This window comes from Mytilus californianus, unplaced genomic scaffold (genome assembly GCF_021869535.1).
Source record: "Mytilus californianus isolate M0D057914Y unplaced genomic scaffold, xbMytCali1.0.p SCAF_4, whole genome shotgun sequence".
Classification (NCBI taxonomy): Eukaryota; Metazoa; Mollusca; class Bivalvia; order Mytilida; family Mytilidae; genus Mytilus; species Mytilus californianus.
This window is the reverse complement of record NW_026262690.1, coordinates 64232201-64345022: the sequence shown is the minus strand read 5'-3', so window position 1 is coordinate 64345022 and position 112822 is coordinate 64232201. Positions and strand designations below refer to the sequence as shown.

General features: G+C 31.8%; 7 protein-coding genes and 3 long non-coding RNA genes across 11 annotated transcripts; 3 read left to right on the top strand and 7 right to left on the bottom strand.

Annotated features, from left to right (window-relative positions):
- The first annotated feature begins 25655 nt into the window (after positions 1 to 25655).
- Positions 25656 to 34664, top strand: LOC127738347 (uncharacterized). The gene is made up of 2 exons (XR_008000017.1): positions 25656 to 26648; positions 34477 to 34664. It is a non-coding gene; the product is annotated as an uncharacterized LOC127738347 (long non-coding RNA).
- A 1199-nt stretch (positions 34665 to 35863) lies between these two features.
- On the bottom strand, positions 35864 to 37202 carry LOC127738322 (cdc42 homolog). The gene is made up of 2 exons (XM_052249523.1): positions 36837 to 37202; positions 35864 to 36522 (listed from the first exon to the last, which is right to left on the bottom strand). The coding sequence occupies exons 1-2, from the start codon at positions 37035 to 37037 to the stop codon at positions 36142 to 36144; spliced, it is 582 nt and encodes a 193-aa protein (XP_052105483.1). The 5' UTR covers positions 37038 to 37202; the 3' UTR covers positions 35864 to 36141.
- An 8358-nt stretch (positions 37203 to 45560) lies between these two features.
- Positions 45561 to 48905, bottom strand: LOC127738324 (cell division control protein 42 homolog). The gene is made up of 2 exons (XM_052249527.1): positions 48512 to 48905; positions 45561 to 46180 (listed from the first exon to the last, which is right to left on the bottom strand). The coding sequence occupies exons 1-2, from the start codon at positions 48710 to 48712 to the stop codon at positions 45809 to 45811; spliced, it is 573 nt and encodes a 190-aa protein (XP_052105487.1). The 5' UTR covers positions 48713 to 48905; the 3' UTR covers positions 45561 to 45808.
- Positions 48906 to 55937: 7032 nt separating this feature from the next.
- LOC127738327 (cdc42 homolog) lies at positions 55938 to 57271 on the top strand. The gene is made up of 2 exons (XM_052249529.1): positions 55938 to 56176; positions 56585 to 57271. The coding sequence occupies exons 1-2, from the start codon at positions 55982 to 55984 to the stop codon at positions 56954 to 56956; spliced, it is 567 nt and encodes a 188-aa protein (XP_052105489.1). The 5' UTR covers positions 55938 to 55981; the 3' UTR covers positions 56957 to 57271.
- Positions 57272 to 66038: 8767 nt separating this feature from the next.
- On the bottom strand, positions 66039 to 67229 carry LOC127738340 (uncharacterized). Its single transcript, XR_008000011.1, has 2 exons — positions 67008 to 67229; positions 66039 to 66856 (listed from the first exon to the last, which is right to left on the bottom strand). It is a non-coding gene; the product is annotated as an uncharacterized LOC127738340 (long non-coding RNA).
- Positions 67230 to 71643: 4414 nt separating this feature from the next.
- On the top strand, positions 71644 to 77124 carry LOC127738339 (uncharacterized). Of its 2 annotated transcripts, XR_008000010.1 has the most exons (3): positions 71685 to 72204; positions 75832 to 76150; positions 76318 to 77124. It is a non-coding gene; the product is annotated as an uncharacterized LOC127738339 (long non-coding RNA). The 2 variants fall into 2 exon arrangements; XR_008000009.1 differs by having other exon boundaries at positions 71644 to 76150.
- A 1810-nt stretch (positions 77125 to 78934) lies between these two features.
- LOC127738331 (cdc42 homolog) lies at positions 78935 to 80150 on the bottom strand. The gene is made up of 2 exons (XM_052249534.1): positions 79929 to 80150; positions 78935 to 79686 (listed from the first exon to the last, which is right to left on the bottom strand). The coding sequence occupies exons 1-2, from the start codon at positions 80109 to 80111 to the stop codon at positions 79315 to 79317; spliced, it is 555 nt and encodes a 184-aa protein (XP_052105494.1). The 5' UTR covers positions 80112 to 80150; the 3' UTR covers positions 78935 to 79314.
- A 5664-nt stretch (positions 80151 to 85814) lies between these two features.
- Positions 85815 to 86978, bottom strand: LOC127738330 (cdc42 homolog). Its single transcript, XM_052249533.1, has 2 exons — positions 86725 to 86978; positions 85815 to 86561 (listed from the first exon to the last, which is right to left on the bottom strand). The coding sequence occupies exons 1-2, from the start codon at positions 86905 to 86907 to the stop codon at positions 86190 to 86192; spliced, it is 555 nt and encodes a 184-aa protein (XP_052105493.1). The 5' UTR covers positions 86908 to 86978; the 3' UTR covers positions 85815 to 86189.
- An 8614-nt stretch (positions 86979 to 95592) lies between these two features.
- Positions 95593 to 96760, bottom strand: LOC127738329 (cdc42 homolog). The gene is made up of 2 exons (XM_052249531.1): positions 96505 to 96760; positions 95593 to 96340 (listed from the first exon to the last, which is right to left on the bottom strand). The coding sequence occupies exons 1-2, from the start codon at positions 96685 to 96687 to the stop codon at positions 95969 to 95971; spliced, it is 555 nt and encodes a 184-aa protein (XP_052105491.1). The 5' UTR covers positions 96688 to 96760; the 3' UTR covers positions 95593 to 95968.
- A 6054-nt stretch (positions 96761 to 102814) lies between these two features.
- On the bottom strand, positions 102815 to 104038 carry LOC127738328 (cell division control protein 42 homolog). Its single transcript, XM_052249530.1, has 2 exons — positions 103815 to 104038; positions 102815 to 103561 (listed from the first exon to the last, which is right to left on the bottom strand). The coding sequence occupies exons 1-2, from the start codon at positions 103995 to 103997 to the stop codon at positions 103190 to 103192; spliced, it is 555 nt and encodes a 184-aa protein (XP_052105490.1). The 5' UTR covers positions 103998 to 104038; the 3' UTR covers positions 102815 to 103189.
- Between the last annotated feature and the right edge of the window lie 8784 nt (positions 104039 to 112822).

Here is a 112822-nt window from a genome sequence, read left to right as displayed (position 1 = left end):
GTCGTATAGTAAGCCATAAAAGACCCATCAAAATATGCAACAATACAACACAGAAATCCAACACTCTGATTCATGTAAAAAACATCAGACAAAAACAACCATCACAAAAGGCAAACAAAGAAAATCACTGGAAAGGCACATAAATAAAAAGCAACAGTAATTTACCGACGTTCTAATACCATAAGCCCATTCAGAACAAACAAATCAAGGTGAAAAACCCCGAAGGAATAACGTGAGCTTTAAAAGGAGCGAGACAGTTGCCTCCACTGGGTAAACGTCTCCTGCTGTGCACAAATCACCCACCAAGGTGATTTCTAAAGAATAAGGCAGTGTTAAATAATGTTTGAGAGCGTTCAACCTTCCCAAAATCTGAAACAATCGGGTACGACAGGTCAACATAAATATATATATATATATATATATGTATATATATTAAACAACTAACAAAAACACTGAAAGAATTTAATGAAAAGGTAACAAGATCCCTGGTATTAATTCACAAGTTATACCTAGCTTACATATGCAAATACATTCGTAAAAGAAGAAGTTACGGGTATTGACGGTTCATAATTTTGCTATATTCTGGAAATTTTGTTCCACTGTACGTGTTTATTGTAATTTATTTTGTTATTACTATGCCATTGACAGTTGGTACTAATCCTGTTATGCTACTACGTTAAACAAACTTTTTACCTTGGCTAGTATGATTGAGAAGGGAAAAACAAGACAAAGTGTGAATTTTACAAAATATTTAATCATTTCAAGGAAACCCTCTCCATGAAACGACGGTTTTGCAACATTGCAAACAATTTCTTCTGTTACTGTTTTTCAGTTTGTAACCTTGACTTGTTATTCAAGGCGATATCTTATAATTGAAGGACAAATCTCTGATAACATCCATTATAGAAACACCCATAAAGGAAGTGAATGAAGAAATTCTACACCTTATACAAACATTATCTTATAATTAGCATGTTTTTATTACATGTACAGTGTTCCCAAATGCAGACATTGCACATCGATACAATTCATATATGTACATTTGTATATAATAGATATTTCATATTTAATGAATCACCAATGCAGTGATAATTAAAAAATAATAATGAATCATTATGATTATATCAGAGTGTCAATCGTTATATCTAAATGAGCAGTTATTGAAAATTACATTCATCTGCAGTCCAATCTACACACGGGTATAGCCGAAAGACAAACAGAGAAAGAAATGAAACATGCATATAATTATCAATGGTACATAACAAGAAACTTGCAGATAAAGAATTTTAAATTAGTATTCATTTAATATAAAAATTTCTACAGTACTGATTAGCTTTAAGTCTAGCGTCAAATATTTCATGAACACTCAGAACAAACAAAAACAGTGGAATTTGAAAATGGGTAAACAGGATGCTACTAAAATAATGGTTCAAGATTTCCCTTTCATTTCTTAAATATTGTTGCTTAGTATAAACTATTTAAAATATACTCCAAAACGTTTAAAATGCAGGTTATCCTCTGTTATCAAATTATCAGAAGGAGTAGAGGAATATCCCAATCATACTATATATGTAATGCCGACAGCAACTTTTCTTTCTCGTATTTTTGTAATGCGTTATTTGTACGCACTTTCTATAGTTCAGTCAATAATATGATTAATTTATCAGCAAATATGACCGACTTCCTAAAACTGAACTGCACTATCGTAAAAATGCTTTATTTGTTTTCAATTGTTTCCTGATTGGCTGTCTTCAAATATGGTATGAAATTCCGTCATGAAAACTGATGTTACATTACTAAATTATGAGTTTACACCATCATTTCATCAAAGAAGTCCGGGAAATATTGTCACATTATATTTCATCTTGATTCTCTGTAATTCTATTGGATAATTCTGGCACATCGATACGAGTTCATCAACAGTTATTTATCATTGTATGCAATGTTAAATATAGGTGACAAAGATGAAGTACAGAAACCATATTTTAGGATTTTTATCACAGAGAAAGCGGAAGCAATATATTTAGAAGCAATATTTATATAAAAGATATCTGTATATATAGGTCTCAATTACTCACTTACTTATCGTCACCATCCCGAGTGGGACATAAGGCTACCACGAGATATAGGTCTTTATTTCAAACATATTGACGGGTGACGATCAGAAGTGTATGCGTCTTTAAAGGAAACTCTATTCTTCGAAAGGAGCTGTTTGAATCATTTTTGTTCTGGACTATTCTAGCCGTTATAGTGTAAAATATAATAAGTGGCAAACTATACTGACATGAAAATAAAACAATATATTAAACCAAACCACTTTTACAGAGAACAGTAAAAACGTATTTCCCATGTTTCCATTACCTTGCTCACATAATTGAAGTTTACTCAAATCATGTAATTTTATATGTAAAAAGACAATTATCAAACCAAAGGTATCCGATATCCGATAAAATAATTATAAAAAGAACAAGTCTGAAAGTATACGATTCACCCCCTCCCTCTGTTTACATGAGTTTTTTAAAACATTTTTAATTTTGAGGACAATTAATCGGGCGGGGGAAAAGAATACAAATCAAATGCTGTCAAGAAAATAAGACCTGTATAGAAGTTTGATTATAAGGCACTGTTAGATTTGTGAAATTGTCTAAATAGTTTCTTGTGAGTGATCGCAAGCCTTTCTAATATTCACATAATAAGAGTAGTTATTGCATACTGAGCTTGCATGCTGAGGTATCAAATATACTTGTATACAAACAATTATACAATAATTATACTTTTTCCATCCGTCAACTGTAGTTTTAAAGTTTTTCATTTTTATTAGTAAATTTCTGCAATAACTCTTACAATAAAGAAAGGAAAAAGTTGACACTCCTTCGGTCATCGTACTGATTCTATGCTACCACACGTCAATGTCTTCATTAAAAAGCTGCAAATCATCACGTAGCCAGACAGGAAATACATTTTCAAAACGAATGTAGAATTTGATATTTACAATTTGTGCAATCGATTTATGGGAACTGCAGTTCAATGCATGTCATGTGATAAATACCGACTTTGAGTGTAGTAGACGCATTGATAGTAATGAGTGCTTGAATTTACACCATTGAATAGCGAAAGCAATATGTATATTTATACTTTTATATATAACCCATATAATATATGGTTAAAGGTTATCTTTTTTTTCTGTGCGAGTTGTGATTTTCTATGTTGTTGGTATTTGATTTTTACAGTTGTATAAATTCATGGTATCGATTGTTCGAAGTCGTTTTAGTACCAATTTTTACTCAGAACTAATAAATGACACCCTTGTACCAGTACAACAGATTACATCATTCAAACACCAAACCCGACTCCTAGGAAAAAATAACGTATAGCCTATCTTGGTACAGTACAGCATAATACCAATTGCTGATAGCAATTAATTCCTGTACTTGATATACATCTGTTGATAGATTTCAAATAATTATTAAGTTTTTCCATGTTTCCTTTACCTGGCTCACTAAGCTGCGTTTTATACCGAAATCATGTCATTTTAAGTGTAAAAAAGATAATGACGAAACCCAAGGTATGCGATAAGATAATTATAAAAAATTTAAATGAGTTTTCCACATTTTATAATTGATTGGACAATTAATCGGGCGAGGAAAATAAAATAAATTAAATACTGTCAAAAAAGCAAGACCTGAAGTTTATAACAAGGCATTGTCATCGGTGTAAGATTTGTGAAATTGTCTGAATAGTTTCTTGTGAGTGAATGGTAGCCTTTTTGACTTCATAAGAGCTGTTAGCTGCATGATGGTGTACCAATTATAATTGCACACAAACAATTATACAATAATTATTCTGTTTCCATCGGTCAACTGTTTTCATGTTCATTTTCATTTGTCAATATTTGCGATATCTCTTACACGTACAATATAGATAGGAACAAGTTGCCACAGTTGCTTCTGATTCTTTTTTACCGTTAACCACGTCTTTATTACAGAGTTGCAAATCATCACGTAGCCAGCCAGGAAACATATTCTCAAAGTGAATGTAGAATTTGATATGTACAATTTATGCAATCAATTTATAAGAACTGCAATATATACCGATTTTAAGTGTAGTAAACAAACTTAATTTGTAATGAGTGCTTGAATTTCCATCATTGAATAGAACAAGGCATATATATAAATATGATACTTTAATATATCACCCATGCTATAATCAAGAGTTGAAACAACTATATTACAAGTACATATGATCAAAGGCATTGTCATAGATGTTTAAACTTTTTAAACATCACTTTTTACTGACGAGTTATAATATATGTTATCTTCCTTTTTTCTGTGCGAGTTGTGATATTCTATATTGTTGTATATAATGTTTACAGTTGTATCAATTCATGCTATCAATTGTTTGAAGTCGTTTTAGTAGCAATTTTTACTTAGAACTAATAAATATCACCTCTGGACTTATGAAATGTATTTACACAATAATACATAAAAGGGATACAAGGTTAGAATTGCCAGTACAACTGATCACAACTGGCTACATCATTCAACCACCGAAACCCGACTCCTACGAAAACATAACGTAAAAAAAAACCCCACACCCTACCCTCAGCATTTTAACAAAAGGAAAAATGTACTGACATGAGGATTACACAGTATATTAAGCCTATTATCATTAAACAGTGGGCATATTGATCAGAGAAACAGTTAGAACGTCTTTTCAACGTTTCCATTACCTTCTTAACTAAACTTTGGTTTATACCCGAATCATGTCATATCATGTGTAAACAAGACAATGATGAAACCCAAGGTCTCCGGTAAAATAATTATAGCAAGAAAAAGTCTGAAAGAACATACTTTATATTTTGACTTCAGTCTTTTGCCAATTCCTAAATGAACGCATGATACTCGCCCCCGTCCACATGAGTTTTTCCCCGTTTTAATATTTAAGACAATCCATCGGGTGAGGAAAAGAAAAAGAGTACCATACTGTTTAGAAAAAGGGTCAGGTATTATAGGTGTTTATGATTTGATATAAAAGAGTTGCACTGTCATCGGTGTTAGATTCGTGAAATCATCTGAATCATTTCTTGTGAGTGATCGGTCACCTTTCTGTAAGACCTTCATAATAAGAGCAATTGAATGCATGACAAGGAACCAATGGTACTTGACCACAAACAATTATACAATAATTTCTGTTTTCATTGGTCAACTGCATTTTTCAAGTTTTCATTTTTATTAGTCAATATCTGTCTTAAATTCTTACAAGTATAATATGGACAGGAACAAGTTGCCACTCCTTTGGTCAGCATACTGATTCTATTTTACCGTCAATCACTGTCTTTATTGCAAAGCTGCTAATAATCACGTAGCCAGACAAGAACTACAATAACTAATGTAGAATTTGATATGTACAATTTGTGCAATCAATTTATAGGAATTGCAGTTCAATATCATGCAATAGGCACTGACTTTAAGTGTAGTAGACAAATGAATATGTAATTCATACTTGAATTTACACCACTGAATATTTAAAGCCAAATGTTATATATACTTTTATATATATAACCCATGCTATAATCAAGAGTTTGAACCACTATAATACAAGTATATATGATCGAATGCATTATCATAGATTTTTGATATTTTCATACATCACTTTTTATTAACGAGAAGGATATCTTCTTTCTACTGTGTAAGTTTTGATTTTCAATGCTTTATATTATTTTTACAATTGTATAAATTCATGGTATCAATTGTTCGAAGTCGTTTTATTACCAATTTTTACTTAGAGCTAGTTAATGACACTTCTGGACTTACACATTAATGCATAAAACGTTATAATTGCCAGTACATCAGACTACATCATTCAGCAACAATAACCCTTTTTGTATTTTGTAATGCTTATCTGTCGCTTTTCATTTTATTTCGACGATGACAAATATAGGTTTCAAAACCTCACTCTTTTCCTGGTGCATATTATTTCTTATCTACACCTCCGTATAAATACAAACATAGAAAGTTGGATGTGGACTGATTGATATTTTTAGTCTTAGATACATGGTTTTTTTCTTAGTTGTTATTGACTGAAGCAGCGCGCGTCTGGCGTACAAAATTTCAATCCTGGTATCTATGATGAGTTTATTTGAACTAGCTTTCAGTGGTTGCGAGTGCTCTCAGATCTGTACTCTGTGTCTTTACTGTTTTTGCTAATTGTTTAAATGCTTTGATTCGACCTTTGTGTTGAGCCCTTTTCAACTGATTTTTTATAGTTTCTTCTTATCTTGTGCTGTTACACCGCTGTCCCATGGGGGGAGGGTTGGTGCGCCTGCAAACAAGTTTAACACCGACACATTGTGTATGTGTCTGTCCCAGGTAAGGAGCCTATAATTCAGTGTTTGTCGTTTGTTTTTCTTTTGTTGTTTTGTACATAAATCAGGCCGTTATTTTTCTCGTTGCTATGTGTTATGGGTTTTGCTCACTGTTGATGTCCGTACGGTGACCCGTAGTTGCTAACCTTCTACGCAATTGGCAATCATACCACATCTTCTTATCTTTATATGGGATTCAAATAACAGCTCATGCCGGTGCAGAGCATGCATATAGTTCTTTAACTTGTGCGTTTTATTTTATATTTTGTTTGACTGCTTGATTTGTTGATATTATCTGCTGTGCTTAATATTCTAACTTACAATTGGAGGACGTGTTTTTCAAAAGCAATCGACATTCCCATGGGCAGCAACTGTGCTCCTCTTTTTGCCAACTTGTTCCTTTATTCATATGAGGCTGATTTCATACAGGAACTTCTCAGTAAGAACGAAAAGAAGTTAGCATTACCCTTTAACTTCACTTTCCGCTATATAGATTATGTTCTCTCACTAAATAATTCCAAATTTGGTAACCATGTTTAACACATCTATCCCATCGAACTTGAGATAAAGGATACAACAGATACAGTTAAGTGTGCCTCATATCTTGACCTACATCTAGAAATTGACATTGAGGGTCGGTTGAAAACAAAACTTTACGATAAAAGAGATTTTGTGAAGTTGAAACCATGCCTTCTTTAATGTTACGGACGCCATCACGAGTTGGTTGACCGTTATGGAATATCTGTTTCACAGATGACGACGGATATGTTCCAATTGCAATCCCGTCCCCTTTCCCCCAGAATGTGACCTACCGAATTAAGACTTATCACCGTGTTTGTACTTGCATAGGCAACAAGACGGGTGCCACATATGAAGCAGGGTCTGCTTACCCTTCAAGAGCACCTGAGATCACCCCCAGTTTTCGGTGTGGTTCGTGTTGCTTTGTCTTAATTTTCTATGTTGTGTTTTGTGTACTATTGTTTGTCTGTTTGTCTTTTTCTTTTTTAAGCCATGGCGTTGTCAGTTTATTTTCGACTTATGAGTTTGACTGTCCTTTGGTATCCTTGCCTCTCTTTTATGCTATGTTTTAAGATATACAATATTTTGTGTGCATATTTTTTAATATTGGGTTGTTGTCATGCCTTTTGCATGTGTATATATATAGATTCTTACATTGATACCAGAGATAGTTAAATTATCAATTTTAAAGTCCGAGTATAATTTAACTATCGAGATTGGATAAATCCGATAATCCGCAAGTAACTATGTAAGAATCTGTTTCTCTAATGATTAAAAAATAATTTTTCTTTTTTTGTTAAACGAAAACCCCCTTCGAGTGCCTTTCACATTCCACGAAGTTGTCAATTTCATTAACACCTGTTAGCATATTTTGATTCATCCAGTTAGCTAAAAAGGTTATGACCCTTAAAATCATCCAATGATCTTTTGAGATCACCGGCAACCACACGTTGATTAAATTTTTTTATACAATGGGTTCGGAAAGGGATAAATTTCCATAGAATTAGAGAAATATATATATATTGTTATTCAGTCGAGTTAAAAAGCTCACTAGAGCTTGTGTTTATGTAGTTTACTAAATATCAACTTGAAATAAAACTTTGAATTAAATTTAATTGGAAAATACTTAAAAGTACAAAAGTAAGATACATTACCATTGGCTGTGTGTTATTTCATGGTAAAGCTTTGTATAATAAGGTTTGCGTTATATTGCGTTATTTCGCAAAGGTTTGCAATATACGGAAATACGCTTCCGTATAAATATGCGTGTAGACTCTTTGGGTTTTACTCATTACTGGCTATTGGACAAACTGCTCTTCTGAATAGTTGTTTTATCTGGTTCTGGCTAGTTTGACCTTTTATTTTGATTATACATACTGTGATTTTTGTCTGTATTCTCAATGAAGAATAAGTCATATTATTCCTAATTATATTTCATACTTTATAATGTTCATATTTTCGTATTTTCGTATTTTCCTGTAATCAACTTTCAACTGTGCATATTATTTTATTGAGTCGTATAATCAACTTACTTTAATGAATAGTTTTCAATTTCATTGATTTAGAAATTGTTTACATTTAGTCTAAGAGTTGTCATTTGACTGTATTTCGCATTATTATATATTTGTAATTGTGTAATTAAACATAATATAATTATTTCCTACAAAATTATATATTCATTTAATTGTAAAGTTATATTCATTTGTCATTGCCTGTGTATTTCTGATCTGTCATTGGCTTCTTTATTATATTTGATAAACTATTTGAAAGTTCCGCATTCAATTCATCACCTGGTCACAACTGTTTACTCCGTAGTTTGTAGACTTTCTGCTCTACAGTTCACATCTTCAGTCGAGACATCAAGTACTAAACAAAACTAGAGGTACTGCTTGCAAAGCTCACAAAATGATACCCTTACCTCTTGCTAAGTCCATTATGTGCTAAGAGAACACAAACTAGAGGCTCTAAAGAGCCTGTGTCGCTCACCTTGGTCTATGTGCATATTAAACAAAGGACACAGATGGATTCATGACAAAATTGTGTTTTGGTGATGGTGATGTGTTTGTAGATCTTACTTTACTGAACATTCTTGCTCCTTACTATTATCTCTATCTATAATGAACTTGGCCCAGTAGTTACAGTGGAAAATATTTTGCAAAAATTTACAAAAATTTACAAAATTTATGAAAATTGTAAAAAATTGACTATAAAGGGCAATAAATCCTTAAGGGGTCAATTGACAATTTTGGTCATGTTGACTTATTTGTAGATCTTACTTTGCTGTACATTATTGTTGTTTACAGTTTATCTCTATCTATAATAATATTCAAGATAATAACCAAAAGCTGCAAAATTTTCTTAAAATTACCAATTCAAGGGCAGCAACCCAACAACCTGTTGCCTGATTGGTCTGAAAATTTCAGGGCAGATAGATCTTGACCTAATGAACAATTTTATCCTGTCAGATTTGCTCTCAATGCTTTGGTTTCAGAGATATTAGCCAAAATCTACATTTTACCCCTATGTTCTATTTTTAGCCATGGCGGCCATCTTGGTTGGTTGGCCGGGTCACCGGACACATTTTTAAAACTAGATACTTGAATGATGATTGTGTTTAAGTTTGGGTGCATTTGGCCCAGTAGTTTCAGAGGAGAAGATTTTTGTAAAAGTTTACGGACGACGGACGACGGACGACGGACGCAGGACGCAGGACGACGGACGACGGACGCAAAGTGATGAGAAAAGCTCACTTGACCTTTCAGGTCAGGTGAGCTAAAAAATAACGGAATTGGAGATGCATTATATGATGAAGATTTTGAGAAAGTTTGATTAAATTTAGATTAGGTGTTTAAGAAAAGAAGTGGATACGAATGTGTACTGCAGTGTGCGGAGATGCATGTCATGCAAAAGTAAACTCACAAAATCACACAATAAGTGTATAAGATTCTGTAAAATATTCACCAAAATCTGTCAAGCGGTTCAGGATCAGTAGCGGATAAAAAAGGTTGGATGGAAGAACGAACAGAAGGACAGACATCACTTTATGCTACTCACGTCAAAAAGCGGGAAGTTACATAATAGTATATGAAATAACTAGCAATAGTAAAGCGACTTGGAAAAATCCTCAAAGGAGTAGGCTCGGTAAGACCCCTTTTTGTCCCTCAAATATTGCATTTCAAAAATTTTTAGCTATATATTGCAAAGTAGAATACTTTTGTTACATTAATATGGGCTGTTTTTGACATTACACCGCACATTCATCAGGTACTAGCATCATTAATGCATGCAAAATTACTGAAATCTTCACAATTTTAGCATTTGTACTAATTTTAAGACGGTTTTTGTCTAAAATAGAAGTGACCGCACTTTTGTTCAGTCTTAATATTTAAATCTAAGTTGTATTGATGATGATACATAACATATATAAAGGTTGAGACTGAGCACGAATGCGGCCACTTCCATTTGAGACAAAAACCATCTGAAAAGTGACTTTTTGTGGCATATTTGATAGTATTTCATGTTTAAGCTTGAATTTAGGCGTCTTTAATGACCAAATCAGTTCAAATCTTTTACATAAACTAATTGAATCGACTGAAGAAGACACTTTAGGGTTTAAAAAATGTCAAAAATCTTTCATCAGATGTACTTCAAATTTTAGGCCAAAATAAGCCCTTATCGGACCTTCTCCTTTCATTATCTCATGTTATACTCCTAGTTAAATAGTTTCTACAAATAAATTAGGAGAGATGTGCGTGTAGTCGATCCAGTTTGTTAAAGCTGTTATTTCTTTTATTTATATATTTAAAACGAAAATTATGCAAACAATGTTTTAAATCAGAAATCAGAATCGTATATCGACGTCGAAAGAACAACACCATGCTTAGTAGAAGGACACAAAGACACCCACGCAATACTGTTAAAGTTTTTTTAATATATTATTTGTATGTTTTTTTTATTGTGAAGCTGTGGTAAGGCAGTGGTTTTACAATGTAGAATTATTTATAGATATATCTTGTGGTTTTTAAAATGATACTAGATTTCTGTTGAAAAAAAGCCAAATATGAACAGTAGATGGAGTGGGTCATATCTAAGGGCGTTCAACATGTCATATTTTGATTGACGAGTAACTATTTTTTTTATTTACAATTAATTTACATTTAGTTAGCATATCATACAATTATATTCTTATGTTTATATTTGTTGTAGGTTGTTTTAACATTTAACTTTTAAGGTGATGACGCATCAAAAGCAAACACGGGTTAAACTTTCTTCTCACCATTTGCATAGTTTTGTAAATTAGTATGTCGTATTATTAAAGTCGTCCAGATAAGTGACCTTTAAGGCGGATCTTTTGACGCCAACTCGTATGCATTCATTCTATTAAAAGTCAAAACTGAAACTCTTCAAAATTGAAAATGCAACATATTGATCAATTTAAGTTCAATTTAAGTTGAAATTGTTGTAACATTCCGGTACTGTTATCCAGGGGTGGTGTTCTCGAAAGTATCCTAAGATTCGTCCTAAGTCATTTATAAGACCAATTTTAGGATGGACTTAGGATCATCTTAGGACACTCTTAAGTTGTGTCTCGATGCTATCTCAGACGCATCTTATGTAAGGACGTCCTAAACATATCCTATGTCCGAAATTTTAAATAGTTAAAGTAATTGATTGATAAAACATTTATCAAAGACGAAACCAATTAATAAAATTGTTTACGAAATTTTAAAATTACATGTATTTAATTAATTGCATGATTTCAAATGTAATTATAAAATAATATCAAATAGGATTGTGATTTAAACTGGAAAACAATTTGTTTTGAAATGAAAATATTGAATTCGTAGTGTCATCGTATCGTAAAACACGAAGTTCAAAGTTTAAAATCGTGCACAAATTCTTTAAACGAGTTAATAACCGATGGTGCGTTTCATTTCATGTTCATCTTCACGTAAAAAATAGAGAAAAAGCATGCACAAAGTTAGGATGAAGATATGATGATCTTAAGACACCTAATTAGGTGTCCTAAAGTTAGGACGAAAAATGTGATATATCCTAAGTTAAGAGAGCTTCGAGAACACGACTTAGGACAAAGACTTGTCATAAGATGGTCTTAGGACACGTTCTAATCCTAAGATAGCTTCGAGAACACCACCCCAGGTTTTGATTATAATTGATGTCAGCGTATATCCTTGTTCAAAGTTGGGGACAAAATCAAAAGGTACAAAATTCATTGAAACAAGAATATGCGTCCAAACCATGTTTGCACTAAGCTATCATTTTCTTGTTCAGTGAGAAGCGAAATCGGGATCAATCCGTAAGTCGGCATAAACTAGTAATCTAAAAGCTCACATTATAATGATCATGTGTACTAATTTTCAAGTTGATATGACTACAAATTCATGGTAAACTACATTGACCAAAATCTTTAATCTTTTACTGACAGATCAAGAACGTAATGCCACACTACTATTGCACACGGGGCATAAACAATCCAACGCATTTATATGTAGTTCTCTTAGAAAGAAATCTAGACTATATCAAGGATACCACAAACTTAAAAGTGCAATGTACACTTGCTGGAATTTGCTTGACGAGAAATCATTCAACAATTAAAGAACAGTTGTAAGAAACCTTATTCGACGTAGACATTTTCAAAAGAATTGAGGGATTTAAATGGACCAATAATTACAATGAAAAAAGGAACCGTTGTGTATATGTAAACAACCAAAAGATCTCTAAAAGGCAGCATACAACATTAGACAGGTGTCTATACAATGTGTCAAGCTCTTAGACCAAACCTTCCTGAGTCTTTATAAACGTTATGAATAAATTTAACAGAAACAAGATAAAGTTCAGTCTCAGATTGTTCTGAATTTTAACTCTGCATCTCTCCGGTTGTTTAATAGTCAATATCATGAATTTCTTTTAAAGTTAACCTGTAAGCTGTTGCTTCCAGTCCACGATTCGATAACGTGATAAATGTAACACTATACGTTGAATCGAACAACGAACACAATCCGAAACTTCAGCTTAGTCAATATGTACTGTCAATAAAAATCACTGTCAATTATTATGATCTAAAGAGAAAAACAACGCGTCAAACCGATGATTGCAACTTTCACAGGTAATATAACTTTGTCACACAATGTAAATCATCATCATTTGGAAAGAGAAAACGTTTGTGAAAAAATGTATTTTCTAACAGTTCTCTTATTACTGTAAGAGTTGGTTTCCTCATACCATTCTATTTTATGAACTACATCTGTGTCAAGTTCCTAAAATTTCGGGGTTTTTTTTGCTAAATGATATAAACGAAATGCAGAAGTAAAATAAAATGTGAAACAATTCAAACGGAAAAACCAACGACCTGATTTATGACAAAAAAAGATCAAAAGAACTCCTCAAAGATAACAGGTTTATGATTTTGTACGCCAGACGAGCGTTTCGTATACAAAAGACTCACCAGTGACGCTCGAGAAAAAAAAATTAAAAAGGCTAAATCAGGTACGAAGTTTAATAGCATTTAAAACCTATCAAACGAATCAATAAAATGTCATCTCAACACAGAAGTGCTTACTACTGGGTTGGTAATAACCTCGGGGAGTAAATCTCCACTAGCAGTGGTATCGACCCAGTAGTGTTTTATGATGCAAAATGAACCGAAAATTAAAAAAGAATGTGTTTTGAGTTCAAACCACAGCAGCAGAACCTTTGTTTTCTAATTTGCTTGTTTGATAGTGTGACCAGGAGGAATAAGAGAAAACCCTACTGTTGATGAATTGAGCTTTGCCTGTAGTACATCTAGTTTCATTAAGTACCCGATATCTCGACTAAATATGTAAACGAGAACTCAACAATAGTCGCAAAAGAGACTTTTAGCAGCAAGTCTATAAACAACGGAGTAAACAGTTGTGACCAGGTGGAACAAGGCTTTTGATGAATTGAATGCGGAACGTTCAAATAGTTTATTAAATATAATTAAGAAATCAATGACAGATCTCAAATATACAGATAATGACACATAAATGATTACTTTACAAATAAATGCATAGGAAAAATTATTTTGTAGCAAAATTGTATATTATAATTAATTACGAAATTGCAAATATATTTTAATGTGAAATACAGTTAAATAACAACTCTAAATGTAAACACTTTGTTAAGCAATGCAAAAAAAAAAAATGAAAATTGTTCACTTAAGTAAATCGATTATGTTTTGTAGTGATTAAGATTATAACACAATGTTGACTGCTGTATCCCAATTTTTGACAATTTTACCTATTATGTCTGTTTGTTTTGTTCACACATTGTTGTCAATATAATGGAAACCTATGCAACTGTCAAACAAGTGAGAGGTTAAGCTAGCTATAAACCCAGGTTTAATCCACCATTTTCTACATGAGGAAATGCCTGTACAAAGTCAGGAATATGACAGTTGTTTTCCATTCGTTTTGATGTGTTTGAGCTTTTGATTTTGCCATTTATAAAGAACTTTCCGTTTTGAATTTTCCTTGGAGTTCGGTAATTTTGCTATTTTACTTTTTTATGCGACTTAACAAAAAACTACTCGTATGCAGCATTGAAAGTTAATTACAGGCAAATAAGAAAATAGAAAGTCAGCGAATCTAAGTGAAATGTTTAAGACGAAAACTTGTAACCATAGATTAATTTGAAAAACTTTGAAATGATGAATACCTTTTACTGCTGGCTACGGCTCATAATGTTGCTTCTCGTCAAACCTATTCCGCATTTACAATATAGACAAAAATCACAATATATATAATAAAACAAACAAGATCAAACTAGCCAGAATCAGCTATTAAAAACAACTATTCAGAAAAGTAGTTTGTCCAATAATCAGAAGTGAGTAAAAATCAAAGAACCAACATGGAGATTCTTGGTTCACTGAACCATATAAAAAATGTATTCAATATAGCAAGATAAGTATAATATAAGGGTAAAACTAGATATAAATGGATAATCAAAGTTGGGAATATTGACAAATAGAAAAACTATGCATAAGTCAACTTGTCCATAATAGTTTCTCCCGCCATATGTACATAGCCAATTTCCAGAAAAAAAAATTTCTATTTTTTACTGGCCTGTACTTCTTCAAATATTTTTTACTTTACTTTTCTTCGCCATCGTACGCGTGCACCCTTGTCAGTGATTGGACTACTGGGTTGAACATAGTAATACTAACTGTGAACGTTTCGGTGATTTTTTTTTCACAGCTCATATTGACTAAGCCGAAGTTTCGGGTTGTGTTTGTAGTTCGATTCCACAGATAGCTGTTTCATTTATCACGTACTCGTAACGTGGACTGCAAATAAATACTTCTATGTTACTTTTTAAAGAAATTAATCAAATTTTCTACTATTGTTCGCTGCGATCCATTTCACAATATATCTTAAGAGAAAAAAAAAACTCGTTTGTCATGAACCTTTCAGTATAGCCTACAACAAATTAAATATCATCAAATAGATAATTATGCTTATGTCAACTTGTTCACAATATTTCCCCCCGCCACATGTTCATAGCCAATTTCCTGAAAACCATTTTCTATTTTATACTAGCCTTTACTTTTTCAAATATTTTTGATTTTTCTTTCCTCATCATCGTTCGCATGCACCCTTTTCAGTAATTGGACTACTGGGTTGAACAAAGTAGTAATAACTGTGAACGTTCAACATCTGTCTGACACAGTTTTTGGCCACGAGCAAACCTTTATTAATTTGCGGTGATTTTTTTCACAGCTCATATTGACTAAGCCGAAGTTTCGTGTTGTGTTCGCTATTAGATTCCACAGATAGCTGTTTCATTTATCACGTACTCGTATTGTGGACTGCAAATAAGCACTTCTATGTTACTTTTTAAAGATATTAATCAAATTTTCTACTATTGTTTGCTGCGATCTATTTCACAAAAAATCTAAAGAGAAAAAATATTCGTTAGTCATGAACCTTTTTGTATAATTTGCGACAAATTAAAGTCGTAAAATTTTTTTGTGAAGAGGACTAAAGGGGCTAAAAAACGAGTGCTTCAGATAAAAATTAATCATAATGAATTGCATTGTTTCTATTTTATATTACATTGACATTTTAATGGCTTTGTATGAAAGGATGCAAACGCCAATAGATGACAAATGTTCAAATACTAGTACATGATCTTCTTACAGAATGATCAAACATCTTTCATTTCTGACATGTATGGCAGTCAGTTGCCCATGGAGGTAAGTAGAACATCCTGAGTGAAAAACATGTAAGCACTTGTAACATAAATAAACTCATCATAGATACCAGGATTTATTTTTTTTATTTGCGCCAGACGCACGTTTCGTCTACAAAAGACTCATCAGTGATGCTCGAATAAAAAAAAAGTTAAAAAAGCCAAATAAAATAACATGCGATATTGTGTTAGGACTCTGATTATGTTGAAAATGCCGAACCAAGTTAAATTTAAAGCAGTATGCGAGCTTATAAAATTGAAAATGGAAACGGGCTATGTGTCAAAGAGACAATAATCTAACCAAAGAGCAGAAAACAGCCCAAGGCTACCAATGGGTCTTCAACACTGCGAGAAAATCCCCCACCCGGAGTCAGGCTTCAGCTACACTTGTACTACTTGTCACTTTATTTGAACTTTGGTGGATAGTTGTCTCATTGGCAATCATACCACATCTCCTTATTTTTATATTGTACCATGAGGATTTTTACGTTTCTGTATTTGTAAATCTTACTGTCTTCAACAGTTGAATTTAATTAAAATATAGATCTTTGATTTCGTTATGCTCACTTCGATGAGTAATTATAATCGAGTTACGATAGATCTGAATTTTAATCAGATTGCAACAACAGGCAAATAATTGCTATCACTTAACCGTCTCCAGTCAAGACAAAACATGAATAAATCTTACAAACACTACGCAAAATCTGTCAAATTCATGGAAAGAATAAAAACACCATAGTATAATTAAAGGCGAACAGTAAAGAGGTTCCTGACTTTAGACAGTAAATAAAATGGACATGATTTGTGGCGGGGTGAAACTAGTTTTATTCTACTCAACCTCCCTCGTTAAGTATCACCAGCCCAGTAGTCAGCACTTCTGTGTTGACATGAATTATCATTGATATGGTCATAATTATAAATCAACTGTTTACAAAACTTTGATTTTTTCGAAATATTAATGATTTTCTACCCCAGGAATAGATCAACTTAGCGGAATTTTGACTCGTCTCTTCAACTTCGTACTTATATGGCTTTTTGATTCTAGCGTCACTGGTATAATATCTATGATGAGTTAATGTAATCTCGATCAGTGGAACAACCATAGGCACGTTGTGAAACATACAGTTAAAATCATTACAAGTAAAAGGTTTTGAAGACTAAGTGTATAATTACTGAAACCAAGCTTAAATTACCTAATCTGCTGATACAGAAACCAGGCCTTCGTACACTCATATGATCAGCGGTTGAATTTTATTAGAATTCACACCACAGCTTCATAAACAGTAGGAAAGTAGACAGACACGTTTTGTGCAATGCACCAATTAAATTTTGTTTCAATTAAAAGAAAAGGGGAGAAAAACATTTAAGTCTTGTTTCAAATTATGAATTGCGAATTTATAATAATCCCTTATATATAAAGAAAGATTTGAAGTATATCCGTAAACCAGTTTGCTTTATAAAAAAAAACAGTGCCAAAAATACTGACCGTAAAATACAAATTTTTGTTTATATCTTTAACAATGTAGAGTTGCATTTTACTTTAATTAAAAATCATATTATATACAGTGGCATGTGAATGAAAATGATTAACATAGTTTTGTTTCATCGGTTTTAGTTCATTACAATGTTAAAATCCATAAAATAAGGTTATTTAAACTGTTTGTTCAAGAATGTACGCCACTGCAAAGTCCATGTATGCTCGAAGCGGCTCGATCTTAAAATAATCTTATTAAACCCCACAGCAGCAGTTAAAATCTCCAATATCATTTTACAGCAACATATATATATATATACTTCCAATTTTAATCCATGATACTTAAAGAGAGGCGAAAGACACCAAAGGGAGATTCTAACTCATAAGTGAAAAAAAAAACTGACAATGTCATGGCAAAACACGAAAAACGACCAAAAGACAAACAACAGTATAGTATACAAGACACAACATAGAAAACCAAAGACTGAGCAACACGAACATCACCCAAAACCGGGGGTGATATCGGATGCTTTGGGAAGGTAATCAGATCCCGCTCCACACGTGGCACCCGTCGTGTTGCTCATGTAGTTACAAACCAGGTGATAAGTCTGATTCGATAGGTTATATTTGAGGAAAAGAGGGTGTGATTCTAGTTACGACAATTGGAACATATCCGTCGTCATCTGTGAAACAGGTATATTTCATAACGGTCATCCAACTCGTGATGGCGCCGGAAAATTTTCGAAGACATGATTTCAACTTCATCCACTTGGAACTCTTGGTTTGATAGCTTCCTTGTAAGTAGCAATCCTCTATCAAGGAAATCATGATAGGAAATGGAAGCTGTTCAATATTGTATCAACTGGGAAATCTATACAACATATGCAGGCGCTGCTGGAATGCTGCAATCGTCTCTTTTGACGTAAATTTTGTTCTTAACCGACCCTCATTGTCCATTTATAGATATAAGTCAAGATATGTACTAGTATTTCTCTTTTTTTAAGAATATTTATCTTTTCTCGCACATAAATTGTCATGTAAACTCTTATATCTAACAGAAAAGGAATTGCCATTTTCAATGAAGACGACAGAATCCCTGGTATCATTATGTTAAAGGGTATTACAGGTCAATATAACAAATGGAAAATGCTTGTATTTTAAGTAACGTTTGCAGTTACCTCAAACTACAAAATGACTTGGTTAGTGAGGGATATTATGTGTCGTTTATTAAGACTGAAACTTAAAATCTTTCGGTCGTTAGATGTTTAATGCCTTATTAATTAAGATTAGTTAAGGGATAAACATGTACATACATGTAGCAGCGTCAAACGCCAATTTAAAAAAAAAAATGATATATTAATACTCTTGATGTATTCCCCTGAAACTTTCAAGAAATTTGCTGAAATAATCAACATGTTGTATTTGATTTTGAAAATTCAATTTCTCATAGGTCAATATTTCACATATCAAATGTAAGAATTTTTTCTGATTTTATCATCATAAAAATTCCGATTCCGATGCCACTTCAATCAATCACATGAAATGTCCAGGAAACCATCTATATATGTAATGGTTCACTTCATTATCACTTTTCCAATATCTGCAGCCATTAAAAGATGTAGAATCGGTCGTTTTCAAATTGATGTATAATTATCACACCATACACGTAATACAATACCGCGAGCTTCAGCACGTAGACAGAACTCTGATCCAGTTTCAATGATAAACTTGAAATATTTTCACGTTCATGTACATATGGATAAATTCTAAATAGATGGGTTTAAAAAACTAACAAATAAATACATTTTCACGTGCATATACATGAGTATACTTAAGCTTTCTTAAATCAGTTACATGTATCTAATTTATTTTCTCACATTTCCAGGCACGTTTAAGCCTTTTCACTGAACCTGACTTACCGCCGTGATTTTATTTGTCTTGAGCAAAAAAAGGGGTGTCATTAACGAAGATGTAACTGCTAACCTTTCCAGAACAAATGTATGATTGCACATCCAGTATATTGGCGATTTTTTGTGTTTCTCAATATTTAGACTTACTTGTTCTGTTGACTGTTCTTTATAAAAAATAAGGAGATGTGGTATGATTTCCAACTTTCCATCAGAGTACAAATGTCGAAGATAAAAGCAATTATATGTCACCGTACGGCCTTCAACAATACAAAAAAAAAATCCCATACCGTATTGTCAGCTATGAAAGGCTCCGACATAAACAATGTGAAACAATTCAATTGAAAACACTAACGGCCTAATTTATAACAAAACAATTGTGACAGTCATCAACCAATGACAACCACTGAATTACAGGCTCCGGACTTGGGACAGACACATTAAAAATGTGGCGGGGTTAAACATGATTGTGAGCGCTAAATCCTCCCCTTATCTTGGACAGTGGTGTTAATAGCATAACATAAGAATAAACTGTTAAAATCAGTTGCAAATAGCTTAACTCAGTAGATCGGTACGAAGAATAAAAAACTAACATACAAACAATAGATACACAGCACCGATATACGAGTACTCACAGTTACTGAATGCTAGTTCACAACTAATTAACAAATCAAGTTATCCCAGACTAAAGTATCAATCAGTACACATCCAACGGATTAAATGCAAAGACGTCATAAACACGTTGAGTAACGCATGGCGTTGTGCAATGCCAAAATATAAGTAAACAGTATCGACTGGATGTATGATCATGAGTACTCATACCTTTACATATATAGCAATATATTATAATTAGTCATGTTTTAATTTATCAAAAACAAAATCAATGTTAGAACCGATTCAACTATATTAAAGATTGTTACTATTGTGTTAAATTGATGACGGTTTAGAATAAGTTCATTCAAAGGATCACTGTGTTTACATGGATCACATCAAAATTTTAGGCTCTGTTGAAAATTAGGATGTGATATGTAATAAGAATTCTACAGGTATACCAAACTTCCTAACCAAATACAAATATCTATTTCTATGATAGAATTTAATAAATGTTTTAATCATTTTGTGGTAACAAAATCCCTGACTTGATAATTTACCAGCTATACATAAGTTATACGTTCACTGAAATCTAAAACGCGACTACAGACACGGGCATAGCGAACAAGTTGTTAAATATACACACCGTAAGAAGGGGCCAAAGGAACATCGCCGTCCAAAAAGGGAAAATAAATTAAAATAGGGAAAGAAAAGTCGTCTCATTTGTCGTAAATTGTTGTATATAGTTTCCCGTGTGAAACTGAAATATCCAAATATAGAAAAGGACACTCATTGCTGTGGGTATCAGCTTCATTTAAAGTAAGGTCCTTTGGGTAAATTTGTGCAGTAAAATTTGAAAAATCCTGATTATTAAAAGCAAATTTCCTCAAGGTAACGGTAACTGTTTTTAAATTAACCAATTGAATGTAATTTAGACGGATCTTTACTGACTTCGGCCATAAGAGGTGATTCAAAACAATACAGAAATTAAACAAATCTGCTTTGTCTTTTTGTCTTTTTTCGTTTGACTATGGTATTGCTTGCCCAATTTGGACTTAAAACTTTGATTGCTATCTTCTATTTTTTATTCTTCTGTATGCTAATATGTTTCACATGTTCATTCCAATAAAGAACAAATTAAGAAATTATGATCTACAAAAGATGCAGGGGAAATCATTATATGAATGGTGTCAACCTTACATCTTAACATTGGCTAAAAATTCCCTTTTCATTTTAATGAAATATTTTTTTTCATAAAACTACATAATTCAAATAGAATTAGATTATATCTGAGTTCATATGGGGATCGGGAAGAACTTGAATGGTTTTCGGATTGTATTTTTACAACGGATTTCCAATATTCTAAAAAAATATTAAAGCCATCCTTTTCAGATGGATGATACGTTAGAAGGCACTTTACATTTCTTTAAATCTTTTTACCATAAAAAATGGTTATATCATAATGAAAAATCCAAAATCTGTACAATTGTTGCTTCTGTGAATTACTGCTGGTTTGATGGCAAATACGGATTACAGATACAGCATTCATCAACATTTACCAGAAAGGCACACTTAGGAACTAGTAAATGCTCCTTGCAAAAGTTCGAATGTCATTTACATTTTAGTGTGTTCCGTATATGACCTCTATCAAATATTTTGACGAGTCCAAGCAGCGTGAAACGCCTTAATGCTACAGGAGCGGTGATTCATAGAAGCTATATCTTCCAATGAGCCAACACGGACTGCCATACCACAATCTAGAGGACTTCAAACACATAAGAGATATTGTAATTGAAGAAAACAATCACAGGAATTATACTCAGCAGTAGGATCGGAAAGGTTCGGGATAAAGAAACTTTTATTCTTCACTGAGAGGCCATTAACAAAAAATAATACCTGTTATTTTTCCAGATGTAATTTGTTTGTACAACATCGTCAATATATTTTGGATGATCAGCTCATTTGGGATGTATAAATACAAGTTGGAAGACCTTTGCACCTTTTATTTGCGGTATACCATCTTTTGCGCAAGTTTATTGTTTTCTGTTTAGTATTAAATTTATAATTAAGATCCATTTATTACATCGGTGATCCGTTTATTTGGCAATCGCCAATGGCAGTCAACAGGGTTTAAGAACATTTGTTGTTCGACCTGTTAGTCAAATGCGTTTTTGTTAAAATATACTTTTTCACTTTTTTGTCTTTTGGAAAATGTTGTTTGTGCTGTATTTAGACCCCTCTAACAAGAAATTTGTTTTGCATGCACGCGTATAAAAATTGCGGTTTTTATCCAACGCAATCATAGGTTTGAACGTTGTTTTCAATTTAGACTTGTTAATATATATATATATATAGACATGCAGAATTATTAATTCTAATTTTCAAATTCAGTATTGAATTTGGATGTACTCTTAAGTTCAAGACCATCATCACCGGAGTAATTTCAAACTTATACTGTCGTTGTAAAAAAGTCCGACACTGACGAAAGCCGTTTATTGCACCGAAATATTTGTTTTTCTATGGAATATGGTTTCGTCTATTTTCAATCTATAGACTTGTTTATTTTTTTTGTCAGAGACGAAAAGAAAAATATTTGCGGAAATGCTTACTGGGAAATCCTAGCCTATCTATCAATCTTTGATTTATTACTATATACTGGTGAGTTGTGTCGATTTCCCACAAACTTCCTTTTTCCTTTTCCTCTTACATTTACCTCCTACCTTCTGTCCCCGCTTTCCAACCTCCGTTTTTGTTCTCCTTTTGAGACAACTTTAAGACAATCTTTCTCCGTCGGATAACATAGGCTTAGTAACACAGAGATAATACAATAATTACTTATATATTATATATTGAGGGAGCGAATTGCCAATGCAAATCACACTGTCTTTCATCCAAAAAATATACATTATGGATAAATGAAGAATTCTGAAATTCAGTTTGTTTCAAGAAGAATGTATTAAAAAAAAACACACACACGTAGCTATTCCTTTATTACGTGAACAACATCCGAGTTAGTTAAAAGATTTGTTGCAGCTATCATGGTACAAAGGAAATATAAGATGTTGCTCAACCATAGTAGATTATAAACAAAGAAAGACAATCAATGCAAAAAATAGAGGAAGCATACCGACGGAAATCCTGTCCGATGGATTGCCAACAAATGTCATTACATTTTTTTATTATTTATTGTTTTCATTATCTCATACCACCAAGATTGTTCAAATACATTTTATATTCAGGGATTAAAAAATATAAAATAATAATTGTTGCGGCTTATTGAATCTAGAATAATCATATTTGTTATAAGAAGATTGAAAGAGATAGAGAGAGAGAGAGGATGTGGTTAGTCAAAGACGGCTTTTTTAAATGGTCGTGTTGAATATTTTACACAATTACTTTAGGAAGTGCATAAGTAATATGACATCCATCATTTCTTGAAAAATATTATTGAAAGTATGTTTCTTTTCGCACATGAAGTAAATTGGGCCCTTCGATGCTCCGAAAGATTGCTTGTGGTTCAGTAAACTAACTTTAGCGTTTTGAAAATCAAACAACAAAGCTTGTTTTGAATTATATTTAAAACTAATCACGCTATCATCCGGTCTTGGAAAAACCTAAACTAAGTGATCCATCAAAATTGATAAATCGAAAAGGAAAAACATCACAACGTCAGCAGAAAAAATCACAGACAAAAAAGTCAACAAAGAATTATTTTTACTTGTCATATTTGTAATTATCTCTTCACGAAAATTTAACTGAAAATCGGGGACTGACCTATGGTGCTTCGGAAGGATAAGCGTAACTGCTGCAGTTGTAAGAATCGTCGTGTTATTTCTGTCAAATTCAATCCATCAATTATAATGGTAAAACATCGGTACAAAGTCTCGTTTATCTTTCGTCCTGAAATACCTTTTTATTCAAACTGACACATTTGACAATATCTTAGGGTTGAGATTTAACATGAAACGCTCTGTTTAGTAATTGTTGATGTCTTAGAGTTGGACAGCAACATTTACCAATACGCCTAATCCATCGATATGACCAGAGATATTTTCTTTCATATGACATCAATGATTTTTACCCAGGTTTTAATGGTGGGGTTTGTATTGCTCAATGTTTTTGTGTAATGTTTTGTTATTGTTTTTTGTCTTTCGTCTGTTTATATTGAACGTATGGTTTTTGATTGTTCCCTTGGTGAATTCTCTTCTTTTATTGTCTTTCGTCTGTTTATATTGGACGTATGGTTTTTGATTGCTCCCTTGGTGAATTCTCTTCTTTTTTGTCTTTCGTCTGTTTGTATTGGATGTATAGTTTTTGATTGCTCCCTTGGTGAATTCTCTTCTTTTTTTTTAAGAGCCGACACAAAATAATCATCAAATTTCATCCTTTAAATTGAAAAATCATTTCGTTACTTATAACTATACCAACTTAAAAAAAATATATATGATATTTGTTCTTCAAATTTAAAAATCCCATCGTTACTAGTAGCCGCCATAAAACATTAAAAAAACTAACCTTCAAATTGAAAGGATAAGTAGTTCCAAGCTTAGTTTTAGCTAGTGAACATACTTAAAAATAAGAAAGTGTGGTATGATTGCCAACGAGATAACTGTCAACCAGAGACCAAAATGACGTAGATGTTAGCAACTATAGAACACAGTACGACTTTAAACAATGAACAAAACCCATATTATAGAAGGCCCTGACATGACAAAATGTAAACTAAAAGCCTGATTGATATACAAAACAATAAACGAAGTACAAATATTATATACAGAAACAAACGACAACTACTGAATTAAAGGGTTCTGACTTGGGAATAGCACATACATAATTTGTCGGGGTTAAAAATATTTGCAGGTGCCTACCCCTCCCCTTTTTATTTTTTCCTAGAACGGTGGGGAAACAGCACAAAGACCAAACTTGACTCATCAGATCGGTACAGAGCACAAAAACAAAAAACAAAAAATAAAAAAAAAAACAAAGTTCCGACCTGAGAGTACTCGCAATTACTGGACGCTAGTTCAAAGACATAAAAAAATAATTTAAAAAAATCGTGTATCTAAGACATAATTTTAATTAGAAGACATCCAATGGATTTTATACCTGGTAGCTTATGGACATTGTATCATTTAATTCATTCCAGAACCGATGCACTGGCTAAACATTGTTTTGACAGGTTTTTAAAAGTGGAAATCAACATGTGATAGTATTTTTTTATTTAATAGATTATATGGAAGAAATAAAAATATGGGTCATATATTGCAATTGGATATTTGCACATTGGATAAACCAATTGCTCCGGACCTCCACTAGAAATAGTATTTCAACATTATATATACTTCCTATATTTATAGGTTTTAAACTTCAAAGGTAGATTTTGAATATTTTTTTCATACATTAGTATAAAAAAGTGTGTAATATTATCATGATGCATGAAAATAGTTGAGTTTTTCAACAATCTAAGTATACATTGCATCAGAATAGCATTCACTTAAATCTTTGAAATTTGAAATTAAAAAAATTGATCCAGATGTTTCAAAGGGAAATAATCCGAAGCCATCTCGGGAATTTGGTCCAATAACATCACCGTCATAAAACAGAAGTTCATTTATAATATTTATTTTAAAGAGAGAACTATTCTGAAATATTATTTCCACTTAAGGATGTATTAAGGTATGTGTTCCTGGCAGAATACATATTACAATATAAGAGCAGATATCATAGCATTGTTTATAACAACGTTTCAAATGAACTTGTGTGTATAGGAGGAACAAATATACATTGAAACCAGAATACAATATTTTTGTTGAACCAAACAAAAAGTGGCATATTGAGGGTATGATTACAAAAATGATAGCACTCCATTTGATGAATATGTCTATGCAGTAGATAACACGGAGAAGGAGTGGAGAACAACATTTTGATTGAATTTCAAAACGAAAGTTACTTACCTAAACAAATGTCAGGTTATCTCCCTTTGCGCAGTACGTAGCTTTTATGTATATTATTTAGCAGCCAGAGATGATATAGACTATATAAACTATGGAGAAGGCATACATTCAGTATGTGGTAGAGGAAGAGTACTGCAGGCAATACAAAGGATGGGTGCTTAACTATACAGACAAGCTGATTTGAATGAAGATTGGAGTAGATCTTGATTTTTAATAAATTTGCCAGGAATCATATTATCAGCAGCATGTCTACCTCGTGCTTGGTCCAGATGAATTAGTTCCAGGCTATATTCAATTAAAAAGATTACTTCATGTTTAAATAGATTCAGATTCAATAGTTCTAATTATAAAAATACGTAAAACAGGATTAGAATATACAGAATACATGTATTAAACAAGTAAAATTATGCGCCATTCTTAAAGAATTATTAGAGATTATATAAAATATCTTAAGAAAATAATGATTGTGCAACATACCACACCAACCGCCAAAACCAGTGTCATCCGGAAAAAAAACCCAAGATATATAAACAAAGACACACAACAACAAAAAGCACATGGTCCTGGTGGCACAGGCACAAATATGTGTTTGGGTTAACAAGTCTTAGGTAAGTACAAACCTATATATGATGTTATTGATTAGTTGTTGATTTCTAAAATGTCCAGTTGCAAATATTTCATGCATATTTAGGATGAGAACAAACTTCAAATATTCGGCTTTGAGCATTCCTGATGAAGGTGAATCCAGAATAGTTCATCGAACGCATGCAATTGATAAAGTGTGGTCTTATTTTTTTTTTCAATAACTTAACCAACTTTGATAAACTTAACCGTCAACACCAAGCGACATTGAAAGAGTTAACATCCTTAGATTTTGAGAACAGTTATTAGAACTGAGGACAATAATGTCTACCGATCTACTGTTTATAAGTTTTGTCATTAATCACTTTTTATTTTATTTGTATGTTCATTTCCTTAATTGTGAATATTTTGCATCAATAAGGAGATTACAACGAGGCAGTTTTTAAGTATCTAATGTACTAATCTTCAAAATTGGGAAAAATAATTTCAAAACTCATAGCTGGCTGCGACAAATACATATGGGAAGATCTTAGCTTTTTTGTCAGATATGCTCTAGACCAAAGTTTCCAAACACAGGCACTTATCTCCGGAAAAAAATTACATATATACTTTAATATGTTTAAATAATTTTTTTTAAAAGACAATTAAGTGCCTGTGTTTCTAATGCCATTTGAAAGCATATTATTAGAAAAACGGACTAATGTCAGTTGTGACTGAGAGTATTGCAGATTTTGTTTTAGTGCATTTACAGAAAATCATGCCATCACAGGAGCCCTTACTAAAATAGGTTTCGCGGAAATACTAAAGCACTATTTTCTTAATTATGGATGAAAAAAAAAGTGTGGGTCATAATTTACAAATGGGTATGAAGCAGAGGATAACCCAATTGCACCGGACCTCCACTTATTTAGTAAACTAACCCTTAATATACTAAGTATATCTATAGATAACAAAATCACAAGCCGGATGATATTTACATATTCCCAAGAATCCATTCAATTAATTGATATAAATAATTATGTACACCTAGCATGATACATGGACATAGTCTTGTTTTTCTTGTCTAAGTATTGAATACAGTAGAATATCAAACAATAAAATGGTTTAAATTTGAATGAAGAAAAATTGATTAAACTGTTTGGAAGGGAAATAACCTGGGTCAAAATCCCAAAATAACCAATCTCGGTTTATCTATATCTATATTTAGTAGATTTAAAATTATATATAAAACATAATGAAATTTATAGCTAAAAACAGATTGATTTTTTCAAAGGATTTTAGTTTTTATAATGCTATAAATAAAATGATTTGTTGGGATTGTAATGAAGTATCATAAAGCACCAGCAACCCAACAACACAGAACAATAAACTATTTATTTGATCAGTAGCATATATTTGTCAATTGAATAAAACTGGAGTTATTCCTCTTCATACAATAGGCTCACTCTACCTCCTATTGGTTGTGTATTTCATGTGGTTTTTATTTTATTTTAAGTAATTTATAATCTTAACTTATTAATAGAAATGTTTAAGGCTAGTTTTTTTTTTTTTTAATTGAATGTTTATCATCATTATTATTTTTGTCTTCTTTGTGATTCATATTAATTGAAATTCTCTCTATGGGCCCTAAAATTTGGAATAAAAGATATTTGTATTTGTGCTCAGTTAAAAACCTAGTCCAGATAATCATAATCAATGTTTTGTTCCGATTTGGATTTTTCAAATACATTCATCATGAAGGCATCAGAGCAAAAGTTAAAATAAACGTCCGAGTTGTCATAAACATTTGGACTAACTATAAAATTCAATGAAAAAATCATAACGACTTCTATTCTTCTAATTTGAAACCGCTGCTGGTGAACTATTAGTTCTCGATGGTATCATCAGCTCAGGGGCCAGTGCTTCGGTACTGACAAGATTTATGACATATATTTCTTTAAATGTCCGTTAATAAAATAAGGAACGAAGGTAACAACTCCCTCAGGCAACGTTCTATCAGGCAGTAAAACCCATACTTAAGAGGTGCATCCGTTTGATTGTGTGGGGTGTATAAATACGCAGCCACCTCCGGTTTACAAAATGGAACGTTAATTCCGATCCCATTATAGGTATAGTGCCACGTTATTTCCAAATTAAAATCCTTGCAACGAGTTAACTCTATGTGAGATTCGCAGATTACTGTTGTTAAGTAAAACGTATGCCCCTTTAAAAAAATATCCTCATTTTCCAGTGGCAGTCAAAATTGCAGCACTCCACCCCAGTCTATCCAATTTGCTGAACAAACCTATAACTTCCATTATCTCTTTGTTCTCGTTCTGCATGAAAATTACAGGACATTAAGGAAAACGCAATCACTCAATTATTCCATTTTAAGCTAATCATGTCGTAGAAGTACACTTTTTAAATTTTTTTGTTATGACATTGAACAAATTGTTACACATGAAGAACCTTTAGTGGTACCTTTTTTGTAAATATTGATATTCATCTGTTCACCTCATTATGATCTTTTTCCGTCAGAAGAAAGAACAATTTCTGTTTTTTAAATTTTCAAGATTAGATCAGGACAACGAGTTTCCATATTCAAATTCCTATCCATAAGAAAACAAAACACAGATAGAAGGAACGGGTTGACACATTTTTAATTGAAAGGGTAATTTATAACTAATCACAGACAAAGAAAAGGCTTTTATCATCAACATCATCGAGCTGCATGTGTGATGCTGAATTTCAGACTACGGATATCGTACAGCGATATTTGTCCTAGCAAACCGCTTTTTTTCACCGTAGTTTGTCATATTGACTTACATGTACTGATCTACAACCTTATTAGACCTCAGTAAACGTTTACCTATATAAAGTACATTAAAAATGCCCTAGGTCATTTTTATAAATAGATATAGAGCTTATAGTCGATGAAATAAACTTAATACATTGATTAGGTACAAATGTATCCTCAAGTACTTCTATAAAAATAACTGGAAGCGTTGTCTATCTCATTTACGTTCTCAAGGTTTTTACCAAAAGGTTGATATCAGTTACTGTCTCTATTTTAAACAATGTTCCTTATGTCTAATTCCGAAAGAAAAACTGTAAGTTAACCTTGACAAAAACTGTTGTAAATTAAAAAAAAAGAAAATCTGGAATATTTCCGATGATTGATTGATTTATTTATATTTGCGTCCAGTGGCTAATATTTCACGCATTTTCAGGACGAGAACAAATAAACCATTGATACAATAAGTAGGTTCTGATAGGTAGGTCGACCGCGATGGAGGGCAATACATTGGGACTGCTTCAAGAAAATGAAGGTTTGTTGGATAGGGCATATATTTTGCCTTGTAACAGACAACCTACGAACCCATCAGAGAATCGTTGCAATAACATTAACGGTGCCTATTTTACTGCACCAGAAGCGCATTTCGACAAGTGATGTCTCTTCCGTGATGTTCGAGGCCAACATGTCTAAAACCAAAACCAAATAGAAACGTAGAAGAATTTTATAACAGTCATACAAATGGCTTGGCACTAACCATATACTAGGCCGCGTATTATTACATCTCGTACAACTAAACGAGGACCAAATTTAAGGGTTTTACTGCCGGACTAGTTAAGTAAGGAATAACCATATTTCTATACCCAAGTTAACCCTCGGGGTGCTTATTTAACGACCACGCTAGCTTACCAGGAAACATTTAAACATGGGGTAAATATTTTATGTTATATGTTTTACGAAAAAAAATTATTTTGACAAAATATTTGTAGCGTTAAGGTAGATCATCGGTATATATTTTTTGAGATAGAATTTTCTTATACTTTGCCAAAATGAAGATTTTACTATGCTTTTTTCAAAAATATAATAAAAAGTATGGGTCACCGTGCTATTTTTCAAGCTATGGGTCGTTGAAAATTGCCTAAATCAGGTTAGATTGTTCATGAAAAAACACATTTGTATGCATAAAAAGAAATCTATGAGATAGAATTTTGAAATAAATTGTGAGAAGATAGGTTTTATAACATGTTTTAAGAAAATAAAAAGAAAAAATGGTGTCACCGAACTTGTTTTCTTGCTACAAGTAAAAATAAAAAATTTCCCTATCAAGCCAGTGTAATTTTTTACTAAAAGAGTTATCTCCCCTTAAATGGCGTAGTTGAAAAAAATGATTCCAAAACACAAAATTTAATATTTGTTGGAATATTTTGAATAATACAATAAATCACCAAGTTTTCTTTAAATAAATAAACAGTGTGACAAATAAATTGCAAATCTGTCTCCTAATTTGCAGATTTGGGCAAATAACTAGACCGATTGTGTACTGCGATTGTACAATCCAAGATGGCGGTATACCATGAATCTACCTTAAGCCCCTAAAATTTTGTGTCATATAAGACTTTACACAGTAGTCGAAAAGCAAAATTGTCATCGCCACTGCAACAACATGTCACATTTAACAAATGCCATAAATGTCCGGGATTAATAAATATGCTGTTATGAATTATATATAGATTTTAAGAAAAAAAATGGCCAATGATGTGGAGTGTAGAATATTCGGAAGATTTCATGCCACGGTCCTTACCATTTTCAGTGAGTACCACAGTACGTATAAACAGAGGAAAGCATTGAACAAACAACAACCATAAAATACAAGTAAAAAGACTATTCATTTTTGAAATTTTTATTTTATTGGTCTAAATCTTTCAGCAATTATCATAATTATATTAACAGTTATAGTATAATAGCTTTTATATATGTGTATAACACATGTGTATTTCAGACTAACAAAGTCTGATATCTTACTGGTGCGATTTGAAAAATAATATTTATCCAATTTAGAATTTTCAAATTGTATTTGTATACCAAGGTAACCACGATTGTATCGTTATTTTACCGTAAACGCTATATGAGCGGCTCCTCTTCTGAAATCTCGACACATGTTCAATAAAACTTTCAATCAGTTTAGTAACACAATTTCAAATAAATTTTGAAATGTTTAACATGGCCGACATTTTCACTCTAAAGGTCATCAAATACAACTGGAAGTGAAGTAAAGCAGTTTGTTTTCACTCTTGTCTTTATAAAATGCTTTATATTAGTTCTGCCTCATATAAACTTTGTAATTTGCTGTATCATCATTTAAGAGTAAATAAAATTAAACTTAATGATCCATTAAATGAATTTCAACTTTGCGGTCACAAAGTTGTGGTCATTCGTTTCTGATTTTTTCAAGTCATGTTGCTAAGGGGCTAATGGGGGTATTAGGTGGCTTATGAATACAAGAAAGTACAGAAAAACATCAACAATCTTCAAACTCCAACATAAAGAAGGTCAAACCGTGTATAAAAAAAAACAAAAGACCGAGAACCCTTATGATTATTTTGTGCAAGTTGGTGTGTGTAATACGAAAAAATAGTTTTTAAAAACAGTTAAAAGTAATATTGCAAAGACATATCATTTGAACTGTTTCAGTCTATTTGCCTCATTCTGATATCAAATGAAAAATATAAATTACGCATTTTCATATTGTAGTTTTGGAAGTCAATCAAATACAAAAAAAAATCGCTTGTAGAGAATATTGATTTATATTGCTAAGCACAATTCACGGTCATGAGATTTTATCGAAAGTCATCAATGGCATAATAACATTTAGATCAATTTGAACTCGGATAACCATGTTTTAACTTTTTAATATACAGTAATTATATTCGTCACATAATAAACGAAAATCTCAAATAAAGATACTACATGTAACTTGTAGATGAAAGCGGGAAAATGTGTTATTATATCTAAAAACAAGGATTGTATCAGAGAAACTATTTGCAACATCATTGCTTTCACATAAACACACGCCAAGGTAAAGTAAACCAATGTAGTGGAATAAACCAATTTCCAAAGCTCACTTGGTAAACATATATATTATTATATCGACAGTTATTTACAGGAAAACAATTGGTTTTCATTATAAAAATTACTTGCACTAAATTCTTAGTACACGATAAACAATGAATAAAGACAAAGCAACATTCTCGTAGGCGAGAGAATCTTTCTCGTGCCTAACCAAACATACAAATTGAAATTCACAAAGCAAATACACAAGAAATTATCGACAGTTCTCAATCCTGTACATTTCAACAACAATGACAACGCACAAGAATACAGAAAATCTATTGTCTTAATCCACTATGCAATATTGGTAAAAGACTGATGATAAAGATATCTACAAAAATACCTGAAGCAAGATATAAACCCCAATCCAAACTCATCTTTGTTTGAAAATCAATAAAGACGAAATTTATCTGAATCTCGAGGAAGCTACAAAGTACGAAAAAAGCAACAAAACAGTTCGACGGAATTGACGACTTACTTGTATGACTGTAGCAAAAATGTCTTTTTCTTCACAATTTTTAAACAGCTCATTAAGCGAACATTCCTTTTTTGCGTTCAAAGAGGGGGAGGGGGATTATTTTTTTTTCTCGGGACATACATTTTTTCGACTTTCACGAAACAAAGCCAATATTTCCCATATTATACAGGAACAAGAAATAATTTTTGAAACGTTAAATTTATCAATTTGTCCCCTCATTTTCGATGGAACAATCTATTTTACTCCCTTCTGAGACTGAGAGTTTTTTCTTCAAGGAATTACGAAAAATTTAATTGCAGATCCTGTTATACTAAAAATTTATTTTTTCTTTATGACCATGTGATCTTTTCTCATTTCTTTGCGTTCTTTTTTACAAGCATTTTGGTTCGAGTGATATTTCGAAACCGCCGAGTCAAAGAGAATTAAAGTTAGCAGGAATATTTCTTTGGAGGCACGCATTGACCATCTAAATTCAATAAGACTGCTAGTGTTAATAATGCGTTCTATTTGGTTGAAATTCATAAGATTTTTTTTTTCTTAATGTGTAATATTTTTTAATGAAAGTTTGGCTTAATATCAATGTGTAACATGTTATTTTTTATTAAAATGCCTCTTATGTTTAACCTGGAAATTTACTGAGCATGTCTGTAATGTTGGCGGCTGACTCTTTAAAAGTCGTCAACAACAATCCTATTTCCAACGCATTATAAGTCCGGTAGTATAATGTGAATAAAATGAGATGTGGGAATATGCCAATGACTCAGAAACAAAACAAAAAAACCCAAAAAAACAAAGGTATGTATATACCTTTGTTTTTTTGGCTTTTTCTTTTTGTCTATTTGGTATGGAATGTTCTTCAATAGGAAGAATTATAATAACCTTTTGGAAATAGTGAAATAGTGTCAAACTGCTCTGATATTTATGTGTCTAAAAGTACGATTTAAAAAAAAACAACATATTGAATATAGACTATAGAGACGGTGTAAAATTAAAAAAAAAATGCTGAAAATTATTTCCTTACCAATGCATTTTGTAAAAGTATTAATAAAATATCAATTTCAATGACAAACTATTTAAAACTATGACTTCAAATTTCGTGACAGTTTAAAGTAGATTTAACAAACTAAACGACCCATTGCTAAGTATTTACGTTGTCCACTCAGTGGTCATTTTATTACATTTCTATAATAAAATTAAGTACCTGTGAAATTTTTTAAAAAAGATTGTCGTAAGAGGATATCTTTAACCCAATAAGTGACATGAAATGACGTATTCGGATACTAAGAATACTATTTAATGTTTTTGTTTTCCTTATTAAGACTACACAATAGTTACTATCACCATTTGTCATTGTTTCTAGATGTGGGCAGCTACGTCATCTTTTCCTTTCAGTCGTAATGTTACGAATTTATCACCATATTGCAATGTTTTGTAAATCTGTTTACTATGCTTCTTTCCAATAACTGATTTTTTTTTTCGTTCACTGTAATTTCAGGAAAAATGTTGCAGAAAAAACAATTTCAACCATTAATTGTCGTCAGGTAATTTCATGCATGGAGGAACTTTAGAAAGCCAACAAAACAGATGAAAACACCGTGAATGCAAATTCAGAAGAAGATAATACAAAAACAATATAAATACATTAAGCAACAAAATTGTATGCTAAAAACCAAGCCCTTTTTTTTAAGAAAAAAAAAGAAAAAAATGTAATGAAGCGACTGAAATGACATATAAACAATGACTCTGTTGAAATCCCTCCATTGACTGCAGACCGTTTTCTTGCATCAATTAAATCAAAGAATATCTCAGTAGTCTACAATATGAATTTCATTTCTTGTGGGTGGCATGGTTTTTAAAGTTTTTAAAAAACCAATGAAAATTTTGAGTTTAGAATAAATGTTTTTTCTGCTTGTTATTGAAAACATATTTGATAGGGTTCTTTTTTGCTGTTGTTTTTATTCAAGTTGAAAAACGTCGTTTGGACAAAGAAAAAGAAACATGCCCCCTCCCCACCCCAACAAAAGATGAATGCCTTAACTGATAAGTCATTGGCAGATAAAGAAAATATTTTTCTTTCCTTTCAACAAATATGTATGTTGCGATCTAGCATCTACCTGAATATGTATTTTGCGCCAATTTAATGTGTATTTCATGAACTAGTAGTCAGATGCCAACTTTATGCAAGTGCTTAGTTTTAATAATATCTCACAGGATATTCCGACCGATAAATAGATTGATTGAATCAGCAGATTCCAAAATATAGGAGTATTCAAATCAATTAAAAGATACTATCTACTCAGTAGCAAAGTTTTGTCTTCACGAACCCAAAACTAAAACTGCAAACTTCTGGCATATCTCCGTCTTAGATCTTAGTTTTGACATGCACACTGTGTCAGTAACTATTAGGTCACTTTTCGTCCCTTTTTTTTGTGATCTGGATTAAATTGAAGTAACATTTTTTTTCCTGTGTTTCTGTGTTTCTTTTTAATTGGTGTATTTTGTATCAGTTGAAACTTTTTAGCTTGTATTTTTTTTTTCAATTTATGTTGTTAATAGATATAAGAAGATGTGGTATGAGTGCCAATGAGACAACTCTCCATCCAAGTCAAAATTTATAAAAGTAAACCATTATAGGTCTTCAACACGGAGCCTTGGCTCACACCGAACAGTAAGCTATAAAGGGCCCCAAAAATTACTATTGTAAAACCATTCAAACGGGAAAACCAACGGTCTAATCTATATAAAAAACGAGAAACGAGAAACACTTATGAACCACATCAACAAACGACAACTACTGAACATCAGATTCCTTAGCCTTGTAAAAGGCAAAATAAACACCATTGCATTGTTATTTATAAACATAAAAATACTAAGTATTTACATTTTTTTTCTTCATTTTTATTGTATATAAATAAATTCGTAAATGCAACAGTTAACAATGAAAGATAACATTTGTAAATAATAAACGAAAGTTGAACACAAAGAAATGTATAAATAACGTCTCGAAAGTTGTAAAAAGTAATTGCACAAGTCCAATGTGTTAAGTTAATAGGATTTGTAAAATAATGTCTCCACCAAGTTGATAGCACCAAAATACGAAATTGAAGAGAGGTTCTTGTTACAGTTTAAGCACAGTGTTAATGTTTCTCTTCGTGGCTGTTTATTTTCTCAGAATTCTTTGGATAATGTTCTTTCTTTTCTTGTGTTTTAGAGCTGCCAACAAGACATTTTGAAACACTTCATGCCCACAATTCTTATTCAAAGCGGAAGAGTCAACAAAAGCGTCGGCTTGTATCTGTTTAGCGAATTCAAGTCCTTCTTCTTTTGTTACTGGAATATCTTCATCAAAGTTCAACGAATTTCTTTGATCAGCATGAGTAGCTACAAGAATGATTGGGAATTTATGTCCAAGAAAACTCTGAATTTCTGGAAGCCAGGTGTCTTTAATATTTTGAAATGATTTTCTGTCTGTTGCACTGTAGCACAAAACAAAAACATCACTGTCTTTGTATGCAAAATGTCTTAAATCTTTGTGTTCATTCTGAAAATACAAAATAAAAGGAATATTAAGTACTTGGTACATTTTAGTATCATGCATAACAACAATTATTTTGTGTGTGATTGTTATTTTACAAAATATTTTTTCGTTTTACTTTATCTTAATATTTAGATAACGAAATTAATGATTATTAACAAAATATCGATGCATTCTAAAACAATGGCATTAAAAAGTTAAAAAGTGTATGAGACCTATTTGACCTTGCATGACAAATAACTAATTAAATGCAGAAAACCAATAAATATAACACAAATTACTAAAATTAAGAAATTAAAAAGTCAAGAAGTTTCTCTTACCTGACAAGAGCAATCGAAAATTCCAATAGTGTGTGTCTCGTTTCTCTTCATTGACACTGTGGCTGCGTAACTATCAAATACAGTAGTGTCATCTGTTCTCTGAAGCTTCTTACAGCAGAATCTCGCCAAGGATGTCTTGCCAGTTGTTTTATCTCCTACCAGTGTACACTGTACAATACGTTTCTCTTCGGCTACAACCATTGTTAATCTGTGAAGTGATTAGTAGTAAGTATAAATTTGTTATGATCAAATGAAGTGATCACTGTCATATTTATACCCTTGACCAACTCACTGTTGGTTTATACCTCCAGCAATGCTGATATTGTTTTTATTTTCACCACAGAGTCAACACCCCTAGCTGAGTGGTTTTCAATAGCTTTGTGTTGGTTTTTCTCCTGTAGAACATTATCCAATATGTCATTTAACAGATATATATGTAAAAGAGAAGTGTTTCACGTCATTAATCCCTTTGAACCCAGTTAACACCTTACTAACAGAGCTTTAGAGATTAACCATTGAGAAACGGAATACAATATGTCATCTCTGGGGTATTGGGTATAGACTTCCCCAGATCAATGCAGGGGACACCTAGTGCAAAATCGCTCCCACAAGTTTAATGCAATACAATCATGCTGGAGGGATAGAAATTTGATATAGAAATGAAAATAAATATCGCTAAATTGAGTTTTAATGATACATTGTGTAGTCTGGACATAGTATATCACAAAATTCCAATCTCTGCCCACTGGTCAACTAAAATGAATGATGAAGATACATGTATATTGAAAACAACTATGTTACTTATTTATAAAGTTGGAAAATAACATGTTTTTCCAGATTCATTTTGCCAACTATTTAAAAAAAATGTTTGCATATTTTTTTTCAAATGGATCTTGTTTATTTGTAAATGCACATTTCTTTTCCCTGTAGGTTTATGAATAAAGTTTCATGTGCGAACAAAAACTAGCGTCTTCATGTTTGCTTCCATATTTGATCTTAATTTGATTGATTGTCATCGGAATTATTATTTTTAGCATAAAAAAAAAATCACCAACAAAAACATTATTACTTGAATATTTAAAAAATCCAAAATAGATTTTTTGAATTTTTATTCAATAGTTAGAGCTTTTGCATCATTTTTTCTTACATTATTTAGGAGAATATTTTCTTTACATGTTCGGTAGGTAAATCCTCAAAGCCGATGGATATCTTTTGGATTTACCTCCTCGATTACTTTCATTTGGAATGATTTCTTTTTCACCACTTGTTCATTTCTATACAGATATTCTGTTCCGTGTTTAACAATGTGATATCAACATACTCTAAAAAAAATATAAATAATGTTAAATGATTTAACGAGGAATTATTTTAAGTTACTAAAATTGAGAATGGAAACGTGGAATGTGTCAAAGAGACAACAACCCGACCAAAGAGCAGAAAACAGCCTAAGGCCACCAATGGGTCTTCAACACAGCCAGAAAATCCGTCACCCAGAGGCGGGCTTCAGCTGGCCCCTAAACAAAAATGTGTTCTAGTTCGGAGAAAACGGACGTCACACTAAACTCCGAAACATATAGATGAACCAAAATAGAAAAAAATACATACAAGACTAACAAAGGTATATAAATATACTAATCAAAATGGTAAAAGCCAATATTGATATGATTATGATATTATATATATTCTCCATACGAATTAACGTATTCTTTCTAGTAAACTTTGACCAAAAGATTTTTATTATTATGTCATTTTGAAGCCAAAAAATGTCTGTACAAAAACTCCATCCTTACGTTTTGCACTGCACGGACGTCTACAGCAGCTCCTTTCGGTCTATGAAAGGACACCTATACGATATCAAATCATGGTCCACACAGCTCAGAATTGTTTTTGATACATTATAATAAAATATAATGACGTATGTTATACATTTGAAAATTTATCAATATTGCTGACAGAAGTATATATTTTGCTCGTTCAAATCATAACAAATATAATACCTTTTTTTGATATAATTATGTGTACTTTTAGAATAAACTTTCTTTGTTGTAAAGATAAAAACATGATGGAGTATAGATTGATGGAGATCCGGAGACTGGTATTTATGTCCTTGTTTGTGGTAAATAAACATATCAGTTTTATTGACAGTTTGTGCCAGATCTCAGCTGGGGTGGTATACATTCCGCGCTTTTGTTTTAATATATTTAAAGTATTCTATTGTATCTATAAGTTGACCTATGTTGATATGGTTGTATTCCAAATCAAATGTCAGCTTGAAGACAGTATGTCTGTATAAGGAATTCGATATGACCCTATTTATATGTACCATAAACTACGTAAACCTCAAAACAAAGAAGTATGATCTTTGTTTCAACAAACAGTTTATAATTAGGAACAACATTGTTATTTTTAGGGTTAAATTTATTCAAAATTAACGAAGTACGACTTATTATTAAAGGGTAATTTTCTGCTGACAACAACATATTTTTCAGCTGTAAAATTTTCGTTTTCTTTATAGATAAATCACAAGAACGTCAAGGCCTTTATGGCAGAGGGAAGCAAATAGGATTTTTTTAAAAATTTCTGATCACTTCATATCTTTTTAAATTCAAAAGAACGCGTTCATATGAGGATATTTAGGCCTGTGCAAGCTCCAATTAAGTGATCATGAAGTAAAACATGTGCAATACAAAGAAATTGCGTTTGAAAATGCAGATGGAATAAATTTATAATTTATAGGCAAATATTTAAGATTATTTAGCAGGATCTTCCATATACATGTACCACGAAAAATCGTTTCCATGACACTGGTATCATACGAAAACTTTAGAATAATTTTATTTCAAATAATACAGGTCATCTTAACAAGGACTTGTCTTTGTAAAATTGTTTTAGGCGGTCAATTATGGTCTATAATGGTCCATAATCATTGTTGAAACCCTTTTTTCTGTATATGGGAAACGTTGATTGGTTATCACTGATTTTTGACTAGATTGCAATCTTGGAAATTACAAATAATATAAGTTCTTCGAATATGAATCATAACTTCTATAACTTATTGTTTTATTAAAAAAAAATGGGTCGACGATAACAGGAAACAATAACAAACCCATCGAAGAAAGACAGAAAACCCCGACTTAAGGGGGAAAAAGACGAAAACACACTACGCAGAAAATCGAAGATAGATTAATATCGAAAAATGGAGTTTTAATGTAGGTACTTCGGAAGGGTGTGTTAAAAGGTGTCAGACAACCAATTCAAAATCCCTATCTATTCAAAAAAAATTTGCAATATTCACAGCTTTCTAAATATTTTACCTTAAGTTTAATTTCATAGAAACCAGGTATATCCTGAATTGTACATGTATCACCTTTCTACATGCCAATTTATACAACCAATGTTTAAAGTCTTGTGATGAAATACTACCGTTCGGTAGTCATGTACTACTAAAAATAAAACCTGGTTTTCTGGAAATCTTAAATAAGTATACAATGAAGCGCATTAATCCTCAATTTTTAATGCAAACTCATGGACAAGTAAATTTTGTCCCAAAATGGTGTACATATATTTCTGTTTCACCAAAAGTTTCATTTCTGCAAATTTGTTGGTTAGTTTAAGTAAACAATGACACCAAAAGCCCTATTTTTTTGTAAGAGTAGGGCTACTTTTACATACGTTCTAAATTGAAGTGGGTGAATTGGTGGTCTGACACCTCAACAGTTCCTGCTTATTTAGTGGTTCGATATATCATCTGTTAATTTCACGGACAACTGACTCGTTCAATCTGAATGTTTGCTAAATGGTATTTATTCAGATCATGAACTTTCAAAGACAATTGTATTGAGACAAAGTTTTCAAAACATTTCAATATAAACACAAGAAGAAAATTTGGAGCGGATATCTTATTGCTATTGTGAGGAGAAGCTGCAGTGTAGACCAAAACATATGGTGCTCAGTGATCATGCAAGTTATTTTTGTTATGAAACATTTCCAATCATAGATATAGGAAGATGTGGTATGAGTGCCAATGAGACAACTCTCCATCCAAGTTACAATTTATAAAAGTAAACCATTATAAGTCATGTTTATTTTAAAAATGCTTGCAGTCTTCCTAATGCAGTATTTAACTCATTTTCTTTACGGTTAATGGCTATTTATTTCCATGAGAATTATAAATTTATATTTTACCAGCATTATACTTTCATAGATATGTCTCTGTTCATACTGATCTAAACTTTTTGGAGTTTATGTTACGATTTATTTGTGGTCGGTTGCGAGTTTTGCATAAAGGTGCACCATTACCGTGTAGTCTTTAGGTCAGTAGTTTCATCTATCATTTCTGACTTACAGCTCAAGTCGACGACCTCATACACTATAAGGAGTTATTAAATACAGTATCATTTAATGTAACCTGCCCTGGAAAGATTGAACATTGACCCAGGCATCGACACCTTTAAGTGTCCAATTTAGCACCTTTATCTTTATAACTTTGATACAATGTAAGAAATACGATAAATGATACATATATATTTACACAATAATTTGCTTTTTAAATATCCAATATCCTGAAGACTTATGTGACTCATTTTTTATACGGTTAATGGCTATTTATTTCCATGAGAATTATAGATTTACATTTCACCAGCATCATACTTTCATACTGTTCAAAACTTTTACGGAGTTTATGTTACGATTTATTTTTGGTCGTTTGCGAGTTTTGTGAAAAGGTGCACCATTACCGTGTCGTCTCTATGTCAGTAGTTTCATCTACCTTTTCTGACTTAAAAGCTCAAGTCGACGACCTCATATCCTGTAGTTAATATCATTTAATGTAACCTGCCCTAGAAAGCTTGAACATTGACCCGAGCATCGACACCTTTAAGTGTCCAATGTAGCACCTTTTTCTTTAACTTTGATACAATGTAAGAAATACGATGAATGATATATAAATATTTACACAATAATTTGCTTTTTGAATATCCAATATCCTCAAGACTTGTGTATTTACCTTATTAAGTGGCCGATATTCAAAAAAAATAAATCTCAGGGTTTAACACCTCAAAAAACCAAGCATGAAAAAGATTTTGATAGGCAATTGAACCAAATCAAAATATAAAAAGAAATACAGTGTCCGATCTGAAGCTTAATGTGTTATAAATATGTTTGATTTAACACAGAAAATAATAATTTGTGGTTTCAATTTCATTAATTATAATCATAGAACCCATGAAGAAACGTCCACGTGAACATTCACCATCAAATATGGGCTAAGACATATATCATTAGATGACTATAAAAAGGACACTGCTCCCATTATGGAAGAGCAGTGTAACCAGTCAATTTTTGTTAATATATCGCCTAGGTGATACACTCAGACAGTGTTTGAGATGCATTTATTCTTTATTAGAAATTTCCTTTATAAAGCGTATTCTTCTCATTTTCCCATCCCTATCAATGACAATAATGATACAAAAAAAAAAGATATATTAGATGCAAAATATGCTAGTACTATGACCGTTGTATTTCATACGATGTGAGAAAACTTTACAAAAATCAAACTCAGGAAAATACTAAGAACACATACAAAAAAAAAGATAAATAAACAAACAGAACATCATTCAAACGCAACACACAAGAATTTTTATTACAGAAAATCTTGAAAGAAGTTATTTTAATAAAGCACTTCGAACGCACGAAATTTATAAAGTGTAATATAATTTACTAGCACGTCTCCGTTGCTGGTGGACTATTAGTCCCTAGGGTATCATCCGCTCCGTAAACTCAGTGCTTTGGTACTGACATGATTTATAACATATTATTTCAAAGTTTTCCGTTGATAAATTAAACCATACTCAGAAACTCAGGTTCCAACTCCCTCAGGCAAAGTTGACCATAGCTGAATTTGCCTATAAATCTTTTTATTTCTTTTTGTTCATACAGATTCTAACGTTTCTACGTAAATAGACATCCCTGGTATTCAAATGTTTGGGTTTTAGCGTTACTGATGACGATAAATCCAGAAAAGCGCGTCGGACGAACATAATTTATAAAGTGTTATTTTTATTGAATATTGTTAAAAAGAGGACAAGAATCTTGTGAACATGGAAACAGAGTGGACGCTGTTACGAGACATAACATTTATTATATACAAAATGTAAAATAGTGTTTATAAATTGTTGTAAAAAATAGAATGTCCTAAGATAGGCTTAGCATTGTACGAATGAGTCTTAGAGTTATTGGTTTATAAGGTTGGAATTTTGTCCTATTATTTCATTCTCTTTTCCACCTTAATCTTACACCTGGATAAGAGTGGTCCTACATTTAGAAGGAATTTCATGATTTAATCACATTCTAAAACATTCTTGAGAATCTGGAGTTTACTTTTCGTTTTTAATGTATTCCTTTTACGAAATGTACTTTGATGAGCTTATTAATAACCACTTGGTCGATGCCACTGCTGGTCGAGGTTTCCTACCCGAAGGTATCACCACCCCAGTACTCAATGCCAGTAGTCAGCACTTCTGGGAATTATCATTGGCATGGTCATATTTACATATTAACTGTTTACAAAACTTTGAATTGTTCGAAATACTAAGGATTAATTAATGCAGGAATATTACCGTAGCTGTATTTTGGCAAAACCTTTTGGAATTTTGGGTCCTCAATGCTCATCAACTTCGTACATTATTTGGCTTTTCCGCTTTTTGTTCGAGCGTCATTGATGATTTTTTGTCGACGATACGCCCTTCTAGCGTGCAAAATTATAAGCCTGGTATGTTTGATGAGTTTATTCACTGCTGTATTGTTTCTAGAAATATGTAATGTATGCCATTGCGAACTATAGTAGATGCTAAAAGATTGTCGGGAAGAAAAAAGTTGAAAATTGTTCATCAAATATAAGGTGGATTCCTGTTTTTAAAGCGTTATCAATCCGCGCTTGTTTTTCAAAACCGTTTTCATTTTTTGTGCATTAAAATTGTATACATTATAATTTTATCGTGTCAATCAAATTTATAAATGTGAATATTTGGTACATTTGGCACACCTGAAACCAATATTATATAATATGATACGTAAAAAGAAATGCACTTTTGGTTATACAACGTTTCAAATTTCTGTATTTAAAAATAAAATTACTCCAAACACTAACAACGTTAAATTGATCAGAAGTTTCATCATATATTATGAATTGTTAGTACTAGAAGAAGGAATTGAAAATGACATGAAATTTGAAATACAAAAATAAGAACTAAATGAGATGTTGAAAACCTAAAAGACATAGATCTAGAGATAAACCAAAGTGTCATCACAATATATCAAGCTCTAAATCGACGTACAATGTAGTATAGAAAGGCTGTGAATAAATGCAATATACTTATCAAATAACTGCCATCAACAAATATACATACATACACACCATAAGCGTATAAACAACTACGCAAACAGGATATTATCCAGCTACTGAAGAAAAAGCACACACTGCTATAACTGCAATAACCTTCTTAGTTTCTAATGGTCAAATCCAACAAAGAATAAATCCTGTATTTAGAGGAGGAACTGCGTAGTCAAAATGCAGATTGTCATACTATTTTTACTCATTGACGACATTGTTTTGTTTTTTGCCATGGCGTTGTCAGTTTTTGGGTACATGGCAAGGAATTCGATTTCAAAGATTTAACATTGTTGTCCGATATCGTTATTTTAAGAAGTACTTGATTATATATAGAGGAAGAAGAACCATCTTTCCAATATTTCATTGTACAAGCAAATTGGAAAATAAATAGATAAAATCCTTTAAGGAAATTAGCTTAAAATATTAATGTATGCATTTACTTGACAAGAGTGGAATGACAATACTAGCCTCGAAAGTCTAACGTTATCATATTCACATTGAGTGTAAAATGGATGTGGATTCGCTCCCTGCTCCGAGAAACGGGAAGACGTCTAACGAATGAGACTTATTTTCTTACTTCAACACGACGGATGCAACTAGAAGAGCAGAAACTGTCTACTCAAGTTGAGCTTCTGAGTTATTTTCTATTTTTGGGAGAGTTTTTAATGCTCAATCTTGATTTTTTTAGTAGTCTTTTAGGGACCCCTGTTGTCTGTTCGTCGTTTTCTTTAGGTCGCGCTGTTGTCTGTTTTCTTCGACTTATTGTATATGATTGCTTCCATGGTATTTAAGAGTAAGAGTAAGATCAAGACCGGTCGTGTGGAGTGACATGTATTTCTGATGACTTACTCAATAAAAGTAAGACTCAGGTATCGGAACAGTTTAAAGCACTATTAATATTTGTATCACATCCTGAAAATATTTGTGAATTAACTCGCTTCCGATACTTACACTTGTCTTTTTATCATCAACTTTGTTGTGTCCGTATAAGAAATTTACAATACATTTGTCTTAAATTCACTTTGCTTTTTGTATGTTTTGTATTTTTTCTTTAACACTATACTAATTCTGTTGGAGTGCAACGAGTTTCTTTATATTACTCTTTCGGTACTACAAGGTCAAAATGTGCAATACTTTATAAGTATGCGCATCATACATGTAGAAATTGAATTACGTCGTAAATAAACAGACTATCATATTTCAGTTGGCAGTGAAGAGTACTGTCGCTTAAATTACATAATATTAAAAATAAATCTTCAAATGTTTGAGGTTTAATCTAATTGTCCCGGGAATTCTTTATCTGTCGACTGCTTCACATACAAAAGGAACAAATATTAAATTTGATACACATATATGTATACTTTATTTAATAACATAATATGACTAGAATTTGTAGATGTCCACGTAATGTGCATACATAGATAAAATAATATAGCACAAGGGAAAATATATATATATGATATATCAGTATACAGTTTTAACATGTTGAATGAGTATGTACACCTCATCTAATGCGTTAAGATTTGACATGCAATTATAATTGAAAGACATATGGCAATACCAGCTGTTTGTGTCCTGAGTATTATTTTCTTATCAGCCGTTTAACAATGTTTGATTTCGCCTTCTTATGTTTAAGTACTGATTGAATAGAATATTCGAATACTTTTGGAATTCCTCTCCTTGACACAGACGAACATTCTGTGAAATGTTCTGCACCAATCTCGTCTGATAATTCTAGTCCTTCAAACTTTGAGATTGTTTCTTCTCCTGTTTGTCCACGACTGTCTGTTTGTGTCGCCACAAGAATGATTGGTTTCTTTCCAGCCACTTTTCTTATCTCTGGCAGCCAAAATGTTCTCACACTGTCAAATGATTCTCGATCTGTAACACTGTAACACACCACAAAAACGTCTGTGTCTTTGTAATTTGAGCATCTTAATTCATTATTCTCATGCTACAATGAAAAATAAATCTATAAACGATCACTTATTCAATATGTACACTCGTCTTATATATCGAATTGTTAAAATATAAATTGACGTTTTAAGTCTGTTTATACTGTTTATACATGTGTTTATTTAAATATGCAAAACTTGAGATTAATGAAAAATAACAATCAATGAATGAAGCGATTACACCATTGAGTTTTCCTATAAGACTGGCTTCAACTGTGCGAAAAAAAGGCATATGCATGATGTTGGATGTGTACTGATTGATATTTTAGTCTTAGATACATGATTTTTTTATAAGTTGTTACTGGTTTGAACTAGCTGTCAGTGAGTAACTGCGAGTACTCTTAGATCTGTACTTAGTGTCTTGAACTAGCTTTCAGTGAGTAACTGCGAGTACTCTTAGATCTGTACTTAGTGTCTTGAACTAACTGTCAGTGAGTAACTGCGAGTACTCTTAGATCTGTACTTAGTGTCTTGAACTAGCTGTCAGTGAGTAACTGTGAGTACTCTTAGATCTGTACTTAGTGTCTTTTTTGTTATGGTGATGTATATATACCCTGATACGTCCGTTCTATGTTTTTGTTAGTTGTTTTTCTGCTTTGTATCGATCTGATGAGTTAAGCTTTTTCAATTGATTTTTATAGTTTTTTCTTAATTTGAACTGTTACACCACTGTCCCATGTTAGGGGGAGGGTTTGGGGCGCAAGCAAACATGTTTAACCCCGCCACATTCTGTATGTGCCTGTCCCAAGTTAGGAGCATGCAATTCAGTGGTTGTCCTTTGTTGCTGTATATCATATTTGCTTTTCGGTCATTGTTTTGTACATAAATTAGGCTGTTAGTTTTCTCGTTTGGCATGTTTTACATTTGTCATTTTAGGGCCTTTTATAGCTGACAATGCTCATTGTTGAAGGCCGTACGGTGACCTATAGTTATTAACTTCTATGTCATTTGGTCTCTGGTGGAGATTTGTCTCATTGGCAATCATACCATAACTTCTTATTTTTTTATTATTAACTGTAAGTGAGAAATTTTCTTTATTTGCAGAATGAAGCAAAATATTTTTATTATTTAAAAAATGTCGTACTCTTCCTTGTATTTCCAGATTGCAGCATTTTTTTCGCAACCAAGATTTTTTTAAATACTTCAGTATGAGATACTATAAATTATACAAAAACATATAGTAAATTTACCGAATGAGTAAGCACATATACAAAATGCAGATGTTATTAGATAGGCAAAATGCTCAGAGCAAAATATTTTTAAATCAAAACAGGACGTACTTTTAAATGGTGACGTCAAATTATAGAGAAAGTGAATGTGAAACATGTTTAAAGACAAGAAATGGAATTCTACGGTTTTTTGTATAAACTGTTTAAGTCGCCATAATAAAGCGTAATAAGCACACACAAACTATTTAAAGTCGGGTATACATATAACAATACAACATAAGCTCAATTTGATAAGTCTAAAACTGACAGAACTTTAATTAAAGCATACAAGTTTAATTTCATTACCTGTGTTTGGAAGCAAAGAGCTCAAAAGAACAAGAAAAAGCAAATGTACTAATCTTTAATGTATTGTACATAGAATAGAAAAATTCATAAATTTTGGTTGATTTCGGAGAAAGCATTTTGTCATATTCCATGCGTGGTACAGACTGTTTGCAAAATGGTGGATTGAACATAATTTGTCAATTTTGTCATAAGTTTGCTCGAAGTAACACTATTATCTTAAAAGGTAACAATCCGACTTCAACGGAAATTTAATAAGTTCCCGCTAGAAGCAAACAAGAGAAACGCTCTAACTCACTACTTAATTGTCCAGAGTAAACTAAATATTTTCCTTTTCAGTCACAATATCCAAAAATTCCAGTCAACGTCGGTTAAAGATATCAATAACCGAATGCATTTACAAAGATTTTTTAATGTTAAGCATGCGTTTCTCACAATCACGATTTCAACCAACAAGTTAAAAGACTGTCGAAAAATTCAAAGTTATTAAAATTGAAATTTCATACTCAAAATGTAAAATTCCCTAGATCTCCTTTTTGAAGGTGAAACATATAGACCGTATCGCACTTTCCTGTATTAAACTTCACCAGAAACACTAAGATCCAAATGCTTAGATGTATGAATACCTTCTGAAAAAGAGGCGGAAGATACCAAAGGGAGATTCAAAACTCATATGTCGGAGAAGTTTTTGAGCTATACGACAAAAAGGGATCCAGAAAGAATAGCGAAATCAGTGTCACCCTCACTTGGAGGAGAAATATACAAACAGAAAAAGCTTTTTACAGAATACCCATAATTACTTCCTTTAAAAATGCTTACCTCTCCAGTACAATCTGATATACTAACGGTGTAGTTAACTCCTATGAAAGATGCATCTCCTGAATAACTGTCAGATATAGTAGCTACATAGTCTCCTGGAGTAGACTGTCCAATAAAACTCTTTATTATAGAAGACTTCCCCACCATACCATCACCAACGATACAACATTGTATTGTTTGTTCCATCACAGTCAAAACCATAGTAACAATATATAACTATCAATTGTCTCTTTACTCTTTCATTAAACTGTTATACAATTTTATAAGAAAAACTGTAGGAGATGTTTTGTAGTCCGGTTAAATACTGCTTGACTTGCCGCTTCGTCGTATGTAAATGAATAAGTAGGTGTCTACTTTATTTTTGATACAGGTAAAATAGGTTCACAACTTACTTACTGAAAGTATTATCTTCCTTAGTGAACCTTGGAAAGGAGTATTATTGTTGACATTATCAAGCTCTTTGTCCAAACCACTAAGGTAGAAATTTGGTTTTAAAAATCTTTTACATCTTTAAGGCATTTACGTGAAATTAAAACCACAAAAGTATGTGTCCAAAATTGCAAAGTCACTGAAAATAAAACATTTTCCAAAATAACACTAAAAGGATAATTGGTACAAGTAAAATGTGTTTTAACACTTTAAAGTGACACCGGTGACAGGTGACGGTACATTATAATCTGAAACGGGAAAGAAATCGAACGCTGTCAGCATTTTAATTTCACCGAATTATCAATAAAAAAAATATTTCAATTACTGTCGCTGAAGAATTTAAAATTATGACGATATTTGATCTGCTGCAGCTCAATTATATAAATCATTGATGTTTGGTAATATTTCAGACTTAACATTGAGCTACTATGCAAAGGAGAAGGTCCGGTAAGGGCTAATTTTGGCCTAAAATTTGAAGTACATCTGATGAAAGATTTTTGACATTTTTTAAACACCTTAGTGTCTACTTCAGTCGATTCAATTAGTTTATGTAACAGATTTGAATTGATTTGGTCAAACTCAAGCTTAAATATAAAGAATCTTCAAATATGCCACAAAACATCACTTTTCAGGTTGTTTTTGTCTAAAATGGAAGTGGCCGCATTCTTGTTCAGTCTCAACCTTTATATATGTTATGTATTATCATCAAATACAACATATATTTATTTAAATATCAAGACTGAACACAAGTGCGGCCACTACAATTTTAGACAAAAATCGTTTAAAAATTAGCACAAATTCTAAAATTGTGAAGATTTCAGTGATTTTGCATGAATTAATGATGCTAGTACCTGATGCATGTGCATTGTATTGTAAAAAAACAGCCCATATTTATGTAAAAAAATTATTCTACTTTCCACTCCTAATTTCACGAAAGTGTACTATTGTTCGAACAATGTGCATGAATTGGGCTTTTAATACAATCATCTGTACAGTTATATAAAAAAGGAGATGAGGTATGATTGCCAATGAGCCAACTTTCCACCACCAGCGATCAAGGACATGGATGTAAGCAATTATATGACATCTTACAGCCTTAACAATGAGAAAAACCCATACCGTTTAGTAAGCTAGAAGAGGTCACATCATGACAAAATGTGAAAAAAATTCAAACGACAAAACCGACGACCTACTTCATGCTAAAAAAATTAAAAAAAAACGAAAACAAATCGGTAGACAGCAATAAACCAGTGAAATACAGGCCACTACTTGGGACAGGCAAATACAAAATGTTTGGATTAATAAAAAATAAGAAGATGTGGTATGACTGCCAATGAGACCACTTTCCAACAGAGACCAAATGACGTAGACGTATACAACTATAGGTCACCGTATATACGGCCTTCAATAATGAGCAAAACTCATACAGCATAGTAAGCTATAAAAGGCTCAGAAATAAAAAATGTTAAACAATTCAAACGAGAAAACTAACGGCATGAGTTATGTACAAAACAATAAACGATAACAAATACACATGTATGATATACAGCAACAAACGACAACCATTGAGTTGCAGGCTCCTGACTTAAAATAGACAAATAAAAAATATCGGGTGTTAAACATATTTGTGAGCCCTCAACTATCCCATAACCTTGGACAATGGTTGAAGAGCACAGTATAAGAAATACTGTAAAAAATCAGTTGGAAAAGGCTTGAGTCATCAGATACAATGTAGTCACGAAACACAAAAAAACAACTAACAAAAAGACAAAATACACAAAGTACCGATCTAAAAGACACATTTTCCTTAATATGCATGAAATAATTTCGTCTTGAATCAATCAAACAACCAACTAATTAATCGATCAGTAGATTTCTGATCTGAAATAACACATAATTCCGTCCTTCGAGCCGAATGTCATCATTTACAAGGATCAAGGTTCCAGTCCGGCTAGCCTTGTTAAAAAGTGTTGTTTTTGATTTGTCAATACATTTTTCACTTCCTTCCAACGTAATGATAATACAAAGACGAGAACCGAATTCGTGATAATATAAAGGCAAGAAGTTGATATCGTGTTCACATCACGTGTTTCTGTATTAACAGATGGCTTTATCAGCTATGCTCGAAACCAAAAGTATGGAAAGACAAAATATTAAGACATTGGGAAGCAATCAAATTATCAAAACAGAACAATTAAAACTAGTCAAAATTTTGCTTGGGATTTGCAACTATTATAATTTATAAGAGTTACTGTAGACTTACAGTCAATATTTGTCATTTGAGTCCTGCAAGTGACGGAACACTAGCTACTGGATAGATGATACATTTGTCGGCCAACCAATAGTGCAAGTAATACACACACAACTATGAACAATGATGAAACCGACATATGCACATACAAAATACATTCAAGTACGCTTTATACCTAACGTTTGTAAAATCATAAAAAGAGCATCCAAACCAAAAAGGTCGGGGACAGAACAGCAAAAATTGTAAAGTTACTTTTTCGAAGAAAGATAATTGCAACCTTTATCCTTGCACAATTGCGTAAATTATCTAAATAAACTGAAAATGTACAATTTTATCAGTTCAGAGTCATAGCATTTTGGCTACTTGGCTGATGGTACTTTCGTGAAAACAGGAATACGGTGACACATTCAAGATGTATCTGTTAGTATTTTCTTTTACACCTTAGTACAATGTATTACGTTACTATGTAACTACATGCTTTTTTATGTTATATATATTTCAAAAATGACACATCTATTTCACCATCCTTTTGTTGTTAAATTATTATTTTATTTTTTACATTTAAGGAGCTCGTGGCTTTTTGCTATGAAAAGAAACTGTAGGAAAGAATTTCCAAGGAGAAATATTCAGATACATCTATATCAAAATATCACAATCCAAATAAACAGGTTGATTTTCTTTTTATTACAATAATTACTAAAGTGTAGTCATCCGAGACCACTGGTCATCCCGTTTACACAAACAAACTGGATCACCTCAACCGCTGTCAAATATGACAAAAATAGACAAGTTTGTTTCCCTTTAAGTGTGAATGTGACGCAAGATGAAATAATGATATACGTCCAAGTATAATCCGGAACTTTGTTTACTGTCTAGATGCGTCAGCTGACGCAGACCTGCAACCGTTACGAATTCTTTTAAAGAAAATGTTGATAGGGTTATTCAATTGTACAATTTATTGCATAATGAGCATAAGATAAATGTTATTTTATGTGATACTACCAAATGTTTTTTTATACGGATAACTTGAATAAACTATGGGTTGTTACTAGTATGTCACAAAGTCATGATGATGATATAGGAAAGTTTAAATTGCAAAGTTAGTTTAAGCTGTGGTGTTGATGTTTCCTTATGAGTTTTACATCAGTAGTGAAAATAGATGGTCCTAAGTAGTAAATATCTTGGAACTTTATTCGACTGTCATACAAGTGAGAGTTTTATCCTAGCTATAAAACCAGGTTTAATCCACCATTTTCTACATAAGGAAATGCCTGTACCAAGTCAGGAATATGACAGTAGTTTTCCATTCGTTTGAAGTGTTTGAGCTTTTGATTTTGCCATTTGATAAGGGACTTTCCGATTTGAATTTTCCTTGGAGTTCGGTACATTTGTTATTTAACTTTTTTTTTATACTCAACAAAAAAGTTAAGGATCCCCAATTAATATTTTCTATTCAAATAGTATCAAAGTTCCTGAACATCCTGAAGTCGATATTGCAAATAATATCACTTCCTTAAAAATACAGATTTCTGTAATTCGATTTTTGTCCCTTAAATGAGACATTGCATACAAATATGCAGAGTAAATCATTATTCCGTTACAGAAGAGCCATTTTTAACTGTTTGATACTGAAAATGCAAAACGCTAAATTGAAATCACAATATGCAAATTTCAAACATGACCCTCTCATTAAAAAAAACGACTTGAAAAATAGTTTTGATTTTCTATTAAAGAAAATGGTTACTTGAAATGGAGACGTTCCATCTGAATTTGGTGCGTACCACGCTCTCTGCACGTTGCACTACACCCGAATAACTGTTCTACCAAGGAAATATATATCCGAAAAATGAGTTCATTTACATGTAGGTTACCACAAAACACTTTCTGTTTTTGTCATTATATAAAATAAATATTAAGAAAAATAATTAATACAGTGATGGTTTCCCCAAGTTTAATGTAGTGCATGTTTAATTTATCAGGAAAGGTTGTGAAGTGTATACTTAATAACCACAGTACTACAATTCAACTAGTACTGTAAGCTTGTACTAGTCTACTGTAGGCATTACAAATTAGGTTAATCTTTCACTATATGTTTGCATTTATTTATAAGTAGGTATAATTGAATACAAACTTAAATTTGACATGACGCTAAAAAACCCACACATGGATTATTCTTTTCACTCAAAGATGTACTTTAGTAATAACAACAATCAGATTGAAACTCAGGATGAATTCTACTGAAGCAAATCAGTATAAGATCTAGTAGTGCCCCGTCATCGTGGCAGTTATATGTCATTGTTTTCCATAAGACTATTTCCTTTATAAACAAAAGTATTTATTTACGGATAGAAGGTAAACTTGGTACATTGTTTATGTACGGTGATTTTGGAAAAAAAGTTTGTCGCCAAGATTTTACAATGTATTACACAAATATACCTAAAATAGATTATACCCGAGGAAGGCTTTATCATGCAATCAGTACTTGCATTCATTCTGTATCACAAAATGTTCGGGTAGATAAGTATTATCCTGAAACTAGATCAACTCTTATGCATTCATGTGTACATGTATCAGTAAAATCGTTAATGTATAATTGCCGTTATATGAAGACATTTTTGCTGTACGTCCAGTTGCAGATATTTCATGCATGTTCAGGACTTTTTAGCGAAAAGCGAATAGACTCAAACAGAATGGGTTTAGATCATTGTTGAAAAGGAAAGGTTACCTGTAGCTAATAACACCCTTCAGCATTTTAAAATACAAAAGTCATAATATTTTTATTTTTCTTGAAAGACAATTACGAACAAATAAAAGAATCTTTCATTAAGGGCATATGATACAGTAGCAGGAGCAGATAATAACGGATAATTTCGCAACTTTGCTAATGATCACGGAAAATTCATTAAAGTTATTAAATCGGTTGACTGGTACCCGTCCTGTATTTGAGGGCATACTGAATATTTTACGGAGGGAACCTACCTATCAAATCGGTTACGTTAACTTGAAAGCATTTGCAAATAAAAACGAACATGCTGTATATGCAAGCACGCGAAATCTATTGTGGACCCGGGAATTCGAGGCAAATAAAACCGCTGACTTTTTTTGTTATCAACAAGTTTCAATTCATGACAGTAGTTCGTATAACTTTTTGAGGTACGGCGGAAATAGCTGCACGAAGAATTTCATTGCATTGAATGCAGTTTGTTATTTTCATTTATGTTAAGGTACAGCAGGTTATAAATGACAAAAGTTCATTTAAGAACAAAGACCGATACGCTTTTGACATTATCAATAAATATGTATTAGATCAATTAAAGATTGTTTTGAACTGGAGGCAAAGTGCATGTACACACTTAGTAGTTTATATGGGCCGCCGGATATTTGTTCAACTTATTTTGGAAACAATATTTTCAGTTTGACACCTTTCACAAATTTGATTTACTGACTATTAATAAAGCAATAAATTTCAAACCATCAATATAACATTGAACTATTTGATTAATGAGATTTGTGTTTGTTTTGAACACTAGAAATAGCTTTACTTTTAGTACACTTCCTTGGACGGTGTCATACTTAGTGCATTTTACATAACACAGTCCAGTATCAAGTAATTTTACATCATTCATTTTTCAAATTTTTTTTTTTTGGAAAATAGTTATGAATGAATATAACGTATCTAATGTAAAATTATTAATCATACTGCACATGTATTTGTTAAAATAATTACAGGTAACCACACTTGTTTATGACAGTTCTTTCCCTTTCACTGACTTGCACTGACTTGCATACGTGCTATAAGGAGCTGAATTATCCCTTTTGACGAATGATTTGTTTTTTCCTGTTTATTTTTCTCTCCAGTCGTTAATGTTTGAAAACATATCTTTATCTTGTTCATAAATTATCTGTAATATTTGCTGCTGTATGTAAAGTAGCATTCCCGACTGAAAATCGTGTTTAATAATCAAATGACCATGATGACATTCATGTGATATGGTCACAAGAATGTTATCATGTGAGCTCTAATATCTGATAATCATGGACAGTTATCAGTATGATAAAATGTTTAAAATTCACGCAATCCAATGTAAGGTCATTCATTAATTTTCTGGAAAGTCATTTCACAAATTTCGGAATGACCCTTTAATTATTATCTGCAATTATCAGTGAAGGTTGATTAAAGATAACATCTGCATATCAATTGGACATTGGCATGTTTAATTAAAAAAGGGACAATTTTGAAAAAAATAATTGAATAAAAATAATTTCAATTGAACAAATTAGTTTAAAAACATCTTAGTGTACTATTCAATATTCATTTTACTCTATATTTTTTACTCAGTTTTAAATTTTTGTCATTACGATAAATCTTAAGCTTTTTTTACGTTACGCTCTTGAACTCTCCGACTATAAAAACAAACCACAAAGGCATCAAAGGCCAGAGTGTTGATTACAAACCCGTACTGAAAACTGTAGCTTTGTACTTTAATATAATTATCGTTCATCTTAACAAAAATAGCGTACCTATTAGCACATATAATCTTTCTTTAGATAAATGAAAATAAGATAAACAAACAGTGATACAAGTCTAACCACCAATATACAATAAGAATCAACTATTAGAAAAGCTAAGCTAGTCATTGTTCGTGCTTCAGGGCAAATGATGAAACGGTGGTTCACCTGAGTACACAAGTACACAGGTATATAAATCCTATGACTTTGCAATTTATTTCATTACATCAAAGTAGTCTCACCTGTTCACTTCGCTTGATCAAAGTATTTAACTTTTTACTATGGGTTTAAGTAGGAATATTGTCAGTTGTATAATTGTTGGTGATGGTATGGTAGGAAAAACATGCTTAGCTAAGAAATTTTGTGGACAAGAAATTGCAGATAATTATGTTGCAACCATTATGGATACTTTTACTGGAACAGTATCAGCTTATGGACAAAAATATACAATTAACATCAAAGACACTGCAGGACAGGTAGGTTGATTGTATTTTTTAGGAGGGAGGGATAACTACAGTTTTGTCTTTCTTTCTCTCAATATGCTGACACTCAAAGACGGAAGAAAATTGAGTTAGCGATGATTTTATACAACAATGATTTTAAAAGGCCTTAGCTTGAATCTCTCAAATGTGTACAAAGTTACAGTCTACCTTTCATCTCCAGATTAAAGCCATAAAACTCTTATGTGGTATGTGATGTATGTCTAGGAGTTACTATAAATGAAAAAATCTACAAAAGCATATTTAAAATGGTCCTCTTTATCTGTGAGGAATTTTCAGGGAAAGTTCATTTGCCCCTTAAATGAAAGTTCTTTTTAGCAATACTTAGTATGTCTATGATATCAATATTAAATCTTATTTAATTGGTTTTTCTTACATTTACAGTTTGAAGACTCTGAAATGAGAGAAATGGTTTACAAGGAGTCCAATGTATGTGTCATCTGCTACAGCGTTTTAGACAGGGATTCTATGGAGAGTGTAAAATCACTGTGGGTTCCAGAGATTAAGAACTTTTCCAAGAAAGTGCCTATTGTGCTTGTAGCTACCCAGTCTGATCTCCGAGAGAAGGATAATACTGATCATATAAATAGAGCCGAAGGATTAAAACTTTCCAAGGAATTGGGTATTGAACAATTTGTTGAAACGTCATCTTTTAAGAATGATGGTGTCAAAGAGGCATTTGAAACTGTAGTGAAGGCCTTAGTTATGAACAAGAAGCGTAAAGCAAAATGGCTGAAGCCAGTATTTGGATCTTGAACTCAAAATATAAGTCTCTGCCCGGAGACTTGTACGTACAAAATGAACTTCTGAATACATCAGACTAGGCACATTCGATGAAATTCGAAATGTCCGAGCGCATGATAACCGCACGTATGATGATAGAGATACAAATATAGAAACTTACTATGTCTACCGTGTGACATTGTATGTACAACATCAATGGAAATAGAAGCTATTTTTAAATATAAATTATAAAGATCTTAAGATAAAGACAAAGAAAAACAAAACATATGTAATTAGTAACATGAACAAGCAAATTGTTTTCCAATAAAATAATTTGACAATTTTTTATGTATTGGTTTTGTCATTTGTGATGAATCAGTTAGTAGTTCACCGCAAGTTGAAAGGTGTATTTGTATGAAGACACCCCCTCATTAAGACGTAGTCAATCCATCAAAATATTAATAATACACATAATTAAAAATAAATGTATGTCATAATGACCTTCATAAACAAACATTTTAATGGTCACTTAGCAAATGAAAATAACTTTTTTATATTATATTAATAAACATGATTTATTTATTAGTTGTAATAAGCTTTGAAATAGTTTTTAGTATCTGCGAGTACTCTTTATTTCGGTGCTGTGTGTCTATTGTTTTTATGTTAGTTGTTTTTGTGCCTCGTACCGAACTTTTGAGATAAGCCAATTCCAACTGATTTTTAAAGTTTGTTCTTATGTTGTGCTGTTCACCACTGTCCCAGGTTAGGGGAAGGATTGAGCGCTCACAAACATGTTTAATCCCGCCACATTCTTCATGTGCCTGTCCCAAGTCAGGAGCATGTAGTTCAGTGGTTGTCGTTGGTTCATGTCAGTCATATCTGTTTTTCGTAAATTGTTTTGTTTTAAATTAGGCCGTTAGTTTTTCTCGTATGAATTGTCTCACGTTCACATCCAAAGTTTGAAAGCCAGACTGTTTAAGTATTCGAGGAGCCAAGTGGTTAAAAGGAACCAAAACACAACAAAAACCACATATTCTGTCTGAAGGAATGGAGATTAGGCATATAGGACATAGGTTAATTTTGGGCCGTTTTGAAACTTTAAAACAACTGTACTATAGGGCAATGTTTATAGTACAGTTGTTTTAAAGCTTCAATAAGAATATTAATTTTTTGTCATGTTATTCCTGTGGTTTTTTTTTTCCATTGTCACAAAAGGGTATAGAGATGTAGGGTTCTCCCCGACAGAGAACAATCATAAATGGAATTGTTTGTAGCCAATACGGAAATGTCATTGCGTTGGTTAGCAACATTTTTTCTAGCATATCTTACATGTAAATTTTGGCAGTCACATCACTCTCGAACAAGAAATAAGTGTAGATAGAAAGCATGGGGGTGTTACGAATTGTACAAAGGAAAGTAAAGATGTCATTGAATTCAGGATCATGAACCATAAAGAAATACAGTCTTTTAGCAAAGAGAGTGAAGTTAAACTAGAAAAAAAAACAAAACTTCATCTTCCGCTGACGAATTTAAGCCAGCTAGCATGGAAAGAATATGACATTTGTCTCCCTTTTATATAACAACTTTTATTAGGAACGCGTGTCAGTACCACCTGAATACGTATATTAAGATGTATCAATCATTCAAATTTATCAAATGTTTTGAACTTATAATTTCTGAATGGAATTGTTTGTAGAATACAGGAAGTATTTTTTTCCAGAAACACGTATGATGCGCATCATACTTAGTGCCAGTGGTTTGACAATTTGAACACGTGTGATGCGCATCATACTTAGCACCATTGATTTGACAATTGAAACACGTGTGATGCGCATCATACTTAGTACCAGTGGTTTTACAATTGCCATGATTTTGATCAATTATCATCTACTAGTAATCAATTTTGTTTATTTTGCAAAAACTTGGGTTGCAGTTCTCCGCGACAACGTGGACATTATATTGCTTTAGTTAATTTCTAGTTCAGTCTCTCTTAGCTTCACTTTTTTTTTTATATATCTTTGGTTTGCCAAGCTTTTATCTATGCACAATTCTGGTGATTATAAAACAAGAAATGTGACGGGAAGAGATAAAGTAGCATAAGTTAGGTTTTATATGGAATAGTTGTAACTGTATTGATACATTTAACTTCAAATTTTAATGAAATTGTACAATCTTCGGTTGAAATTAATTATGTATTTTAACTGTTGATTGCATTAACTACGGGTTTCAACACTACTCATATCTCCAAACCTTCCAAAACCATCAATGTTTGATCGTGTATTGTATTACAGCAATACACATTACCCTTAAATGATGCCAGAAAATTGAAATTCTAACGTCAAAAGTCAAAGGAGAAAATGTCAGACGGCATAGGGTAAAGAGGATTATGAAGGATAAGGTCGAGTGGCGAAAATGTTCTCGTCAAGTGTCGTAAACTCCTTTATAGTGATCAGCGGCGGTGAAATATATTCTCCATATATTTATTAAAGGGACAAATCAATTTTTGTCGAGCAAACACTATTTGACGAAAACCTTCGCAGGTTAAAGGACATATTATTTAAAGATTAAAAACATATATATATATTTAGGTTGTAACATGGCATTTTTCATATGAATCCCGATACCATCATGATCTCATGACTACAGACTTCATTTCAGTTTTATATAAGGTCTTACGAAAATATGGAGACTATTGTGCAAATTAATGTGTCCTCACCTCTTTATCATCTATTTCCTCGCAAATTTTTATTCACCATACAGTTGAGCATGAAACGACATGGAAAACTTTATGAAGATGTGGTATATGATTGCCAATTAGACAACTCTCCACCAGACACTAAATGACGTAGAAGTTAACAACTAGAGTCAGTCAAACTTTTAGACAATGCAACAATAAAATATAACCCAATGACCGACAATATAAAAGTAAATATCCTACACATGAGTGTACACAAATAATATAATAGAGTGACGTCTCCAAAAACCACAACGATTAATATTCTGAAGTAATTAATTATTTTTGTATCATGATGATAGAACTCAACCTATTTTGGCGCCGATATATTATATATATCCTCAATTAAGCAAAATGCAGCAAACTTCTGTCTGTGTCGTGTTTTATAATGTGCAAACTTGCATTAAATTATTTTTATGGTATATATAGTATATGTGTGTGTGTGGCAGATATTTAAAAGTAAATTGTAATTCAAAAAAGAGGATAATTCCCCGACTTGTTTTATGTGGAAATGATATGACATGGACCTATTTTACAACTAAGTAGAAATTATTAGTTTGTTAAATTTGAATGATTGATACATCTTAATATACGTATTCAGGTGGTACTGACACGCGTTCCTAATAAAAGTTGTTATATAAAAGGGAGACAAATGTCATATTCTTTCCATGCAAGCTGGCTTAAATTCGTCAGCGGAAGATGAAGTTTGTAGATTTGATTGGTTTTTTTTTCTAGTTTAACTTCACTCTCTTTGCTAAAAGACTGTATTTCTTTATGGTTCATGATCCTGAATTCAATGACATCTTTACTTTCCTTTGTACAATTCGTAACACCCCCATGCTTTCTATCTACACACATTTCTTGTTCGAGAGTGATGGGACTGCCAAAATTTACATGTAAGATATGCTAGAAAAAATATTGCTAACCAACGCAATGACATTTCCGTATTGGCTACAAACAATTCCATTTATGATTGTTCTCTGTCGGGGGGAAACCCTACATCTCTATACCCTTTTGTGACAATGGAAAAAAAACCACAGGAATAACATGACAAAAAATTAATATTCTTATTGTTCACTGCCTTAATCATACAGCCATAAATAAATATTCACACGTACGATTTCATTCATGAGTAGGCATTTTTTTGTTTCATGAAAATAACGCATGCGTGTCAGTTTTTATTATTAACTATTTTTTCTGAAATTTTATTCAAATATATATCAAAGTACTATATTTATACATATGTAGAACGATGAACAATCATTGTAAACCATAATGATATTTTGAAAATATTAATGTTAATATATTCTACAGGTTTTCTTAATTTTTCTTGCCTTTGTTTCTTTCAACCTTTAGTAATTATCCAAATATAGATGTAAGTTTTCGATTTTATTTTGTAACACGTTTACTTGCATTCTGTTATTTCAGTTTCTTTCTATTACAGCATCATTAAAAATTCAGATCTTGATTAAAATAATTATTTAATGACTAAGAGAAAACATGAAAATTGTTACAATACAAATTATTCTACAAAGCCTGACGAATACAGAAAAAAAATTGTGTGGCGCTTAAATTTCTTTAATTTTATTAAATATTAAACCCTTATTTATTATGAGTTGTTATAACGGACAAAGCTTTAATGTTTTCATGTCAATTTAAACAATAATCTAGATTGCGCTGAACCCATCGGCCAGCTATTATTATAGACGTACAACAAGTTCTGGCTAACATTTGTTTTTAAACATGCAAACACAACCAGATTTACTCAAATATTCCCAGATCATCGACGTAAAAACGGTAGCAGAAAATAACTGAAAAAAATATTTATTTCCACTTCAAAGCAAAAAAGTTTTGATACAATGACTTAACAAAATTGAAATTCTTGTTTACTGCTTTGGTTTGAAAACGATGGACGATTAAAATACTTTGGGAGATTTATTATTAAGTCTGCGTAAATCTAGCATAAGAAATCAACATATTTCATAGAGATATGACGTCAGCTAAAATTAAGCGTAATCGGTTTATTTCTATTTTCGTTTTCCAGTTTCTATATTTGAAATAAGAACAGGAATTTTAAGAAGATATCAAATCGGTTTAATTATGATTTGACCTTTCTCAGCTGACATTTCTTGGGTTTCGTATATCCAAGAACAACTATGAAATATATGATCGATGCTGGCAAATACGTAAACACAGAAAATATATCCATTTTCGTCATTAATAACTAAAATGCAGTCACTGATACATGTAAGTTACAAAAACTGTCAATAAGTGTTCATACATCAAAGGAAGATGAAAGAAGAAATGCGCATTTTGTTTTAGGGAGACAAAAAAATTGCTTTACGGAAACCACAAAATTCTCAAAAAGAAAAGTATTCAGAAGTTAATATTGTTAAAATACTACATTTTTGAGTTGAAACGGCCTTCGTTGAATTGAACAGCGTCTCTATTGATCATCATATTTTGCCTTAGTTTGCTTTTTCATTTTGTTGCAGTTAGGCATTTCTTAATTTTTTTTTTTTTTTTTTGTAAATAACCTTTTGTCTTTGACATTTGCCGATATGATTTCTTCCCCTTCATGTATATAATTATTTCTTTTGTCACATTGCTTTGTGTTAGCAGCATGTTTGTCTTAGGCATTGCTGATATATTTATAGATAAGTGTTTCTGTGAAAGGAAGGCGATGTGGTATGGTTACCAACTAGACATTTATCTACCAGAGACAAAAGGGTTGGGAAGAAAACAACAACAGGTCATCGTTCGGTCTTAAAAACAACTAGAAAACCCGTTACCGTACAGCAAGATATATAAAAGGCACCGGCAAGATAACATTTGAAACAATTCAAATGATAAAAAAAAACCAAAAAAACAAAAACAATTTATGACAGAATGCAAACTGCAAAATCCACTTGTTTACTTGGGACATACACAAAAAGAATGTGTCGATGTTTAACCTGGTTGTCCTCTTAAACAGGGACAGTGGAACAGCACAATATAAGGAAAACAAAAAACACTTGTTACAATCAGTGTGAAAGGACTTGAGCCATATATTTTCACTATTTCATTATGATTCATTCGATGTTTGAGAAGGGTGCATTCGTTTAAATCAATAAGAGATAATGCTACTAACATGTTTCATTTGTCAAGGTTATTTTAGAATATCAAAAGAATCAGATCTAATATTATAAAAGAGGTATTTTTTAAATCTTGTATTGCAAAGAAGAATCAAATAGAATTTATTATTATAGCTGGACTGAAACTGTTCCACAATTTTTACTGGTCAGTAACCTTGTATATATAGTACTCATCTAGTACAGATGACGGCAAACAAGGGATAAATCTGTCACTTATGATGATCATCAATTTTTTCCTTTTGTAGTTGAGATATTTATAAACGCTACATGCTGTTAAAGATACTTGTTTTGGTCATTATAACCAATGTCCTTGGTGTTATCACCTCTTGATCATACTAACAACGTTCAAGGCTGTGCCATTCAAAATGTTTAAAGTTCAAATACGAAATGCGTGATTTCGAATGCAGCATCAGTATGGCGTACGTGTGTACGATGCTGAATAAGATTTCCATAGACATTCTTATCCCATAGAAAAACAAGAATGCCCTTTGAAACAAACTGGGCAAGCAAAAAGAATAAAGGTTTTGGCTTTTAATCGTATAACAATATCTATGTTCTGGTACTGTAAAACCATGTGAAACATCATTTTATTTTGGTAGGAAAAAATAAATATATTGTTCAACAGACCATTGTACGTGTGCAAAATCGGTCGAATATCTGGCAATTGTTCCTTATTCAATTCATGGACTAACATTTATATTACCGATATATTTTTATAACTTTTTTATCTTTTACGGTTTGGTGTACTTTGTGTCTTGTTTAATGAGCAGGTCTTCAAATGCGTTCTATCGAATTTTGCATAGTCTATTTAGACTCATGGGTAGTTCGTTTATTGATTTTGTCTAAAGAAGTTTGATAAACAGGTTTGCAAAAATATTAATTGTATATGTCAAAACCATGCGGTAATGGTTAATTTTTGTTCCTGTGTTGAAGACATAAAATAGTTATTTCAGTAAAATAACAATATCTCTTGTAGCAGAATTAAATATCGACCTTCTTGGGTTATTAGAACAATATCTGCTATTTAAAACCCTATCCTGACCTCAAATTATATATCTTTTGATCCCGTTGTTTATTTATGATGTTTCTCTTGTCAAGGCTGATCATATCTAACATTGGAATGACCTTTTACATAACAAAATACGTACGCGTTCCTAAATAATATTGCTGAGTATGTATATGTTATAATGCATTTCAGACAGAACATGCATAAGACTAGTAAACAAATAGACCAACTTTACATTTGAAAACTAATAAGCATGATTTTTTTTTAGTATTTGATGTTGATTGAATTGAAAGTTTTTGTTTAATTTGTTTAAACTATTCTTTGTGGTTTATAGCTTTTCATATTTTGTAAGAGATTGTGTCAATTTTTTAAGACTATATGTTGACCTAGATTTCTTTTAAATTGGTTATTTGTGTCGTTGGGTTGGTGACATATTGACGTATACCCCACATCTCCTTTTTGTAATGACAGTAGGTTGAAATTTTAGACAAGCTGACAGATCATGAACTGCACATTATCTCAATTTTTTTTATGAATGAATTTAAGTTAAAAATCAGCAATGTCATTAATATTCTTTTAAATATTTTAGTGTAAACATCAACAGGGTCACTGAGCTTTCTTCATGTAAATTTTGTAATAATTTGTACTTTCAAAATACATGAATAGTCCTGAAATATCTTAAATGAAAGGAAGTATGGATCTTTTTTCTCACAAACATCAAAATAGCGAACACTTTACGTTAATTTATTACAATAAGATTGTTTCAGTAAAATAAATGTCAGTTAAATTTGCATGTAGATTAATTTAATGCATTACATTACTTCTGTGTATCGCATAACATTCAATCGGAACATTTAACTCCTTGCGATTTCGAAGACATGATCTTTCTTTTTTTTCTTTTATTTTCATCATGTCTCATTTTTCCGATTTTTGAAAGAATATGGTACGTATTTTTCCATTATCGATAGGTAGTATAGTTTTTGTCGTGCATTTCATATTTAAAGTCTGCGTTTTGTTTCTCGTGTATCAAATCATGCTCAACAAACTGCTATGCCAAATCACCTTCCGTATAAACAGCTTTTAAAAAGTATTTAATATCACTGTCTAATCAACACAAGTCATGCATTGGATGATCTTGCATTGGTTATGCAAACAGAAAAATAAAATAAAAGATCATGTTTCAATTTAGACCCTTAGATTCAAGCATAGTATTGCGCTTGAACTGATTTTATATAAAGTGATGAGGCGATGTAAGACAGAAAACAAACATTTAAACAACGCTATAAATTATGTTCTTACAGGACAACGCTTGTCACATTCCACCCTGAAAACTCAAAGTGTTGCGTTAAACCAGGTTTAAGAATACAAAAGTAGAAAGTAATATAAAATTAAAAGACTCTACCACTCAGGTTCTAAAAGTACCTGTTGGGATCTACCGCAGGAATTCTCAGTTTTCAAAATTCATACTTGTCTGGGCTCTACCACTCAGGTTCTAAAAGTACCTGTTGGGATCTACCGCAGGTATTCTCATTTTTCAAATTTATACCTGTCTGGGTTCTACCAGTCAGGTTCTAAAATAAATTTTTCACCTGTCAGGGCTCTACTGCAGGTTCTTAAAATTGCATAATTTAGGCATTTTATTTTTTAATTAATTTAAAATTATGTTGAGTAGGTAATGTTTTTGATTTGATTATTTTAATTAGTATTATTGTAAGTTTTAATGAGTAGCCCCCTAGAAAGCCAAATAATACATTTATTTTTATTTTCATATGTATTCCGTATAATAGATTTAGAACTGATTGTGAATATGATACTAGTATACTGTGTATACAATGGTGTCTTAGTATATTAGTTTGTTAATAAAATTAGAATAGTTATTATAAAGTTTTGCGTATGATATCAAGTATCCAGTATGGCAGGATAAGTGTTCCATTCAAGTAGAACATTTCCTTTTCTACTCGTAGTATCTATATTAGTATAGATAAATGTGGTATGATAAAAATATATAACAAATAAGTGCAAGCCGGACAAACAAACATTGTTAATAAATAAGAAACCATGGTTTCGTCTGTTTTCTGCGACTTATGTTTTTTTTAAATTTTTCTTTGGTATTCTCCATTTAATTAATGAACGTGTTATTCCCTTTTTTCAAATAATAAAATAACCATAATCGATATGATATTAAATCCTGTCAACACTTATATTGATATTTTATCATGTTGTACATTAGTAAATACTGTAAACGTATAAATAATCTTTGTTGCAAAATCTACATGTACATTGAACATGACAATACAAGCCCACACGGACCGGAAACAACTTATTCGGATGTTATTATTAGGCAGTCCGTTGCTGGAGTTCTAGAAAGACAGAAGTTTAATACTGTATTTCCAAATCTTTTTAATTAAACACATGTTTCTAACACCTTTATCTTATATCCCATTATTTTATAATACGTTCTGTTATTTACCTTAGAGTTTATTATCAACGTTAACTAGTTTGCTCTGAAACACTGTCCTAACACATATATAGTTCGTATCTTCTCACCTTTTACTTGTGCTATGAATGCACAACGGTTGAACATTGCAGGTTCAATTGATAATCTTTTCTCAAAGCGAGGTTAAAGGAGCTGCGCGTAAGGATATCGTTTTATGGTATTTTATCCCTTGGCTGTGATAAATCCGTGTTCATCGTCCGAAAACACGTTTTAAAATGCTTGCTGTCTTCTTTCTGTATTTAATTGAAGCTAAAACAACACTTTCTAAAACATTTTTCATTCCGGTTTGTGCAGCAGCTGAACATTTATTATAATATTCAGCACCGATAAGTTTGGTCATGTGTTGTCCTTCTAAGTCAGAAACATGTTGAATGTTATCTTCATCACGAATGTCACTCTGGGTTGCCACTAAGATAACTGGCCTCCTTTTGTTGAATTTACGAATTTCTTGTATCCAGAATGACTGCACATTGTTAAAAGTTTCTCTCTCTACTACACTATAGCAGACGATAATGACATCAGTATCAGAAATCATTTGTGATCGAGTGTTTTCATCTTCATGCTGCATAGAAAAAAAATTTGAAAAAAGTATAATATTGCGTTTTAAAAGGAGCAAACATATGTATACCGTATTAAAATTCAATTGACTCCGGTTTTAATTTTATAAAAATTTCAATAAAAAAAAATCCGTGTAAAATTAAGAAAATTCATACCTGACCATTTGTATCTTTTATATCCACACTGTACAGGTCACCGTAAGCAGATACATAACCTGTATAGCTCTCGGCTACAGTAGCTACATAACAATCAGGGAACGAGTCACCAGCAAATGCTTTGGCCATGCATGTTTTACCTATAAGTCCATCACCAACAATTGTGCAAGATACATCATGACTGAAGCAAACCATCTTGACTTCTCGATAAGCGTTTATTAACAAGGCTATGACAATAATGATTATCAGCTATTAATTTAAACTTTTTATATACAATTACTAATTGCCTGATTGAACTCTATTGTTTACAAAAATCTCCTGCTAAGTGAAATCACATTATTTTCTATTGTTTTATCTTGTCAATATACATTGTATATAGTAACCCCCTGGAGTTTCTAGCCAGTATGTCGTAGTGCCTGCTTGTGGACATGAAAATTTAGACTCCCTGCTTGTCCTTATTTTGGAGCAAGGTGTTAATTAGAAAAACATTAGTTTTTTTAAGAAGTTTGAAAGAATTAATCAAATTTGAAATTATCTTTATTGCATGTAAAAAAAAGTTGTGTATACAGATTAAACATTTTCCATATAGGAAATCGCCGTGGGCTAATATGGGAGTCTCGGGATAATATCCGGACCGATATGCAAAATATCAGATATTAAATTGTTTATCACATGCTTCTACTAAACGTCAACGCTCTGGTTGATAACCTAATATCAGCGCCGCCACTTAAAAACAGGACGGATGGGTTGATATGGGACTTTGTTTGTCTTTTTCTTTTATAGCCATGGTGTTATCAGTTTATTTTCGACTCATGAGTTTGAATGTCCCTTTGGTATCTTTCGCCTATCTTTTGGAAACGTTATTTAACAGTGATAATTTTGATAAATGCAATTCGTCGTCAGTTTTATTACATTTTCAAAACTGGACAATGTTCGCATTTGATAAATGAATTTATTATACTTCATGTCAAAATGCCAGATTTTGATTGGTTAATACGAGGGAGACAATTTACTCTACCCTATAGTAAATACTCTATTACCCTTCACGGAGACGCTTGATCAAGTGTGCGCTTTATTAAATACGGACGGTTGTTATGTACAAGACGTCATAGTTTATTACTTTGAATTTGAAATTTAATAGACAGTAAAAACAGAAAATTCAGTATAATAAATTAAATAGCACATATCTGAGAGGGAGATAGAGCAGATTGTTACCCCTCGAAAAGGTAATTGTCAACCTTGGCTTCGCCTAAGTTGACAATGTTTTCTCGGGGTAACAATCTTCTCTATCCCCCTCTCAGCTATGTGTTATTTATATAATAGCACTCAATAGGTCCAAACATGTATTATAAGGAATGAAGTCAATCTCTATTTAAACTTGGACGTTCAAGTCTTATGTTAGATAAGAAGTAAGAGACTACACCATGAGATTCCTTGCCAAAAAAATGTGATGAGTTCTAAGCTTATTTTTTTTTATATAAAACGGGCCACAAAGTTGTATTGTTCCTTATTGATGCTTAACTGTAAATGTCCGTAAAGGTAATGTATAAAACAAAAATCAAGATATACACAATTTATAACCTACGTGGAAATTTTGTAAAATTTAAAATTAAGAATGCAAACAGAAAAAAAAACAATAAAGAAGGAACTTAAACCGAAAAGCTAAAAACCGCTGTAAGTCACCTGCTGGTAATTGTGATGAACATTTGTTTTAGTAAGCTTTAGAAGTATTGACTTGTTATGTAGGTTTAACAGTTTTTTTTATCTCAGTTACATCACATGCGTTGTAAAACAACCTGTTTTGTAAGTTATTTGCGAGAAAGAATTTGGTGACAGTGTACTTTAAGTTATTTTAGTACACCAAAAAAAAAAAAAAAAAAACCCACAAAAACAAAGGACAACTAACTGGTTGTTTAAGTCATATTTAAATCTGTCTTTTTGAGAATGTAATATCTGTATTTAGATTTGCATTACTAAAGTTTTAATCTTTAAGAGTTTGTACGTGTATGTTACTTTGATGTTTTTTTGCGAATCTAATTTACAAATTGACATAATTATCATATATTTTTATAAATAAAAACACTATATGTACTTCTAATTTTTTTTAATATTCATTATACGTAAACAATTGATACATTATATTTTTTTACATATTCAATTCATTGTCACTTCGATTATAATTTGAAAGAGTTCTGTTTGTCATGCAATATTCAATATTCATAAAACATCATCAGTGTCAGTTTCAGACAGCTGACAATCGTTGTAAGTGTCAATTGTTATACTAAAGTTCATCATGTCTTATTTATTTCACAATGTTTGTTCGAATTTGATCCATTACGGCGTAATGATCTATATAATTGTCACTGTGCGCATATTTCAATAGTATGGTAGTATCGACTTCATCTATGCACTCTGCTTCGTATTGCAAATGTACGCCGGTAGTACAATGCATACAGAAGAGGATTTGAATTATCAAGCTTCAATCTATCTTCATACTGATTTCTGTTCATATTTATGTTATTCAACTCTGGGGGGAGAGAATTCTGCAGTTTTTCATCGTGCGAAAACTCGTTTCAGTACATTTGTCTTCTTCTTGCGGTATCTAATGACGGCACAAACAACACTTTCAAAGACATTTTTGACTCCGTCATTAGTAGCGGAAGAACATTTGTTGTAGTATTCAGCATTTATTGATTTCATTAAATTCTGTCCCTCAATGTCGGAAACGTGATCAATGTTATTTTCATTACGAATGTCACTTTGAGTTGCCACTAAAACAATCGGCTTTTTCTTGTGAAGTTTTCTAACCTCTGGAACCCAGACGGATTTGGCATTCTCAAATGATTCCCTGTCAACTGAACTATAGCATACAATGATAACGTCAGCGTCTGTAATTGATTGTAATCTTGTTGATTTTTCCTCTTGCTGAAAAGATAAAATGAAAGAATGATAAGTAAACGAAAAAATAAAATATCTTCAATTTATTTCATTTATACTCTAAAGGCATGTTTGTAATTTATGTTTGTGTAAATAAAATTGAATATTCCGCTTAATTTAATTAAATCTAAATAAATATCAAGTTCTATTTATAGAGAATTGAAAAGATTCTTATAAAATACTATGTAACAAATCAATTTTTACCTCATGAATATTCAAACTGTATTTGTCACCATAAGCAGACACAGATCCACTGGTTGTTTCTGCAATTGTAGCCACATATTTATCAGAGAACTGGCTTCCGGCAAATCTTTTAGTAAGGCATGTCTTGCCAACCATTCCGTCACCAATAATTTCACAGGAAACAGTATTCTGGTAGCAAACCATTCTTTCCGATCTCTTTTCAAATCTTTAAACGTTAAAGTAAGTAGAAAAAGTGTTATGCCAGAATGTAAAATCTTCAGCTCTTTTATAAATACCGAGTCGTTTGCCTGGGTAAATCCATTGTTAATTAAGATCTCCTGCAAAGTGAAGATTCCGTTGTTAAAAACTGTCAATACTGGGTGATCAAATTTACCCCCAAGTATTACAACCAAGGTGACTCTATCGCTGCTTGTGGTTGAAATACGAAACTTTATTCTTGTTTTATTTTTAGCCCTTTTTATCTCATTGAAGTTAAAAAGAAAAAAAAAACTTTGTTAACTTCATGTTATTGAATATTCTGATGTTGTTTTTTTGTTGTTGTTTTGTTTTGATATTTGATAGTTTTTAAACTCTACACAGAAAAATACTATACGTTATCAGTACACAGTTAATACAGAGAAAACAGGAATAACAAATAGGAATATTATTTAATAACTGACTTTGCTTACTGTACGGTATGACTATTTTAATTATTTATATCCTTATCCTTTGGTCCCCAGGTGGATAGTTGTGTCATTGGCAATCATATCACGTCTACATTATTCTTATATTGTTAGTAAACCTTTGTAACTCATGTTTAATTAACGCCATCAGTGGGTCATCGCATTTTACATTTTGTTGACCAAAGAGACAACTCTTGCAAATTGTAATTACATTTTAGTAAGATATTTGAAAAGATAGATTTATGTATTTCCTTTTGGAAAAGTGAATAACAGATATAGTTTAGAAAGTTCTACCTCTCTCAAGAACTGTCAAAATAATCTTTCATAGAACTATTCAGATTAGTTCTAGTTGACACCATCAAGGGAAACTAGATAACAGTTTAAGATCGAGTAAAGAATAACTTTTTATCATACTTCCATAAGGTTAAAAGTGACCACAAATATAAAATGACTATAGCCGAGACAATTGATTACTATTGGACATAGTTAAGAATTGGATAGGATCGGATATTTACATAGTCATTGACCATATACAGACCCACGAGGAATCTTTGGACGAAATAATATACATGAACAGCTATTTTATAGAACTCAGGACATAAGTGTCCTTTACACAGATTTTATAATTTTTATAAACAATACATTGATACAAAAAATGTGTACTCTAAATATTCCAGCTCATTCATTTCGGCACACTCTTCAATCTTTATGGGGGTAAATATGCATTGTAAACTCGCCTTTGTTTTGAAAAATATATACACATTAGGCCAACAGAAAGGTATCATATTTATTGTTTTGATTTTGAACAAAAGAATCTATTCCCTGCAGAGATATTATAATTGCAGTAATATGAGGCGTTCAGGTGGTAGTACATTGTCAAGATTTGGAGCATATGGGATATACAGTTGCTATAATAAGCAACTTCATTTCCTCTATATAAAAAGCATGAAACATTTTGCTTTTTTTCATTTCAAAACCAGTGCCTCGAATAGCGTAGTTCGGAGTAAATTTGATGTAATTTTTTATAAGCAAGTGTTCTTTGTACACAATTGTGAGCGTAATTACAGTGCTAGTTGGAATGTAGTGATATACATTTAAATGCGTCAAGTTTTTGGATATAATAAAAGTGGAAGTATTTAAATATTCTTTTTATTCAACGGCAAAAGTGTAACAGTTGACAGATATTTTCATAAATTGGATTTTATTAATTGGTTTTTGACATGGTTTAAGGCTGAATATACATATTGATAGAACAATGTATTTTTTATAGTTTTTTTCAAAATTGTTATTTGATGTATTTGCATTCAGTAAAATTTAAACAGTTCTCAATTTAGAATTCTTATCGGCGATATTGCAGATTTATGTGTTAATGTGTTCTAATGGCTGGTTAAAATGTGAGTGTTCTCTAGTTATGTTCATTTCCATTTAAAAGAAAAACAGATAAAATGTGTTACCTCTTTCAGCTGCATTTGGAAATTTTCAAAAGCGTTTGATAACACAAATGTTCTATGCACATTAGGAACAAGGTGCTTTCTAGGTGAACTACAGGGTAAATTCAAAACGGGGAACCATGACAACATCCAACTTTAGGATATATCAACCAAAGGAACGCATATGCGTAAAAACAACTGCCATAACCTGACTTGGTACAGGCACTAATGTCAAAGTTCACATATCAAAAAGGTTAATGGTTCATATAAAGAACAAATATTATATTTCAAATAATTCTCATTGCAGGACAGAAACTGCTGAGTTCAGCCTTCTTTAAAATGCTGTTCATGTTTCATTTTCTGTGTAGAGTCTTAAACTGTTGTGGTTTTTGTCATGGGTTTGTCTGTCTTTTGCGACTACTGGTTTGAAATTGTTCCCTTGGTATTTTCTATCCTTTTTTCCATGTCAGACAATGTATGTTGAAGATATAATGTTTATTGCCCGAGTAACTTTGTATGAACTTATCATTCCTCTTGAATGTTAACCATTTGTAATGCTCAATGGTACTTTATATTTATTAGATACTATCATATAATAAAATTTTAATAGATATTTTGGTTATTTAAATTCTATTTATCAACCGAATTTTATGTTTTTGGCTAATTATTGATATCTCTGGATTGAAAAAAGGTATTTATAGGCTATTTTTTTTTCGATAAAAAAGACAACAAACATATGAATACCATTACAATGTTTTATGTATGCTGTGTTATGTTACCAATTCAAAGTTTTCCTACTCTTTCAAGTTTTCATATTTTTAATATTGTAATCAACAACTGCATCCGAGATTGAATTCGTTTGAAAATTTACCTGTATCATAATGTATACTCTCGCTTTACATATTTGTTTATTTGCAATGAAATTGACTAACTGAAATTAAAGCTAAATGTGTTGTTTTGAATTTAAAAAAAAATGATAAAGGGATAAAAACAGAAAACATAAGACATAAAAAAAACCTTCTTTGCTAACATATTGATATATTTATTAATGTTAAACGCCACTTTCAGCACTCGAACGCAAACCTCAGCGTTGATACGCTAGTGAACAATGTAGATGAATATTTGGAATCTCAGAATGGTCGAGTAAAAATATAGAAATAGGAATAGGAATGGAAATATTAATTTATAAAAGGTTCAGAATTATCTATTTTTACTCCCTAAACACGAAAAATGATAATCAACAGTTATTTTGTGTATCCTTGACTATTATAATTATTATTGTTCGTTTTTACAATGAATTGTTGACATCTAGAAATTCCTAGTTAACGAAATTCCAAATGACAATTCAGGTTTTCCTAAGACTTATGTGCAAATTCATTGACTTAAGATGTCTGAATATTTCACAAAAAAACATTGACGTCGAACACATCTAAATAAGTAATCTTTTTGAATTATTATAATGAAAATAAATGATGTGTAGGTTGACTATTTATTTTGGCTTAAATAGAATCCATTTATTTAGTTCTTATGTCTATCGAACACTCCTTTTGCTGTTCCATTCATGTTTTTTACTTATTGTACAATGATAGCGATATTTCTGTTTTTTGATTTTACACGAACTTAATTACTATTTAGGCATGGTTAAATTGAAAAGGTAACACTGCAATTTTCTAGAATCATTCGATCAAATTGAAAAACAATATTCAAGACCCTTTATTTGCAATTTCAACATAAAATAAACATTCACAAGTATCTCTGGATAAATAATAACTTAAATGCATTTACCTCTTGCTTTTGTTTGAGTGTGTGTCATATCAGTTTCAAAAGTTCATCTTTAAGAATAATCTTTACTTACTTGTATTTGGTCGTATTTTAGGTCGTTGACCTTGGATGGATTTGGCTATTTCTTTTGGGTATTTTTGTCGTCTGGCTCTTCAGCTGTTTTGGTATTTGTACATCCCCTGATTTCGGATGTTTGGTTTTGGGCGTTCCTGATGAGGGTGGGCCCAGAGGGGCGCTTCGGACGCATTGAATTATTGAACGTGTTGTTTTCAATTTTTTGAGTAGGAGGCAACAATAGTTTACAGTTATCAAAACTCATAAATATATTTTGAAAACACAAAGAAAGAGAAAAAGCTAGGCGAAAGATACCAAAGGGAAATTCAAACTCATAAGTCGAAAATAAACTTACAACGCCATGGCTTAAAAAGAAAAAGACCAACAGACAAACAACAGTACACAAAAAACAACATAGAAAACTAAAGACTGAGCAACACGAACCTCCCAAAAAACTTGGGGTGATATCAGGTGCTCCGGAAGGGTAAGTAGGTCCCGCTTCACATGTGATACCCGTCGTGTAGCTCATGTTAGTACAAACCCGGTGATAAGTCTAATTCGGTAGGTCACATTAGGGAAAAAGGGGAAAAGGGTGAAACCGGATGCGTATTGATTTACATCTAATATATTTGGTCTCTGGTTAATAGTTGTCTCCTTAGCTTTCATACCACATCTGCTTTTTATTTCATTTTTGTTGAAATATCAATTAACTGAATACGACTAATAAAATGGCGATCAAAAAGTTTAGTTTTTTGTTGATATCTCCTTTGGTAATTTTTGGGGTTAAAATCAGTATAGTTCTTCTAAAAGATTTTTCGTAAAACAAGAAATTTGTATCTACAACTTTAATTGATACAATATACAAGGGTCTGAGTTTTAACGTAAAAAGAATCTAAAATATAGGAAGGCTGCTAAAAAACTCCTCAAGGATACCATGCTTGTAATTTGTTACGCCAGACGTGCGTTTCGTTTACATAAGGCTCGTGAGTGGCGCTCGAATTAAATCAGTTGGAAGGCCTTATCAAAAAGAATGTTGACGGCATAGAAAACCAAATAACGAAAATGTAACCAAAAATACGGACATATGACTGGAGTAGAAAATCCTAAGTGTTTCACGTTAAAAAAAAATAGTGAGCAGAACATTTAATGAAATTGACCGTATCATTGATATTTCACGCCAAGCAGTGGCATTGACCCAGTGATTTCATTGAACTCATCAATGATAACAGGCTAATAATTTATTTAAACGAGATTATTATTGTCATAGCCATGATTCTAAATGTCTTCTCGCTATTAGAACATCACAGAATGTGACTTATCAGCTGGTATTCGTTTATCATGAGCAACACCATTGGTCCCGTAAGTTGAGCAGAATATGATTACCGTTGTAGAGTACCTGAGTATACACAAGGTTTTTGTAGTGATAAGAATTTGTGTATATTAACGTATCTTTCATAATAATATCACAAGAAAGAATGTTTAAAACAACAATTATTAGTATTTAGAAGTTCAATCACTACAAAAGATATAATTTTTATGTTTGTGAATGATACTTGTACTAGCACTAATATTATCAACAGTTCAAGTATGTAATTGTAAACAGAATTAGAAACTAAACTATCAAACAATGAAATAAATAAAACAATATCAATTTACACACCACAAGCAGTGAAATAGTCATATAGGTAGAACTCCAGGGGGCTAATGTGATTACATTTATGGGAATTTAAAAACAATAGAATTGTCACTTTGCAGGAGATATCTTATCAAACAATAGAGGAAACGGAGCGACCAACTTGGGTTCTATAAAAGGCAGGCGATTGTAAGCTTTTTTCATAACACATTTGTTGATTTATAACACTGACGAGGACCAATCTTAGTATATCTCAAAATGGTTTGCTACCAGAACACTGTTTCTTGTGCCATTGTTGGTGATGGAATGGTTGGAAAGACCTGCCTTACTAAAAGATTTGCTGGAAGCCAATTCTCAGACAAATATGTTGCTACAGTTGCAGAAACGTCCACTGGATCTGTGTCTGCTTACGGCGACAAATACAGCGTCAATATCTATGAGGTAAATATATTTCTTTTTATATAAAAAGATAATATTTGTGATTGATAAGTTAAAAATATATCGAAATATTAAAGATAAGAAATTTAAAACCAAGCTTAGCTTTTTCACGAAACTTAATATCTACATTATTAGCAACTTACTTATGATTGTTTTCTTTATATTTTTAGCATGAAAATCAGTCAGCAAGATCAAAAACAATAACAGAATCTGATGTCATAGTGGTATGCTACAGTGCAGTTGACAAAGAATCATTTGAAAACGTCAAATCTTTTTGGATTCCAATGGTCAGAAAACTCAATAAGAAGAAACCAATTGTTTTAGTCGCTACCCATAGTGACATGCGTGATGAAAATAATACCGACCATGTATCAGACTCTGAAGGACAAAACTTTATGAAATCAATAAATGCTGACTATTACAACAAATGTTCTGCTGCTACAAATGAGGGAGTAAAGAATGTCTTCGAAAGTGTCGTCTATTAGACATAGAAAGAAGAAAACCAATGTGCTTAAACGTGTTTTCGCACGATGAACTTGAACTTATCTCTGCCCTGAGATAAACCTATATTTTACACATCTTGAACTGTGTTTAGAATAGCAAAATACTTGCTGTAAAAAGACATTGAGATAGGAGGAGTTGGAGATGGAATGTACCACTGGTGTACATTCCAAAGACGGATTGAAATACTGCTGTCACATTACAGTGATTGTAACGGAGAATAAGCAGTTCCCGTGATGTTCAAGAGCACAAACTTAGAAAAACAATATGAAATCAGTTATGATGATGAACTTAAAGAGAAAAGGACTCATTTAGTGAAAAGACACAAACAATACATGTATGATATTGGAAACATTATAACAATAATTACTTTAAAATTATCTTACATAAAAAATATTTGTTCTGTTAACTTTGTACTTAATGAAGGAATGTCATGTAAAAATTGTTACAATCAGTAAATGTTTTATCCAAATGGATGGAAAGTATACATTGTTAAACAAAATATAAATGCTATTGGGTAACACGTTTAAATCTAAAAGCAAATAAGAACACATCTTAAGATACAACACATTGATAAAATAGAGACAACATCATGAATACTACTACTCAGGGGGAAAAAGATGAAAAGACAAACAAAAGTCCACAAAAAAATTACAGCGTTAAATAAAGGTTGAGGAGGTTATAGTTATCGTGTGTGGTCCCATATAAAACAAATTCGTAGTCATGATGTCCTAGTTTTTATAATGTTCAATTAGTTGTACAGCACACTTTCAACGCAAGTTTTAAAATTATACAATTTTTTTCAAGACCAATGTCAAATGTTCATGAATTAGGAATTAAAAAAGAGTCAAAGGATACGAAGGGGATATTCAAAACTTATAATTAGAGGAGAAACTTACAACAACATGGCAAAAAACGAACAAAAGACAGAAAGACAAGTCAACAAAACATTGCATAGAAACCTAGAGATTAACCAACACGAACCCTAACCAAAAAATAGGGGGTGATCTCAACTTATGTTTATCCGACTTGTATCAGTCTTTTATCTGTCTGTACCAGGATTCCTTAATGACATGGGTATACTTTCATCTTATATTACATTTGTGTAGTCATATATCAGTGATTGCGCTCATTAAAAATCATGAAATATTTGTTGTGAAAATCTCATTAGAAGCGACCAAACTTTAATATGAAGTACTAGTACCACTCCGAAATAGAAAATTGGAAATTTGGAAGCTGAAATTATCACGTTGTGTGTTCTTTTGTCAAAAAATATCAACCGAGAGGTGTTTGTGTAGGTAAGATGCTTGTCTCGTCTTGTCGCAGTGGTTATTTGTTGGTTCAATTTCTCTATATATTGAACAGAAAATGGAAAGAAGGAGTTTCCTCCAGATTTTTCTTAAAAGTCCATGTATAAATTTTTACCGTTCTTCAGTGTTTATGTGCACTTCTATAACGCACGATAACAAAGCAACGTAATCTTTGCAAAGTGATATGTATTATTTATAGAAAACTGCTAAATGCCTCAAATACTATATTATTTTAATCAATCTGATATACAAGCCCCATAAGACAAGATACATTTTACGACATGTTTTTTTTTTCTTTTTTTGCCATGGCGTTGTCATTTTATTTTCGAATTGTGAGTTTGGATGTCCTTTTTGTATCTTTCGCCTCTCTTTGTTGTTGCCTCTTTATAATTTTTATTAACGTGATACTTGTAATCAATGTTGTTTTTTTTACGTTGATCTGAGGAAATATATTTTTTGTATCTTGTTTTCTATTGTTGTATTTTGTTATACAATATTGGTTTGAATATCCGCTTCGTATCTTTTTCCTCTTTTTTTATCCCTAATACATGAACATTTGACATTGTATGAAATTGTATGATTTAAAAACTAGCGTTGAAAGTGTGCTGTACAACTAATTTGAACATGATAAAAACTAGTAGATAATGACTAGAAATTGCTTAACCATTGGGACAATACACGATCACTTTATCTCCTCAACCTTTATTTTACGCTGTAATTTTTTTGTGGAGTTTTATTTGTCTTTTCATCTTTTTTTCCCCTAAGTAGTAGTATTCATGATGTTGTCTCTATTTTATCAATGTGTTGTATCCCATGATGTGTTCTTATTTGCTTTTAGATTTAAACGTGTTACTCACTAGTATTTATATTTTGTTTAACAATGTATACTTTCCATCCATTTGTATCAAAAGTTTACTAATTGTATCAATTTTTACATGTCATTCCTTCATTAAGTACATAGTTAAAAGAACAAATATTTTTTTATGTAAGATAATTTATTTTTTTTATAACATGAATTAAAGTAATATCTGTTATTATTTTTACAATAATATACAAGTATTCTTGTGTCTTTTCACTAAATTAGTTATGTTCTCCTAAAGTTCATCATCATAACTGATTTCATATTGTTTTTTAAGTTTGTGTCCTTGAACAGCACGGGAACTACTTATTCTCCGTTTCAATCACTGTAATGCGACAGCAGTATTTCAATCCGTCTTTGGAATGTACACCAGTGGTACATTCCATCTCCAACTCCTTCTATCTCAATGTCTTTTTACAGCAAGTATTTTGCTATTCTAAACACAGTTCAAGATGTGTAAAATATAGGTTTATCTCCGGGCAGAGATAAGTTCAAGTTCATCGTGCGAAAACACGTTTAAGCACATTGGTTTTCTTTTTTCTATATCTAATAGCGGCGCAGACGACACTTTCGAAGACATTCTTTACTCCCTCATTTTTAGCAGCAGAACATTTGTTGTAATAGTCAGCATTTATTGATTTCATGAAGTTTTGTCCTTCAGAGTCTGACACATGGTCGGTATTATTTTCATCACGCATGTCACTATGTGTAGCAACTAAAACAATTGGTTTCTTCTTATTGAGTTTTCTGACCATTGGAATCCAAAAAGATTTGACGTTTTCAAATGATTCTTTGTCAACTGCACTGTAGCACACAACAATGACGTCAGATTCTGTTATTGTTTTTGATCTTGATGATTGATCTTCAAGCTGAAAAGATAAAGAGAATAATCATAAGTAATTTCATAATAATGTGGATATTCAGATTCGGGAAAAAGCTAACATTGGTTTCATATTTGTCTTTCAAAATATGATTCAATAAGTAGTTAATTAATTAACTTTTGATATCTAGTTGTTGAAAAATTTAAAATTGGTTTTAAACTTCACATTTCATCTATTCATAATTACTGAATTAAAAATACATTTTTTTTATTAAAAAGATAGATATTTACCTCATAGATATTGACGCTGTATTTGTCACCGTACGCAGATACAGATCCAGTGGATGTTTCTGCAACTGTAGCAACATATTTGTCTGAGAATTGGCCTCCAGCAAATCTTTTAGCAAGGCAAGTCTTGCCAACCATTCCATCACCAACAACGGCACAGGAAACAGTGTTCTCGTAGCAAACCATGTTTTCAAATTCCTTTTTAAAATCTTTTCGTTTGTTAGAAGTAAGTAGAAAAGTGATATGCCAAATGTAAAATCTTCAGCCCTTTTATAGATCCCGAGTCTATTGCTTGGATAAATCCATTGTTAATAAAGATCTCCTACTAAGTGAAGATTCCATTGTTTATAATTGGCAACCCTGTGTGATCAAAAATACCCCCAAGTGTTTCAACCTAGATAGCTCTCTCACTGCTTGTAGCCGAAATATGAACCTTTTTTATTGTTTATTTCTAGCATTTTTTTCTTGCATTTTTAGCTAACAGGAAATAATTCTTTGTTAACTTCATGTTATTGAATATTATGATGTTGTTTAGTTTTCTTTGTTTTGATATTTGATAGTTTGTGAACTAGATGCAATAAAACATTGTGTATAACCAACACAAAACTAGATACTCTTTAATCCTGAAGTTTGGAAAAATATATCAGACTTATAACTCATATGTAAAGTTTGTAGTTGATTTTTTTTATACATCAAATGATGGGTCTTCACATACCGCATGCTTTTATTAAAAATTACAATAGGCTGTCAAAGGTGAAAACCCTTGCAAACCAGGAAAAACTTATTACTTTAAGAATTTTATTCAATATTTTTATATTTCATTTTTATTAGATGCTTAAACGTTCTCCTTATAATCTATTGCTCATTCACGATTTGAAAATAGTAAAAAAACAGTAGATGATTTTACAGTGAATGAGTATGGCAAAGTCTCTTTATTACCATCTGGAATAGTTACGAATTGGAAGATTATCAAGAAGCCTTTGACTCAAGAATATAGTCATGAAAGAAGAAATAATATATTCGAAGTTTGGACACAAATGCCTAAGCAACAGATGAAAGATTTTCTTTAAACAATTTATTAATATGAAAATGATGACTCTCTTACTATACTAGTAGTTAATACATATTTTGGCTTGCACTTCAAACATCGAGTGGGTATCTATTCATTGTAAACTTCCCTTTGTTTTATATGATTGTATCAGGCACACAGAAAGCTATCAAATGGATTGTTTTGATTTTGAACAAAGAAACATATTCCCTACTGAGATATTACAATAGGAGTAACATGAGGCGTCCAGGTGGTAATATTGTCAAGATTAGGGGCATTTTATGATATTTATATGTAATGGAACTTGATTTCGTCTATATATAAAGCTTTAACATTTTGCTTTTTTATTCCAAAAAAACAGTTTCTCTAAGAAAGCAGTTTGGAAGTAAATTGTATGTCATTTTTTGGATTAACAAGTGTATTTTGTACAGTCTTGTGTGTGCGTAATTAAAATGCTACAATGAATTTGGAGATGTAAATATGATTTCATCAAATTAATTCTCGATGATTTGGATATAAAACTAACGAAAAATGTTAATATTCTTAACATTAAAATAAGGAAATTTACAGTGCAGAAGTGATACAGTACACATATTTTTTTTCTTCAATTGGGTTTTATCAATTGATTTCCACATGACTTTATGACTTTATTCGCATATTCTAGACAATTTTGTAAATGTATCCAATGCATGAAAAATAATTGTTAATTTCTCATATTTGTTATCTAAATTGTCTTGTGGTACATTTGCTTGCAGTAACATTCAACTATTTAAAAAAAAATATAATTCTTTTTGAATTTACAGTGGCTTCAATTTTACATTTAATGCTGAAGTGTTGGCGTTAATGGGCTCTAGAAATAGGTCTAAGTGTATTGTGTGCCTTTATTGGAACGATCATTGCCAATTTAATGAAAACAGAAAATTTATGTCACCCTTTAAAGCTGCATTGGTTAGAATTTCAATGGAAAATGAACTTGGGTCATAATGTATATCCTTATTCAATGTATGTGTGTTTTTGCAATTGCATTGACACACTGAAATTTATGCAAAATTGGTTCTTCTGAACTTCATTACAAAAAATGATAATGGACTAAACACAACAGGTAAGGGTAAAAAATATTCTTCCGTGACGCCAAAATAGTCGATTATACACATTAGGATTTGGAATATCAATAGTGGAAATGACTCATAATCAGAGAAAGGAAGAATTTATCAATTCATATCATCATCTGTGATATATCATTCCTCAGAAAACAATCAATTCTATCAAAGGAGAATAGTATCAGGTGTTAAACAAAATTTGGTAAATGAAATTAGATACCAAATATATTTTTTCACAGTAAATGCATAAATAAATATAATTAACAGGTACTTTTGTTGTTTTACTGTTTAATTGGTAGTACTAGTTAATAAATATTAGCCTTGAGAAACTCCTAGCTGATTCAATGACGAATGTCTATTTAAATTTTCCTACGACTTAAAGTCAAGTCCATTGTGCAAAAATGACAGTATATTTGCTACATTAACCTAGTTCTTTAGCCTATCGAACACTCTTTGGGGCTCTTTTTGTTCCTTTTGGTTTATTGTCCCGTGATTATGGGTTGTTACATTTTATTTACTGGAAATTAACTGTTAAAGAGGCTAAGAAGTAAGAGCTTAATGTGCTGACTTTGACATTTCGAAGGCCTTGGGATTACTTTTAAATGTCTATTCTGACTGAATTTCTTTCTTAGATTGCTGTCTTATTGAGGTTTGCCATACTTAATTCTCCCTTTCCATCAATGAACTTCATACAGTTTAATATACGAAAACATAACATCAGGCCGTTATTTTTTTTCCTTCGAAATGTTTCTCACTTTGTCATACGGGTTCTTTTTTCTAACTTACTAGATATTATGCGTTTTGATCATAGTTAAAGCTATAGGGAAAGGTAGCATCAGTAGTTTATTGATGTTCAGAACCCGTAAATCTATTTTGAATACTCAAACCAAGATAAAAAAAAACACACCTTAGGTATCAATTGAATTACAAACTTAAACGAGACCGGTGCGTTAACATGGTAAGGGTCTCTTGCTATGGAGGAATAATCTGCCATGCGAATCCAGACTCAGTAATAAATTTCACAAAACGGAAAGGTATATTATCGGTAAATTTAAAGATCTCACCATTATACTCATTTTTAAGAAGGAAAACCGACAAACATGTTCCTCGTCAGTTGACACAGTGTAGCATCACCAACGGGTATAGGTACCCCCGGAGCGATGAAAAAAACAAATGTGAAGTCAGGTAGGGTCAAATTCTTCTTGTTTTTATTATATTCTACGTTTTGCTGACGAATACAGTTTTGTGATACTGATTCCTAATGTAGCTACAATTTAGGGCTGTGTATGATCCTTAATTGGCTTTCTCTCTCTCTTCAAATCATCAGAATCTGATAAGGGGTACCTTTTCAACGAAGCATGGGACGAGTTCAAACTTGATAAAAACACATTCATCCTTCAACTATTCATTTGACGTTTTCGTAGAACAAGGTATTTCATATTTAAGCTTGAACAACACTGTACTTCGAAATAAACTATTGTTTACACAGAAAAATTCTCGTAAATAAAGCGGATAAATTGTACGGCGAATGGTTGTTTATTGTACGGGGATTAGAATAGGTACTTTTTGCTATCATTGTTTCTTTGCTTCGGGGGTACCTATATCCGGTGGTGATGCTAAATGATGGCTGTGAAACATAGCAAATAATGACAGTATGTATAGTTATTTAAGTTATACAATTTGTCTTTTTTTTAAACGGGAATCTAAATTCCTATAAGAATTAAATGCATTCACTTCTTTGACGTTTTGTTGAGGCTTCCTCCTTACAGGGTATTTTCAATATAGCTGAAAAGAAAATAACCTAATCCTTGTAATTCCTCTATATCCAATTGAACGTACAATTAAGAGTACCACTGATGAAGAAGGTTGGCAACATATCCTCACTTTCATGTGGACATTAAACCAACCTTATCGATAAAACGCAGATAGTTTTCACATAGTTATCTTTCCATCTTTATGTAGTAACATAGGCAGTACCTACATGGAAAATTTAAGTTTTTTTTTAGTTAAAATAGAATTAAAGGGCTTGTGTCTTGCCAAAAAAGCTTAAGATTTCAGTGATAGAGGGTTGCTGCTACTTTAAAAAAGAAATCATTGTCGACGACAAATATATTCTAATTTTTGTAGCCGTGATCCCAAATATTTTCTGCATTTATGACTTATAATCACCTATCGTGTGCTTTCTGAACTGCAATATTTTTTTCTTTTTAGAGCCACGTTTTTTCTAAAGACATATGATTTTTATAGCTCATTTCCTATTTTCTTTTTTTTTATTTCTCATTATTTCCTTTTGATTATTGTTAAAACTAATGTAAAATTTTGAGAACTCACTATGAATATCTTTATGAGGATATTTATTTCTCGTCTCTTGGATCTGCCTTTACATTGTGTATTTGATTCTGTTAACTTATATTTAACACATTATACAACCTATCTCCAATAAACATGGTTATGATGGAGAGTTGTCTCATTGGCACTCATACCACATCTTCTTATATCTATTAAACAGAAATAATTAATATTTAGTAATAAGTTGAAAAAGAAAAAACTTTTATTTGTTTGTAAATAATAGAACTAGCACTTAGATTGTCTACATTTTATGTATATGATACTAAAAGTAAACAACATTATCAACTGTACAAAACTAACAATGAAATAAATAAAACAATATCAATTTACACACCACAAGCAGTGAAATGGTCAAATAGGTAGAACTCCATGGGGCTATTATGATTACATACATGCGAATTTATAAACAATAGAATTGCCACTTTGCAGGAGATATTTGTCAAACAATAGAAGAAACAGAGCGATCAACTTATGTTCTGTAAAAGGCAATCAGTTTTAAGCATTTTTCACAACATATTTGTTGTTTTAATGCAATTTAGATGAAACATTTTTTCATTGAAATTTGGATACAAAACGTTATGATTTAAGTTTTCAAAACATCGAATTTCTATTTCGGAGTGGCATATAGCTATCAGTCAAAATTAAATTTTGATCGCTTCTAAAGAGATTTTGTCCACAACAAAGATTTCATGATTTTGAATGAGCACATTCACTAATATTTGACTTAAAGATAAGACGAAAGTATACTAATGTCAATAAAAGTATCCGAAGAACCAGGTGTACACAGAAAGATGAAGGACTGATATAAGTCGAATAAACATAAACCGAGATCACCCGCTTTTTGGTGGGGATCATTTTGCTCAGTTTTTAGTTTTCTATGTAGTGATTTGTTGACTTATTTGTCTTTTTCTCGTTTGTTTTGGTTTTTTTTTTATCATGGCGTTGTCAGTTTCTTCTCGACTTATGACAGTTTAATGTACCTTTTGTATTTTCTGGATCTTTTTTTTTTCTAATACATGAACATTTGACAAAGATGTTAAAAAATAGTTGCATAATTAACAATCTCATGTTGAAAGTGTACTGCATAATTAGATTAAACATTAAAAGAACTAGTGGATCATGCCTAGGAATAGCTTTATCATTGGGAACACCTAAGTTTACCATAACCTGCATATTTTTTTTATTTTTTTGTGGTCTATTGCATGTCTTTTCGGCTTTTATTTTCTTCTGAGAGTTTGTGATGTTGTCTCTCCTTTATCAAATGATACGTTCTTTTTTGCTTTCAAATGAAAAGTTTTACCCAGTAACAATGATATTTTGTTTCAATATGCATACTTTTCATTGTTTTTTACATGTCATTCATTCAATGTATTGTAGGTAACAAAACAAGAATTTTTCATAAAAGATAATTTATTTTTATAATATATATTAAGTTATAACAGTTATTATTTTACAATAATATAAAAGTATTGTTTGTGTCTTTTCACCATAATTTTATAAGTTTTTTTCTTTAAGTTCATCATCATGACTAATTTCATATTGTTTTGTAAGTTTGTGTCCTTCAACATCACGGGACCAATTTATTCCCATCTCAATCACTGTAATGCGACAGCAGTATTCCAACCCGTCTTTGAAATGTACACCAGTGGTACATTCCATCTCCAACTCCTTCTATCTCAAAGTCTTTTTACAGCTATTTAGCTTTTCTGAACACAGTTCAAGATGTGTTTAGTATATGTTTATCTCAGGGCAGAGATAAGTTCAAGTTCATCGTGCGAAAACACGTTTAAGCACATTGGTTTTCTTTTTTCTATATCTAATAGCGGCGCAGACGACACTTTCGAAGACATTCTTTACTCCCTCATTTGTAGCAGCAGAACATTTGTTGTAATAGTCAGCATTTATTGATTTCATAAAGTTTTGTCCTTCAGAGTCTGACACATGGTCGGTATTATTTTCATCACGCATGTCACTATGGGTAGAGACTAAAACAATTGGTTTCTTCTTATTGAGTTTTCTGACCATTGGAATCCAAAAAGATTTGACGTTTTCAAATGATTCTTTGTCAACTGCACTGTAGCATACCACTATGACATCAGATGCTGTTATTGTTTTGGATCTTGCTGATTGATCTTCAAGCTGAAAAGATAAAGAGAAAAATCATAAGTAATTTGATAATACTGTTGATATTTAGTTTGGTAAAAAAGCACAAATTGGTTTTCAAATTTATCATTTGATATAAATCAATCTATTTATAATTAATCAGTTACAAAAACTTTTTTTTGTATGAAAAGATATTTACCTCATGAATATTGACGCTGTATTTGTCACCGTAAGCAGATACAGATCCAGTTGATGTTTCTGAAACTGTAGCAATATATTTGTCTGAGAATTGGCTTCCAGCAAATCTTTTAGCAAGGCATGTCTTGCCTACCATTCCATCACCAACAACGGCACAGGAAACAGTGTTCTCGTAGCAAACCATTCTTTCAAATTTCTTTTTAAAATCTTTGAACGTTTGATAAGTAAGTAGAAAAGTGTTATGCCAAATGTAAAATCTTCAGCCCATTTATAGATCCCGAGTTGTTTGCCTGGGTAAATCCATTGTTAATAAAGATCTCCTACTAAGTGAAGATTCCATTGTTTATAATTGGCAACCCTGTGTGATCAAATATGCCCCCAAGTGTTTCAACCTAGATAACTCTCTCGCTGTTTGTGGCTGAAATATGAAACTTTTTTATTGTTTTATTTTTAGATTTTTTTTTCTCTCGCATTTTAGATAAAAGGAAACAATTCTTTGTTAACTTCATGTAATTGAATATTATGATGTTTTCTATTTTTCTTTGTTTTGATATTTGATAGTTTGTAAACCCGATGCAGTAAAACATTGTACTGTGCCAGTACGCAATGCATTAAGGAAAAAGGGAAACACAAAACTAGATACTCTTTTATAATGTAGTTTGAAAAATATAACAGATTAATTACTCACAATTAAAATTTGACAGTCATGATTTTATATGTATCAAAAGATGGGTCTTCACATGCCGCATGCTTTTATTCAGAATCACAATATGTTGTCGAAAGTTAAAAACTCTTGCAAACCAGGAAAAAACTATTACTTGAAGATGTTTTTATTAAATATTTTTATACTTCATTTTCACTAGATCCTTAACTGTCTTCCTTATAATCTATTGCACATTCACGATTTGAAAAAGTAATAAACAGAAGATAATTTCACATTTAATGAGTACGGCAAAGTCTCTTTATTGCCACCTGAAATAGTTACGAGTTAGAAGATTTTTTTATATTGTCAAATGCCACATATATCTTGAAGCATTTGACTACAGAATATAATCTTGAATATTCGAACTGTGGCCACAAATGCCCAAGCAACAGATGAAATATTTTATATAAACAATTCATATGATATAAAAATAATGACTCCCTAACTATAGTGAAAACACATTGTTGCTTACACTGTAATCTTCGAGTGGGTATCTTCTCTTTGTAATCTTACTTTTGATCGTATCAGGCACACAGAAAGCTATCAAATGTATTGTTTTGACTTTGAACAAAGAAACATATTTCCTACAGAGATATTACAATGGGAGTAACATGAGGCGTCCAGGTGGTAATATTGTCAAGATAAGGGGTATATTGTGATATTTACATGTACTGAAACTTGATTTCTTCTATATAAAAAGCTTTAAACATTTTGCCTTTTTATTCCAAAAAAACAGTTTTTCTAAGAACGTAGTTCGGAAGACATTTGTATGTCATTATTTGGATTAACAAGTGTATTTCCAAAAGTCTATTGTGCTTAATAAAAATGCTACAATGAATGTGGAGATGTAAATATAAATTCATCAAATTTATTCCTCGATGATTTGGATATAAAACTAACGAAAATGTTAAAATTCGAATATTAAAATAAGGAACCTTGCAGTGAAGAAGTGATACAGTAGACATATATTTTTTTTTCTTCGATTGGGTTTTATCCATTGATTTAAACATGACTTTATGACTTTATTTGCTTATTGTAGACAATGTTTTAAATATATAATTGCGTGAAAATAATTTTCAATTTCTCATATCTGTTATCTATGTTGTCATGCGGTTCATTTGCTTGCAGTAAAATTCAAATATTTTTTTCGAATTATAGTTTATTTGAATTTATAGTAGGTTTTATTTTACATTAACTGCTGACGGGTTGATGTTAATAGGCTCTAAATATAGTTTCAAGTGGATTGTGTACCTTTTTTGGAACGGTCATTGCCGATTTAATGAAAACAGGAAATTCAATGTCATCCTTTGAAGCTGCAATTGGTTAGTATTTCAATCGAAATGAACTTGGACCTTAATGTATATTCTGGCTTTATGTATTTTGTTTATTTCCAATGATAATGACATACTGAATATAAGCAAAATGGTTATTCTGGACAACATTACAAAAATTGATAAAGGACTAAACACAACAGGTAAGGGTTAAAATATTCTTCCTTTGCCGCCAAATTAGTCGATTAGACACATTAGGATTGGAATATCAATTGTGGAAACGATTCAGAATCAGAGAAAGGAAGAATTTATCAATACTAGTACATATCATTATCTGTGATATGTCGTTCCTCATTGAACAATTAATCCAATCACTGGAGAAATTAAATATGTGGCAAATGAACTGAAATACTAAAAACATATTTTCACAGTAAATGCATAAATAAATATAACCAACATATACTTTTTGCTGTTTTGCTGTTTATTTGTAGATATAAGAAGATGTGGTATGAGTGCCAATGAGACAACTCTCCATCCAAGTCACAATTTGTAAAAGTAAACCATTATAGATCAAAGTACGGCCTTCAACACGGAGCCTTGGCTCACACCGAACAGCAAGCTATAAAGGGCCCCAAAAATGACTAGTATAAAACCATTCAAACAGGAAAACCAACGGTCTAATCTATATAAAAAACGAGAAACGAGAAACACTTATGAACACATCAACAAACGACAATCACTGAACAACAGGTTCCTGACTTAGGACAGGTGCAAAAAAAATGCAGCGGGTTTAAACGTTTTAATAAGCGCCCACCTTCGCCCTAACCTGAAACAATAGTGTAACATCACACCATAGAAAGACACACTATAAAATATTAACTGAAATGGCTTACCTCAATCAAAAGACATATTAACAAAAACAAGTGAACATACACTGAACGAATAAATTTGATCTATGACACAATGTAAATACAAAATTAATAAAACAAGGAGGTTAGATGTAAAACAATATCAGAAAGACAACCATAACCTTGGACAAAATGCCACCAAATAAAATGACGTACACAGGTAAATAAAAATAATTTTGTTGTAAGGTATACATGGAGTACGGAAATATTTTTTACAAAATAAATAATTTTGTTGTTCAAAGTACGAGAACAGAAGTGAAAATTTAGCGTCATACCAAACACTTATCAAAGGTGGAAAATATTAAAAATAGTGAGACGAGATATAACACTAGATAAGTAAACATTAAATAACAAAAATGCATTACAAATTGTATAAACAGGTCAAATTAACACGGAAGTACGATTTGAGAGTACTCGCAGTTACTGAAAGCTAGTTAAAAGCCAAAAACAATTAATAATAAAAAATCATGCATCATAGACTAAAATCAACTAAAACACATCCCAGGAATTCAAAGATCTTATTACAACATTGGTAAGATAACCTTTACTAAAAATAGATATAAGAAGATGCGGTATGAGTTTGTTTAAAAGTTCGATGAGTTTACACGGATCACATAGTGTTTTCCGCGCTTTTAGTACAATATTACCGTAAAATTTAGGATGTGAAATTCTGTTTTTAATAAGTTTTCTACAGGTACAGCCAAATTTACTTAAATATCTATGAAAGAATCTAGAAAAAGTTTAATGTAATTTATGGTAACGAAATACCTGACTTAATAATTCACCAGTGATGTATTGATTACGTTCGTTAAAATCTATGACAACGCTACACACATGGGCATAACGAACGAGTTGGGATATATAAACACCGTATGATGGAGCCAAAGGAACATCGCCGTCTAAAAAAGGAAAATTAACAATAGGGAAAGAAAAATCGTCTCTTTTGTCGTAAATTTTAGTATGGATTTTCCCTTTAGAAATTGAAATGTCTAAATCTAGAAAAGGACAACTACTGCTGTTTATGTTAGATTTATTTAAAGTAAGTTCCTTTGGGTAAATTTCGGTAGTATATTTAGAGAACTCTGGATTATTTAACGAAAAAATATCATCAAGATAACGGTAGGTATTGTTGAATGTATCAACCAAATGTAACAATGACGTGTCTTTACTGAGTTCGGTCATAAACTGAGATTCATAGCAATAAGGAATAAATCTGTTATTAAAGGGGCTCAGTTAGTGCCCATAGGAATACCTACTACCTGTCGATACACTTTATCGCCGAAATGTACATATATGTTGTCCAGGAGAAAATTTAAAGCTTCAATCATATCTTCACATTTCCAGTAATTGTATCTAGCATACTTTCCTTTTTCGTTACAGAAAAAGGCTTTAAACGAGTTACAGCAAATAAATTTGTAATGAGATTTTTCAAAAGACCATTTAATTGAATATTAAAATTATTTCTTGATAAGATTATATTAAAGTGTAGTGTAGAGAGTAGAACAATCATAACTGTTAACAGAATTAAAAGGACCATAAAACACGTATTTTATCCAAAACCTCTAAGGAATTTTTAACACTCCAAAAATAATTAATACCATTATTTTGATAAGCTTTATGAAAGTTAATTACAAGTTCTTTGATAGTAGTAAGGGAGGTAGTTAGAAGCACTGACAGATTAGTAGTAGAACACTTACTAGATGCGGAGATGAAACGGAATTCAAATGGTTGTTTGTGTAATTTAGGTAACCAGTACATAGTCGGGACTTTCAAATTCTCGGAAAAGGCTTTAAGCTGGGTAGTGGCAGTGATATGCTTGTTTACAATTTGACTCTCTGTGGAGCGTTCGGAACTGAATGTAGACGAATTGATAATTTCGTTTTGGAGAACTTCCGTATAGTATTGGCTGCCTTGTCTGCGGTACGAACACAAACCGCTTTGCGAGTACTCGGAGTTTATTTTTTATTCTAGAAATGGGTATATCATTGACACTACTATTAATTTCAGAATTGTTTTCAAAATGAGATATACGAATATCAACAGTTTTCATAATGTTATTCAAATAACTGTCTAGAGATTTTTTATCAGATTTTAGACTTTTACACCAATTTTTACAGTAGGCAGACAAAGCGTCTTTAATGATCTGACGACAATGTTTCCAATCTATTATAGATGGAGGACGATATTTAGGTCCTTTCTTAAGAAAAGTTTTAACATAACGGTCTTCGGCGATGTTGGGGTCTCCTGGAATGACATGACCATAGGGAACATATCTAAAACTAGATGTTTCACAGTCTCAAGTGGAAGGAGCATTATATTCTATATTGACGTCTGATGTAACTGACGTATGATTAAAAATCAAACTTCTGCTGGTTTTTTTTATAAGAATACGAAATAATAGGTGGTTCTGTCTTATCAAAATATGGAGGTATTTGGCTATAGATGGTAGAGTCATTGAATATACTAGATAAGTAAATAAAATCAATACCTCTATTTATATATTTTAATTTAAGAAAATGCCTTTTATGATTTTCAGGTTCATCGATAATAGGAAACAGCCTGTGATGACAAAAGGCTGTAATAATACGGATGTATTCATACAACGGGCTAAAAAATGAAATTTTATCACACTCCTGAAAAATAGCATATAATCTACTTATTGGTATATGACCCAGTTTGCATAGTACTTGATGTCTACCATTATTTTTTTATAATAGATAACGTGTTCGTATTAGAAGGTTAGTGTTAGCCTTGAGAAATTCCTAGTTGATTGAATGACCATAGGCTCTTTTTGGCTTTTTTGGTTTATTGCCCCATGATTACGGGTTGTTCAATTTTATCTGCTGGACATTATTTGCTAAAGAGGCTAAACAGAAAGAGCTTAGTGGTTTGACTTTGACATCGAAGGCGTTGGGGTGACCTCCAGATGTCTATAAACGTATTTACACTTTTGGTATTTAGCTATATTTTGTCTCCGAATGACCTTAGATCTATTCCGAATCACCCTTTGACGTCAGACAACAATCAGTTTTTAATTGTGACGTCAAATGTTTTGAATTATGATGTCAAAGTTTACGGGAACCTGTGTGATTTTACGTAATGGCGGACAAGTTTGCATACAAGTGTAAATACGTCTATTATGTCTGAATTTTGGTTGCTGTTTTATTAATGCTGGCCCTACATAATCATCCCTTCCCATTTTTAATGAATTTCGTACAGTTTAAACTACGTTACATAACATCGTGCCGTTATTTATTTCCTTTGAAATGTGTCACATTTTGTTATATATATGGACTCTTTTCTAGCCTACTAGATGTTACGCGTTTTCGTCATAGTTAAAGTTATAAGGAAAGGTAGCAGCAGTAGTTTACTGGTGATCAAAACGCGTAAATCCATTTTGAATGCAAAAATTAAGATTAAAAAAAAAAAACATTTTAGAGTATCAAATGAATTACAAAATTAAACGAGACCAATGCGTTTACACGCTAAGGATCTTCTGCTATGCAGGACACATGTGGCATGCAAATCCAGACTCAGTAAGAAATTTCACAAAACGGAAAAGGATATTGTCGGTTAATTTACAGAACAGTCCACTGTGCTGCTTTTCAAGATAGAAGAAAGAAGTTGAGAAACATGGAAAATGATGACAGTATATATAATGTTTTGACATATACATTTATTCTTTTGACCAACGTGTTTTTAAACGGGAATCGAAATTCCTATTAGAATTATCTTTACTCCTTTCCTTTCCGTTTTGTTGAGGCTTACTCCATACAGGGTCTTTTCATGATAACTGAAAAGAAGATAACATTATCATCGAAGTTCTTCTATATCGTAATTGAACTAAGAATTTAAAGTACCACCGATGACGAAAGTCGGCATCATTTCCTGACTTTCACATGGAGTCATTGACCTTGAACAAACCTTATTGACAAAGAAAGACATTTTCCCCGTAGAATCTTTTCATCTTTAAATAGCAACATAGCAGTAACTGCATGGAGAATTTTAGTTAAATGGCTTGGGTCCCCCCCCAAAAAAAAAACAACAAAAAAGCTTAAGATTTCATTGATAGAAGGTTTTTGCTGCTTAAAAATAAGAGTCTTAAGATTTCATTGATAGAATGTTTTTTGCTGCTTATAAATAAGAGTCCATTGTTGACGCCAGACATAATTTATTTTTCGTAGTCGTGATTCCATATTCTTTCCAGCATTTATGACTTATAATGACCTATCTTGAGCAACACAACATGTGCCATTAGTGAAGTAGGAACTGAGTTTAACCTTGGGCTTTGATATTGTAAATGATGATAAATCGTTGGTTTATCTGTGCTTTCTGAACTGCCGTTTGATCTGGTATTTTCTAAAGAAATATGGTTTGTTATTGCTATACACCTGCTTTTTTCTTTTATTTTCATTCCCATTTTTTCTTATAATTACTGTTAAAACTGATATATAAAAATTATGATAGCTTACTATGAATATCTTCATAAGGATTATTTTTGTTTCTCGGATCTGTCTTTACTTTGTGGATTTGATTGTGTTAACATATATTTAACACATTTTATACAACCTATCTTTAAATAAACATGGTTAAACAGAAATAACTAGTATCTAGTAGTTAGTTAAAAAAAGAGAGAATTTTGATTTGTTTGTCAATACTTGTACTACCGCTTAAGTTTGTAAACAGTTTGAATATATGATATTTAAAGTAAACAAAAGTGTCAACTATACCAACTAAAAATGGAATGAAAAAAATTAATATCAATTTACCAACCACAAGCAGTGAAATGGTCAAATAGGTAGAACTCAAGGGGACTAATACGATCACATACATGCGAATGTACAAACAGTAGATTAGTCATTTTGCAGGAGATATTGGTGAAACAATAGAAGAAACAAGAGATCAACTTAAATTCTGTAAAAGGCATGCGGTTTTTTCATTTCTTTCGTTTACATTTAGAGACAAAACATGTTGATTTCAGCTTCCCAAACATCGAATTTTCCATTTCAAAAGGGCACATACTTATTAATTCATATCAAAATGTTTTCGCTTTTAAGGAGATTTTGTCCACAATAAAGATTTCATGATTTTGAATGAGCACAATCACTTATATTTGACTTCACAAACGTAAGATAAATTAAAAGTAAACCAATGTCATTAGAAGTATCCCTAGAACCAGGTAGGCACAGACAGATGAAGGACTGATATAAGTCGGATAAACATAACTCGAGATTACCCCCAGTTTTTGGCGGGGTTAGTGTTGCTCACTCTTTAGTTTTCTATGTAATGGTTTGATTTGTTGTTTGTCTATTTGTCATTTGTTAGTTTTTGCCATGACGTTGTCAGTTTTCATCCGCTTATGCGTTTTTAATTTCCGCTTTGCATCTTTTATCTCTTTGTTATGCCTAATACATGAACAGATATAGGTGTTGAAAAAATTTAAATGAATTTAAAACTTGTGTTGAAAGTGTGCATTAATTCGAGCATTATAAAAAAAACTAGTGGATATTGACAGGAATTGCTTTGCCATTTGGAGCACAAACGTTTACCATCACCTCATAACCTTTATTTTAATCTGTAGTTTTTTTTTTTTTGTGTACTTTTGCCTGTCTCTTCGTCTTTTTTATGAGTATTCTTGATGATGTCTCTCCTTTATCGATTTGATGTATCCAATGATTTTCTTATTTTCTTTTGAATTAAAACGTGTTACCCAGTAACATTGTTATTTTGTTTCAAAATGTATACGGGGCCTTTTATAGCTGACTATGTGGTATGTGTTTTACTGATTGTTGAAGGCCGTACCATGACCTATAGTTGTTAATTTTTTTGTCATTTGGTCTCTTGTGGAGAGCTGTCTCAATGGCAAACATACCACATCTTCTTATTTTTATATTTCCTATGATTTGTATCAAAAGTTTACTGATTATATCAACTTTTACATGTCATCTCTTCAATATATTATAAGTAAATGGTTAACAGAACAAATATTTTTCATGTTATATAATTTATTTTTACAACATAAATTAGAGTAATAACTGTTATTATTTTTACAATAATATACAAGTATTGTTTGTGTCTTTTCTCTAAATTAGTTATTTTCTCTTTTAGTTCATCAACATGACTAATTTCATATTGTTTTTGTAAGTTTGTGTCCTTGAACATCACCGGAACTACTTATTCTCCATCTCAATCACTGTTATGCGACAGCGGTATTTGAATCCGTCTTAGGAATGTACACCAGTGGTACATTCCATCTCCAACTCTCTATCTCAAAGTCTTTTTACAGCAAGTTTTTTGCTATTCTAAACACATTTCAAGATGTGTAAAATATAGGTTTATCTCAGGGCAGAGATAAGTTCAAGTTCATCGTGCGAAAACACGTTTCAGCACATTGGTTTTCTTTTTTCTATATCTAATAGCGGCGAAGACGACACTTTCGAAGACATTCTTTACTCCCTCATTTGTAGCAGCAGAACATTTGTTGTAATAGTCAGCATTTATTGATTTCATAAAGTTTTGTCCTTCAGAGTCTGACACATGGTCGGTATTATTTTCATCACGCATGTCACTATGGGTAGCAACTAAAACAATTGGTTTCTTCTTACTGAGCTTTCTGACAAGTGGAATCCAAAAAGATTTGACGTTTTCAAATGATTCTTTGTCAACTGCACTGTAGCATACAACAATGACATCAGATTCTGTAATTGTTTTGGATCTTGCTGATTGATCTTCATGCTGAAAAGATAAAGAGAAAAATCATAAGTAATTTGATAATATTGTGGATATTTAGTTTGATGAAAATGCTTAAATTGGTTTTAAATTTCTCATTAAATATATTTCATTTTATTCATTATTAACTAATTACAAATACTTTTTTTTATAAAAAAATAGATATTTACCTCATAGATATTGACGCTGTATTTGTCACCGTAAGCAGACACAGATCCAGTGGATGTTTCTGCAACTGTAGCAACATACTTGTCTGAGAATTGGCTTCCGGCAAATCTTTTAGCAAGGCATGTCTTGCCAATCATTCCATCACCAACAACGGCACAGGAAACAGTGTTCTCGTAGCAAACCATGCTTTCCAATTTCTTTTTAAAAACTTTGAATGTTTGATAAGTAAGTAGAAAAGTGTTATGCCAAATGTAAAATCTCCAGCCCTTTTATAGATCCCGAGTCGTTTGCCTGGGTAATTCCATTGATAATAAAGATCTCCTACTAAGTGAAGATTCCATTGTTTATAATTGGCAACCCTGTGTGATCAAATATACCCCCAAGTGTTTCAACCTAGATAACTCTCTCGCTGTTTGTGGCTGAAATATGAAACTTTTTTGTTGTTTTATTTTTAGATTTTTTTCTCTCGCATTTTAGCTAAAAGGAAACAATTCTTTGTTAACTTCATGTAATTGAATATTATGATGTTTTCTATTTTTCTTTGTTTTGATATTTGATAGTTAGTAAACTCGATGCAGTAAAACATTGTACATTACCAGTACGCAATGCATTAAGGAAAAAGGGAAACACAAAACTGGATACTATTTTATTATGTAGTTTGAAAAATATAACAGATTTTTGACAATTCATGACTTTATAATTATATGTATCAAAAGATAGGTCTTCACATGCCGTATGCTTTTATTTAGAATCACAATATATTGTCGAAAGTGAAAACCCTTTCAAATCAGGAAAAAACTATTACTTGAAGATGTTCTAATAAATATTTTTATATTTCATTTTCATCAGATCCTTAACTGTCTTCCTTATAATCTATTGCACATTCACGATTTGAAAAAGTAATCAACAGAAGATAATTTTACATTTAATGAGTACGACAAAGACTCTTTATTGCCACTTTAAATAGTTACGAAGATTATATTGTCAAATGCCACATATATCAGGAAGCCTTTGAATCTAGAATATAATCTTAAATATTCAAACTCTAGACAAAAATGCCCAAGCAACAGATGAAATTTTTTTTATAAACAATTCATATGTTCAAAAATAATTACTCCCTTACTATAGTGAATACACATTTTTGCGTACACTCCAATCATCGAGTGGGTATCTTTTCATTGTAAACTTGCTTTTGATCGTATCAGGCACACAGAAAGATATCAAATGGATTGTTTTGATTTTGAACAAAGAAACATATTCCCAAAAGAGATATTACATTGGGAGTAACATGAGGCGTCCAGTTGGTAATATTGTCAAGATTAGGGCATTTTGTGATATTTACATGTAATTGAACTTGATTTCCTCTATATATAAAGCTTTAAACATTTTGCCTTTTTATTCCAAAAAACAGTTTCTCTAAGAACGTAGTTCGGAAGTCATTTGTATGTATAACAAGTGTTTTCCAAAAGTATTTTGTGCCTAATAAAAATGCTACAATGAATGTGGAGATGTAAATATAATTCATCAAATTTATTGCTCGGTGATTTGGATATAAAACTAACGAAAATGTTAATATTCGTATATAAAAAGAAGGAAACTCACAGTGCAGAAGTGATACAGTAGACATATATTTTTTTCTTCAATTGGGTTTAATCCACTGATTTCAACATGGCTTTATGACTTTATTTGCATATTGTAGTCAATGTTTTAAATATACCAATTGCGTGAAAAATAATTGTTAATTTTTCATATCTGTTATCTAAATTTTCATGTGGTGCATTTCCTTGCAGTAAAATTCAAGTATTTTTTTTTTTCGATTTTATAGTTCTTTTTGAATTTTTGATTACTTTTATTTTGCATTAACTGCTGACGGGTTGGCGTTAATAGGCTCTAAATATAGGTTCAAGTGGATTGTGTACCTTTTTGGAACGGTCATAGCCAATTTAATGAAAACAGGAAATCTATGTCATCCTTTAAAGCTGCATTTGGTTAGTATTTCAATCGAAGATGAACTTGGATCATAATGTATATTCTGGTTTTATGTATTTGTTTATTTGCAATGACATTGACATACTGAATATAAGCGAAAATGGTTCTTCTGGACAACATTACAAAAATTGATAAAGGACTAAACACAACAGGTAAGGGTTAAAAATATTCTTCCTTTGCAGCTAAATAGTTGATTGGACACATAAGGATTTGGAATATCAAATGTGGAAACGACTCCGAATCAGAGAAAGGAAGAATGTATCACTACATATCATTATCTGTGATATGTCGTTCCTCATTAAACAATCTATCTAATCACAGGACAAAATATGTGGCAAATGAAATGAAATACTAAATACATATGTTCACAGTAAATGCATAAATAAATATAATCAACATATACTTTTTGTTGTTTACTGTTTATTTTGTTCGTATTAGGAGGTTAATTTCAGCCTTGAGAAACTCCTAGTTGATTGAATGACGAAAGTTTATCTTAATTTACCAAAAGTCTTATCCTCAAGTTACTGTGCAAAGATGACAGTATATGACAGTATATTTGCTGCATTAAAAGAGAGGCGACAGATACCAAAGGGACATTCAAAGTCATAAGTCGATAAACTGACAATGCCATGGCTAAAAAAGAAAAACACCAACAGACAAACAGACAAACAGACAAACAGATAACAACACTACAAAAAACAAAACATAAAAAAGTTAAGGCTGAGCAACATGAACCCCACCAAAAACTTGTAGTGATCTCGGGTACTCCTGGAAGGGTAAGCAGATCCTGCTCCGTATGTGGCACCCGTCGTGTTAATCTTGTAAGTACCAACTCGGTATTCAGGCTAATTTGGAATGTCACATTCGGGGAAAAGAGGACGGGATTGTAGCTTGGAACATATCTGTCGTCATCTGTGAAACAGATATTCCATTACGGTCAATCAAGTCGTGATTGCGTCCGTAAAATGTACAAAGGGATGATTTCAACTTCACCACTTGGAACTCTTGGTTAAATATTTTCCTTGTGAGCAGTAACCCACTATCAAGGAAATCATGCTAGGAAATGCAAGCTCCGGAATACTTATTAACTGGGATATTCATACTCCGTATGCAGGCGCTGCTGGAATGTTGCTACATAGAAATGGAAAGTTCCCATTTGGGAAGCTAGAATCATCTCTTTTGTCGAAGAGTTTTGCTTTCAACCGACCCTCATTGTCAATGTCTAGATCTAAGTCAAGATATAAGGCAGACTTAACTGTATCTGTTGTATTACTTTATCTCAAGTTCTTATGTCTATCGAATACTCTTTTGGGATCTTTTGGCTTTTATGGTGTATTGTCCCATGAATATGAGTTGTTCAATTTTATTTACTAGAAATTAACTGCGAAAGAGACTAAGAAGACAGAGCTAAATGGTTGGACTTTGGCATCGAAGGCCTTGGGATGACCTCCATATGTCTATTCTGTCTGAATTTGTTTCTTAGGTTGCTGTCTTAATCACGTTGGCCCTACATAATCATCCCTTTCCATTTTTAATGACCCTCGTACAGTTAAAACTACGCTACATAACATCGGGCCGTTATTTTTTTTCCTTTGAAATATCGGCTCTTTTCTAGCCTACAAGATGTTATGCGTTTTGGTCATAGTTAAAGGGAAAGGTAGCAGCAGTAGTTTACTGATGATCAAAAAACCGTAAATCCATTTTGAATGCACAAACCAAGATTAAAAGAACCCTTAGAGTATCAAATGAATTACAAAATTAAACGAGACCGGTGCGTTGACACGGTAAGGATCTTCTGCTATGTAGGACTCACCTGCCATGCGAAATCAGACTCAGTAAGAAATTTCACAAAACGAAAAAAAATATTGTCGATTAATTTCAGAACAGACCACTTTTCTGCTATGCAAGATGAAAGACCGACAAAACAGAATGGAAAATGATGACAGTTTATATAATTTTTTAATATATAAATTAATTCTTTTGACCGACGTGTTTTTAAACGGGAATTGAAATTCCTATTAGGATTATCTGAATTCATTTCCTTTCCGTTTTGTTGAGGCTTACTCCATACAGGTTTTTTTTCTGGATAACTGAAAAGAAGATAACATTATCCTTGATGTTCCTCTATATCGTAATTGACGAATATCGGCATCATATCCTGACTTTCGTGTTGACTCCTTGACATTGAACAAACCTTATCGACAAAAGGAAGACAGTTTTCCCAGTAGAATCTTTTCATCTTTAAGTAGCAACATAGGCAGTAACTGTATGGAAAATTTTAGTTAAATGGCTTGTGTTTCTCCCTGAAAAAGCTTAAGATTTCAGTGATAGAAGGTTTTTGCTGCCTCAGAATAAGAGTACATTGTTGACGCCAGACATGTTTTATTTTTCGTAGCCGTGATCCCATATTCTTTCCTGCATTTATAACTTACAATCACCTATCTTGAGCAATACAACATGTGCCATAAGTGAAGTAGGAACTGAATTTAACCTTATCTTTGATATTGTAAATGTTGATAAATCTTTTGTTTATCTATGTTTTCTGAACTGACGTTTGATCTGGTATTTTCTAAAGACATATGGTTTGTTATTGCTATAAACCTGCTATTTTCTTTTATTTCCATTCTCATTTTTTTTATTATTACTGTTAAAACTGTTACATAAAAGTTTTGAGAGTTTACTTTGAATATCTTCATAAGTATTATTTTTTGTTTCTTGGATCTGTCTTTACTTTGTGTATTTAATTGTGTTATCATATATTTAACACATTTTATACATTCTATCTCAAATAAACATATAAACAGAAATAACTAGTATCTAGTAGTTAGTTGAAAAAGAGAGAATTTTTATTAGTTTGTCAATACTAATACTAGGGCTTAAGATTGTCTACAGTTTAAATATATGATACTTAAAGTAAACAAAAGTGTCAAATATACCAACTAAAAATGGAATAAATAAAACAATATCAATTTACCAACCACAAGCAGTGAAATGGTCAAATACGTAGAACTCCAGGGGGCTAATACGATCACAAACATGCAAATTTACAAACAATAGAATAGTCACTTTGCAGGAGATATTTGTCAAACAATAGAAGAAACAGAGCGATCAAGTTATATTATATTCTCTTAAAGGCAGGCGGTTTTTTGCATTTCTTTCGTTAACATTTGGAGACAAAACGTGTTGATTCCAGCTTCCACAACATCTAATTTTCCATTTCAAAGGGCACATACTTATTAATTCATATTAAAATGTGTTCTCTTTTAAAGAGATTTTGTCCACTACAAAGATTTCATGATTTTGAATGAGCACAATCACTTATATTTGACTTCACAAACGTAAGATAAATTGAAAGTAAACCAATGTCACTAGAAGTTTAGAAGTATCCCTAGAACCAGGTAGGCACAGAAAGATGAAGGACTGATATAAGTCGGATACACATAACTCGAGATGATCTCCGGTTTTTGGCGGTGTTTGTGTTGCTCAATCTTTAGTTTTCTATGTAATGGTTTGATTTGTTGTTTATAGATATAAGAAGATGTGGTATGAGTGCCAATGAGACAACTCTCCATCCAAGTCACAATTTGTAAAAGTAAACCATTAAAGGTCACAGTACGGCCTTCAGCACGGAGCCTTGTTTGTCTATGTGTCGTTTGTTCGTTTCTGCCATGACGTTGTCAGTTTCTCCTCCGCTTTTGAGTTTTTAATTTCAGCTTTGCATCTTTGATCTCTTCTTTTATGCCTAAAACATGAACATTTGACATAGGTGTTGAAAAATGGCATGAATTTAAAACTTGTCTTGAAAGTGTTTAGCACAATTAATTCGAACATAATAAAAACTAGTGGATATTGACAGGAATTGCTTAACCATTTGGAGCACAAACGTTTACCATCACCTCCACAACCTTAATTTTATTCTGTAGTTTTTTTGTACTTTTGTTTGTCTTTTCGTCTTTTTTTAAGTATTCATGATGTTGTCTCTTCTTTATCGATTTGATGTATCCAATGATTGTTCTTATTTTCTTTTGAATTAAAACGTGTTACCCAGTAACATTGTTATTTTGTTTCAAAATGTATACGGGGCCTTTTATAGCTGACTATGTGGTATGGGTTTTACTCATTGTTGAAGGCCGTACGGTGACCTATAATTGTTAATTTTTGTGTCATTTGGTCTCCTATGGAGAGCTGTCTCATTGACAATCATATCACATCTTCTTATTTATATATTTCCTTCGATTTTTATCAAAAGTTTACTGATTGTAACAACTTTTACATGTCATCCCTTCAATATATTATAAGTAAATGGTTAACAGAACAAATATATTTCATGTAAGATAATTTATTTTTACAACATAAATTAGAGTAAAAACTGTTATTATTTTTACAATCATATACAAGTATTGTTTGTGTCTTTTCACTAAATTAGTTATTTTCTCTAAGTTCATCATCATGACTGATTTCATATTGTTTTTGTAAGTTTGTGTCCTTGAAAATCACCGGAACTACTTATTCTCCATCTCAATCACTGTAATGCGACAGCAGTATTTGAATCCGTCTTAGGAATGTACACCAGTGGTACATTCCATCTCCAACTCTCTCTATCTCAAAGTCTTTTTACAGCAAGTTTTTTGCTATTCTAAACACTTTTTCAAGATGTGTAAAATATAGGTTTATCTCAGGGCAGAGATAAGTTCAAGTTCATCGTGCGAAAACACGTTTAAGCACATTGGTTTTCTTTTTTCTATATCTAATAGCGGCGCAGGCGACGCTTTCGAAGACATTCTGTACTCCCTCATTTGTAGCAGCAGAACATTTGTTGTAATAGTCAGCATTTATTGATTTCATGAAGTTTTGTCCTGCAGAGTCTGACACATGGTCGGTATTATTTTCATCACGCATGTCACTATGGGTAGCAACTAAAACAATTGGTTTCTTCTTATTGAGCTTTCTGACAAGTGGAATCCAAAAAGATTTGACGTTTTCAAATGATTCTTTGTCAACTGCACTGTAGCACACAACAATGACGTCAGATTCTGTTATTGTTTTGGATCTTGCTGATTGATCTTCATGCTGAAAAGATAAAGAGAAAAATCATAAGTAATTTGATAATATTGTGAATATTTAGTTTGGTGAAAAAGCTAACATTGGTTTCATATTTGTCTAATAAAATATTTCATCTTATTGATGAGAAGTCAATTAGTTAACTTTTGATATCTAGTTTGATGAAAATTTAAAATTGGTTAAAAAATTTTCATTTTAAAGATCTATCTATAATTAATCAATCACAAACGCATTATGTTTTATTAAAAAGATAGATATTTACCTCATAGATATTGACGCTGTATTTGTCACCGTACGCAGAAACAGACCCACTGGATGTTTCTGCAACTGTAGCCACATATTGTTCAGAGAACTGGCTTCCAGCAAATCTTTTAGTAAGACATGTCTTGCCAACCATTCCATCACCAACAACGGCACAGGAAACAGTGTTCTCGTTGCAAACCATTTTCGAAGTTGTTCTTCAAGTCTTTATATGTATTACGAGTAAGTAGATAGTCGTTATGAGAGATAGTTAAAATCTATGTCCCTTTTATAGATCGTTTGTCGTTCGGTCGGATAATTACATTGTTCCTAAAATCCCCTGCAAAGAAATAATGCTTTTGTTTTTTCGTGCACACTGTTAATATCAAATTTACCCCCCTGGAGTTACTACGTATATGTCCAAATCACTCTATGTGGTAGGAATAGGAAAGTATTTTGAAATTTCTAAATATTTACTTTTCGATAGGCGAGTTTTTCTCCAGACATAATAGTAATACGATACGGTGTTGGAAGAGAACAACATTTTGTTAACATCGTTTTATGTTTTCGTATGAATTATTGTTTTGAAACAGAATAACTAACACGAATGTTATGCTATGTTGAATTTTCAGTGTCAAAAAGCTTATATTATAAGTCAATACCCCTGAAATGAATTTCTTTTGTAATTCCTCTTTTCCTCTCGTTAGTTTCTACCTTGCACGGAGGGTAGCATGATAAATGGGAGGAGAAAATCTTTTCAATGTACTGTATTTTTAAAAATAGTTTTCGATGATTTCATAGTCCGATCTCATTTTTCAAAAATATTATAGCTTAATAATTTGAGTTCCATTGGCATATGTCATTGCTCAACTTTAACAAACATGCCTTTCAGTGCAGACTGTGTATGTTGTCTGTTGAACATATGAAGGAATTCATAATTGATAAAAGTAGAAGTCTGACATAAGTATAAAATTGCTTGCATATTAAGCTCAGGCAGTGATTTTTAAACGATGGAACATGTACATTCGTTGGTGTCTGATTAAAAACATATGGGTACAATATTTAGATGGTAATTTTTGCCATGTAGATGTGCAAATTTCACTTCATTTTCTGCATAAATGGGTTTTCAAATTACATACCGTTCACAAACGAAAATTTCTATTTAAAGTGGTAGATTCTACAAACTCCGATAGAATTTACATGTAATATGGTTTATATATGTATAAATAGAATGAAGATTGTTTTGTGGATTCTCATTATATGAGGGCCCACTGTCTGACCTTAAACTGGAATTCTACTGAAACTATATGCCGATGATAGTCCAAGTGGGGTTATTGAATAATTTTACCATCAAAATATATCGAATTACTCGTTTCCATTTTATTAGACTATCAGATATTATTAGCCCAACAGAAACTCTCGAATATCACCGTCGTGGCTTCAAACAAAAGGTGTATTTGCCTGATCAAAAACAATGTATATACCTACTGATTGACTAAAGGTGGTAAATATCTAGCTGGTTATCCTGGTAGGTGTTGTAATAGTATCCGTTTGTTCAATTTAGAAAACTACAGGGGGTTAATGTACATATATATTATATTTTGTTTGTGTTCTATCATTTTTATTCTGTAAATGGACTAGCGATGAGTTTTTTTAGGATATTCAGTGCAATTTTCAGTGTTTGACTATATTATAGTTTTATTTGAGTATATTATGGAATAATAGAATTGGAATTATTTGGTGTTTTTCTTATATTCATAGATTATTGATTTATCAATATCGATATTATCAATATCGATATATACATATATATCAAAACATAGTGATGATTTTTTTCTTACAATCAAAAGAAGATTCAGATGGATTTAAATATGTTTGATAAGCAAGTTTGATGAATAACTGTGTATTATACAAAAAAATTTCAACGGATTTAATCGTATACATTGCAGACCGCATTGCATTTGAAAACTGTTTGGTAATTCTATTTTACTCTCTAGTCTCCCTCGTTTTACCTAGAACATTTTTAAAGTTTGTATATATTATGATTTTTTTTATAAAAAGTATATAACTATTGTTATAAATAAATTGAAATAATGTTCCTCTTTTTGTCATTTCATATTTGACTTTTGAATTGTGCTTCCCTTTGAAGCGGTGTATTTATAATTGATCTATTAATAAGGTAAAAGGATTTGACTAAAAATTGGTTTCCATCCTAATAACTATATTGCACACTGTTTCGATTCTTATATTACATCCTTGGCTTTCAAATATTTGGCATTGAGCATTCCTGGTGAAGATAAATCCAGAAAAGCGCTTAGGACGCATGAAATTTATAACGTGTGGTTTTCATTTTTTTCATTTTAAGGCATACGGCAATTGATTTGTTAGATAAGAGGCATTGGTGTTGGTTTTTTTCGGTGGTCATGCAGTCTATGTATAGACTCAGCTTGTCTTTTTAAGTTAAAAGAAAGTAAGTATTTGCATTGGCGACAGTAGTAGCATTTTTGTCTCTGCGTTTTCATTATTAAAAAATCCGTCGACAAAAAGATATATTCAGAATTTTCAACACCTCTGGGTGTGAAAAAATCCGAATAACATATGGTTCCGCAGCTTTTTTTGTAAAAAAAAATGCCTTTTTAAGGTACTGTGTGACTCCGGACTTTGCAAAGTAGTATGAATGAAAAACACCCCTTGCAAAAATGTATGTGTAGAATTCAGTTCATCACAAAGAGTTTTCTGCAAAAATTGTCGCTATAGTTACACAAATAGCCGACATTCATTTCTAACTATTTCGATTTTCTTTCTCTAATTTACAAGGCAGCGGAAAATGAATTTACTTCTAGCTGTTATCTTGAGTTTCCGGTCCGTAAATATTATTTTGTATGTGACTGCATGGGAAATTGGTCCATTTGGCCAAGAAAAATGTCCCTTGTGAGGGATGTTTTTTCTTCAAAAAACAGTCTTTTACCGTTGATATCATTTACATTAATAACTATGAATGTGAGAATCATAAAAATTAGTTTATATGGGTGGTTTTCTGTAAAAACGAAAATAAAAAAACACATTTTGCAAATGCAAAAAAAAAAAGAAGGTCGAAAGCAAAACAGCTTGCAAGGTAAGGTCACATTAACAGTTTAACATTGAAGAACAGTAGTATATTGATTTTTAAATGTCATATTCCTTTGCTGGGGACTTTTAACTTAAGTATTTAAATTATTTTGAAAAAAGATTTTTAACTATTTAATTAGACAGATTTCGCTAAAAGACTCATTGTTAAATTCGTAAAGTGAAGTAAATTTTCACTATATAAAATTCAATACCGTCAAATTGACATACCCCATGCCAAGTATAAACAGTAATATTGTAAATGACCTTGTCCAGAAAATGCCACAGAAATCTGATATTGTTGTCAGAATTTTATATTTGAAACAGTTGCAAAATATTATTTTAATGTAATTCTTAAACAAACAAAGTGAAAGTTTTGTAAACCGGTCAGACAAGTTATTACAAGGAATTAAGCAAATGCGTATTTTGTCTAGGACTGCACTTATGTCTTAGGAAAACCTGAAAAATGTTACATTGACCTTTTTTAGTTCTTGCTTTGATATCACCTCGTATGTTTATACGGATTGTATAGATTCAAGGAAAGGATAACACAGCACGTATTCGTGGTTTTGATCTTAACACGAAATCAATACAATCTTTTTTTCTAAGACAAATGCAGCTTAAGTGCCGCCTTAGTCGACTCTATGACCAGTTGTAAAGGGTTGAATTTTTATTAATAAAAAAGAGTTGGCGAATATGTCAATAAGACAGCAACCAACAACGGAAAAATCAAAATCAAATACGATCATCACTAGTATACAGGTTTCTATACTATAAGTCAGAATATAAATCGTCTCGATTCTTGACAAAATTGTGAATACATTTAATAGAGACTACCAAGATCTAGCATTAACACCATTTTTTTTAAGGACAAATAACGCCCAAAATACTAGTAACTACAGAAATACGAGGTATCCTACTTTGAAACGGAACATTAACATGTTTCAGAGTTAATCTATTGTTTCCAATTTTTATTTAATTTTTTTTTTCTTTTCTTTTTTTTTTTTTTGTTGGAAAAGGGGGATGGGGCTTTTTATCGCTATTCTTGGACAACCGAAAGGTACATCGAAGATAGTACAAGAAGTCATAAGTTCAGAAAAAACCTCTTACTTGTACATAAAGGTATAATGAATGACAAAACACAAGTACAAATATTTTGACCGTGTACCCAGTTATTGCAAGCATTTCTTTGATATGTTATAACGTGTGTTTGCTCTTATTTTATCAGATTGTAGAGTTACTGACATGATGTATTACATAAATTTCCTTAATTGTATAAATTGTACAAATTATAAATTAAAAAATCATTAAGAAACTAAGGTTCCAACTTCCTCAGACAAAGTTGACCTTGAATATTGTATGTCCTTTTTTGTCATAAAGCTTTTCAACTGTTTTAAAAGTTCTTGGGTTTCAAAATATTCGGCTTTGACAATTCCTGATAAGAGTAAATTAAGAAAAAGTGCTTCAGACATAAAATTTATATAGTTTTATTTTCATTTTCTTAAGTGATTTTTTAACTTGTCTGTATTGTACGTTCTTCTGTGTTTTATTTCAATATTTAAGGATTTCTATGTTATTTTGATACTTGTCAATCGCTAAAGACCTCAAGATGTCTTTTGTCATTTGTTTCATTTGGATGCTATCTCATTTAACCCACAACACTTTCCATTCCGTTCATTTCTTCATAATTTATTTTGCAAATCCAGATTGTCGGAATACAGATATGTCAATCTGTTTTGGTTATAAAGATTTACTGGTGTTGTGCCAATAACGCGTTGTTTAAATTTGTAAGCAACAAATTTAAATGGGAAAACTCTTCTTCTGTTTGAACCGTTCGATTATATAATATATTTGATAATAGCTAGAACAATCTTTCAACTACTATATCCTTCTAGTGTGAGTGTCTGTGACATATCCTCGACATGATTCAAAATATTGCAGTCGGTGCATTGTACCCTCTTGATAATTCCACAAAAGAAGGGTATTAATTAAATGTGTTTAAATAACTCCAACGGATTGGCATTTTTTCAACGTAATTTCCCTAAAAATTAATGTACATAGTGACCTCATAAAACAGATGGTCTGGGAATTAAATATAATTACATGTATATGATTAACCTGAACAAAACATGGGAATAATACTTTATAATACTCAAAGTTTATTTTGATTTATTTGACAATTTAAAGAGAAAAACTAACCATAGAATTTATTAGCAAAGTATAAGAGTTACTTGTATAAAGTAAGAACATGTGTACTTAGATGCAAGACTCAAATGATTTATTTTGATGATTCAATGTGATCACTAACTTTATCAAAAGAAAGAACTTTTAATCCAAAAATTGTGTGAGTCTTGAAAGGAAGACGATTGTCGCCTGCTATCCCAAAATAGAATAAGCAGAAATGGCTGTCTATGTTTCCGTATGAGAACCACAAAAGTCACTCCAAAAACTAAAATAGAAAATGCTAAACTTCATGTTCTGTGGACTTTGCGAATTTGGTTGGATTATGGTTAATTTCAAGGACTGAAGTGAATTATCCAACTGATAAATTTTCCCTTTTTTGTTTTGGACAGTGATGTTCATGTTGGCCCCTTCTTACAGTGTGTATATTTCCTAACTCAATCACTTTGAACGTGTCTAAAGTGACGTAAGGAGAAGATTTTAAAGAATGTTATATCAATTATGTCAGATATTAAACTGTTTTTGATAGACTGTATATCTTTCAAATGAACCATCAACATTTTTTACTTCATTTATATTTATTGATATTTGTTGAATTTAACCAAATATTCTACTTTTAGTCAAGGCGCAATTTTTAATAGTCGCCAGTAATACAATAGTTTTGAAACTCACCCACTAGAGATGACTCAAATGTGCCATTTAGTAAAAAAAGAATTGTCAACGTCAAGTGACAGCACACATTGCGACTTACATATAAAATAGACGTGATATTAATCATATGAAATGGCGAACACAGTTTAAATATTTTGACACTCTCCCACTAATTCTCTCTCTCTCTCTCTCTCTCTCTCTCTCTCTCTCTCTCTCTCTCTCGACCGACCGACCGACCGACCGACCGACCGACCGACCGACCGACGAAAAAGGCTGATAGGATATCAAGTCACCTTGTTGATTTATTTAAACGATTTGTCAATTGTTTGTCTTTTGGGACAATCACTTAGAAATGAAACCTGAATATACGTGACATTTTTGTAACGATTTTGCGTGTAAAATACTATTGATAGATAAATTAAGCTAGTATGACATTGTCCTTGAAAAGGGACACAACGAATTGACAAAATACCTTTCGTATAATTCTTGTCTCTCAATTATTTGTTAATATTTTCCTTATTTCATAATGTTGCCAGTGGTTATGTTTGGTAAGTGGTTCGTCAATAAACCTCCGTGGTTTTATTGCACCGTGTGTTTTCATTGTCACCAGTTTTTTTTTATTCTGAATTCTCGTTGGAAAGCATTTCAAACGTAACAATTCCTATATTTGAAAATTTTAATTACAATAATCATACTCAACATACTCATACTCCCTCGATCGGTAAAGGAAAAGCAAAAATTAGTTTGAAATCGGGAAAAAATTGATATATTCAGTTCATGAAATGTGCGTTTCTGAGAATATCAGAATAAAGACGTTGCATCCAATTAGTTGAAGTATTTTTTTCTTAAATCCGTTTGAACTTAAATTTAATACATAATTATAAAGATAGCAAGTCTAACCAGTAAAACAAAAAAAGTATCTAGTACACTTTCAATAAGCAAAGAATTATCTACATAGTACTTTGTAGGAGATGGTTATTACTATATATTTGACATTGGAAATTATATTAATATTTATACAGCTTATAAATCTAATACCATTTCTTTGTGTTCAATATACTGTATTATAAATTACATTTTGCCCACACTCTTAAATCGCCTGTATCAGCAAATACTAAAGGTTTAAAAGTTGAAATCAGCATGAAACCTTTGTATAGTAGTAAAACTGACCTTGGAGTTTAAATGCAAACTTTCATGTAAACAACTTATATAACTTCATATACTGACCGAGCTTCTGGCCAGTCTTATTAAGATAAATGACCATTTTGTACTCACAGGCATTGAAGAAACTCATTTATATCCGTACATGAACTAAAAGAAAACGTATTAAATGCAGTTTTTCGGTTTTTTAAGCGAGTTAATTGGTGATGCTTTTAATATAAAAATAAGGAGATGTGGTATGATTATCAATGAGATCTATACATTGGAGTCCAAATAAAGTGGATGTACCAATTATAGATCACCCTAAAATCGTCAACAATGAGCAGATCCTGGGACAGTGGTGAACATCACAACATTAGAACAAACTGTAAATTACAAATGAAAATTGTTTTGTGTGCAGACCTCCATGTTGATTGAAAAGTGCAGCAAAGTGCAGCAAAGGTCAACTATGGTCTTACTATAGTGTCGTTTTTCCGTACTGTTGAAAGCATTCAAGCTGAGAATAGCTGCATTATATTTTATATTCTTAAACTTTATATTTCTTCAATATATGTGATCCTTTTTGTCAAATCAATATATTTTTATATCAGATTACGTTTTCAACCATTCGCTTCCCTTTTGTTTTATGTTTTATAGATTTTCATTAGGTGGTCCGATGCATTATCCTATATGGAAGTTAAAATCTTCTCTCAACAATTCATTGATCAAATAGAATTGCGGATGGAAAATGGGGAATGTATCAAGACCAAAGAGCAGAAATATATCAAGGCCACCAATGGGTCAGTCTGTTAATGAGATTTGATAATTATATTCAAATTTTTCAATGGACGTTTTAACTCATTTATACCAATGATCATAATTTAGAAGGAAGAAAACTTCTGTAGGTCGCTTTTGTGTTCCTTTTGAAATTTGAAACAATGTGCTTACAATCTGAGTCCTTCTCCTTATGCAAAAGTATAAAAACGTTTGACTCTCCTTTTTTCTTTACACTATTATTCATCTGTCTAATAAGATAAACAGTACCAATTTTTTGCATCAGATGCGCATTTCGTCAATCAATGTCTCTTCAGTGATGCTCGAGGCTAAAATATTTGAAAATCCAAAGCTTATTAAAAAGACAAAAAAGTATAGCCAAAGCCGGGCAAGGAATCAGAGCTTTGCATGAGGGAGATACATTCCTTAATTTTAAATAATTTCCAAAAACTTCAAGACAGATCTAGATTGAAAGAATTAATTTAACTTTACTTCATAAAGCAGAATGGCCAACGCAGGTACAAATATCTTGTTTTAGCTTTTTAGTCATTTTTTTATTATATGTTTAATATATATTGACGAAATACAAAAACTCATCTTTGGTGAATTGTTAGGAAGTGACAAACCATACTTTGTTTGAAAACCACTCTGTTACGAACAAAATGTTCACTGAAACTTAAACCATCAAGATCTTGTATTTTTTAATTGACAACATATTTGTTACGTTTGCACCTGGTGTGTTTTTTAATATATTTTATTTTTTTATTTTTGGTGTTTTAACGCCACATTTAAGCACCGCTTTTGGGCTATTTCGTGGCGGCCAGTTTGTATTGGTGAAGGAAGCCGGAGTGCCCGGAGAAAACCACCGAGCTTCGATAGGAAAACTGACAATCCTAGTCAATTAAGATTGGAGTCGAGTGCACCCGCACGAGCGGGGTTCGAACTCACAACCTCAGTGTTGACTGGCTAGTGACTACAGTAGTAACTACTTAGACCACTCGGCCACTGAGGCCCCTTTTTAATAGAAAACGACATCCTAATGGCAACCAACTGTATCCATCTACTTGCCGACTTGTTCCTTTTTCAAAGGCAGACTTAAGGTTCATGTGGACCCTTCGTCTAAAATGGCTGCATTTTCACCTCAAAATTTACTCTGAGTACAGACAAACCTGTGCATCT

Excerpts from the sequence above, each read along its gene's own strand:
- LOC127738322 (XM_052249523.1), bottom strand. The coding sequence starts at position 37,037 with ATGGTTGTAGCCGAAGAGAAACGTATTGTACAGTGTACACTGGTAGGA. Across the intron at positions 36,523-36,836 it reads TTTTCGATTGCTCTTGTCAG|AATGAACACAAAGATTTAAG; the intron begins GTAAGAGAAACT and ends TTGTATTTTCAG.
- LOC127738324 (XM_052249527.1), bottom strand. The coding sequence starts at position 48,712 with ATGGTTTTGACTGTGATGGAACAAACAATACAATGTTGTATCGTTGGT. Across the intron at positions 46,181-48,511 it reads TATCAGATTGTACTGGAGAG|CATGAGAATAATGAATTAAG; the intron begins GTAAGCATTTTT and ends TTTTCATTGTAG.
- LOC127738327 (XM_052249529.1), top strand. The coding sequence starts at position 55,982 with ATGGGTTTAAGTAGGAATATTGTCAGTTGTATAATTGTTGGTGATGGT. Across the intron at positions 56,177-56,584 it reads TCAAAGACACTGCAGGACAG|TTTGAAGACTCTGAAATGAG; the intron begins GTAGGTTGATTG and ends TTACATTTACAG.
- LOC127738331 (XM_052249534.1), bottom strand. The coding sequence starts at position 80,111 with ATGGTTTGCTACGAGAACACTGTTTCCTGTGCCGTTGTTGGTGATGGA. Across the intron at positions 79,687-79,928 it reads ACAGCGTCAATATCTATGAG|CTTGAAGATCAATCATCAAG; the intron begins GTAAATATCTAT and ends TTATCTTTTCAG.
- LOC127738330 (XM_052249533.1), bottom strand. The coding sequence starts at position 86,907 with ATGGTTTGCTACGAGAACACTGTTTCCTGTGCCGTTGTTGGTGATGGA. Across the intron at positions 86,562-86,724 it reads ACAGCGTCAATATTCATGAG|CTTGAAGATCAATCAGCAAG; the intron begins GTAAATATCTTT and ends TTATCTTTTCAG.
- LOC127738329 (XM_052249531.1), bottom strand. The coding sequence starts at position 96,687 with ATGGTTTGCTACGAGAACACTGTTTCCTGTGCCGTTGTTGGTGATGGA. Across the intron at positions 96,341-96,504 it reads ACAGCGTCAATATCTATGAG|CATGAAGATCAATCAGCAAG; the intron begins GTAAATATCTAT and ends TTATCTTTTCAG.
- LOC127738328 (XM_052249530.1), bottom strand. The coding sequence starts at position 103,997 with ATGGTTTGCAACGAGAACACTGTTTCCTGTGCCGTTGTTGGTGATGGA. Across the intron at positions 103,562-103,814 it reads ACAGCGTCAATATCTATGAG|CATGAAGATCAATCAGCAAG; the intron begins GTAAATATCTAT and ends TTATCTTTTCAG.